The 127,436-nt window shown below is 44.4% G+C and overlaps 2 protein-coding genes across 2 annotated transcripts; one reads left to right on the top strand and one right to left on the bottom strand.

Annotated features, from left to right (window-relative positions):
* Positions 1-37,705: 37,705 nt before the first annotated feature.
* Positions 37,706-45,545, bottom strand: LOC118778403 (small integral membrane protein 15). Its single transcript, XM_036529920.1, has 2 exons — positions 45,494-45,545; positions 37,706-38,204 (listed from the first exon to the last, which is right to left on the bottom strand). Exon 2 carries the CDS (start codon positions 38,174-38,176, stop codon positions 37,952-37,954), a length of 225 nt encoding a protein of 74 aa, XP_036385813.1. The 5' UTR covers positions 38,177-38,204; positions 45,494-45,545; the 3' UTR covers positions 37,706-37,951.
* Positions 45,546-53,220: 7,675 nt separating this feature from the next.
* Positions 53,221-126,565, top strand: zswim6 (zinc finger, SWIM-type containing 6). The gene is made up of 14 exons (XM_036528219.1): positions 53,221-53,665; positions 92,418-92,774; positions 96,489-96,637; positions 97,933-98,083; positions 104,995-105,174; positions 106,319-106,495; positions 106,824-106,970; positions 108,963-109,109; positions 114,134-114,394; positions 116,253-116,388; positions 122,139-122,296; positions 123,230-123,393; positions 123,779-123,860; positions 123,994-126,565. Exons 1-14 carry the CDS (start codon positions 53,239-53,241, stop codon positions 124,854-124,856), a joined length of 3,399 nt encoding a protein of 1,132 aa, XP_036384112.1. The 5' UTR covers positions 53,221-53,238; the 3' UTR covers positions 124,857-126,565.
* Positions 126,566-127,436: the final 871 nt, after the last annotated feature.

Raw genomic sequence — 127,436 nt, 5'->3', positions numbered from 1 at the left:
AAAACCAACTGAACGGGAGCAGAGTCAGATTTCATCTATTTATCTTTCATTCCAATATCTGATTATCTGTGATATTATTCGGCCTTGAAATGCTTGCTCCCTTTCTGCGTCTCAGGATACTCGCTGTGAGAATAACACGTGACCGCCAGTAATCAAAAATGCAGCCTGCCTTTAACCTGACCGCCTGGGTTCGCTGAATGGAAGTCTAGTGTATGAATTTGAATTGCACGGCATCACTGCTGCTTTGTCAGCAGCCTGTGGAGGGGTTTGTTCATGTTTGGTTCACTTGTGTAGGAAGTTCACCACCAGACCTGTCCAATTTATATTGCATTTGTTTTTACATGATGAAACTGTCTTGGTCCCAGTCTTGGCCCATATTGGAAGAATGGTGATCGTGCTATTAGACATGCAGGGTTCGGTTGTTGTAAACGCTATCAGAAGTGACTGCTCTAGAACCATTAGTGAACATGAGGGATTTACAGAGGGATTCAATAAAAAGCGCACAATGTATAGCCAGCTGTTTGGAGTTTTACCTCATTCTGAAGTAAATATTTCTATTAAGTGCATTTCTCATTACCTCCGAAAGCTCCTAGCTGTTGAGGATCGACAAGTGATTTTTCATTAAGTGTCCTTGTATCCATGGCATTGAACTGTGAGATATTTGAGTGCCATGTTTTCAGAAAATCGTGAATTTGCTTGGGCTCAAAACCCTCAAAACCCCTCAGTGGAAGAGCTACCTTTACACCTTTTACTGTAGTTTCCAGTCTGTATTCATCAAAATGCAGTATCTGTTCATGTACTATATATATTTTTTTGCTTTATCTGTACTTTTATTTTTGATTTGTTTTGTGTTTTTTTAATTAATCCTGTGTCATGTAGCTTGTAAACACCCTCACCCACCATTATTATTTTGTACAAGTCCCACAATGCAGTTTAATCTTTGAGCACTTATTAACAAAAAATGTAAACTGAAACACAGCATATATCTTGTGGCTTTTCCTTTGCTTCATATAGTGTATTGATAATGATCCCTGTGTGTTTCTTTTCCGTTCCATCGTTACATTTTATCTTTGTATTATTAAAGAGTTTTTAAAGGTATGACAAATGTTTGATAAATTATTCTGCCTTTTAAAGTCTTCTTACCAGTTGAAGAGGTGATAAATGTGGAACCCTATGGAATGGTACAAAAAGGGGGCCTCATAAGGGTAGAAAAAGTCAAAATCGTTTTAAAATAAAGATGGACCTCCCCAAACACACACACACACACACAGACACTCCCTTTATAAAAACCATTGCATGTTTGACTTGGCCAGCTCCATGTACAGTGTCAGGGTCATGGTGTTATCCTTTATAGAAATTAGCTTAGCTGAGGTATGCAGACTGGTAATTGTCTGGAGCAGTTGTTGTTGCCAGCAGCAGCTGCCAACAATCAAAAGGATATGGACAATTATACCAGCCAGAGCTGCAATCGGCTAGAAAAACTGTTAAGGGTAATTCTGTTGCCTTTAATTTGTAGAAGTTAAAGTTTTGTTAAAATTCCACAGTATATCACGAGTCCTCCCATTTCTTTTGTTGTTAGTTCTCCCTGCATTGTGTCTTTTGAAGTTGTTAGAAAAGGCCTGCTTCAAAGTGATTTTTTTAATTGTAAGTGTATGTTGTTGAATGTTCAAGAGCTTTTTTTGAAAAGGCTTTGCTTTGGTGAAAGAATGTTTTGAGGTTATGGTATGCCTCACTTTGTATCACAGTCATAATGTTTTTTTTCCTTCTTAATCTGAGATTAGCAAACATCAGAATTACATTCAGTTTCCCAAAATCCATTAAAAGATGTTATACTTCTTACCATATTCAATTTCAGGCTTTAATAAAGTATCCTTTTGTTACTGTGGACAGAAACATTTTGTGGAGACAATTTTCACTCACCAGAAAGAATCCTAGATTGACAACACATATGTTTACAGCTTCTAACAAACTGTTTTAAATTGTATGTATGCACAACAGCACTCTTCCCCTTTTGTTTGGTTTAACAGTATATTTTTTGCCAATTATGCATGTGCAATACAAAAATATTCACCTTCTTATGATATATATATATATATAGCTTATTGTCCTCTCATAGCTCACTAAAATGTACCATTTCACAGTAATGTTTAATAACTTCACCGCTTAATCAGCCACAATCATTGAGGGCACCAGTTTAAAGGAATTTTACTCAGGGTGAGCCTGTTTCACATCAGGGCAACTAGACCACTTTCAATACAGAGCAATGAAGCGACATTTGCCGGCAGGTTTCCGTAAAATATAATCACAGCAAGCGTTTAGTATTAAAGGGCTTAGGATTTCTAAGGCCATTACTTCACCACTTGAATTCAGCCATTGGAAACCAGTGTGCTGCGCTTAGTTTTCCTACTCTAGGGAGTTTACACTGAACTGAGCCGTCACCTTGGGTTATTCAAAACCGTGAGGTGGAGAATGTAAATACAATATTTTTTAATTCTCACCGAAACATAGTGAGGGCTCGGTGTAATCCAAGATGTCCCTCAAGAAATCCTCCAGGCTTTGCTTGAATAAGGGATTAGCTCACAGAAAAACAGAGAAACTCGATCATACAATCGGCAGTACGGAATATGACATTCTCACGCAAAGGAATCTGATGTTCACTCAAACTCCAAAATGTTTTTTTTTTCTTCTTCTTAAACGGTCACTTGCTCTCATGCTGGAAAAAGAAAGAGAGAAAAGGCTGAGGTTTTGAAAAGTTTTAATTTTTTAGATGTATCCAGTTTCTCTGGACCACGTTTGGTCTGGAAAAGGGAAGGAATATAGTGGCACATCCAAACTTAAGGTCTTTAAGGCAACCTGTTCTCCTTTTTCAGCTCATAATAATGTCTGTTGGAGAATAACATGAATAATGAAAGGAAACTGTAAAAGAGGATATGCCACATTTATCGCTTGCAACATTGCAATCCCTGTGAAAAATATTTATGGATACATTAATGCCTAGTTACTCTGAGTTTTAAACACAGTGGTAGATTCAGTCTAAGCGCAGTGTGGTGTGTGCTTATCTCTGCATGAAGGATTTAAGTGGCCGTTGTGGAGTTTTCCCTTTAATTTCTGCAACTGCCAAACTCATAAATTTCTAAGAAGAAACTTAAACGGTACTTCAGTAAATTCCTTCATCACAGTTATGGACAAAGCAGGGCCAACTCTACAGGGGCCCCATGAAGCATGTCAACCCATGGCCACAATATGTGATTGACTATGTCCCTTAATGGCAACAGGACCATCCCAGTAAGCCAGCTGGCCCCACTTAATTAGCTGGTGCTGAAGCCGACACTGGGACAAAGCTCTGCGGGGTTAGACTGACTCTGGGCCATAGTTTTCCATGACACACAAGCCTGCAATCTGGTGGGAATGACATGGTGTGATTACTCAAATCATGTGGATGATCATTTTCAGGGTCATCTCATCTGCGCTGCCCTGGGGGGTAGGGGCAGTGAAACTCGACTCTTTGGACAGCTGCATGTGTGCTGGATTTTGTCCCCTGGACTAATTGGTCCAATTAGTTAATTATTCATTTACATAAAAATGTCAAACTGAGTTATGAATGTGCATAGTAAGGCAGTAATTAAGAGCAGAGCCTGGAGCAATTCCCAGCATACACATAGGCCTACAGGAAGTGAGTTTTGCCCACTGTGGTGGCCGCTGTGTGGTGTTCTGCGGTTAAACAGACAATGCTTGTTACAGTCTATACTTAGACATACTTAGCTAAGGGTCTTTCCAATGCCAACTAACCTGTCTTTCAGCTGTAAAATGTTCCCCGTATCTGCATGTCATTTCCTGGCTCTTCCTTCTGCCGGGCTGGCTCCCCACTGGGTCTCTGTGTGTCATGCTGGGAGGATGTTGTGCGAGTCTGTGCTAAATGCTAAATATGTCTGACTGCAGCAAAAAATTGTGCTCCACAAACTCAGCAGGAAATGGCATGCAGAGGTCGCTGCATAGACGAGTACATAGGATCTCTGGAAATGTGCTTTTGCTATCTACCTCCATGTAGAACTTTCAGTAGATATGAGTTCCATGCAACCAAGGCATGAAGGTTGTGATTGATGTGGGTATAGCAGCACCTTTATTTGGTTTAGAAAATGAGGAAAGGATTGCACTTGGCCACAGGCTGAGGTTATTGACCCCCCAACCGGCCTCGGACAAACAGGGAAAAGACAGGGGGGGAGATGGGGCAGAGGAGGTATGCTGTGTACAGCTGACATGAAAAGGAAGTGGTAAATGGGATTTTTATAGTTGTAGACAAGACCGGTTTCTCTAGGTTTAGTTAATTGTTTAGGGATTGTCTGAAAATTCTCCTCCTAAATCCTCATCTAGAACTTCAGTTAACAAAAATGCAATATTACAGTTTGGTTTACTGGGTTACTTTATCAAAACAATTTTGAATGAGAATGTCCACTTTCTGTGCCCTGGCCATACTCCCAAGCTGGATCTCACAATCTTACCAGCTTCTCATTCCCCAGTTGAATTAGCTAAATAATTCTTTGCCTTTGCACTTTGTTTGCAGTGAGTTTTCTGGCACAAAATGGCCACCATGCATCATCCAGCTCATAGTTACACATTGGTGGGGAATTTCCATTGACATTTACTTTAGTTGCTCAGCAGACACTATTATCCAGTATGACTAACATAGGTTAAGTATTGTTGGTTCACATGTTACAATTCTCACAAGTTACCCATTTATACAGCTAGATACTTACCAAGGCATTTCTGAATTGGGTACAACAACAGGAGTACCCCAGCTGGGATGTGAACTGGAAACCTTTGGGTTACTAGCCCTTCCCCTCACCCCTACACCACACTGCTGCCTAAGACTAAGGTTTGTTCTAACTCTCTGTCGTGGTAAGGCGTTTTAAGATCCTTGAACGGTGCTGTGTAAATGTAATTAATTGATCCCTTCATTTATTTCTAAATCATGGTTTCGCATTAGAGTTTATCAATGGTAAATTGTGAAATATGTGTGATACTTAATGTAATGAGCAATCTTTGAGGGAGTAAAGTTTGTCCTTTAAGGTCAGAGCTGCATACTTGTGCAGAGACACTACACTGGCGTTAGGGGAAAACAGCAAATTGACTGCATCCCACAGCGTGTCACATTCCACTTTATTACGTGGCCAAATGCTGCCCCCTTATGGAATATCTGTACACTGCACAGTTACCACGCTACAAGTTACCACAATGCTTACCTTCATCTTGGAGATTTCAGATACTCCATCATCTTAAACTTCAATTAAGGCATTAACCCTTTACACCTTCTCTAATATATATATAATATTATATAATATAGTTAATATTTAATTCGGCTGTTAATTTTAAGACCCCGTTTCTTATATCAAAATATAAAATAGTACGCAGTAAGGGAAAAAAAAACATTAGCCTAGGTTAGACTAAACTGTGAGGAACTCGGCTAAGCATCGTATTGATCTGCAGCCGTATGGTCACACATGTCCAGTGACGAAAAAGTTGTGTGCGAGCAATTCTGGTTTAAGTAATAAATACCGAAAGAAGACAGACAGACACATTGCCCAAATTAACTAGCATCACAATCAGATGTGAGCAATTACGTTTGCTAATAAGATAAGATACCTATCTAGAACTCCATTAATGGTGATAAATACCACATCGAGTTTATCCAGATATCCAAGCCTTCTATCCCTCCTCTCCATACCGCAGCTGGAACTGTTGCTGGGATTTGCGCAGACCTGCTCTTGTTTTAGTTCTGCCAACATTTAAGGTAGATGGTTCAAATCATACCATTCGTATCATTTTTTGTCGCGAAGGTTTGTGTGGTCAGGACTAATCACTATCCCTTCCCTTTGGCAGTCACACACGTACCCCATTGGTAGACTACTGCAAAACACTTTGGAGGAATTTTCACATCTGTGAACAGGTTGTTTACGACGCAGGCCTCTAGACCAGCGTTTCTCAACCGGTGTGTCAGGGCCCACTAGCGTACCGCTAGATCCGCTGTACGGCGGGAAATTTTCCAATGGATAAATACTTTTTAGCAAAACCGACTCCAGGGAGAACGACCGGGAGGATTCAGCCAGGAGCGAACGAAACTTGGCAAGGATAGAGGGCCTGTGTTCGTCCAGATAACCTCACGTTTCTCAGTGAAAGTAAGTTCTCCCTTTGGTCGCAATAATGAGCAATGTTGGGGTTCGCGAAGTTTTGGTAGTGGAGCAGATGGTGGTGTGGCACAGGCTTTTGTGATTTACAGAAAGTTCGCTGTGAGAAGAAAAAAGGTTGGGGAAAAAACGCTAGGCCGGCTCTGCTCCACACTGCGTGCTTTGGTCCAGGGGAAAGTTCACCAGGTGCGGGGTATGGTGAATGTGGTGAGTTTTGAATTTGAGTAACCGTTTTAATGCAGTTATTCTCTCTGCTCGACGAAATGTGCTAAATTTAACACAGCTACGTTTTTCAGCGAAAAAGATATCGACGAATTTATGAAATTAACGAAAAATCAATTGATCTCGTTGCCCTTTTCAATGACATTACCTGAACAGAAAATAGAAAATACTATAAGTAGAAAGTCCAGCACAACTGTTATTTGAATGTTTCAAAACAGCATGCACATTAAAGAAATACATTGATACGTTATATATGTAGAATGTACATGAGATATATGAATTATTTCTATTTATGCATTAAGTTTTATACATTGTTGATTGTATTACAGTATGTCATTTGCAAGGTATTACGCAGTATACAGTATACATATATTATTGTATGCATGATATATTTTCTAGAATGAGCAGGCAGCATATTTTGACATAAATTTGATTAATTTTCCCTGCCAGCACACATACACATATGTATATGGTTGTATACCAAATGACCGCAGGTCAGAGCAGGGAGGAAAAGAGTTATTGTGATTGACGGTAGAGGACTCATTGCCTGGGCTCTGATACAGTCAGAGGATATCCAGCACACTGAATGTGTAAGATAAACATCTTGAATGTGGCAGCACAAGGCTGTCAGTGTGTGTTCTGAGGTGAGAATAAAAGAGATAAAAGAATGCCACAGTGTACGACAGCACCAGTCGCCTTTTGACAGTTAAATAGACACGGAATGCATTAGGAGCCTTTTCACACGGCAAATCTGGCCTTGTCATATCATTCACTGGAGATCTGAGCATTCCTGCTGGACCCACAGACGCGCCTCTGAGACAGTACCACAGGCCCGACACTAGAGGGCGCATGTCATACATAGTGAAAATGTAACACTGTACATGAGAAACTGTTTTCCCTTATCCACCACTATCCTCCCCGCCCTCATTCGGGAGATGTCTGGAGACATTTATCCCCCCAGAGCTGTGAAGACTGGGCTCAGACATGAGACTGTGCTCCGCCCATCTCAGATTGACCAATGAGATCTCCCAGTCATATCTGTTACAAACCAGTCACCTTTGGAATATTACCAGTGGGATTAGGCTTCCTTCAGAGCTCAGTAAATACAGTCTAACCAGAAGCATTAACAGGGTCACATCTAGCAAGGTTTGATTGTGTTCACATGTAAATTTCATTTACTGGAAAGTATGTTATCTTAAGAGAGCCATTTCTGATAATGATCAGCAGCAGGTGTCAAGAACAAGAGACTATCTATCTACCTTTGTCGGCTGTGCTGTTATTACCAGTATGTGTCCAATCACATCTGCATTTGCATATAGCGCCAGGAGTTGTGTAGAATCCAGTGTAGAATCAAGCTGAAATTCTGCGCTGGAAGAGTATCTTTTCACAACCGTTGTGAGTCACAGGCCTCGCTGTTTAACCCAGTGCGCCTGTCACTAGCGACAGAGGAGGGATGCTGAGCAAGATGGGAGTGCAAAAATATCTCCCCGGTAACCCGCGGATTGAGGCGCGGATCCCCTCTCTCCCAAACTTTCAAATTGCGGGAGACAATGACAGAGTGGCACAAAAGCAGGGCGCGTCACTGCGCATTACCTTCGCCGTGGGACTGCATTCAGACCGGAGCGAGATCTACCAAATAATGGGGAAAAATGGGTCCGTATATCGTTACTCATAGAAATGGAGCCTCCGTGCTGTAAAAGTAGAAGCATTATGCAGCTGCCAGGGGGAATTTCAGCTGAAATATGTCAAAATTGTCCTTTTTTAACCCTGTAACAGCCTATGTTTTTCTCGCACGGCTGTCTCCCCCCCCCCCCCCCCCCCCCCCCCCCCCTTTCCGGCGCTGTCTAAGAAATATAATTTATTGAAATGTTAATGTGATAACGCGTCTGTCTTGCCGAGCGATCGGATTCTGTTAGCTTTCAATTGAATTGTCACTTGCTGTTTCTCAGGCTTGAAAATGGATCGGAGTAAAAGCTTGTGGCAGAAAATAGCAGCGGATCGGCGATAACTCCTTTGAGTGGTTCGGGAGTCAGGAATATGACCCTTCGAGGAATTGCTCTCAGGGCACGAGTGCACACTCTGTGGGGGAGTTGTACTCTCATCCCTAAATCTCATCCTAAATTCTTACCCACAAGGCCTGAGACCATGAAGTCACATTCCAGAGAACAATGCTAGCACATCACTTGCCTCCACGCGGGGCAAATGATCACACGGCCTTGTCTTGATGAATCAGTGAGGACTGTTGTGGACAAGGACAGGAGAGGAGGACGAGAAAACAAGGACATAGCGAAAAAAAAAACTGGCAGGCAGGCAGGCAAGGGCACGGAAATGGAGGCTGGGAAATGACTACTAGGTCCAAACGTCAATGCAGCAGCGGCAGCACTGAAGCCTGAAAGCAAGTCATTAACATACTCTTTCTTTATTGTGTACCCCTGGGGAAAGATGTGCCTACAAGGTAAATAAGCTGGCACGGAAAGCGGCGCTCTGAAATGATGCCCTGTCACGGCAAACCCGCTCTCTATTCCAAGTTCTCTAGCCATCCCAGCCTCATACAGCACTGAGTGTTCGCAAAAAAAAAAAAAAAAAGTGCCCCGAGTTTAAGTGCACGCGCTGCAGAACTCTGACAAGGGCCTATCAACAGCAAACGAGGGTACGAAGGGGTGGGGCCTACCTTTCTGTCCAACAGGATTCTGTTGTGTGCGCACTTTTAAAAAAAAAAAAAAAAGAAAGGAAAAGTTACAGAGTTCCAATTATACTTTTGGATATGTGCCACGCAGAGATCTCTGCTCTGTATTTAAAACTCCGTAGAGCATAACTGAATACATGCCCATCATTTTCCCATTCGTAAAGCAGAATTATTCTCACTGCATCCGAGAACATTGGCAATCTAATTTTAGATTTTTTTTTTTGGAGACGGGGTTGCATTTGTTTTTGGAGGGTGCATTCTTCATTATATTGCAGCTACATTCAGCTCTAAGAGCATTTTATTTTAAGATCCTGTTCTGAGTCACTTCCTCATGCCATCCTAAAGCTACGATAAGTTTAACACTTTGGATTGAAACTTAAAACCCCCTAGGGTAATTCTTGGTGAAAATATAACCCAGGGTAAGTGTTTAGTTAGACAAACCAAGCGTTCATTAATCCGACTTTGAACGGCTTGAATGATTGATGAGTGGAAGGTACATCCAACCAAACACTTTCCCTGGGGTTCATTTTGCAATACCTACTGCCTTCTTCCAGAAACTTTCAAGATTGTAAGTAGTCACAGGTTAAATGAGTCATACGCTGTGTGAAACTGTTAATTTTTTAGAAAGCATAGTGTTAGGTGCCCTTAGAGAAAGATAATTCAGGAACAATTATAAATCTTATTATTGTGATGTAATTTTTCATGAAAAGTTTGTTGTAAAGCAAACTGTGTGTGTGTGTGTGTGTGTGTGTGTGTGCGTGCACACTTTGCAATATGTTCTGCAATATATGCATCCATAACTTTTATGGTAATTGAAATGGTAATTTTTGCATTAATTATATCAATTACATTTTGTCACATACTGAATTATAAACATGCTCGTTATAGCTTGGCGTTGTTTTCAGGGTATATGGATCAGTCATGAAATGTTAGTCGCATTCCTGCTAATATTTTATTACTGCAATTTAATTCTTGCGATTAATCTATTTATTGCATTAGTGTGCGTGCAGTAGTTATTGTTTAATGTTTAACTGTTAATATGTATTGGATCCTTTGTGTCTTGCCCAATGTAGTTTTTCTTTTCTCTGCCTTTTGGCAAGTGCCAAGGATTGCCAGTGGAAACTGATCTTAGAGCAAAATCTAGGTACAATGCATCAAATCATTTGTTTAGAAAAAAAAAAACTGGTTCACTCTCCCTGTTGAATAAACATTCGAATTCAGATTGAAAGTAGTCTTTGACCAAGCTTGACATTGCACTTCATTTTACAGCACACTCCGGGTACCCCTGGCCTCCTTCCATACATTATTCAGCAGGCCTGCGTGCCAGCCGTCCACGCTGCCCGGGGTTAGAGACGGCCCGTTTATAGACCTGTTTGTTAATCAGAGATCAGTGGCACCACCTCACAGCGTTTCCATTTACAATTATGGCTCTCCTTTATTGAGCTCCGCACATGCAACCCGGCAAAAAAGCCATTGATTGCAATATAAATCTGATCCAAAGATGCATTTAAACTGCAATTGATCAGGACCCGCGTGTCATAATCGCATTTTAAATCAATGCGCGATTCCAGAAAATTGCTAATTTGACAGATCCTGTTCTGATCGTCCTGTGTTATGGTCACGATAAAATCGGAGGAGTGAAACGGTTTGCTTTGAAGCCAGTACTTTCTCCCCACACAATGCTTGTGAAAGATAGTATAGAGGAACATCTTAGTGTAATAGACATTGACGGTTTCAAAATAATGGTTTTGAGAATTATACCCTTGACAGACAACAGCCGTGCATAACTTTACAGCTCAAGATGAAGGGGTAATAGCATAGCAAAAATGTAGCATGCACATCATAACGTAGAAGCAAGAAACAAAGTAACAGTTACACTGAAATCAAAGGAGACGAGAGCTGGAAAGCAGAGGGAAACTAATACAACTCATTATAGACTAAACACAATCTAAACACAGTGTGCTTTCCTGTAACTTTCAACTGAAGGATTTAAGCAAATGTTGTATGATAGAACTGAATGATCTAAAAGATGTTTTTTTTTTTTAAATTTCTCATCAATTTCAGTTCCCCCATCCCCAAAACTCAGTGTTCTGTAAGAAATGAAAAAAAGGAACACTTCGTAGGGCAAGGGAGTAAGCGCATTAAGATTTAGATGGAATCTGGGCCTCTGTATTTTAGGTTTGCTTTGATTTATTTCAATATCCTAACATACTAATTATTAGTATTGAAAACCTGATGAATCTCAAACAGAGCTCCGTATCAGCATTTCCATTTCTTACCCACGAGGGCAGTAATCCAACGGGCGTCTTTGAAATTTTCGTGGTGCCACGTTTACTGCGCTGCCTGCAGCTAGATGCATGGAAGTGCGGCGGTTTAATTTAACTCGCCTTTGACAGAAACAGAACGAAAAAATGTGGCTCTCAGATGATTTCTCTTTCCAACATTCTGAAAATAAACCCTGATGTATTATTTAAACCATATGTCCTGCTAAAGCGAGCTCTTTTTGATCTCAAACGGATAGGCCAGCGTGGGCTAAGGGCCCGAGGCAACAACCAAAGGCTTTTAACAACCCAGGGCAGGGAGAGAAAAGTGCAGACCAGGGTTGCCAGAGAAATTCACAGATATAAAGCCAAAGAGTGGGCATAAATAAGGCACAGATGTCAAATGATGATGTCACGCAACACAACAGTAAAAAAAAAAAAGGGGGCGGGGGCACCCGTATTTACTGTGGCGTTTTCACGACACATCTGAATTTAGTTGGGGGACAACGACCTCAAAAATATTCAAACTACCATTTTGTTAAAACCCCTATTACAATATTTCAGTAAGAGAGGTCTGTGAATTGGACGGGAGCCTCCATTTTTGCTGCTGAGGGCCACATCTGGCAACCATGGTGGCTCTGCTCTGACAGGAAGTCCTCTTGGGAGAACCCCAGTTCTCTTGGCACCTGTCTGCCACCAAGACCCATAAGTGCTGCACTGTTGTTTTTTTTTCCTCTCTCAACAGGAAGTGCAGCAAGCCAGCACATTCACTTCAAGAATCTCTTTCCTGCTGGGAGCTCGTGGTTACCACATGCTTTCTCAAGGAGTCTGCTCTGCACCATAGACGGTCATGTTACCATTATGAAAGCAAAGCATTATAGGCTGTAGGCCATCCATCTTAATGGCATCGTTGCCCTTTTTTTATTTGGAAACAGGCAAGCAGGCATTATCGACAGCACGAGATGTGAACAGAATTTCCTCTTAATGTTGTGTTGGAATTTTTTCCACATGCTTTTGTGCTTTTGAAGGGTGCTTGTTTGTCTTGGAATGGAGCTGTTGCTCAGTAACAAAGTTTCCATTCATGTACTACCAGTTTCTGTGAAACTTCGAGTGAAAGGGCATCGAAGGCTATTCTCTGAAAAAACTACATTTAACTAAATTAATAAATACACTATCACCGTGGCACTGCTGTCATTTAAGGTATCTGTCCAGTAGAGCAGATGATTAATATCACTACGCATGTGAAAATTAAAGCCTGAGAAAGAATGGTTGGACATACTTAGCACAAGTACATGACCCTCACGAAAGTGTTAGATAAATACTCAGAAAGTCCAACCAGACCCTGGGGTTATGTTTTCAAAGACCCATTCAAAATTGTCCTTTAAACACTGTAGACCTCTGGCTCTGTTATTGGAAACATCATTGTTGTTGAGACCTAGCCAGTCACTGTTGGATAATGGCTCTGGGCTCTGTGTGTTAAGTTGCACACTGTCCTTGTCCTCCCTTGAAAAGTGTTTTCAGAGTTCTTCCCTTTCAAGGTGAATTGCATACATAAGCATTTCATCTCCTCAAAAGGCAGCCACTGGTGGCATGTGTTTCTTAATTGCAGAATACTTTTCCATCTGTTTTCCAACACAGATTTTTTCCAAAAGTGTTGTGCTTGCTTCTGTGGTTTAATGGACTGTTGGAGGGCTGAAGGGAATATGATTATTTGCATCTGGTCTGAGCCCACCTTCAATTTTTTTTTCTTGGAGAGTTTAGTAACAGTGATTTATTGCTCTGTGTTAACAAAGGGTTATGCGGTACGTCTGTACTGGCTGTTTGTTTTTCAGTGACAAAACAATTGGAAATAGACATTTCCCATGATGTTGCTGCCACATACTCACAAAGTTGTCTTTACCCTGACTGTATCTGTTTGAAAGAAGTCTAATATTCTGGCCTTTATCTTTTGAGTGTGACTCCTCTGTACAGGGTAGCTGTTCCTAGGGAACTCTGAGTTTCATCTGCTAAATTCTTATTACAATACCTGTCATGTTGTCACAGAAGTCGTGGATCTTTTTATCTACCAGTCCTTGATGAGGATGTATTTCTACTTCGGTCTGTCCACAACATGCTTTAATGCATTGCTTCACTGCAGAAGTGATCAGATATATGCGCAAACATGAATATGATCAATTATTTACATTTTATATAGTTTATAAAATATAAAAATGGACATTCATGCTGGACTAGTCTTTTTAGGGGAACCAGCAATTTCAAATTGTGGGCTGACAGCACAAAATAAATACCTCCCCTCAGATTCAGTGAGCTTTGATTTACAGGAAGATGTAAATCTTTCTTTTTTCAATACTAATATCATTTTATTTTATACAGTTTGGTGATCATTGAAGTCACTGAATTATGTGTATGACTTGAAAAGTAACATGCTTAATTTTGAGTTAAGGGCAAATGTTGATTGAATCCAAGACATAAATGTTTTACTAGCATAAATTGGTAAAGGGTTCACATTTTTGATTGTTGGCCACCATACACAGGGACTATTTACACAGCTTCATAAATAATGTCTGGTTTGATGTTTTGTTACAGCCTGAGATTTTTGGCAACTAAATATTTATCATATGACAGGGATATGCCCTAGGGATAGCTCGATTAAAGTAAAATAATCACTTTTGAAAGCAAGAACACCTAAACAACAGGTGTTTAAGTCTGAATGACCTGATTTTTTTTTACACGAAGGAAGCTCTGCTGTTCTGCCACTAGAGGCGCTGTTTATCACGTTATTAAAGATCAGATCCAGGGCACGGCTGCACTGGCTCTGTGTAACCCTCAGGTTCAAGTAGGCCTATAAGCTGCTGACCTGAGAACCTTGCACAGGAGAATCGTGTTTCTCTGTTTGCTTCAAATCGTTTTCGGAGGTGAATTTTGGTCATTTCCAAAAACTAAATCGGAGCAAAAATAATGATGAATTGATAAAACTTTCGGAAATCACATGCATCATGAATAAAAAGCTTTAAGATCATAAAATTGCTTGCAACATTTTATATACATTCCAGTACAGAGAATGTAATCTGTATTGATTCCTGTTTTTACAGAGATTAATCCAAATACAGAAAATTACCCTGATATTTATTGATAGTTATTTGTTAGCATTGTCAGTTAGTTTTGTTTTTTTATGAAAGGCATGCACAGTTTGCCCACTAAATTATTTTTAATACGTAGAGAGAGTATATGATTAGGAGCTAGACCAGGCATTGATGAGGAAAAAAACGTTGGAGTCTTTAGACTATGCTGTGGTGGGTGCTAGAACAATGATTTATTATCAATCTATTAATTAATTCCATTAATTTTACTGGGGAAATATGCAGCAGGATTTCTGTCAGGTTCATCCTTTGTAAACTGAGCTATTGTGTCTAGGCATGGGGCTTTGTCCTTTTTTTCTTTTGGCAAATAGAAAACAGAAGATAAACCATGAATTCTCAACAGTTTGTTTCTAACACAACAACAGATGGCTTTGTGTCATTGCGTTCTATTCAAACCCCAAATCTGAAAGGAAATATTGCAGAGAAATTAAGTAAACTCCAGATTGCTGATCTGTCAGCCACAAGTCATCCCATGGGTAAAATTAAGTAAGCGCAACATTTGTTTGAATGCCAATGGTTTTGTAATTACAGGAGACTAAGCTATATAACGGACATTAAATCAAAATTGTTCATTAACTTGTTTATTTTGTGCTTAAATTTAGGCTGCTCATGGGTACTGGATTTGCAGTGGATTTTGTATCCACAACAAAAAGATTTTTTAAATACAATTGCAGATAGACATCCTGTTTCTTCCATTGTTTTTGTTAGTGAAGTTTTTTGTCATTGTATCACAGAAATATGCAAGATAACAAGTGCTTTTTTCATACATATTCTTAGTAGCATTTCAAATTTGGATAAGCAAACAATACAATTCAATTCCACTTTTAAAAAGTACACTGTGTAATGTAAGAGGCTGAATATACGTAAGGATTAAATTGCAATGCTAAAAAAAGCACTGTAAAATGATATAGTGGTATATCCAAATTGACAAAGTAGGCCTAATTGGAACACAGGTGGGTTTAATTGATGCATGATGGGCCCATTAAATTAAGTTAAACCTATGTTTTTTTTCCTGTACTTTGATTAGATCACAGTAATTGAGAATCCCTTTGCACTAGTCTGATAATTTCAGAAATTATCTATAGTATGTATACAAATGGAAGGCAAACAGTTTAAGAATCCCATACAGAGGAGTCCCCCTGCTCATAATGATCAGGAGAAAGAAAATCAACAACACCCTGTGAAATAGCTACACAAATAAGCAGTATTCTTCCCTCACAGATAACACCAGCTGGTAAATGATTATGACTACTGTTCAGACTGCATTTTAGCAACCAAAAAGAAAAAATTAGCAAGGTAGACAGCTTGCTACCCACCTGCCTAGATAGACAGACAGACAGACGTGCCCTGTAAGTTGAGCTGTTGAGTCTCTCAGCCTATGTCCTAGAATGAGTAATTCTGTTGGGCTAAAAAAAAGCCCAAACTTTTCAGATGCTGTACAATTTTTTGCTTGCCTCTGGGCCTAAGAGAATAGGTGAGACTTTTGTAAAAGATTCACTTCCCCTAAAGCGGAGGCTGACAGATAGCTAATTACACAACCCTGGAGTGTGCTTTTGGGCTTCCCCTCCATCTCCTTGCCCATGCCTTGCATTATACATATCCATTTATGGCGTATTCCGAGTGTAATCATTCATTCCATTATCCGGCAAAACCTTTTGCAGCGTCATTCCAAGCCAGAAACCAAAACACTTGGGAGTTAATTCATTCACATTTGCCGGTCTTCTTCCACCTCTGTGCATTGAATTTTGTCTTTTTTGCCTTATTTCCACTGTTTTCTTCATTGATTTTTCCATCCCAGCATAATTTTTATATCTTTCAAATTGAAAGCAGGCTAATGGGGCTTTCGCCTGCTAGGAAAACACAACAGTGTCCGTGAATGATTTGTCAAAAACACCCTTTGCTTTCACAAGGAAAACATTAGTATTTGTAACTCAGTAGAAGATCTGTAGGTTTTCTTTAAAAATTAAATGTACTGTGGGGATTTTCTTGTATAAATGCCCAGATAAAACAAATAGACATTTTCCAAAGAGCGTAGGAAACCTACAATATGAGAAAGTCAGTGAGGTATAGAACATTCTGGAAAATGGGCCAAAAACTACAAATAAGTGAATTCACACTTACGTGCATTACAAAAGCTGCAGTCAGTTAAGCAGAGAGGACATACAGACGCTTAAACTCATAATTCAAGAAACCAGTTTGAAAACTTGAATAAATAGTCCATAATATAGAAAAATAGAAAATGTGTAATATATGCTAAAATATTGTCTTGCCTGTTGAAAAGGTTGATGTCATTAACAATGCCTTGCTACAACGCCTGCTCTTTTGGCAGTGTGGTGATGTCACTGTGTTGCGGTGTGGAGGATGGCAAGGGTTCAAAACCAAACTCAAGCGGTTAAACACTTTGCCTTCCCCGGAAACCCCCACACTCTATATTGGTATTAAAAGTGGGATGTGCCCACGTGAGTTAGCTGCATGGCGACATGGTCAGTTAATGGGGAGGATGGAGGAGGAGCACAGCAGTGACCAAGCCCCTCAGGCTGGGTGATGTCACTGGTGTGAACTTGCAGCAGGACAATTTCACTTCTCCCAGAGGCCTGACCTCTTAATGATGTGGTGATGTTGCTGTGTCAGTTCCAGTGGTTAAGCTCATTTCCTCCCCTGGAAACCCACAGTTCACTACAATACATGCCAAGACGAGAAAAAAAAAAAAAACAATTATTGCTATTGTAAATGTGCCTCTTCACGATCACATTATGGAATATGTGTTATTATGTACATCATTTCCTATATGAAATGTATGCTCCTTGCCATATTGATTCTGCAAACGTTGCTTTTTCAAAAGCAAAATGAGGAGACCGTGGCATTGCACGCAGTTTTTTAGAATTATCCTTGCCTTGAGCAGTTGAACCACGACAGCTACAAGAAATTGGCACAGTGGTTGCATGTGCTTAGGGGAGGTCAGGAGGTCAGCTGCATACTGTTAGGGGCAGTCGGTGTGATGAGGGACACCAGCTTTTACTCTCCGCACACACAGAGAAGCAGTACTGGGACGGGTCCCGCCAGGAGGCCTCTCGATGATGGGTCACAGCTGGGACTAGGGCCCCAGGGAGAGCTGTCCCCACTGAGTATTTCTGTGTCACAAATCACAAATCACAAATCTTTCCTCTAAGTCCTTGCGCTATGTTTGTGATCAGAAATGCCAAGCATACAGAAGCAAAAAAAAGATGCATGTACAGAGACACAGAAAGATACAGAAATATTCTCAAGCATATTTTGTCTTCCAAAAGCGTAAGAACAGTCTGGATTAAAGTCATCTACGTTTTGGCTTCCTACCCTTCCGAAGCATCTTCTGGGTTTTAGAATGTACAATATATACGTGAGGAGAGATATTAATGATTTTTACTTCTTTGTGTTTTTGTATGGACAATACTGCACCGTCTGTGAAAGAACAAAGGTACAAATAGGTGTATACGCTGCACAGCGCTATCATGTCCTGAAAGGTACTGAAGGAATGTCATTCAATTACAATGGACTAATGGTGACACATTACATTCAGCCTTTTTTAGTTAAATATGTAAATACCCAAATGGATACTCAGCGTAGTCACCCTGAAAAAAAAAACTTTACAACTGCTTACATGCATAATACAGTCAGTTGGCCTTGAGCTCAGTGACGGTGACAACCGATCCGGCTTATGCTGTTGGTAATGCAATCTGCCACTGCTCTCTCCAGTGGTGGACACTGAGGTGCAGTTCTGCAGATGCCCAAAAACACTAACCGAAGCAGGGAAAAACCTGTGTGCCACGTGTAGTGGGTGCATTACAGGAGCTCCGTGGGTTCAGGTGCCCACTGCAGTTGATGCCCGTCCAAGACTCTGTATCTGTGCCTGGTCACCGGAGTGGCCATGGCGTTCTGGCAGACGAAGAGAAGTCCAGTCGCAGCACTGGCAGGATCTCCAGGTTCCCTTTCCTACTGCCCGTTGAGTTGCTTTTGGTTGTTTCATTTGTTTTTACCCACACTTTTGATACCCGCTGCATTTTTGTTTTCCAGTTCTCCTCCAGAGAAATGGCTCAGACACCCATGAAGCGCTGATTTATTTTAAGCGAAAAGCTCCCCAGACAGGGAAGTGAGCACAATGGAAAAAGAGTGAACAACATGCCGCGGAACCGTAAAGGAATTGACCCTCAGGGTAGCCAGCTGGGGTTTTTTTTTTTGGGAGGGGAGGAAATGGCCTTGCCAAACATTAATGGTAAATAAGGGAGATCTGGTGAGGACCAAACAGGAAACCAGTCATTTCGTCATGTCACTGAACAGCCACAATGAGGCCAGTGTGTAATAGGCTTCTCTCTGCGTTCGGCAGCCTCATCCTCTTTCATTACCCCAGTCACTTCTGCTTTTCCTCACACGTCAACAGTCAGTTCAGCTGCACTCGCAATCATCCAGAGAACCCAACATCTGATGCATCACGAGGTTTTGAGGCCTGGTTGGACAATTAGACAGGAGAATGTAGTCGGTCCACTCTTCTGTAGCCCAGCCCCCCCCCTCCTTGTTGACAGAGCGCCCTCTTCTGCGCCATCTCCACCGTGCCACAGATGTGTCTGGAGCGCAGATACAGTAAATCTCGGCGACCCGACGGACCGGAACGCGAGCGAACCTGATCAGCAGCCTGTAGCGGCATGAGGTGGGAGTCGGGAGAGGAAACGCACCCACCGTGTCCGGCGGCTCCGAAGGGAATCGCGCCCGTCCGCCCCGGTCAGCGAAGGACACGGGACGTGAACTCCTGACCCCGGTTATGGGGAGGACATGACCTTTTCCCGCCCCTCCGCTCCGGCTCCTCTCCCAGGGGCCCTCTCCGTCAGGGTCAGACAGAGGTGCATCTGCTCAGCCTGAGACTGCAGCCCTCCACACTACTCTGGATTCATAGCTGCGACATGTGCTGTATGCACTGCTGCTGTACAAGCTGAAGGACAGAGACGTGTGTTGCATGGGGGTATAACTCCATTTCACCAGGACCACAAGTCATTGTTAGACAACACAGTCTTGTAAATGCTGTCATCTTTTGCACTACCAGTGGTGAATATGCCTGTGTATGGGATGATTCCACTCTTTCTTGACTTCAAGATCCATAATAAATAATAATAATAATAATAATAATAATAATAATAATAATAATAATAATAATTATTATTAATTCATTAAATGATTCCTTGTTTTTTGTAAGTAAGTCAAACCTGTATTATATATTGATTAAGAGAGTGCTTCCCATGCCCAGCTACTGTGGCTGAATCGGAAAGATTAAAAGATCGGAGTCGTGCGGATGCGTATCTGGTGCGTATGCGTTGCATGAATGCTTGGGCGCAGTGTAGTACCATCTTGTTCTGCATAACCAGGTTACCATCATCCAATCTGGTGAGACCCAAACAGCATGACTAAAAAAAAACCCCTCTGGCATAATGATTTTGCTTCCCTTCAAATGAAGATTTTATGAAGACTCTCCCCCTCTTTGCAATGGCTCGTTAGCTTATTGTGATGTAGGCTGTGGTTAATGCTGCCTTTAAAAGGGTTTTCTCAGCAAAGGCTTCCAGGTATCTCATGTAATGGTGTCATCGGCTGTAATTATATACAGATAGTGTGTGCTGTAAACATTTTTTGCTTGCTGCTGAAATATCTTGGAGAGAGTCTATAAAATTAAAAAGGAATATGCTTTGTTTTAGCACGGTTTTGCCTTATCAACAGAGGGTTGTGTTCATGTGTAATTGCACCTTGTGTGCAATTTTCCTGTTTTTGTTATTTTCAAGTTCAACTTATTCTGCACTTTAATTCATTTTTAATATTAACTGATAATTATTGTCTGTGCCTTTACACAAAACTGGCTTGGTTTGTGTCAGTTTTGGTGGTTTTGGAATTCAGCTTTGCACTACAATATTTTGCCAGCCTTATATATTTTTTTTCTATTACAGATTTGTCAGTGTTTAACCATAATTGAATTTTGATTTGAAACGATTATTCTTCATTTATGGTTATTTGCATTAATTTAGAATATTAATGAGTTCATTTGGGTGAGCAGTCAGAAGTATTCGGTCACAGAGGAGTCTCTTCTCTCTTCCCTCAAGGCATATCCTCATATTATCCATGGCCTCTGCTCTGGAGAAATGAAGCAAAAGTAATGTGAATCTTTCCCCCGTCCCTCAAAAGGACCGTTTTATATTTTGTAACTATGAAGTATAATGCACCAATGCATTAAGGGCTCATAGGGTCGTTCTCTGAACAATTATCAATAATTAACCTTATTATCATTGTTAAACATATCTTGTTGGAGCTTAAATATGAACATATCACATTTATGCACTCTGTAAAAAAAAAGGACAAAAAGGATTTGAAACGTAAAACCCAGGGATAGTTTTTGTTTGGCCGTACCAGGCCCATACCATGTGAATGTCCATAACAAGCTTGACTGCGTCCGACTACGCACTTTCTGTGGGTTTGTGTTTTTCAGGGAACCCCCTCTTGGCTGACTTAAGCAGTGCAATTATCTTAAGTGTCACCTCTTTCCACTGACTGATAGGACCACATTATTGGGACATGGTTGCACAACATGGGGCAGCCTTCAAGCAGTGCAACCAGCATTATTTCCAGCCAATTATTCAGGTGGCCGTGTTAGATAATTACTGTGATAAAAACCAGTCCTGACTCCAGATCCACAGACCAGGAAGCATATGAGGTTTTTTTTTTAACTTGCAGAAGAGCATTTTGTGAAATGGAGCCCCATCTATCATGGATATGAGCTCTTTGCTTTTACTCAGCTTAATCCCTCTTCATTTTTCACCTCCATTCTCAGGTATATGAAATTCAGATTTTTTTTCTTTTTTTTGGAGGAGAGAAAGATTTCCAAGACATTTGCAATTCAGCGCACGAGCCGTCAGATGGAGAGGGGCGGATTGTTTTGACACGCCGTTAGAAATTCAGGAGGAAGATGGACGTCTCATGAAATTTGCAGCCGCTGATTGAATTTATGATATTTTCATAAAGGCCATCAAGTGCGGACGCCTGCGGGGCGGGAGGAGAGTGACGGGCAGGAGAGAGAACTCTGCTGTTTTCCCCCCGGCCCGGCCCTGCCGATTAAACGTAATAAGGTACACATTGACCACAGGAGGGAAGAGGCTATTATGCCGATATGGAGAGGCGGAATGGGGATTGTTTCTCTATTAAATTTATGGGGGGGGGGGTCATTTATTTAAACCTGGTCAGAATGGCTTAAGACCTCTGATTTTTTTTTTTTTGTTGTTTTGTTTTGCCTGGTCACCACAAATGAATAGGAGAAGCAATGAAAAGGTGAAGTGCGCTAATGGAAAAAAGGAGCATGCTGAAATGGGCAACTGTAAATGAAGGCAGCGGAACCTTATGACCATATAATTTTTTTGGTCTCTTGTCATTGATTGTGAAAAATGTGCATTGCGAATAGTTGCTGGCCAGAAGTCAGGAGACAGTGAGTTGAAGTCAGTGTATGTTTATAAAAGGAGAGAGGACTGGCTGTGAAGCCAGGAAAGAAATGGATCTCTGTGGACTTGCCGGCTTTGCAGCCCTCTTTCCCAAATTCTGTGGCAAACTTGCAGGTGCACCTGACCATGGCAAGCTCGAGCATTTTGCATCCCGAAGTCCTCTCTGCCTGTCTGCTTCAGTGAAGGCGATGAGGCAGAAACTGTCTAAATTGATCTCTAAACAGAAACGCGTGCAGACTGCTTCTGAGATGACTCTAGTAGCTTAATGAGGATGTGCTCCGCCTTCCTAAAAGGCAGTTCTTTTGGTCTTACAAGGCCCTCACTGCAAATAAAGAAAGTATATTGTTGCACACCTTAAGTGCATCACATCTTATGCAGGATATAATTTCATTCCACAAAAATTGACTGACAGCATATACAGTACAAATTGTGGTTAGATTTGTCAACCTTAATTCTCGTAATCGAGCTATGCTTATTAGTTAATCATAGGCTTGTCCATTGGAAATAATGCCTCTTCCTGTCAACTTGCATTTGAAAAGCCCGTGCCAAATTTGTCCTGACATTCACTGTATCGCTCTCACATGCACACAGATAATATAAATGGTAGCACACCTCCTGACTTTGCCTCACAGATGCACAGTACAGAGCCTGATTCATTACTCTTGTTGGTCTAGAATCACCCCCCCCCCCCCCCCCCCCCCCCCACCCCAAGGTCATTTGTGATATGCACCTATAGTAAGACAGGGGGAAATAATAAACAATCAAACCCCTCTTGCACCACTAACAGTAATATACAGTCCTTTAAAAAGTAAATGATTTGGACAGTAATTTATAAATTGAGGTGAAAGAGGCTCTGTATTAGTAGGTGGAGGGTGAGTCTGAAAGGGAAGTGTAAAGCTAAGTCAAATTGTCATGCAATCTGAAGTTTACATGCAGGACATTCATTACAAGAGTAAAATTAATGCAATATGAGGCATCTTTATATATCATGTCAATAAATATATTTCTGCTGTGACAGTCTAATATCATTTCTACTGTCTTTGGTGTTACGTGTGAGACACAATGGTCGGTGGAATGTCTTTTGATTAATGGGAGCATTAAATGCTAGAAACATGCCTATAAAATATTTTCCCAGTTTTTTACAATTGACTGAGAATAAAATATATTTTTGACCAAGCCTGGCTGTTATTGCACCCTCCCCGGAGCCCCTTTGTCTATGAATTCTAATGGGTGCTTTCTGTGTTAATAATGAATAAGAAAGAAATAAATATCTAATGTCCTCACAGACCTGTGCCTCTGCTTCATTTTAAATTAGTTTGTCAGAGTTTTACAGCCCCAAACACTCTTATCTTAATTATTTAACCAGCTGAAAATTTAATATCACTTTTTGGGTGCAAATGCTTTAATTCACACTGCGAATCGGGGAAACATGAAATGAAATATTTAGAATTGCGCCATCCTTTCAATTATTGTTTTTGACGTGTAAATAAAAAAGATCTTTTGTGCAATAAGAGCATTTCAAAAGCCGCGATACTCAAAACATCCTCTGTACAGTATAATAACGATTATTAATCAGGTTCTCTTTACGCAATCCCAGCAACTTTCAAAGAAATTGTTAGGTTGTGATTGATTTTCCTCAGACATGCAATTTTATGAAGGGATTGACGGAAGCTGGTGGTGGTTGGGAGGGTTAATGCCATACACAAAAACCCTGTGATTGTCCATTCAGGTACAATGAACGACACACAAGAGTGAGAGAGATACTTCCTGGCTCTCAATTGCCAAGTCCACGGGCGGTGAGAAATTGGATGCGTCTTTGTAGCTCCCCTAAGAGATACATGTCGTCAACATCCCCCCTAGATTGGTTCACATCAATGTTTTACGCTAACTTTAAAGGCACTTCTGAACTCATCTGTAATTCAGGCATCGAGTAGCAGGGCCTGTTTTTATTTCCTTGTATTATCCCCTCTTCTCAAATGCTTTTTGTTTACACCCTGGTGTTGCCTTTTATTATTTATTGAAGGCACGTTACTCCCTTTCCCTTCCCTTATCCATGCGCTGTTGTGCCAGACTGTGCTAGCTTTATGCAGTATATGCACGTGTGTGTGTGTGTGTGTGTGTGTGTGTGCGCACACGCACACACCTTCACAAACTAGTTATAATTCTTTGCTATGATATTCAGCAATGTGTAATGATTCTATACAGAGTAGATACCATTACATGATAATATTACAATAGGAATAATTTATTTAAGAATTCATATAAATATATTCTACAAGTAATCACCCTGGCAGGATGAAATAATACAGTAAAATGTTTGGGGGAGGTTCACTGCACTAGTGGTTTTATAATGAAATTTGTGAAATTGCTCTTTGGCTGATGTCAGTCCTGCTGATTAGCAGCTGCAGTGCCCAGAAAGAGGGTGTGGCAAAGGGGGATATTGTGAAAATACCCAGATGTCCTCACAGAATCCAGCCATAGACCCACGTTCTTGTTCCTGCTCCCATAGGCCAGTACTATGTTAATACTTTGAAGCACTTCATTTATGTAAGGATAAAACCGCGCTCCGCTTCACCTTTCTGAGAAGTTCACTGAGGGATTTTTGTTTTCACTAAACATGCTTTTGGAAGCCAAGATTTAAGCATCCGAACTTGCTTCCGTTCTCTGGCTCTCGAGCTCAGCCAAGGTAGTAATTCTAACTGTTATCTAAAGATAGGCCAGTGGTAACCATAGAGACTGTCTCCTGTATCACTTATCACTAAGGAAATTGGGGAGAAAGTGCAGGTGCCAGCATCTGTATCCCTGATCTGATTAGAAACCGCACACATAGACTTACTCAGTCTTCATAAAACTGTCAATTAACATGCAGAGTTTGAGCCCGGGTTTCTGCACTTTTTTCCAGATGGGTGTAGCACAAAAAAAACAGGTGCTACACACAATGGAGGGAGCGAAAAGGAAAATACTTTGAACATGCACAAGGAAACGTGCTCTTGCAGTCTTGCTGGTACATTTTTCAGAGACAAAAGGACAGATGAAGATTTCAGCACACACCACTCCTTACATTTACTCAGGGGGTTTAATTATGTATATCATTCATTTAGATTTATAGATAATTGTGTTTATCTCAGTATACGGTTTTAGTGGCAAATTTGTTTCACTTTTTTTTTTTTTTTTTGCAGTTGCAACAAATAGGTTTATGCAACGCGTTAAAAACGGAGGTTTATGAAAGTGGCAGCAGCAGATACGCTAAATAATAGAAGTAAGATGCAGTAATGGTGAACAGAATGCAGAGTGCAGCGGACACAGGGGTCCAGAGCCCATTCCGCACAGGTGATTGGTGGCAGGTCATGGAGTCCGTCAGAGGGGGCTCAGTGGGAACGCTGCTGGTAATCAAGCGCTAGATTGGTTTCTGCCTCCGCCACGGCCCTTCCTGTCACCATGCTTTTTGGATGAAACTTGTGCAGACAGGTGCGATTTCATAAATATGCATGAGGAGATCATAAGAATAACTCTCTCCCACCCCCACCCTCCCACCCCCGCTGTCCCCCCTCCCCCTTCAGTCCCCCATCACAGCGAGCCTCGGATTCGGGCCGTATCCTGATCATTAATTCTGCTTCAAATTTACTAAAGTGCTGGTGCGTAGAAAAGGGGTCACCCCTGTATTGGGGGCGGTGGTGTCAAAGGAGTGGTCTCCGCCCCCCAACCACCAACGGCCCTGTTTCCCCTGGTTGTGGCTCTCTGATATTTCAGTATGAACAGGGAGCTGGTGGTGAGTGGGTGGGGGTCTGAAGAGTGTAAATATGCTCAGTTTGGTTGAGGCAGGTGTCATCTATTAAATTTCCCTTATAAGGAGAAACCTACGCATGGTTGTTATTCATATATTGTTTCCATTTGTGGCGCAGTGCAAGAGACAATATAACAAGTGAGGCTCGACAATATGTCAAGGCAACGCCTCTGCGCATGCCATTGTCTTCAGAGAAACACCATTTGAAAAATATTGGATAAAAGAACTGCTCTCGGTGTGCCTCCTCTCAATAGGCTACAAACACATCGACAAACAGATTCTAATTATACATTTCAGCATGAAATCCCAATATAATAGGACCTTGTCACTTCAGTCTTATTATTGGAGCGAATGTAACAATAACTCCAAAATGTTTCATTCAAGATTTTTTTTCTGCCACTAGCACCGGCAATTGTAAATAGATAAACAAAAATACAGGGACAAAACATCAAAAGGATATTTTTCTTGTAATATGGATTGCAATTTCACAATCCATATCTGTTCCTATCTGTCACCCTCACAAGTTATAATGGTGATAATCTATTGTATAATTATATGTTTAATATCTTTTGTATCACTACCCAGTGGCTTGTTTTTCTGTTTAAATCTTTTGTGATTTTAAGCGCAGGCTTTATTCTGTGTCTTTTGGGAGTCTTCCATATGGCTGCATGAACTGAATACTTAAAAAAACAAACAAACAGAGAAACGATTAGAATGAATACACACAGAGGCTTGTTACAGCTGGATATGAGATTTATTTTTGGATTTAGTACAATATTGTGATGCTGCTGTCTTTCCATATTTCATTACATTTATCAGCCAACAAACATCTGGATTCTAAGTCTTTTTCATTTATCACTGAAGAGTATCATGTTATTTGTGTGACCACGTTCTTTATGAAAATACAGAATCAGAGGACTTGAACAAGGAATGAAAAAATATATATTTGTAATTGAAATTAATACAATATTTTGGGGGCGCCCACCCACCCTGCTGGAGTATTATTATTACTAGTGGTATTAGTATTATTTCTACTATTCAGTTTCATGATTCTTGCTTGCAAAAATATACCAAAAACTCTGATAGGAAATGGAAGCATTGGCTTGAAGGGTCATTTAACCAAAACCACCATCCTTAGTTTTAGGTCATAAACTCAACAATGCATGAAATTTTCTCCTGTAAAGCGAGAATAGACAGATTGTCGTCTAATACATGCTCCGATTTTTTTTCATCTCTTCCAGGCATTTTTTAGATGGCACTTCAGTATGTGCTTTCTCTGAAACCAAGAACATGCATAATTTTTTCATGTAGTCATGTAGTGTCGGGCAGCTTTCATGTCTGAGATGGTGAATCTGTTGATCAAAGACCCGAAATAATGGATACTTTCAGCCAAGAGCTACACACCAAGAATGATGGGTAAATAAGGAATTAGGTTATGTGTGGTCTGAGTGGTGCTCTGCTTGTTTTTCATAATATTCATTCTTTTTTGTAGTATTCAGTATTCATAATCAAACCCTCCCCATTAGGGCTTTCGTACTGATATGAAGAAGCAACTGAAGCATTTTTACCAGGTCTTTGTTCTGTGCTAGGTGAATGTGTGCTATTGCTGCTCAGGTTGATCAAAAAATTGTCAAGGTCAGGGTGTTTCAACTTAAAAAAATACAATTTCTTTTTTAGGATTTCTAAAAGATTCTTCTCAATACATTAATCTCTTTGAACGTAGAGTCCAGTTGACATTCAGAAATCTAGGTCATTAAAGCATAAGTCAGGTTTAACACAGATATGATCACTGCAGTAACAGCCCTAGTTAGGTCAGTTTCTAAGACCTTCATAAAAGACAGAATATCTTCCACCTGATTCTGAGAAAACCTGGGACAGGATTTTAATTTCATTGCCTTAAGTACACTGATACTACTTGCCTCAGTACTATCTCCAAACGAACAGTATTACAGCCATTTCTCAGGCAAAATGTATTCAGGAAAATTTATGTGAAATATACCCGTTGGAACACCAAATATAGCCAAACCTCAGAGCACTAAAAGTTTTTTTTTTTTTCTCAAAGTCATTTCCTGTATTTTTTTAATTGTGGGATGTTACTTTCTGGGTGACCCCTGCACATAACGCAGTTAAAGGCAGAAACCGTACCGCTGCTGTTCAGAAAATGAGACATGCAAAATCGGCGCGATATCAGCATTTTATACACTGCTCGGACACAATGCTTCAACATGTTGGGGTCAGCTATCATTAGAAGGCTCAACGTCCCCCATCCTGTCACGCCCCCCACACCACTGCGGCCATCCCTGCTTCCGCTCCATTCAAGTAGCTGAATCCCGTGCTGTCGGGGTGGGGGGGATGTTGCCTAATTTCGCCATATTCCAGTCGAAACAAGGCGCTCGCGGCTCCCTTTGTTGTCGACCATGTGCACTTAATATCTCCCATTACCCTTCGCAGCAAATTGAACACACTTCTCCCAATATCTGACCCTCCTTTGTCTTCTTCATCTCTAGCGACGATTTGCATAAGTTATTGTCGTGTGTGAGTGTGAGTGTGTGTGTTTTGGGAAGGGGGGGAGGGCGGTATTTACATAAAACTCGGACCAGATTTTGTACATTACAGCTGAGGATCTTGGGAGCACGGCCTGAGGGCCAGGGCTAATAAGCCACGCGCTGTCAAATAGGCAGCGCATCATCATAAATTGTGCATGGAGGTTATGTTTTAAACATTTCCCCCCACTTCTGTGTGTTAGAGAGGGCCGTTTCGGACAAAGGCCAATGGGTGGCGGCTCGCCACCTACGTAGGAGCACTATCAGAGAGGATGTGTTCAGTCAGAGTAGGATGGTGGTTCCGGAGGGGGGGGCAGCGTGGTTTTGGTGCGAGGGGCGAGAGGGGTGTTGGCGGGACTCTGCAGGCCATCACCGAGGCTGCACTGCCGGGCGCAAGCGGGAATTACCCGCTGGTTTGAGTCCTGACTCTGAGGGAGGGAGGGCAGTTGCTGGGATCTCCTCTCTGTTTCCACTCATTTGGTTTTCCTTCAAATTGATTTTCTAACATGCACAAGGTATGATCTGAGGCTGTATGGGAGATGAACGCAGCGTGCTCTGCGAGTGTGTATTTGTGTGTGCATATGTCTGTGTATATCGTGGCAATACGGCAATACATATTTTAAAGGCACAAGGCACAATATGTAAAAATATGGCAAGTGGAATAAGAATGTATTTTTCATCCACAAATTGGAGTGGTGAGCTACATATGCTCTGTTAAAAAAAAAAAGAAGAGGGAAAAAAAGAAGCCTGCCTGCACAGCTAGAAGACTGTAAAATGCTAATACATAAAAAGATGTCTTTGTCTCTGGTCATTAACAATTCAAATCCGTAATGAATCCACTGCACCGAGGAAGACGTCCTTAGGTGGCGGACTGAATTTGTTGCAGCGCTCGTCGCGGTGCACATTTCACTTGACAGCCGAGCAGAATCTGTCTGCGCGAAATCTGTTTTCTTCTGGTCAGCGCGGGGTGCCCTTTGGAGGAGAGACAGAGCGGGAGAAGGAGAAAGACGGGGGGGGGGGGGGGGGGGGGTAGCAAAGGAGCGGAAGGGAAGCGTCCTATGAGAACGTGGCTCGCCTCCTCCTCCCCTCCCTCCCAAATTGAGGAGAGGGATAAATATTTATGGGTGCTCTATCTGTCCGCTGCACTCCTCTGACAAGTCCTCTGTGATGTTAATTCCTGCTGGTCACCTACTGTACGCGCTGATGGAATATCTCATTCGGCTCCGCGGCTGGTGTCAGTGCCGGAGCTAAGAGCGCATCAGTCATTCACCCGCACCCATGGAGATGAGATTGCCAGCTCCACGTCGCGCTCGAGCGTTTGGACGAAAAGCTCTCGCCTCTTCTCTCCTTTCTTTTTTCCTCCTCCTCGAACCCCCCCCCCCCCCCCCCCCCCCCCCCCTCTCTCGCGCTCTTCCCTTCCTTGAGTGTAGCGTTTAGTGATTAATGTGAGGTTTAATTGTCATGCTCACTTTTATGCTCATTAAAGTGTATTATGCAGCAGTCGGGGTATTAAAGTTCAGTGAAAATTTCATGCATACTAATCAGAATGCAAATGAGCCGGGATAAAAGAATGCAGAATCCCTAGGTGCTGGAAGAAGTGTCGTTAGTTATCTCCTGCGGTAGCCGACTGCACAGTGCACATAAATGACTCGGGCTAAATAGATTTTTCAATAAGAATGGAAGTGCAATGAGAAAAACCAGCTTCAGCGATGTAAAGAGCACAGAAAGCAGCTATTTAGTCCCGATTAAATGTAAATCCGAGCAATGAACCTCAGAAAAATCCAAGATCCTTCCAAAACATGGGAAAAATGGTTTTTCTGGGATTTTTTATATTTTAAAATTATGACCACTTTCCAAAAATATGAATAAGGTACATCATGTACTATCTAAATGACTAGTCTGTTTTCTTGGCCAATGGACCAAATTTGGTCTGTTCCATGATTCCCAATTAAAAATATCCCTTCATTTCCTATGTTTCCTGTGTTTCTATGTACTGTTATGTTTTTTTTCTGCAGAGTGGTTTTGCTCTTTTTTATATAGCAATACTAAGATTACAGGCACTGAAGCACAGCACGTTGTGAAAATGGCATGATATCAAAAAGATTGAAGCTTTCATGTTTATCCCTTACCACAACATCAGTGGGGTTTTTTTCTAAGTTCTAAAACTCTCATTAGATTAGATTACCAATGTCATAATGAATCAAGGGGAGAACAATCCTCTTGAAAAGAGGGGGTCATTTGGATTGAAATGGAAAGTTTTGAAAGGGCAGTTTTTTGAGACTGGTTTGTGGCTGACCAAGACGCCAAAAACCGGTTCATTGTCAATCAGTGATGCATTTCAGGTGATTTAAATCCAGACACCGCACTGTGACATAAAATAATTGAGAGAAAGGCCTCTGACTCGTGTACATGCCTGAAAGTGTCAGACGTGACAAGTGCATCATGCATGATTTCATGAGCTCCCACTGAGTGGGGTTTTGTTCAACTCAATCCCGCGAAAGACAAGGATAACACCGGTCTTCCCTCCAACACACATACCTCTGAAATAAGATACCCTCATGTTTCAAAGTTTTCTTTTTGGATTTGATACCGTGGACACAAACCCAAAAAGGTGATTTTATTTATTTGCCGTGACCCTGGGTTTAATTTATTTACTTTATTTTATTTTATTTTTTTTTCTTTTGACAGTATGTCAGAGAGAGGGAGATGGCTCGGGGAGAGACGTTGTCAGGCTCATTCAGCATCATACAAATCTGTTCTGTCATTAAGGAAGGAGCCAATGATAATCCATCTGTGTCACATTCGGAGGCCAAACCGAATACGGGAGAGGAGCTTTGTGGTGCTCTCCGCATCCATGCCACAGAAGCGCAGTAATGAAGTCCGGTGGGGTATGACAGGAACCCGCCAAAGGACTTCAGTGGCTTGTTTGTCTTTGGGATGCAGCTTAGCATTGCTGGTCGGCTTGTGTCCGAACAGCTTGCGCAGGCCCCTGAGGAAAAGCAGTACATGTCAACATAAAGCATGGTATGATACCAGATCGAAACCACAGCTAATATATTTTCAACATAATATCCTAGATATATTCAACTTTACAGCAAAATAACTAAATATGTCTGTTGCTGTCACTTTCATACATGCATGCAATTTAATACATTTTAGAGAACTTATTTTGCAACACAAAATGACATACATGATTGTAGCAACAACTTATACAGTGGACATCATTTATAACAATGGCGTGAAAATGGACCACATACAGTGACAAGAAACAGAAAAATTTATTCTGCTGTTTAAATATTCTACTTGTAAGAATGGCACAATTCACTCATAAGAATCATTATTGTATTTAACATGATAATCAATCGGGTGCATAACAAAACAAAAGAGCAGCTTGAATTTGAATCTCAAATCCTGTGTTAATTGCCGTAATTGCAAACATGTAAATATTTTCAGACATATGCAACTGAGAAACTGGGCAGTCTGCTGTTGAAGATTCTAAAATGCAAGTAGACCATCATGAGGAATCAAGAGGGAGATAAAATGAATGTAAATCGGCAAGGCACCACAAGGACTGTGCCATGGCGTTGTAGCCTAACACGCATAGTGCCTGTTTTCAGGGAGGCAATCAGACATACTTAACATCATTTTATATTTGTAAGTACATAATTAAGGGTATAAAAATACTATACAATAAAATGCTTTTTCTTCCGTCAAAAATTTATGAACATATTTCTCAAATAAGAAAAAACTGAAATGAGTTTCATTTCTAATTCTTTCTTTTAGAATCAAATTGTCCTGAATGGATCTAACTGAAACAAGCAGGGTACGATAGTAGTATATTGTGACATATCATAAAATATTTTTTACGTTTGTGTTCAAAAATATTCTACTTCTTTGTAAGGTGGGGCTTTTCTAATTTCAGGTAGCTTCCTTGTGTCGTTAGTTGGTTTGACATTGCAGCAACATTGCGAGAGCATTATACGTTCGCTGGAAAGCGCTGTACAGCGTTGGGTTTTATGCGGGCAGCAGTGCTGAGTAAGTAGGATTGTGTGCTCCCTCTCAGCGCCCTTGCCTCCTCAGTGGCGGCCATGCAGAGAGAATGGGCTCGGTTATTACGGGCCTTCCGTCACTCTGCCTGCGGGGAAAATGAGATTTCATCCAGATATTCAAATGGAGGAGGAATATTACGGCCCAGCACGGGCGCAAGTCATTGATATGAAAATGTCCGCCACGCCGGCCTATCACAGACGGCGCCCGTGGCATTGTGATTGCACGGGCGTGGGGAGGTTGTTATTTAATGTTCCGTCTTCCCCCCACTGCACTGTGGGTAATGGTGCAATCATGGCCCCGTGCGGGGAGGTAGAGGGGCACGCCACAGACTGAGCATGCTCAGTGTCACCAACCCGCGGCCGCACTGTGTGGCTGGTACAGTCATGTGCTGATTGAGGCTGGTGTTGTCGTGGTAGCAATGCAGGTCATGGGACCACTCTAACAGCCTGCTCCTTATGCTTACATTTTGAAAAAAAAATTATATTTATATTTATGTATTATAAAAAATGTATATATATGTTACTATTTTATATACCTGTCTCTTTTCAGGTTTTTATCTCTGGAGAAGGAGCCAAAAAGATGAATATTCTCAAACGGGGTTCAACGGGTTTTTCAAACTGTAAGTACACAGCAATAAAATGGACAATTGTGCCCTGAAGTAGGAAATAACGATCAAAACAAGTGGTTGGGCCAATTACTGTTTAGCAGTCTGACGGGGTAAATAAAACAACCTGCGCACATCTGAAGCAAACCCCTGGTATGCCAATATCGCCCCCCTTTTGCTTTTTGCCAGCTGTCATTAGGCCGCTGCCAAATTGTCGTCAGATCCGATTTATTCTGCTTGGCCCTGCCTTTAAGGATTCTTTGATCAATTACACTAATTAGAAAGCCGGACTGAGCCGAAGCACCCTGGCTCTCGTTTCTGAAGCGCAGCTCGACCCTCTCACCGTTTCTAAAGTGCCGTCCACCCTGTCAACAAATTTATCAGAATAAAGCCAGCAATTAATGATCCTAAAGGGCTGTTCAATATGCTTCTCCTCCCAGTCGGAAAACTTCCGCCAAGATTTTTTTCCCCCTCCAATCCAGAGAACACGCCAGCTCTGTGCTGTTGTGGCGATCCTCTTCTCTGCCAAAAAAACCCCTGAAATTTCTGGAGATTCAGCCCAAGGAACCAGCTGCCTGCCTGCCTGCAGACTTAACGAGGCCAGTCACAGAACACGTGACTGGGGGTTCAGACCAGCAGCATTAAAAAAAAAAAAATACATTTCATTTTCCCATACAGTACTCAAGGCAGATTGCTTTGGTCTGAGATTCATGTTGTAATAGGATCCCCATTAAAGCAGATCCCAGATTAAAGCAGAACCTTGACCCTCGTAATTTGTAGTATTTTAAAATCTTAGCCAACTGTGTTTACCCATGGCAAAGAATGCATGTAAGTACGGAAAAAACATGCCTGATTATGCCTGACTGTTTTAATGAGTTTAAAAAAGTTAAGCTTTAATATCAGTCCTCTAACTCTATTTTCCATCTACGTACTACCAGTGATGTAGCTAATATTATACAGAGAATGTATTGTTCAGTAAATGTATAGCATTAGGCTTCCATAACTGTTGAGTGCACAGACCAAGGACACGCCTATTGCCCACTGCTTTTTCCTTTTGGCATCTCATCAGACACTTTAGGAGAGCCATTGATCGAGATTATGCAGAGGTTATAAAACTTGATGACAAGAGGGATTTTTTCAGGACACATTTTGCAGCTGCAATTATTTCTGGTACATTCTGCAAAACTATGGGATGGGAAAGACCAATACTGGAGACACTGCGAGAAGCTTTTGTTTTCCCCTCCCTGGTATTTAGGATCCTTGTGCAGCAAGTCAGACTCTTATGAACAGAAAAACAACAAAACAAAAATGAAAATGAGTGTGTGATTTTTCTATAACCTCTTGTGCTCCCAGTCTGAAAGTGCTGCATAGTGCTGGCCCATCAGTTTTTGCAGTGAAAATCCACCAACAATTTAGAAACCCTGATATACATGCTTTATCGCTGGAGGTGATGCTTTGAGGTACATGACATTTTTGGAATTCCTCATTTTGAGACGAGAAGACAAAATTTCTCAGGGTAAACAGTCCTAATGGACTCATTGGCAATGGTCTTCAGTTTCCGGATTTTAGACCATCAGTCTGTAAGCAAGCATGGGTAACCATTTCAGAGGATTTACAGCATCTCTCTGGATACTTTCTGCTGCTAGCAACTGACCCAGGATGAGCTTATCCAGTGCAAATCCCAACAACAAAAATCACCTAAACGCTGTTCTCCGGGGTCTGCGCTAGATGATAGGATCTTGCGGTACTCTCGATTTTAAGGTCCGAAAACCTTATCGTCACGCTCTGTCTGTCGCCCGGGTCCCCCCAGCTTAATGCAGCAAGACGCACCTCCTTTAACCATCAGCAGACGGCTGCGGTCCGGCCGCCGTATGATGTCACTGCCGAGGCGATTTAAAGCCACCCCTGCCACCTGCCGTCGTCATTTGTCACAGAGGTGCGAGTCCCCACTTTGGCAGGGCAGTGACCCTCAGTGTGGAAACCCGTGTATCTGTGCCAGCGGGGAGGCCCTTAAAGCAAGGGACCCTTCAACCCACCCCATAAATCAACACACTGCTGCTGACCATCCTAACCTGAGGGGCTGTTCATGGTGAATTATGTAGGTCTGTCAAATATCAAGCACATTGCACCCCCCCTCCTTTTTTTCCTTCTCAGTGGCAGTCAGTTCTTATTTAATCACCAAGCCCTGACATCTGGTTGGCCCAAAAAGGATTTACAGTCCACCTTCGGGTCGGCACTGCCTTTGCACACCGGCCGCGAAACAAACGATCCGAGTAAAGAGGGCAGATGCAAGGGTGGTGCAACCTCTGTTGCCTAACATGTAAGGTTACCATAACCAGCTCGACATTCCCCCCCAGGCAATCCCCCCATTCTTGCAATCAACCTACAAAAGTACACGGGGCGGGGGGGGGGGGATGGGTGCCAGGAACAATTTCACAGGTTAACCAGGAGGAATAAACTCAAGCTGCACAGGCAAATAGGCGCTGGCTTGAGGGCAGCCTGGCGCTCTCGCCAAATTCAAATGCCGTGAATCTTTTCCCCGTTAAGAGCGTGTTGTGTCTGAACAGGAGCTGAAAGGGGAGTGGAGCAACACAATGCCTGAGAGGAGCTGAGAGGAGACAGGCAGGCCAGGAGCAGCACAGCCTCCTTTCAAGTCTGATTCCTCTGAGTCCAGAAAGGACCCCATCAGCGTTCCCACCAGGGTGCCCCTTTGGAGCCAGAAGAACCACCCGAAAAATAGCCCAATTGGGAACAAATCTATTTCCAGTACTCCCAGCTTGGGCTTCATACACAGACTATAAAATATAAAATACTGATCAGATTCTTGCATCAAAGGCACCGTAATAAAGTAGCTTTTCTGAATTATGAGGTCAACCGTACACTGGAATGAGCTTTTACAACTGAACATGAAAATGAAAACATGAATTATGTTGCAGTACTACAAGTAAGAGGTCTTAAAGTGTGGAACAGACGTCAGTTTGGGGGTTCCATTACAGCCCATGCTGGGAATCTTGTGCAGACAATCAAAGCATTGCTGGTTCAAGAACATAGTCAAGTAGTAAGTCTGCTGTGGATATTAAGCCTTACAAGTGAATGTAAGACTATTAGCAAAGATGAAGCAAAGATGGGCAATGGGCATATATAGATATACACCTGGCATATATACAGGGCATATACATGTCAAATTTCATCAGCAATGTGCCAGCTAATGCTATAACATCTACATTTGCTGAACTAGTTATTTTAGACCTCCACATATATTACAATGCTTAAAAAAGTGTTCATATTTTGCTTTTAGTTTGGCTAGACACCAAACATTCAGTGTAGTGTTAGCTGTGCAGACAATCTGCAGCGGAACCAAAAATGTCACCTTAATTGAACCTCTCCTTTAGCGTTTGATAAATATTGGAAGCAAAATCAGTGCATAAACTTTACATGTCATTTTAATTTATTTTGATTTCTAATACTTTATGTAAATGTTTTGTAGATGTGGAAACAACACATCATTCCCAAGATACACTGCATTAAAAAACATAGGGTAAAAATATGAACAGCAATTTTAAATAAGGGCCTGAGAGTCAGCTTGCAAATCAGAAGAAGTAAAAAAGAAAACCACTTCAAAATACTCATTTAGAAACAGAATTGTGTACATACAGTGGATTTACAATAACATCAGACCTTAGACCTACATTTTAAAACACCTTCAAAAAATAACTGATAACCTACTCATATTATTTAACTTTACATTTTGCTGATCCAGACATTACTGACCAAAAACATGACCGATCTAGTACTAATCTAATACAATGTAAACAATTTCAGATATTCGATTTATTGTAGATCTGATGTCACAAGACAGGTCCACATAGCACACAGCATGCCAAAATAATTCAAATTTTAAAAAATTTACTTACATACATAGCATTATTGCCAGTTAGTGGTAAGAAATTATTACATTATTGGTTGTTCCACATTGCACGGATGGTAATGTTTATTGCAAAAAGCTATTATTGATTCCTTATTTGTTGCTGCAAGGGCCTTAGAGAAGGGCAGTGGCTTATAAGGCATAGTGTGGCTACTTATAAACTTCATCTTTCATATTCTGAACGCACAACGTGTGCTGGGGGGGCCACAACGTTCCAAGGACATCTGTGGTACATATACCTCCAGCACGGATAAGTGTTGAGTTCAAACAAATATGAATCCAACCTTAACCATGCCCTGCCCTGCCTCTCAAATCACTGGCACGTTGCACATTAGAGATCCCTAGGTGAAAGTTCTCCCTTAACTGAGCAAGTTCTAGCAACGGACAAAATATCTGACAGTCGAGGAACAAAAAAACATCTTCAAGCTCTTTTCAGCAAATTTACTTCATACTCTAAGCGTCCCCCTGATAATGCTTTAATTAAATCCTCAGACTTAATTCTCATTTTGCACAGTGAAAACCGGCAGAAGAAATAGATCAGAAGATAGGGACAGACGTGTAGACCACAGCAATTCCTTGGTCGCTCTCATATCTTTTTGCATCTCCTGGCTCTTGAATTTGTATTCGCAATAGGAATGCATTTTTTATGAAACCTTCCCTAATAAGTCACAATATTCAGACGCATTTCCTTGCATGGACAGGAAAAAAGTAAGACAAAGTACTTACATTGAGGCAATGTCATTCAAAAATGTTACTTCTTAAAATATTTTAAAAATACTACGTTGAAGATGACCAATGTTTAGTGGGGCGCTTATAAAAGAACCTTTTAAGTATGCAGTATTACCAATGGAATGCAAAGCAATGGCAACATAGTAGACTTGAGATCAGCAGTGGATTTCACCTGGCGAGGGAGGCTAGCCGACATTGCCCTGTCTCTCCTGTCCCTCCTTTCCCTCGCATGTAACCTCTGTGTAAACTTCTCCATGGCTCCTTTTGGAAGGGGGGGTGGTGTCCTTGTAGATCACCCCAGTTGCTCCACACCCCCATAGAACCGCTCAGTCTTTCTTGGGCCTCTTTGCTTTGGCGATGTTCTCTTGCCGTTTCTGCTTCTTCCTTTGTTCGCGGTCCCTGGCCTCGATCATCTTGGCGAGCTTCCATGACAACAGGGCGCTGGCGATGAACAGCGGAGTGAGTGCCAGGATCACAGTGGTTAGGAAGCCGTAGGGGTCTTTGGCCGCCCACTCCACCACGTACTCCGCCCAGGCCTTCACGTCAATCATCTCTCCCCTGGAATCCCCCTGGAAACACCTTAGAGCAACAAAAAACGCAGATCCCATGGGTTAGAATACTTCACATTACTGAGAAATGGGGTTTGAGACCATTACACAGTGCCACATCAGATGCAGAATCTCAATAAGCTCCCAATGCCAGGGCAAAAACAGCTTCTTTAGAACTAGATTTATGACTTTTCATTTCTAATGCGCAGAACATTGCATCATCTCTGACATTTTCCAATGTATGAGTATCACAGGTATGTTCACCAAATATCTAACTTTCAGATCTTTGAAAATAGTGACAGATCTGCATTCAAAAATAATATCCCCCAGCAACAATTCCTCATTTAAACTGAAAACCAAAACCTGAATGTCAAACACTAAACTTTAAAAAGAAATTGAAAATGCAAAACCTCAGTGAAATTCATAATGTTAGAAATTCCTTTGATGTTCTGTGGTAGTGGTTTTAACTTTAAAGGAGCACAATTAATAACATTAGTTAGTTAGTTATTGTGTATATGTGCCCAAAATTACAATATAAAATTGATGAATTTTAAAATATGACAAGCTGGTAATATAATAAAATGTTTCAGTGACATTTGAAACAGCTGAAAAATATATATATATATATATATATTTTTTGCAATACTTTAGCAGCCTTACATAAGAGTGCCTTATATACTTTGCACACAATTTATCTATCTATCTATCTATATATATATATATATAGTTATATGGCTATAGAATATAACATACAAGACATCACAACACAAGACATTTGGGTTATGCATTTTGCTCAAGAGTACCAAGCCATCTACAAGTGACATGACCTCCTCCTTACCACTGCTCCACATATTAAAATATCTTTGTAATTTTAAAATTTAATATATTATCTCATATACATGGTAAATATGCATATGAGATATATATAATTCAATGTTTGTTTTACCTTGACCAGCACCATTTGGTACACGTAAACTGTTCTATGAAAGACTTCTTGCTGCCAAAATTGCATGTGCTATTTAAAAATATCTCCTGAACGCAGTATTTCTCTAAATGTTATAGTGTTACAAACTGGTAGTGGTAGTGGTAGTCGGTGATGTCAGACAACTGTCCGCTAAATGCCATTTCAGTGAGCAAGCAACACTGTAACATTAGCTTCAACCACAAGGCTATATGGTGTTGTTTTTTTCCACAAAATATAGCTATCAGTGCACATATACGCACGTCTCAAAGTGTTCAAAATGTTTTTAAATTCAATCTGAAAAAAAGAACATTGGTCACTTAAAAAGTGTGTTCACCTGATCATGCTCAGTCATTTCAGGCTCGTCACAACACAGAGGATATTTAAATTTCAGGATTTTCTTTGCTGATATGTTTGTCCATTGTTAAAAAGTGGTTTGGGGGGAGGCACAGGTAACTGCTGTAAGTTTTTTAAAACCAATTCAGATTAAGATTTGCAAGAGCCCAACTTTTCTAGGACCAAGTGCTTAAAAACAGATAAGGTGATTCACATATTTATTATCTCATACAATTTAACTGACTAATTTAAAAGTATGCAATTGCGATTGCTATCTAACATAATATTTCTCTAACATTTAAATCTGTTCACTACTGCTGAAAAAGAAACCCACCAGAATCGTAAATAAAAACTAAATTTATTTTGTATTGCTGCAAAGAGGTACATGGGTGGAAGGCAAATCCTGTATGCTAAAGAAACGATATGCATCCCTTAATCAGTAATCCTAATGGAAATGTTGGTAGTACCAAGGTGATGTCTCAGTGCAGACCTGTTTTGTTTCTTTAGCTCTGCTGCATATGGTCTGCTCCTATTCTCACCACACTCAATTTTACAGTCTGCTGAACATCCCAATCCCCTTAAAGAGTCAAAAATTGTTACCTACGCAGCAATTTGACAAACAAAAACAAGAGAGACTTTGCAGAATTCTGACATGTTTACAAGGGTGGGAATTCAAGCCGAGATATGTCAGCTAAGGTTAAGTTCCACCCCTCCCACCACTGCCAGTATCAGGAAAGTGCGGTGCGCTTTCTTCATTATTTCATACCATCTTTCATAAAATATAACATCCCATTACTAACGCACTGGACAGCTGATGTGAACCTTTGCTATGTTTAAAGACAAGTTCCCCATCTACTGCCAGGTGGGAACTTTTTAATCTGGGTCAATCTGTCTCAAAAGACTTGGGCCCAACACACACACCGTCTCAGAACTTGCTGCCTCTCTATCGGTGGGTGCAAACTGATGAAAGAGGTGTCTCCCAGCTGTTTTTGTTACTGATGTTTCCTGTAAAAATCAATAATGTCAAAAAATTAAGCCTCTAAACCCCATCATTTTAATATTTAAGTAATTGAACAGCATAGATAAAAGTTTTAAAAAAAAGCTGCAAGTTCTGAGATGGGTGATGTTGAAACCTCTTCTCCTTAGATCATTTCACATTGAATATTTTTACTGAGCTTGGCAGATGGTTAGCATTACTTTCATACATCCTCAGAGAAACCCAAAATGGAATTTATCAACTCCCTCCAGGTTTTAATTATAATGATATAAACAAGTTTACAGGCCATGCAAGGACAGTATCACCCACCTCTGCCACAAGAAGATAATGGCCATTGAAAAATATCAGCCATGCTGAGATATGGTTTAAAAAGGTCAAGGCACTGAGATGCATTAAGCTGCTCAAACCTATCAATATGGGACCCTGGGAAAGAGTAGGAAAACACACAGAATGGCCCAGAATGACTCCATCTCACACATGGGAGCAAGTTCCGTTCACTGAGCAGAACATAAATAGATAAGGTGGGAGGTCAGTGCAAAAAGTAATATAATCTGAACACAATGTGAAACTCACCGAAGAGGCACAGTGCTTCACCTTTAAAGTTTTGTCTCTGCCATGTGACTATGCTGTGTCATTGTGAACATTCCTGAACAGGTATTATCTCACACAGAATGTCCACGCTAGAAGATTCTGTTACCAATGAAGCCTCCCGGATGAGGAATGGGAGGACCACAGAAGCTAAATATCTGGTCATAATATAGACTACCTGTGGCAGAGGGCTGATTGAGCACTGTTGAGGGGCCTAGCTAACATAGCACATCTGTGGTGAAGGTTCAATCCATCATGGAATTCACATGTAGGAGATCTTCTGCACTGAGCTGTCTCCACCCCCACACTCAGTCATGTCAATCCCAGGCCCCACAGTTGTTAAAACCCAGACACTGTTCAACGTTACACACGTGTAATTGCCCTTTCTGATGCTCGCCTCCCCAGCAAGGAAAAATCCCGATGACAGACCTGCGGTACTAGTAAACATGGAATGTATGTCCTGACAGCTCAGCGGCTGACAAAGCTGTCATGACCATGATATGCATTCCTGCGTGACACGCAGTCTGGGCAATAACACCTCATCATGTCTGCAAGGTTCTACAAACCTCAGGCAAAAGGAACCAAAACAAAACAATAACACGCACACACATACACAAAGGTGTGAGGTGAACGTAAAACCATGAATTACGCTGATTGACCATGATTACGATGACAACTACACACCCCTACTGAGTTTCAATTAGTTACATCACGTTCCCAATCAATTACGACTGCCTCGGGCCTACAAGGCCCTACAAGCTGCACCAGCGATATTCCCATATGAAATTAAGGCTTTTCTCTTCAAGGTGATTTTCTCCCCCATTTTCTCCTCTCTTTCCATTTTCTTTTTTTTTCCCCTTTCCAGCCAGCAATTACAGTCAGCAAGTCTGCCAGATGAGATAACGTGCAGGGAATCTGCGTTTTTCCCCGGTCCTGCCACAGAGCGGAGGGGAGAGAGGAAGAGAGCCGGGTTGAACACGGCGGAACTGTCAAACACCTGGCAGCTCGGTGCAGCTGCGGTCTCCCGAACATCGGCCCACTGCCGAGGAGGCACGCGACGGCAGGAAAGAACGGGCGGGGGGTGGGGGGGGGAATGCTCAAACGCCGCAGCTTGACAAGGAGCGAATCCGCCCTAGCAGCTTCACAGAATCTCTCAGATCCTCCCGATTCTGGCGCCCGAATTGTCTTTAAAGTTAACCACAACAGGCGAAGGCGTGACGTGAAACGCGCGATACGGGGGTAGCGTCTAAAATGCCAAACGGGATTTAAAAATCCATTCAGCCTCTGTCATAATCCCGCTGTCTGCGACCTTAAGGCTAGGTTTTAAGAACGTTATTGCAGGGATGGTGTGAGCTTTGAATCCATCTGCTCCTTGAAGGAAACAATGCTGATCATTTACAAATTCCTTCAGAAAAGCCCAGTCAACTGAACGCAGGGCAGGTAAGATCTTGCCAAGATTTCATCCTCAAAATGGTGGCCCTCTCTATAGAATAGATTTGACTTCATATGATCAATTTAATCAAATTTAGCCTACACATTTTTTGAATCCAAAATATCAAAAAAAATATAATTGAAAATGGTCACTGTTATTATCCTTGGACCAGCCATATGCTGTGGGCCAAAATAGGTCTGCATAACTTACCATCAATACCCAGTTTACATCATCTGGTGAAGTGCCAGTAGGCACCAGGTTGTCACAGTCACCAAGTTAGAACATCTCATAAAATCTTGTACAGTGCAGTAAAAATAAAACGACCACATCATGTTTCTGCTGGCCACCCAAGGTAATAACCATGGTGTTGTTCAGTAGGAAGCTGTGGGATTTTGGTGACAATAGTAATGTGCCTGTGTAATAATTAATCAAGCACTTGATAATATCAGGTTCATTTTTGATGTTCTGATTCTACTATATTCAACAGAGTTTAACAAATGCATGTCTGCCTTGTTTTGGGAAAAAAGTAATTTTTGTGATTGTATAAACAGGGTTGCTACCACAATGCACCTGTGATCCTGGTTTAATTTTTTATTCTATGCCATTATGTGCAACATATGGACACTGCAAAAGTATTGAATGAAATTAATAATCATTTTGTTGGACTTAATTAAAGGTCAGTAATACTCATTACAGAGATTTGAGTTCACTGCAATCAGGGTAGTTTTTTTTTTACTTAGCTAAAGAACAGCTGGTCTTTTTTTGGCTTGAATTTGAGGTGGGCGCTAATTTAGTCCCCTGCTGTGTACTAACTATGGGATCAACCTGTGCTAACGTGCAACATTCAGTTCATAGTAATTAGCCTACTGAGATCACGGAGTAAAATTCAGAACTATTTTTGGCCTGTTTTTCTTGGATGGCAATCTGCATACTACAGTACTTTACTATCTTAATTATGACCCATCATGTTCATATACCTATAATCTTAATTAAAGGTAATTATTGCAACCTGTTTCATGCACAGCACCGATTGTGCTGGCTAGCAGTTACACTGCAAAAAAACACGTAGTTACACAAGATTATACCTATGGCTTTTAATGCCCTTTTCCCACTGTCAGGATAGAACCAGGCTCACTGGCTCAGGTACTGCTCTGAAGCATAGCATGTAGCATTGCAGGTAAGGAGCAAGGCTTGTAACCAAAAGTTTGCTGATTCAATTCCCTGCTGGGCCACTGCTGTTGTACCCTTAGGCAAGGTACTTAACCCACAATTGTCTCAGTAAATATCCAGCTGTATAAATGGATGGCATGTCAATAAAAAAAGCCTGTAACCTATGTAGGTTGTTCTGGATAAGAGCATCTGTTAAATGACAATAATATGATGCCATAATGATACGATGCTCTGCCTTGTTTTACAATGTACTGTAATTCCCAGTGGGGTGAGCAAGCACCAGTCCCAAAACTCTGGGTCCACAAACCTACAGTATCTAGTGCTGATCTGGTATTAGTCAGGCCAGCAGCAGACATGTCAAACTTCAGCACATCAGTCAATGCTATGTCAGGAACGAGGGAATGTTACAGCAGGCATCGGTCAGTATTCCATGAAGTGCAGCAAGCAATTTACCTATCAAAGGACTGCGTGTCTAGTCACCATTTAACATTCGTTTCCTTTATCAAACAGCCGATCCTGTCCTCTCTAGCAATTCTAGTATGACCATAGCTATCTATTGCTTTGCTCACTTTACATTTATCACAGAAAGCCCAAGTCGATGTGCACTCGTAAATGACAGCTCTCTTTCAAGGATTAGCCAGCGCGATAAACACATAATAGCCAGGAGAATGGTAACCATTTTATTTTTTTGGTTCCTAAATACAAAAACACTGTGTGCAACACAGCAGTGTCCGTACTCAATTAACTCACATAGGTTGTCTTGCCACTCTAGGCTTCGATCTTACATAAGCGTCATCAGTGTGTTCAGAGTTCAGATCAGATCAAGAACCTTAACCCCACAGGACGTTTTTTTCTCCATCTTCGCCAAACAGTCTTAATATGATTTTAACACGTTTACATAAAGTGAAGACTGTATATAAAGCGCCTACAAATGGAGCCCAAGATCCACGCTGCAGCTAGACACGTGCATTTCAGTGTTGGGGAAGATCCGCTTACTTTTCCTGTATTGAATTGTACTGTGTATACATTAGAGATGACGATACAACTTTAAACAGTAATATGTGTTTTTTTCTTATTTCCTACAATTTAAGAAAAAAAGTTCTAAGCCTAAAAAAAGTTCTTAGATAGGAAGCCAGGTATCCCTTAACGCTTCAACATATACAATTAATCTTACCATCGCTAATCAGCTATGATGGGACTACAGCTACGTGCTTCTTGGCCCGTAGAGCAGAACTAAAAAAAAAGCGCTGCAATGTAGATAGCAACTGTCTATACAGCATCAGCCAGGCTCATGTGTGTGGTCAGGAAGACACTGTCGACAAAATGTAGGCACCTACATTTATTTTATTCGATAGATTCAGCCATTCTGCCACCCAGAAATAAGGACTTAAAAAACTAGCTGCTAACTGACTAACTACATTCTCAAGACAGCTACCTTTATTCTATGTCTGCCAGTAAGAAATAGTTAAAATATAAAATTCTTGTCAGAGCTTGCTAGCAAACAAGCTAGCTACCAAGGGCCATGTGTACCGGTCCGGACCAACTCAAAAATTTCATAAACATGCCAAACTCATTGACTGGCGAATTAAGGGTCTTTCTGCCAGCCGGCTAGCCAACTAGACAATTCTAAATTCCAGACAGCCATTCAATGAGCATTTAGAGTTAGATGCCTAGCTGAACACTGCTCTGCCGGCATCATCCAAACTTCTACTTAGCTAGATACAAACTTTCCATTCACAATTAAAAGACAAACAATACAAGACAGATGATGCAGATACAGTACCGAGTTTTTAACTCATGCGACCTGATTTTAAATAATTAAATAACATCAATCACCCAGTAATGAGTTAGCTCCAAAGAGTACCAAGCGGTACCTGCTCACGTCGCCTCTTCTCAAATAGAAGAGTCGGGTAAGAAGTGCGTCATACGGTACCTGTACACTGGGAATTGTAGTCTTCGACGGTGTTCTGTAGCACTATTAAAATAAGTAAATAAGACTGGCTGCAGCGCTGTTGTATGCGTTTTCCACTAGTGTGGCTCGGCAGTCTCATGGTAAGTGAGCGGCAGAGAAGCCTTCTTGACACTATGTGTTTCTACCACAGGACCTAGAACCAAGTACCTGGTAGGCACTACCTGCGAAAAGGACAACACAGTAGCACCTGTCCCCTACGCATCACCAGAAATCCAGAGACCGGAGACACACTACTGAGAACGAGCGATGAGGTTTCCCTGCACTCACAGTGTCGTCGAATACCGTTGCTGCTTCCACACATCCGTGTGTTCACTGTCATACAGTTGCCAGGGAAAACAGGAAAAACGATTCCACTGGCCGTTCGGCTTCATTTTACGACAAGTAGACAGCAGCTGTTGTGTTGCGGAAAGCGGAGCATAAAATGGAACAGTGCTCCATTTTTTCACTGGTATTATAACTTAGGTGTGTGGCTAGCCAAGCAGAAAATGAGAGAGGACATTGAAATCTTGCAATTTTTTTGGTAGATGTTTTTTGGTAGATTTTTTTTTTTTTTTTTTTTTTTTGAGGTGGGAATATGGGCCTTCCCATGTTAGACATTTGTGTATTAAACTACAGAAGTGGCTACACTTGTGCTTTTCCACAAAAGTCTGAATGCAGGGCATTATTAGTTTTATGTAGTTATACACATCTTTTCATTACTGGCAAAAATTTACAACAGCTAAAAAATGTATGTCCTGTGATTGTATATTATTATGTTGTAGCTATTTACTATTGAGTACACCTGTAGCCAACCATGTAGTACACCATTAGCTGTCTCAGTCCCAGTGACTCGCTGTAGTTGTAGAATCTTCTTATAAATGCTAAAGTAGCTGGATGTTGCAATGCTCCAACAACATATATGTTTTATAATGTTGTCCTGTAATTAAATTATCTGCTGTCAGAGTAACCATTGAACCATCAAAGATATGAGATCATAAAGATTTCTTGACTGGTAACCAATTAAAAAAAGATGTGGAAAAGAAGAAAAATTTGGTCAGACCTCAAAAACACCACCCTACTCAAATCATGACAGGGGCATGCCACAACCTTCACAATACCCTGGTCACATGAGATTAAACTAGCAAACACACAAAAAGGCATTCTGGGACAAGAGTTTTTACAGTCAACCCACATCAATCGGCAGTTGTTGTTGGTACAGGCCACTACTGTATTTTTCAGTGGTATTGTGATTGACTCTCCCACAGAACCACAGGGGATATGTGGTTCACTGATTGACTCAGTCGCTCATTGATTGGCTCAGCTAGCAATCACTAGTTCACATTCAGACACAACAGAGACTATCCATATGGCAATGGGTTCAGCCTGTTACTGCAGTGGTCATATATATTTTTTTTCTGGGTTGCTAAATAATGCACCTGCTGACTAGAAAAATGCAAAGCCAGATTGTGTGACTGCAAGTGTTTGCAAAGACTGTTGGTTGCAGCACAAAATCACAGCCAAGTTCATGTGACTGATGAGTAAATATGGTTCTTGAAACATTATAGAGGCATTGTAGGAGAGGAAGAGACACGTCCATATACAGACATCCCCAAAAGCAATATTTACTCGGCCACATCAGGCATACATTGTTGTTTGATAGCCGAGCCCTGTTTGGTTGGAACTCTTACCTGGTTTATGTTAGTCTGAGATGTAGGTAACCTTGTTGACCTAGGGCTTCTCAGTCATTTGGGATCAAGCTATTTCATTTCACAAAAAATCAAGCCTTTTCAGTTTCAAGATCTTCCCTAAGATGGTGTGACTGGAAAATGACAAATGGGAAAAAAATGTAATTGCGCCATTGAAGTAAATGGGACATGTACTGCATGTGATAGCACACCTTAGCCTAGAGGTATTCAGCCAGCCATGAAAAATCCAGTCGGTTATTCAATAAAATGAATAAAAAATGCATTACTTGCTTTCTTCATTTTAATACTGCTCTTTATGTAAGCTTTTCATACGCTAAAGGCAATCGTTGATCAGTTATTTCGTATGGTTTAACTGCTATCATGTTATTCATGCAGTACAGTAAAATAACTTCTTGAAAAAGGGTGGAGTTTTACTGATTTATATATCCCGTTGTAAGTGAACCCACATGAAGAATGTTGCTGTGCGGGTTCTGCTCTCCAACTGCTTGTATAAACAGTGTGAAATCACTAGACCATAGGATGTCATGACGACAATGCGGTTGACGCACCCTCAGAAGGCATCAGACCGGGACCGTAGGCAGGACCGTAACGAAAATGTGCAATCTGCATGCTACCATAACTGTGAGAAGTTGGCATTCCCATTCTGGAAGACTCATTTGTGAGTCCACATAAATGAAGGTGTTCAATGTGGGAGATAACAGCATCAACAGTATGACAGTATCACAGAACATGTTCAAAACCACTGATTACAGAGTAAAGCTAACTTCCTGTTTTCCTTATTGCTGTTACCTTGGAAGGCTCTTAAAATATTTTTTATGACTGTTGCTGGATTTATGTTGTAATCCTAGAAGGTCTTCTTCTGACTGAGTCAAAATTATTTTCTGGTTGAATGTTATATGTAAATTGGCAGTGTCACATTTTGCAAAGCTCTTTAATCAAGACTCTTAGGTACCATGTAGAGATCTGTGTATGATCTCAAAATGATGAGGCAAATTCAATTCATGACTAAAGTAGATGAGAACTCTATATATTCTCAAATGGAGTAAGTTTCAGCACTGAGATCTGATGCATGTATTAGTGATTACATAAATTGGACATTGGTCTATACAAAGTTCTGTAATATGGTTATAATTTTCCCCTAAATTCTAATGTATAAAGAAAGCACAGGAGAGTACAGGATCCAGCAGTGAGCAAACTTGTGTACTCGTGTTAGTGGAGCAGACAGTAAAGCCTATTACATGAGTCATATTTTCACTGCCTGTCTGTTCTACATGGCACCAGTACATCTCTCTGATCTTTTTTATATAAGGTCCTCCCTCCTTGCTCGGTGAACCTTGTGTGTCTAAGCAGTGTGATAAACCATTGTGTGGCTGACTTTTCTCCAACACATTATCTCTTAATGTGTGAAATTCAGAAACCAAATGTCATGGAATATAATACAGCACATTACTGCGTTTTCCCCCTCTGTGTTTTAAAAAGGCAATTGCACACCAAACAAGTTATCACTGTAGATTGCATGTCGTCATTGAGACTCGGTGGTTATTATTTCTGTGTATTTTCTCAAAATCAGGAATTGTTCTGCACCTTTTATCCTGTGGTAGGCAGTGAAATTTACTTTCCATTTTGTGCATTTACTGTATCCGTGGGTGGCTTCTAAAATTATTTTCCGAATGACTGTTATTCGATTTATATTGTCAGTGTAATGGATCTTCTGTTGGCCTTGTAAAAACTATTTTTCCGGTTGAATATTGTATATTTGTATTGTATTTCACAATGTTCTTTCATCAAAACACTTAAAATCATAAAGGGAATATTTTTATCTTTATCTTTACTTTGTTATCATAACACATTTGCAGCTCTTCTGCTTTATCCTATTAAATATATAGGCAGGAAGTGTGCGTAACATTTTTGATCACAGCAGAAAACTGTTGTTGAAACACTGTGATGCTAGGTAATTCTCTTCACACTGATGACATTGCTATGTTTTTTACAGGATGCAGACAGACTGGATTTTTCAAGTACAATTTTGAATAATATGTCACAGAATTAAAAAAGATGCTCCTCAGCCAAAGCCCTGGATCTTAATCAACATATGAAGAAGAAAAAAAAAGAAATCATGCTTCATGAGTGAAACCCAATTGAAGTTTTATATTTGGGGAGAAGTGAACATTTAAGACATAATGTTTGAACTGTGTAACATTGTTCCACAAATATCCTATCCTAAAGTGTACTTTATGGGTATTTTTTTACCTTAAACTATAGTTTGTATTTATTAATTTCTCTATAGAACTACTCTGGATGTTAAAGTCCTGACACACTTATTCAAGACCTCGTTAGAGTTTTCTACTTAGAGTATTTGACAAATGCCATTCCAAATCTGAGGCCAAAACAGGAACTATGTTACTTCAGAAATAATGACACTATGCAGATGGAATGCACAGTCCTCCTTGTAGTGGATAAAGCAATAAACCTTTTTCCCTAAAATGAGAGGAAAATGACAAAGACTATAATCCTTTCAAATTCTTTGGGAGAAAATTGCATTCAGATCAGATTTTTGGCACCTGCTTCGCCCATTACTACACACGGCACTTTCAGTTGTGTTCAAGGGACACATCAGACGGTGGAGAAAAAGAGAACATGAGCATCAACACAGCAGGCCATCCGGCACATTCCGAACACAGGCTTTAAGGCTTAGCGTTGACACAAACAACAAATAAAAAAAGAGAAATCTTTGGATCAAGGCATTGACGCTGTAACACTGGCATGGGCTTTTGAGAAACAACCTGATCCAAAAAAAAAGCTACATCAAAGGCTTTTTGATGTAAAATGTTATCATAAACAGTTAATGGTGCATGCTGGTTTTTACTCATCCCGCAGCAAAATTCATATTTCTGAGCAACTGTCTTCTGCTTCTCTAGCACTGAACATAGGTATTGGGTCATGTCTTCAAATCCTAGAATCCAATTACCCAATACACATTTAAATTGGTCTCAACGGACAGTATATGAAGACTCAATGCAACAGCTTTGGATTTTTATTTTGTTTAATCTTAATTGCTTCTGAATTATGACAGAAGTATACCATCTTAACAAGTCAATTCACAAATATTTTCACCAAATAAGCATGTACTAATATTGATCAATGTATATTTGTCATCGGCAAAGTAAATATCAGCTATAATGTGCCAACAGTTTTGCTTTGCAACCTAACAGTCTCAAAAATTTAGCTTGCATTATCTGATAAATATTTATAATATAAGTGAACTTTCCTCCACAGCTTGAAGGTGCTAGGGGTTTACCCATTGGTATGGTATATATGGTATGTTACCCAAATAAACAATTAAAATTTTCCAGTCTCCTCAATTGGTCCTTTACCTGGTTAGACATTTTAACAAAACATAGCCTAAAGGTTACATCAATTATTTTTTCAAATGTGCTAACATTCAGCTTTCATTTAATATGGTGACTGTCATAACTCAACAAATATTAATCTATTAATAAAACACAAGATTTAAGTACTGAGAAATGGACACAGCTTCTCTGTTCCATAACTAGAATCCCTTTCCCTCATTTGAGGAGTCCTATTTAGCACATCCATGAAGAAACTGTAGCCAAACACGCAACAGAAAGTCACATCTGTGAGAAAATAGTACTGAATGAAGGCATAAATAAATGTAACATGTAGCAACATACAGAACGCCTAATAATATAACTTGTCTGCCAAGTGCTAACTGCATAATATCAAATATACACTGTTTAATAATCTAACTGCCCTTACCAAAGCAAATTGCCAAAGGATTCCTGGTTTGCATAATAAATGCTAGCTGTGTGCAGGGTCACAACACAGGTGTGCAGACTCAATGCATAAAAAGGCCTCATCACTGACCATGTGGGACACATGATCATTTGGTCTAATTCAAGGCCTGTCCCCATCACCAAACCAATCGCATCAGGCTCATTCACAAAGGATGTCTCAACACTGAAAACAATGATCTCATCTTCAGTCACTAAAATGCCTCTTGTGCAGGGGTTCAGTAATGATGTGAACCACATTGATATGGACACTTGAATATTCCTATTTCAAACTACTTGGGGCAATGAGCAAAACTAATATATGGTGCAAATATGAACTGACTTACTTCAATAATACAAAACCAAGGGCTGACATTTACTGACAAATGTTATGCAGTCTTTCACGGAAGCTCTGATTGTGGGTACCTAACCACCTTGCCCTCACCTCCCATCAACAGGACTTAAACAAAATACATTCCTATTGAACTTGCGGGACTCCATTTTCTTCCATTTGCCTGTTTATGAGCACTGTTGCTTTAATCCTGAAGAGAACTGACCTAAGTATATCTGTTTTTCTTATGCCAGTGAAAGCATGTTTGAAGTCTGGCTTCTCCTGCTGTTTGAATGGTGATTGCACTATGAGATATGGCAATACGTTGTTAGTTACTTGCAGAAACTCTAATATGTCAGACATAATTGAAATAATACTCTACATGTTGAAACACATCTGACAAAGACTGTGTTGCTAAGTCAGGTTGCCAATTAGGTGCAGTACATATTATATCTATTGTATGCGGTGCTTAAAATCGGTGTGTCTTCTTCGATGAAAGGGGTTCAAATCAAGTATTGCAAGAATTACACCATCTATTCCATTCTGTTAATCTAAAAAGTTTCACTTCCCCACCTTGGCCTTCCTTTGTTTTGGAAAAAAAACTGACGTCACTTACGAGTTCCTAAAATGGAACTACAACTCAGGCAAGGCAAGGGTGCGTCTGAGTACGAATGGGGCCAGCCCACATTCCTTTCCAAATACAGCTCTACACAGGGCGTCACTGTCTTTCCTCCAGTCCTCCTCCCACTCCACAAGAAATAAGAGACGCACTGAAAGCTTTCTCAGACGACGACAAACTCCGCAACGTCCTCCTCCTCCTCCCTCTTCTTCAGGCTCATATTTGTACGGCAAGAGGCCCGCGGTTGCTGATCAGCGGACCACGACGCTGTACTTGTCAAACGCCTCCTCCTTAAACCTCAATGAGAACGTGAAGGACCGCCCATAAAATAAAACTCCGCCTATGAGAGGCTGGTGTAAACTCGAATGCGAAGACAGGCGAAAGGAAAGAAAATATACTGGGCTGTGGTCTCAGATCCCCCGCTTTATTCAGCAAAAATGTATATCTCTTCCTATATGTTATAATTGAAATAGTAAACTACGAAGCACTGCTGTTTCAAGAATAATGCGACGTTGGCTAAGAGGCCATAATTTCAAGATGACTAGGGATTTATGTCACAGGAATTAGAAATAGTTAAAACAGAAAACAAAATATTCATCAGGCTAAAAGACAACCCCACATGACATTACACTATACTGGCAAAAAAAAAAACTCACTCAATGTAACTTCATGTGTGAAGTGCTGCAAGCGTGTTCGAATTAAACTTCCTATTGACAAACGAGCCACATCCAATCAGACCTACACTTCCGTCTGTCTTGGGATGCCGGTTTCCCCATTGGCTGGGTCTCGACGTATGTGTAGTCGGGCGTCCTGCTCTTGCATAGAATCTAACACCAACCGCCTATGAACTCGTAAAGGCAAACATCAAAGTTTTCCGACCTTCCTGAACTCCGCCTATTCTGTCGTGTATGGCTTCACAGAGGATTTGCCGACGATCGGGAATTCCGCCTCTCGTTCCTTTTTTAGCACAGCACAGGGATTGTCAGACAGCCAGTATCCGCCTCTCATGCTTAATTAGGCTACACAAAGGACTTAACAACACTCAGAACGACCGCCTATTTTACCAAATAAGGTCGGTCTACCCATACACGGTGAACAATCGACCTAAGTGTATCCTTTTCCCTTCCTTATCCCGTTTATATGGTACTGTGACTTCCGCTGTTGCTGTAAAAGCAGTGCGATCATGGCGGAGCGCGTTCAGCAGCCCCCAGCTAAACGGCTCTGCTGCCGACCCGGCTATAACCCGACGTGCAGACAGGGACAGCGGGCTGGAGGAACAGCATGTGGTGGTCCGGGTACTGCCCAGGGGGGATCGGGCAAAACCCAGAGTCCGGAGTCGCTGCTGGACATCGCAGCAAGGAAAGTAGCGGAGAAGTGGCCGTTTCAGAGGGTGGAGGAACGTTTCGAAAGGATCCCGGAGCCCGTCCAAAGGAGGATCGTCTACTGGTCTTTCCCCAGGAGCGAACGGGAGATCTGCATGTATTCTTCCTTCAACACAGGCGGAGAAGAGAGTGGGGCTGCCGGGGAGAACAGTGACGAGACTCGCCTGCCTTTCCGACGGGGCATCGCTTTACTGGAGAGCGGCTGCGTAGACAACGTACTGCAAGTCGGTGAGTGCTCGGATCAACGGGAGGAAAATATTTTATTTATTCAATTTGGGAAGCATTTTTGTTTTCAACAAATCTCTCATGTTAACCCCCCAAAACAGTAAATTGTGTTCTGGACAAACCCTTCCATAGACGCTAAAACACTAAAGGAAAACGAAAATTAATTTGCTTTGAACAAAGGAAGGAATGTTAAAGGGCATTCATCGGGGCTTTAAATCTAGCTCGCGAGCGAGCAGGCTAAATGGTTCGCTTTGAATTTACATTCTTACGTCGCGTCATCCCTTAAATAAAAGTAAAGAGTATAAAATATCCCGGCCGCTGACTGTATACTCGCTAGCTCGGCGTATGGTCAACCATCGCTAGCAGTTACCTAACTAGGTAGCTGGCTATCTATAATTATTTTGGTCGACGGGACATTTTTTGTTTAGATAGAAGGGGAAAATCATTACGGAAGTGAAGGGCTGTTAAATTGTATAGCTGGCTTGGTCTCACGACAACATACTTAACTGAGATTGCTTTTTTCCTCTACCCTTTTTTTCTTTTTTCTTGTTTTTCACTGAAACGCTCCTTCTGATTTTCCATTATAGCTAGCTACGGCGTTTCGGGGAGCGATGTGGAAAAAGACAAGGCTGTCCCTCTAGTCTATTCTGTTTATTTTTTTCAGAGTGAAAGGCATGGGGGAGGTTATTGGCGTAGCAAGACTAGCTAGCTAACTGGGTTTATCATCTTTTTTCTCCACGTCAACGCGTAGCTACTCCGAAACTCGAAGTTTCTCAACGTTAGCAGGTGGAGATAACATACATGTACGCTTCTACGTGATTGAATGTTTTATTTGTTTAAAAGAACCAGTACGGCTATTTCTTTTCCTGGGAGCAACCCCCCCTAGTCTTTTAGCTTGTATTTGCCGAGTGCGCATATCAAATAGCCGTCAGGCATTCCCATTGAAAGCTTGGCACTTTGTTCCCATTTTCATGTTCATTTGTGTCTTTTCAGCTTTCTGTCACCCTCCAAAAGGAAGGCGAACAAAAGAGCCCTTTTATTTCTTTTCACTGCTTGTTAAATAGAAGAGATTTGGAAAGGGGTGGGAGGGATGGCGATTTAAAGCTGCAGTGCCTCTATTTTTTTAAATGGACCTTGGTAATTTGCACAAATTTGCTGCTAATTGGTTCGGGTTCATGTTTTGTTCTGCTCCGGTAGAAATATTGGAGGATCGGATATGGTTATCCCAAGTTTGGGGGAACCCGAGAAAAATAGCGCAGTAAACATTCACTCCTGTGAAAAATGTCAACAACAAACGCTCTACCTTTCTATCATCGAATATTACCTGGCATCTGAACGTCCACGTTCTAACTTCGACTACCTTTGTTTAGGCGTTATTGCGATTTGTCTCAGCTCGGTGGCTCCACACCCTTGGAAGGGGTTCAGGATTTTAATCGCATTACTGTCTGCGGTTGATTTTAATTGTAATGCAATCTGCAAACGTAATTTTCTGCATGCTCATTTTCCCCTCCTCCAAATGCAGTTCGTTCAGTGGTGCCTCATCTGGGCATTGTGTCCTTCCATTAGTGCCAAAGGGGGTCCGGCTCACAATGTGTGTGCCTCTTTATTTGGCCTGCCTTGTATCTGTTTAGATCTTTTTGTATTGGGTCTGATATTGGTGGATGCCTGTAAGATCAAGGCACTCTGTCCTGTTTTCCAATGGTCAGGGACCAGAATTAGCTTCAGTTTTGTTGGCACAGATAAGCTCTTTTTTCTTTGTGGTGTGTGTGTGTGCCTCATTCTGCATGCTAGCAATGGGGAATGACAGGAGTGCACACAGGGAGGGTTTTGGGCTGATTGCATCTTAGCCTGGAATTCACTGAGAAAATAAAGCCAAGAAGTGATAAATAAAAGATGCAATCTTCTCCGGGAGACAGGCCGACACAGGGGCTGAGCTTGGGGTTGCTTTTAGCAGACCTCGAGGCGGCTGATGGGGATGGCAGTGTGGTGTATGCAAACTTCTCGTGCAGCAATAAGCAGGAAAAGGGATTTGTTGGGGTGTGTGTGTGTGTGTATGTTGGGGGCGGGCAGGGGAGGATGAAAGACAGAAAGCCGAGGCAAAGGTTGTATATGTGAGAGAACCAAATACACAGGCAAATTTGCCTCCACTCATTCTCTGTGGCAGGAGGCCATAAAAGTCCATTTAAATCCAAGGGCATCAAAAGGGACTACCTCTGGTCTTCATTATTTGAAAGGCTTTTATGCTGTTGGTATGCTGACAGAGGGTCTTGGGCTGGCAACGCGCAGAGTGCCGGGACGGCTCTACATAAATCCGCCGCGTCAGAGGGGCCACGTTCCGGGCTGAAAGCGACGTGCAGCGGGATGTGGCCCTCTCTGCACCAGCTTTGGAGGTACTTGGCTCCAGATGTGCATCTGAAAGGTGTGCAGGAAAAGGCCTTGGATTTTTTTTTAAAGATCTCTGTGGGCTGCTGTGCTGGAGTGCACGTCGAACCACCCAGCATGTACGGAGTAGACAGGTGGTTGCATGTCGCTTCTTCTCTGTGCGGGCTGCACTGCTTACAGGACAGAGGGACTGGTGGATAACGGAGTCCAGGGCTTATAAGAACTATCCCAGCAGCCCGTAGATCCAGACTTTGCCTTCCACCAGCCCCTCTATGACATAGTTTGAGGAGCCCCGTCCATCTTATTTTTAGGCGCCCGCCAAGGGAGGGCTGTTCAGCCCTCTGATCCTGATGCTCGTCCAGCAGTGAGGCCGACCCTCTGCCTGCCCCCCAGGGGTCAAGTTCAGCTCCTCTATCTTTGTCTTGACCTGCATTTGGGCTTTTCCCATCTGTCACTGGATTATTAGGGCAAAGGTCATGCAGCGTTGATCCTATTAGTATAAGTAGTGTCTTATTGATGGGCATCATGTGGTTTGTGTTTTACTCCCGTTGTTCAGCTACTGAAATTGACCAGATTCATTTGAACTGGTGGTTTTCAGCTGAAAACGCTCCGCTAAAATGTAAATGAAGCCTTTGGTACAGTAGATTATTTTTAACCGTGGTGTGATCTGAACAGAGAGAAGATCCAACCTGAAGTCGTTGTCTCAAGAGTCTTGGGCCCAGTATTGCTTGCATGCTAATTGTGGAAGAGCAGTGGGTTTGAAAAAGCCTTGATCTGGATTTCAGGGGCTGGTTCAGTACAGACCTGAATAATCAGGAGGTCTAGATATTTAAGGGAGGGGGTGGTAACGTACATTACTTTCTCAGAAGACAGAAATCAAAGGACTGTGTTTTCTCTCTGGAGTTACACTTCAGTATTTTTAATGTAGTGTACCTGTATACATTTTTCTATTAAAAGTATTCTATAACTTAACTAAAGTATCATAACCAAAAGGTGAGAATAACCTGGTTTTATAATTGTGATTTTTTTTGTTTTTGACTTCATTTTGAGGTAGGATGTGCATAACTATTTTAATAGCTTCTCCACTCTAAATGTTGATGTTTAAGTCCTACACACCCATACATAACTTACACAGCAGCAGGTACACAGTAATGTTTTGTTTAAAGGGTCTATTGTATGACAGGGTGCATATTATGAGGTACGGAATGTGATATAGAATCAGCCGTGTCATTACATTATGCCCACTGTGGCATGAAGTGGTAATTACAGGCTCTGTATATATTCTTAAAGCGTATATCTTAGCAATTTATCTTCCCCCTATGAGTGCATGCGGAGAAATGTCATCACTGCGTATTTCATCACTGTTCATGCTTTCATATTGACCATAAATCATCTTTATTGAACTGCCACATGGAGCTTTGCACAGCAGCTTTGGTCAGGTGTATCGGGTCACTTCCCTATGACAATGTGGCACGATGCATACACGCGAGAGGTTTTCTGGATTAATTAGCAAGAGATTGAACAGTTCGCAGCCACCCCAGATGGAGGCAGGGCTACATGTATGTGTGTGTAAGAGCCGTCTCTCTCACTCTCACGAGCTCCCTCTGACAAAACCAGCCTAAAAAATTTACCAAGCCCTTCATAGGCCTGCATTGACATTTCAGACATTTTGTACACAGAAGTGCAGAATTTAAGATCTGGAACTTAAATCTTGCATGAGCATGTTGCTTTTGAGGCAACGGGTGTCGTTCACTGGGATGTGCTGCCAGTATTCAAGTTTTTACTGCGAGCCTGGACAGGGCAGATCAAACATGAATTACTTAACCAGTCATTGCTTGGAGAACACAGTGATGACCACACTCTAACCAACTGGAATTTGGTGCGGCAGTGGTTGTGTGAGTGACCCTAACAAGCTGAGCAAATCTTTAACAGTGCAGGTGCCAGTACACTCATCGACTGGATGTTTAAAGCAAACGGCTGCATCCTGATAGTTAGACCTTTGAAGCCACTTCCTCCCCCCAATGAGGTCCCATATGCTTCTCATGGAAATTCCCTCATAGAGCCAGGTTGTCCATAGTGCTAAAGCTGGGAAAGTTCTGGAATTGTGGAAGGCATTATTCTGGCATTCAGTCAAAGGCATTGTAACAAAAGATAAAAATGGAGGAGTGTTGCGTTTCTCTCTAATTCTTGTTGCTGTATCACTGTAATGCCGTATTTTAGACTGTATCCTGAACGGTCACATGTTTTATGACTTCACTTTGAGTCTCAGTGATGTATCTGGCATAGGCAGCTGTTTACATTTGTTCCTCTTAGTTCCTCAAGTTTCTCATTGGCTTCACTGAAAATCTGTACTCGATTCTGAGCCTTCCCCACCCTGTACGCCCCCTCTAGGATTGGACAGAGCCCTCCCAGTCCAGCTGTACTGTGTTTCAGGCTCTAATGGTGATATCTAATATCTAATGGTGATGAGTTTTGTACAAACACGGCCCTGCTTGATATAAGGCAGCTCTTAGGGTCTGGTCGACGGCGAACTGACAGAATAGCGCCGTGCGCTGAAATCTAGCCCCTCCACAGATGTTGTCTTTGATGTCCCTCTGCCACAGTACACAGCCCGATCCCAGCTGTGGCGCGGCCTATGGAGGCCCTGCTGGGCCTCATACCATAGATATCCAGAATTGGCCACTTTCGCCCTTAGGTATTTATTTTTCTCCTTCAGAGGAGTTCCAAAAAAGACCTGCCTGGTGTAACATATTAGGGATCAACATTTCCTACCAAGAAAATATTCCATTTTTTATTGTGTTTATTTTTCTTTTAAAATGATATTTGGTAATGGAATGCAACACAATTCGCCCGGTGCACAATGTCATCTTTAGCCGCCGTGGGTTTGGAATGGCGTTTAAAGCTGAAATAGGCAGAAAGGCTTCCAAGCCTCTGCTGACTGGGGGAAAGGAAATCCAATCTAATTGTAATTTGCCAAAATGTGAATACCGTGTTAGAGCCATGACTAGCTCTGTAAACTGCGCAGAGTAACCCGAGAGCAGTGCTGATATGGTCAAAAGGTGCAATTGATTACAGGGGACTTTAAAATGAATTGCTGGGTACTTGTGCAGCCGTTTTGTATTGCTAGTGTAGGTGCATACCAATTCTCCATCGATGGGCTTAAGAGATATTTTGTTAAAAATAAATTGAGTTTTTTTGCCCACATTGTTAAAACCCTATTCATGCACGCTACTTGTGTCTTGTATGCAGCACATTGCCTGCAAGTGAGGAATGGGGTCTAGATTGAATTTGTGTTGAATGCTGCGTGAGTCACTGTTCTCTGTGATACCTTCAATAGAATCAAGTGGACAATGCAATGTCGTTTTCCTTTATGCAGCTAATTGAAAAGATGTGTGCTCCTTCACGCTGCAATGTAAAATTCAACATTGTAATACTGGAGTAGCGTAGGCTGCATTTGCATTAAATTGTAACCCTGCAGATAAGCAGCTGAATTCATTTCATTGCGGGCCCATTCCAGTGTGTCTTATTTGTTTGAAGCCATTAGGTTCTTGGAATACAGTGTGCACGTGTATATATTTTTTCCCCCTTTTGAAGTGCTTTTTAGGGATTGGCTCATTAAAGCAAGAAGACTAGTGTGCTTTCTGTAATGACAACAACATGTCAACACGTTTGTTGAAGGAGGCCTGTTCAATGTATTCTGGATGTTGAGAAAGGTGGCAGCGTTTCTGGTCTGTAGACTGTATTAACTCTCATGGCCAGCAGCTGCCCTGCAATCATACAGAAGCTTCATGCCATAAATTAGCTGTGGATACCAGTGGAAAAAAGACTGTTTTAGGATTTTTGTGGAAGAAGCCGTTGATATTGCCAGCACCTGATGAACGGCCTATTCGCACAGAGGCCTGTTTCTCTTTTTTGAACCTGCCATTTCTTTTTCGTCCCTCTCTTGTGCTCCCCCTGCTCTCCTTTTCTCAATAAATCATCCTTGTTATGTAGACTGTTTAATGGCAACCTGCTGTAGTCTTTATTGAAGGCAAACGTTTTTTTTTTTTGTCTGACAAAACTAAATGCATCTACCTGGGGATATGAAACATTTTTTCGTCTGTGGGTTTACTGAATTAATACACCACACCGTGGCAACATTTCATCAGCGTGTCTGCCGTGTTGTGAGCAATGGCGAAACCAAAGCAGGCATTTTTTACATATTGCAGCAAGAATGAAACAAAAAGCAAATGAGATGACCAAAACTGGTTATTGTTCACTGCATAGAGAGGATCGAGAGAACTCAGGTAGCAAATCTAATGTCATATTCATATGGCAGCTACATGCACCAGGTCTGCAAGTCTTTGTGTCTTTATCAATGTACTCATACCTGTGAGGCCTCATCCATCTCCTAAGATTTAATTGGAGGTATATGTAAATAAATGTGGCAGAGCCCTTTCAGATTAATCCAAAAGCTTGGACGGTGTCCAAGCGGCTGTGTGGCTGTCTCAAATCCTACCCTTTCTTTTTACTATGAATATCTTAGTTTTCCATTGTAAAGTAGTGAACTACAATTACCTCTCTGAAACGCTTTCAGTCATATAGGCAAGTGACTTCAAACATGACGTGTGTAGTACGCTGTACAGAAACGGACACCAGCCTGATGCATATGGGCGTCTCTTGCTTTTTAAAGTGTCGGCGTGTATTCGTTTCCTGGCTAAAGTTGAGTCGTGACCCTGCAAACACTAGCTGTATGCAAGGAACTAGGTTTGGGTTTCAGCGGGGCCGTGTGTGGAGCTGAAAGGAGAGATTAGATGAGCACACTGATTGACTGGAATGCAATCAGCGTCTCCACGCTCGAATACTTGAGCTGCATCCAATAGGCCGGGCCCGTTCGCAAGAGCCATGCCCCCCTCCCAACAGTGGCACGTCGCTTCCCCAGGGCGCCACATAACAAATGGCACCAGAGGAGAGTGTATCTAACTGATTTGCATTCCGACAAGGCATTTCCATGACGGTTTACACCCCCCCCCCCCCTCCCCTTCCGTTGACCTCATTTCCTGTTGCTTTCTCCCAGACAGGTTTTACGTGATCAGAAAAAAAATCTCTGCAGGATAGCTATATAGCTATAGCTCTGTGACTGTTTTTGACAGGCACCGTTGACACGTAGTTGAATGCCACTGCTACACCACGAGATGTTAGCAGGATAACAGAGAGGCAGACTACCCAGGTGTCTGATGTCAGCTTGAGAGTCAGTATAAGTTATGGTCACTGAGTGGAATGTTGAGGTTCTCCTAGATGTGCGGAAAGACGCGTGAGTCATTGCGGGACCACAGACCCTTAAGCCATGTGCATTCTCTACACTCAAAACCCTTCTTTGTACACCTGAGCACGCTTGCACGTTATCCAGTGTGACCACAAAACGAGTTGAATGGAAAAAAAACAAAGCAAATTTACTTGCACAACACACTTTTTGGTTGCTGTGACGGAAAAGAAAACATGACTAATGTAGGAAATAGCATGTTTTAGTGAACATTAAGTACACGGTTGTTTACCTTAACTTAACTTCCACAACATGAGTCAAAAACTCTTAAGACCTGAATGGAAGGCCTGTTTTTTTATTGCATTCCTTGTGTATATGGCATTGTCGTGTGGTATTTTAGGCTCATATTTTCTATACGGTGTCATTGAATGGTTATTGAAGTGCGAGTATTTGTCAAGTCTTTGTCCAAGAAAGGGGGCGTGAAGTCCTAGGTGGCCTTCAGAAGAAAGCTCCAGAAGGTTCTCCCCCTTTTCTATCATGCCTGGTGTTTAGCCGGAACACGAGAGTCTGATGCTAATTGGAGGGACGCGGCGAAGCCTGTCGCCGAGTTCCCGCGGAACCCGCGACGACGGATCAGATAAAGCGCAAGCTCATTTGCCGAATTAATGTGCTGAAAAAACTCAGGTAATTCGCCTTGTTGTCCTGCTATACTTACTGGCCAGCCTGTCCTTCGGAAGCCGTCTTTCACGGTTAATCCACGTGATGGAGGCCCTGGGGGGTGTGACATGACAAGACGTGCCCCGTCCAGGGTCGGGAGGGGTCTGCCGGGGAGGCGGGGATGAGCTGGGGGGGGCCATGGCCTCGTGCTCGCTCGCTCGCTCGCTGTCCCTCACCCCCCCTTTCAAAGTGAGGTAATATATTCAAGGTCCACACAGGAACACGTCTGCGCGCATGGGCCACGGTGATTTATGCACTGATAAATTCAGGATTTCTCGTCAGTAATTTTTCCATGCCGACTCTCACCGAGCCCAATCAATGAGTTGGAGCAAGCGCTCTTAATGAAAGGAGAGTTTAGCGGGATTGGTGGAGCGTGAGGCGACTGTGTGAATCCTTATCGGAACCTGTAGTTGGCTCTATCAGTTCCCCAGTGGTGTTGTAGGTTAGCAACATAATTTTTGACTGTAAATGGGAATTCAATATGTTTCTGCCCTATGGAATTGATTCTTGCCACAGCTGCAGCGTGCAAGGAATCCTGTCACTTTTTTTTACATAGGACTGTGGATGGCAGAGTATAAGAGGGATAGAAATGGTTAACAACAAACCCCCTTTTGAACTTGGACCATTTCCAGTTGAAGGAAATATCTAAACATTGCAAAAAGATATAACAGATATAAACACAAATGTGTAACTTCATAGAGTATGTCACCTGATAAATACCCCGCTGGTGGTATGTTCTGACAACTTGGTTCCTCAAAATTCCGTTCCTTCCAGTGCCATATTGCCATTCCATAGAATAAACCTTTCAGCAAAATGGGGAGAGGTTGCTGGCACAGATGTCGCTAAATGGAAAAAGGCCTTCTTTTTCTCCCTCATTGTGGCTCAAGATCCACTTGAAGCACTGTGTGTTTCCCCCGCTTCCTGCTTGTTTAGATCTCGGAGAACCGCCAAGGTATTTTCCAGGTCAGTGTCAGGCACTCCACGCCATTCAACTGAATTCCACGCCCTTGCAGAAAAGGGACTTGTGGGCTCTATATTAGCCGCGAATCCCAGGGAAACAAACATGGCAGCATAATAGACTGTCTATGACGAGACTGGTTCGGTGAGAAAGGATGTCCTGCTTTGAAAAACAAAAGGGTGAGAGCTGGCCAATCGATAAGGCAGAGAAGCCTGCTCTCCCAATAAAGATTCTCCCCCTCCCTTGCGCTCACTTTAGCCAGAGGGAGGCAAAGTAAGTGTGATTACAGCATTGCTTCAACCTCGGTGCGCGGTGCGGGCCGCCCCCATTGTTTCTCGGGAGCTGCCCACCGAGGAAAAATAAGGCCCTTTCACTGTTTTTTAAGGCCGCAGCTGTGTTTTTTTGTTAGTTAATATTTAGTTAATCTCCAGACTCAGACCTGCGGGATTGTTTTTCGTCCAGCCCACAATCCATCTTCCTCTGATCTGTATTCCGCTCCATCTTTCTGTGCCATTAACCTTCAGCGTGGGTAGGGGGAAGGAGGAGGGAGCCCGGGAGGGGAGGGGAGGGGAAGGGGGGCAGGATGGGGGCAGGGATAAGCAGCTCCACTTCCCGGTGCTGCTGATTGCTCTCATTTTTCCATCAGCTGGACCCCCCCCCCCACCCCACCCCACCCCACCAACAATTCCCCTGTTCTGTGGGCAGGTAGTGGCAGACCCCAGGCCTCACCACAGGCCCTGTGGGATTCACACCCAATAAGAGGCCTGCAGCGGGCAGCACAATGGTCGCAGGCCAAGGTTTTCCATCCAACAAAACTGGGTGTTAGCTCTGTAGGCAGATTGTCAGCCCCCCGCTCCATGTTCCAGAATACAGCAGACAGCTGGCACAGGCTCCTTTTTTCCTGCAGCTCTTTTTGCCAGCACCCCAACGCGCTGTGACACGGTACAGGAAAGTCTCGCAGGGGAACAGGAGGAGTGGGAGGGGCCTGGTTCGGCCTGACGTCCATTTTCAGATGTTAATTTGGCGTCTGTACCGGTAGGCAACGAAAAAAGAAAATGACCTCCCATGCTTTGTGACAGCTACCCCCTCAACTACCATTGTCTCATCCATTGATTCTTATGAGCTGGCAGTGGCCATTATTGAAAATGATATGAAATGCTATGTTTCAAGGTTGGCGGGGGGGGGGGGGGGAATCCATGCCATTTGCCTAGTTTCCTATGTTATGACAAAAGGGAATGAGGGGGTGGGGTGTCTGATATTTATTTCCCTCTCATTGAGTCCGGCGATTCGATGAACTTGGTGTTCCACTCACAGGGAGGTTGAAAATCCAATCAGTCTTGATTATCTGGGCCACCACAAGACCTGGAAACTGTGCAATGATAGATTGGACCTTTAAGATCACATTAAAGGTAAGAACAGCCCATGAGGCGCTGTGGAGAAGGATCTGGAATTTCATTTAGGGAGGGAGGAGCTGCACACCCTATGGTGGTATGGATGGTAGGTTTGAACAGAGGGAAAAAGACCCTCATATAGTGCTTGCAGAATATGTTAAGGGGTTTTGTCCCTTAACATAGAAGCATTACTTAGCCTGTCTCCCTACAGAAAAGGGGCTCATCTCTTGGAAAATGAGGAGTGATATTAATTACATTACTGTGAAGAATAGACCTTGGCTAAATCCTAGTGCTTGTCCGCAGTGACAGCAGAAGGTTATTCCCCCGCTCTCCTCTTTGATGCCGAGCTGGTGGTTAACCCCATCCTTGCCACAGCAGCTGAATTGCTGTCTGACGCTCTGTTCTGAGTTCAAAGGCAGCTGGGGTCACGAATGGCCAGGCACTTCCTGCACCCCCTCCGCCAGAAAACCCCCTTCCGGATCGAATTTCAGCGCTCCCTCTGAAGCCCTCCCCCTCCTCCCTCCTTCCCTGGCCTACCCAGCTGCATGCGCCCTGGTAATGAGTGACAAATAGGCTTGTTTTCTCAAACAGACCCTCAGAAAGGCCCCCGCGAATCTGTGGGAGAATATACCCTCCCACCAACGATACAGACATGTCCTGTTTTGGGTAAACACTGTCCGCCTCCGGGGCCCCTGCATGCTCCCACAGGCCTGTTGTTGTGTTATGCTCCGCGGTTTTCGCGATATAGGTTTGTTTTCCCTCCTTCATATCGGCTCTGCCCTTTAACCCATGGCGTAAACGACTCGTAAACACGCCGTACACCAGAGCAGTCTGATGTGGGGCAGGGACAGGCGGAATACAGAAACAGAGGCAGTAGCACTTGCGCAGATAATTGTTTCTCGATGGCGACTGAACACTTTGCCTGGACGTGGTTAAGGAAACGCTAAGCCCCGCAGGTGTTCAGGAATAAAACACTAAATGCACAGGGAGGGGAACCAACATTCTGATGCATTGTGTATGTGTGTGTGTGTGTGTGTGTGTGTGTGTGTGTGCGTGTGTGTCTGTGTGTGTGTATTGCTCCAAAACAACTAATTTCTAAACTTCACAAATCATTGTCAACCCGGCGTCAGCACAAGGAGCAGCCGTAAAAATCACTACGTAAGGTAATATTAGGGTCTCTACATTATGTTATGGTGGAGGCGTATTAAATTTTTAACGATGAAATGGTGGCGTGCCTGTCTGGTGTCTGTGCAGGTCTTGGATTTCTGACAGGACTAAGGTGATTGGTGGATGGATATTCTCCATCCACTGGTAAAGGATAGCCGGTGGGGGTGGGAGGAGGGTTAGGGGGGAGAAGCTGCTTGGTCCTGTTTCCCTGTGTTTCTAATAGGCAGCCCTGCACCGAGGAGCCCACTCTCCTGGCCGGGTTTATCATTTTTATTTACTTGGAATGGGAGAGAGAGGGAGTGTTAATTCACAGGCAAACCCCAAAACCAATCAAGATTTATGGAGGCATAAGCAAGACGAATGGATTGGTTCGCCTTCCACAACTGTGCACAAGCTAAAGGAAGAATGCACTATAAATGACATATTTAGCAGTGGGAGAATGGGCCTATGTGATTAATTTAGTGTGAAGAGTGCAGAGATATTGACAACGCTACGGAATGGGTAGGGGGCTGGCTGTTTGAGGTAGCCTGAAAGGCATAATAATGATCGTAATTCTATCCCCATGCTGTGAGAAAGTGCTTCTTTTCTAGCACAGATACTAACAGTCATAGCAGAAATAAATAGAAATTGGATATGCAAGGTAGCATGACAAATCGCTCATGCCCGAATGAAGGCCTCTCAGTGTGTAAATTAGATGCAGAGAGAGAGAGAGGAGAGAGAGTGAAAAGCAGAATTTCTCCACCCAACGACCACATGTCTGAAATATTTCTGATGTATCATTATATATTCCTGAATGTTATTAAAATGTTCTTTGTCTCGGAACAAAAAACATCTTGCCTGTTTCTGGTGGCAGTGCCATACACTCTGAAGGGTGTGCATCGAGACAGGACTCTACCAGCACCCAGGAGTGCCCCTCCCCTCTCTGGAGTGGGTGATTATTCAGTAGCAGGCCCGTTTCTCAGATACTTTTCAAGGTGCTATAAGCTAAAACGCGCACAGAGTGCTTTTTCTGATAAGAAAAACATCCAAAAATTTTTCTAATGGGAAAATTAGTCATCTAAACAGAATATGATCCCCCCCCCCCCCAATCCCCAACCACCGCTACCACCAACAACAACAACAGCCCCTACGGCAACCGCAACTACCGCTGATTAATCGCCGGTGCTGCTTGCACAATGGAACCTTTGAACCGAGATATTTTTTATAGCAAAAGTTGTTTTTAGCTCCAGTTCTTAATACTGCACATTCCTCATTCAAAAAAAAAAAAAAGCGTAGGCCCATTTTTGCAGTTAATAGCCGTGGAACAGTCCAGCATTTATATCTGTTGTGATGGCGGTGGTAAAACTGGTATTCAGTGGTGATAAACTGAAAAAAAGTACAACCTTTACTTCTGGTAATTATGGCTTTAATAATATTCAGATGTTTTGTTTTTTTATTTTTTTTATTTTTTTGCATGTTCTACCAGGGCTTGTGCATAGTTTAAATGCTGTCTATGGTGGCAATATAAATTTTACAATGACTAGTCACTGGGAACTGCAGTAAACAGATAGGATGTTTATTGGCAGTTTTGAATAAATTCAGCGTCATGTTCAGATGACTGACGGTACTGCAATTTTTTTTTTTTAGCTGTGACTGGAAGCAGCAGTCAAGACACACTGACTTGACTGATGGAGTGAACAGCTACCAAGGTAGCAACATTTTACTGCACTGGAGGGCAAAAAGGCCCCCTGGAGGAGAGGAGTCACAGCTAATAAGAACAGTGCCTTTTCAGTTTTTGTTTTCCTGCAATCATCCCATGGCTGAAATGCAAGTCGAGCCTGTTTTTTATGAAGCAAAATCAAATTTCACATAGAGCAGCTGAATATGCATGGCTACCAGCACAGAGCCATGTGGCGTGTAAAATGGGGCTGTGAATTAGTGTTTCTTTTCCAGACATGCTATTTTGCCAGTTGGAAGTAATGTGTTTTATATTAAGGAAAATTGGTCTGTGGTTGTCTTCTGGGCAACCGCACAAGCATCGCAACCCATGCTGTAAGTGCTCTTGTGACTCGACAAGCTTTTTCTTCACAGGCTGGTACAGCACAGTAATGCTGTAGTCCTCACAAACGGCTGCCTATGCGGCATTTTTTACCGATCTTTGCACAGCACAAGGTTCCAGTGTCCCACTACTATATGTTAATTCAGAGTCTGAAATGTTGATTTACCTCCTCCTAACGTTGTAAAAAAAAAAAAAAAAAAAAGAACACCATCTCTAAAATCTGGGTTACAAAAAGCATTCCAGTAGGCCTCAAGCCCGGGCAATTTGACTCAGAGTTTCTGCATCTCTGTTGGTTTAATTAATTCTGGTTTGTTTGATATCCTCCTCATCGGAAAGTCTCGGGCCATTCTGCCACAACTGAGGCAGTGTGGTCGTCAGGGCCTACCTCTTCCATGACTGCAGCCGCTGTACTAGCGAGAGAAAGAGAGAGAGAGAGAGAGAGAGAGAGACGGAAAAGTGAAGCAGTCTGCTGCACAGGTGGGTCCTGTGTTGTGTGGGTGTTCCTTCTGGTTTCTGTTATGTGGTTTCCTGAACCGTGCTCTTATTTTCTAAATTAATGTTGTTTTGGCTCATTGTGCTCTTTGAGTCTGCAGTGGCAAAAAGAGAGAGCCCAGACAAGAGGGCCCCCACATAGCACCACAGAGGAAAACTGTGGTTAATGCCACCGTGCACTCGGTCACCTCATGTCATTGTCAGTGGGAGTGGGAGGGTCTTCCCGTTGTTGCCCGGCTTATCAAATGGCTCGGGGAATTTAAAAGTAAACTGAAGCGCCTTTTGTGGGATCCCCAAAAATGGAATTACTCTGAATCGACAGTGGCCCTATGTGGCTTGCGTTCCAGTTACTAAGACAGTGCTGTGCTATACTTGCACTGGTGGTTTCCACTTGCAGTCAAGCACTGGGTGTCTGTATGAGAAAATAAACCCCAGGGAAATATTTTTGGAGAGCTTTACGAGGGGTGATGACTTGACTCGATAAGAAAAACTCCCCACGAAAACATACATTTGCGAGGCACCTAGAATTGACCTCTCCCAATGCCCAGAGCTTGTCCGAGCAGTTATTTGTGTTAATTGTGACATGTGTCAGTGTGGGTGGCGGTTTCTAACCGCAGCACTGCAGTTGGCAGCGAAGCGTGCGTACCTGCACAAATGCTTGCACAGCTGCCTCCACTCTCCGTCCACACAGGGGCTGCCAGTCTACTCCCCCCCCAGTGAAGAACTCCCCCCCTCTGCTGACCAAGTCAGGAGTGTGAGATCACCGACAGGGAGAATAGGCGCTCCCCCCATGCCAAGTGGTACGTCACCACCTGGCACGAGGAGAAAGAGCCCACGGCTCTTCGGCCTGTGGTTTATGTGAGTGAAATGACACTCAAGGTTATCCGAGCAGAAATGCGTTCTGTGTGGTGATTGTGTCAAGACGCACCTTCGCCGAGGGACGGTAGTTTCACATCTTTGACGAGCCTTAAAGGGCCTGGGAAACTGAGTCGTACCAGCCAGCTGAACGCAATACGTTTATCCTTCCAAAAATCCCTTTTGGAAGCACAGCCCCGCACTCAGTGGGCTTATTTGCTTTTGAGAGACATCATGTTATCAAATGCCTCGCCACGTCTGCTGGTGTGACTGATACGCGCTCAGCAGTATGTGAACAACGGCACAGGTGGACCGACGGCGTCTGCTGTATGCCCGGAGGCCCTGTGAAACCTCCACCTCCGTTGCTCTGTCAAAGCCAGCGATCACTCCCAGGGGCGCCCGGGTATCAAGGCTCTGGCAGAGAGTGTCGCTCGCAAGAGAGTCAACAGATGTTTCTCTGTAACAAACTCTGCGCCCCCAGCCCACTTCCTGGGGTGCGTTGGGAGGGGAATCAAACGGAATGGGTATGCTGCCGGGATGTTGAATTCGTTTGGGGAAAGTTGTGTTTTTTCTGTCGTTGTCATTTCCCTGTAATTTTCAGGATGGCTTCAACATTCTCCTTTTCTCTCTTCACTTTCTGTCTCTATCTCACTCTTTTTTTGTCGTCCTCCCCCCACCCCCCCCGTTGTCCCCCCGTCGTTCCCCCGTCATCCCCTAGTTGTGTTTCGTTCGTCTGGTTGGAGGCCACATGTGCAGGGCCAGCTCGGGTAACAAACCGGGGATAAGCCCTTCTGCACACATGGCCGAGGGGAGGGGGGGGTTGCAGGGCTTGGCCGCAAGCTATTCCCATTGTGTTTGAAGATGAAGTGGAAAGCTCAGTCTAGATTCTCTCGCTCTGCGCACATAAATTCTCTTAGCTGCCCAGGGTAATTGCTCCATTGCGGTGGGTGTTCTCTTTCATGATGTTTTTTATCGGTCCTCAGATGAAAGAATATGTTTTGTTGCTCTTTATCTCTGATCTGTTCTGCAGTTCCCTAAACCTAAGCCCCCCCCCCCAAACCTGTCGGAGCACCCTGTTTCGTTCCTAGCCACACCCACTCCAGGTTGTTCTCATGTCCTACACTTAAGAGAGCATAGAGTAGAAGAGTCAGAGGGGACTCTGAGGAGTTTTTCACTCAGAAGCAGATATATCCTGAAGCCCTTTCTGCCTTGAAAGGAACGAGGCATCCATTTTGAGCCAGTGGCTGGGAAAATGGCAGAGAAGATGGAGAAGTGAAGAATGAACAACATAGATGTGTTAATACGGGACAGATTGTGACTATCTGAGCTGGAGTCAAGCCTGGAAAGGTTCCAGGACCATCACCCCTCCACCCCCCCGTCCAAAAGTTGCCACTTTTTAATCACCACATTGACGCGGCGTTTCTGCCTCGTGTCCCAAGCCACTTGATGGCTCCAGCTGCATTGCGGCGATCCCCTGTCACTGAGCTGGGGGGGTGCCTGTTTGGAGTCTCTGGTCCAGATGGAACGGGGCCACCAGTTCTTCTTCCAGTAGAAATTCACTTCCTGTGGAGGCCTCTCAGCCAAAACCAGACACTGACTTTGCACGATGGATGACTGACAAAACCAAAGCAGGGCTGAGCTCTGCAGCCCTTCTGTCCTGATGTTATTTTCTTCGCGATTTTCACTCAGCCGTGCAGATGGATTCCTCACAACTTCTGCTATACTACTAAGACAATATTCTGAACTGAGGCGGTCTGTCTTCTCTGTCTTTGGGGACCACTTGCGTTACCTCCTGGCCTCTAAGCAGGCTGGATCAGTTCATCTGGGATTGATTCGCTGGGCTGTTTATGTAGCCTGGGGAGCACCTGTTGGAAATTGGGGAGTCATAGCTCAGGGGTCAGGGGTGAAACTGACATCTTACATGAGAAGACTGCACTACTGCACTAGTGGTGGGTCGCCACCCCCCAACAAGTAATCATTTGTGCAAGGTGGAGTAGAACCGGAAGTCCACCACATGGCTTCACCATATGGGTCAAGCGTAATGTCTTTGCAGTGACAGTTCCCGGTATTGCCATAATACTGCAGCTGGTCGTTCTTCCTGGTTTGTTTAGAATTGTGACATATTCTTGCTTATTGTTAGCTTCATTACAGTGAGGGTCTTGATTTTTTGGCGGCATTAAGCAGTTGTGGAAAAGTGAGCAAAATCAGCAAAGCAGATTTTCGTCAACACCCAAGTCACTCTGCATATTTCATCCGAAAGTTTTTTTTTTTTTCTTTGAGTTGTTCTTCCTTCTTTTCCCCTCATTGCACATTAGATCATAAACAAGGAAGTGGTAGGGGGTAGTAAAGGTGAAATGGCAGACTTGTTTGGGGGGGGGGTCTCTTTCTCTTTACCACCATGGTCAACACGTGTGGCCTCTCTCCGTTCCTTGAGCGTTCTGATCTTTTTGTAACAAAATCCTTTAACAAGGGAATAAAAAGTGTCAGATCTGTCAGGATTAGGGAGCCTCGGACCCTTTGGAGCCCCCACGACTTCGCCCGGTCCCTGTTCCGAGACGGGGGAGAGAGGGAGAGGGGAGTCGAATTAATATTCATGTGGATTTAGTTCCGCCTTTTGATCCCTTGGAGCCGGAGCTGGGAGACCCTGTTCTCTGATTTACAGCAGGGGCCAAGGGCAGAGAGGGCGTGTGGAGGCTTAAGCACACCGCTCTGGGAAGCTGCAATCCTAGATCTCAGATCAGTATTTCACCTGGAAGGGCTGAGTGCCATATAGAGAAGCTCAGACTCCTGTAACCCCTTCCCTTCCACCTTCACCGCCATGTTGCGGAGGAGGGAGAGGCTCGAAGTCGGGATTAGCAGTGCAGGCGGTGGCTGTCTCCTTCTTCGCCGATGCACAGGGCGTAAAAACACAAACCTAATAAGGCGGCCAACTAAGGCACTCCAAGAGGCCCTCTCAGAAATGGAAAATGCGGCCTTTTCAGTTTAGCAATAGCCTCAGTACTCGGAGTCAAAACAATAAACCCTGAGCTCACTGATTAACCCATTACCATTTGTCTGTGGCTACACTTCCACTGACCCACTGAAGCTGTGGATTGGATGTGCCTGAGGTGAGGCAGAGCTCATCCCTTAGCAAATTGACCAAGGTCAACAGTATGCTGGCCAACCCCAGATGTGATGTGTTGGCCTGAACTCAAGTAAGCCCAGAGAAATTGCATGTGTATCCTGTACGTAAAACCATAGCCAGAAAGTGTCTTTATGTGGCCTAATCTTAGCTAGGTAGCAGCATCTGTTTCTCACATGTCATCAGTAGTTCATGCTAGAAAACATTTTACCGCATCACCATCATCATCATTCACTAAAGTCTTTTTCTTTGTGGTCCTCCCAAAACAGGAATAACAAAGGAGCTAGCATTAGGACTTCCTCTGCCCTAAGCTAGCTAGCAAGCACACAGTGAGTGATCTCCCTTATTTAGTTACAACCAGAGTGTTAAAAACGCAGGTATCTTTAGCAGTAAGCGTGATTGATCTGGTGGAAATGCAAATCGCTATACCGGATCGGGGTGCATTTGACCGGCACGCACACGCAGAGCTGAGCCGAGTCATTGGAAACCGGGCTTTTGTTAGCCTTAGCCATGTGCGCATGCCCCCCTCTCAATCTGCACCCTGCCTGCTCGCATCAGCTCATGCATAATATTTCAGCATGGCTGAGCCAATCAGAGGGCTTATTTCCCCCCCTGTGTGTATGTGCGTGTGTGTGTGTGGAGAGAGAGTGGGGGTGGGATGGGGAGATTGTCACAAGGAGACACTTCAGAAACCTTAAGAGCGAAGAGGAGGAGGGGAAGAAAATCCTGCTTGTACACATATACGCCGTGCGCTCGCGCAAAGGGAAGGGGAAGGGGGGGGGGGGCGGGAAAGGAGCAAATAGCTGTCGGCTGTTGGGAGGCCTCATCCGTTTTCATTCTCAGACAGTCGTAATGCGTTTTCCGCTGTCCCCAGCTGCCAGCCATGAGAACAGCTGACAAAACCTCAGCTCGGGAGGCCTCTGGGAAGCAGGCCCCGTCGGTCAGCAGGGAGAAACAAAGGCCCACGGTGCCACATTAGCCCCGGCATTCACGGGGACGCGAGTGCGGGAACAGCTGGAACTGCACGACTTTCACATGCACCGAGAAGCACTCCTCTGCAGCTCGACAAAGTGCTTGGGGAGCCCTTAAAACGTCCCAGCAGCTTGCGTTTTTAGCGAGTCGCTTACCGTAAACCCCGGCCGAGAGCTGGTTTCTCATAGCGCAGTAACCACCCTTTTATATGAAACTTGCTCTGACTCATTTTGGGTAATACTCTTAAGCAGAAAATGTAGACATTTTGAAAACGTTCCAAAATGATTAAGCAAAAAAAAGAAAAAAAGAAAAAGAAAAAAAAAATCCCAGCTGCTTACATTGTTTTTGTGCTAACTGGCAGCAGTTATTGGGTGTTATTGTTTCAGACTGCAGTTTAACTTGTGTGTTGTGGCCCACGCCAGAGTAGACAGAATGGGTCTTTTGTGAGGTTTCTGTAACATGCATCAGGGTGCTGGGAATGGGAGGTATTCGCATTTGTGTTTATGAATTTTTATTTGTTTACATTTGGCCATGATTTTCAAAGCCCTCAGAAGCAGTGCACTGGCGAAAGTAATGACTCGGCTCTCAGTGGTTTGGAAACTAGGGGAGGAAATGCTTTTGTGTCCTGCCATGGAGGTCTTTATTTTTGACACACAAAAATCCCACAAGTCCTTTGGAAAGTTGTACCCGTAGAGGGGCCTAGAAAAGCTGCTCTTTGGCTTTAAGAACAAGAACAACCTTCTCAGGCCTTTGAAGATGACAGCCGGGTGTGTATATTTTTTTCCAGTTTATTGTGCTCCCCCTGTTCTGTGAAATACGTTTTCTGCTTGATGAATGCCAGATGAACGCTCAGTGTTGGGTTCTGAACAAGAAGCGCAAAGCCATATGTTTGGTGTTGATGATCAATGGGTGTCCACTCTATTTTTGAAGTGCCGTTTGATGCCATGTCCTGGCCGCGACTGTTCTGTTTTTTGTTTCCCTCCACGCCAGATTGCCTTCATTTGCGATGAATTAGCCAATTGTGTAGTCACAGGTGACAAAACTTTCATTTTAGTTTGGTTGGTTTTGAATTATTGGAAATGAAATGACTGATGGCTCATTTTTTTTTTTTTGAGTGAATGTGATCGATCGTCGTGTCGTTTTGCTTTTTGCTCAGCCGCGTGTCTTCAACACTGAAAGTCTGAAATTGCTTCCCAAATATAGCAGACGTTCTTTTGCGGTTTCCTTACATTAAACTGTACAGTTCTCGGTACTGTTAAATCTTAAGCGAGAAATGATTGTATGAAGATAGATGGGAAAACAGTTTAATTTCTGCTGGCTGTGTAAAGCTGCCCCTGTGCTTTGACAGTCAGCGGATGTGTCTCTGCACTACCACAACAGACTAATTAATGCAATGGCACATGCGCCTGATTCCACTTGACCTTCTTGCCTTCTAGCAGTTTGAAATGTTGTGTGTTATTTCTGTTTTCCCCCTCCCCCCTCCCACTCAAGGTCCATTTTCTGGTTGCTATTTTTCCACCTCGACGTGAACTACTGATTGCTTTTGGCAAATTGAGATGCTGTCGTAAAATCAGCCACTGACGTGTGTTTAGTTTTACTCTTCATTTGTGTACTTGTTTGTGGAATCCAAATTGATGTATTTGGGTTAGCCCGTAATCATTGTATTCTCAAATTGCAATCAAACCTTCTGGGCCTGTCGGAAGGGTTTGTTTCCCCCCCTTACAGTTGTTCACTGAGACGGGAGGAGTGCACGTTGCCTTTCCCTGCTCAGACCTAATGTGGACTCCTCAGGTTTTCTCTCTCTGTCTCTCTTTCTCTCAATCCATCCATCCATCCATGCAGTGGCTTGAGTACCGCCTTTCAAATCTCTCTCTCAACCTGTGTCCTTCAGAAATGAATAGACGGGAACAAAGCTCTTTAAAATTCAAAGTCGAGAGGCTGTTTCTTCCCAGTTCTAAGGGAGCATTGTTCGACCTGATGGAAAAAACTAGAGCTAAGGACTCACTGTGTGTGTGTGTGTGTGTGTGTGTGTGTGTTTGCATTTGCGCGATTTTGTGCAAATGTGTAAAATCAGACTCCTGAATACCGATGCTCAGTCAGGAGGAACACGGCAACACGTCTGCACACATTTTCGCACTTGTGTGTGGAAACGCCAGTGTCTGTATTTCTTCCCCATTGTCAGGGAGGAATACAATCAATCTGCCCCTCCTCCTCCTTCTGACTGGGAGGACTTTTTGTCTGAAGGGAAGTAAGAAGGTCTGGGAGTACAATAAAGGGCCATGTCAGCTCCCATTGCGGGTAGAGGGGGCCGTAAGTGTCAACGCACCCAGAGAAAGAGGCCCGCCAGGGCCAGGCGTTGCCATGGATCGACCCCCGGGTCCCACACATCTGTTCCGCTGAACGTCACCCTCAAATGTCACTTCGCTCGTTGGCATCTTGACACCAACTGCACTGCGCATAGACATCTGCTGAAAACCACAACCAAGACAGCTGAAGTGCAGAACTTTCCGGAGCCCCCGCGTCATAAAAAAAAAAGAAACCTGCCGCCGTTTTTCTCTCTGGCTGAAAGAGAGTCTCTGGCTCCACTCCGACGCCTGGCCGCAAAATGCGCACCTCCCCAATTCTTGCAAGCGACGGTCTTTGCGTTCAGATCTTGCCTTCGCCTCCTCATTTCTGTAATTATGCAGAGTTAGAATAGTGGTGGGGCTGAAAGGGCTGTAAGAATGTGCTGTGTGAGTATTGTGGCTGATCTGTGTATCAATGCGTCATGACCATGGACAAACCAGATGCCCAAGTGATGAATGGCTAGTGCTCACAGGCACCCTTGCTGTTACTGTTGGACGCTGCGCACGAAAGGGGATTTTCATAGCGCCAAAACCAATATATTGTTTTATACGGGATATTCACACTTCAGCTAAGCATTTGAATGTGTAACTAATTAGTGGAACTTGTTTTGAATGGAGTCTTTTTGTTGCTGTTTAGTTTTGGGGAAACTTTGTGAAAGCAATGCTTTAGAGACCGGTTGTTTGTAGCTCCTCGCCCTGCGCCGTCAGCAATGTTAAAAGAAAATCAAATGTGCCGTCAGCATAAAACGGGGAGAAATTTATTCTATTCTCGGTCTTTTATTAAAGTAGATGCATAACATCCACAAACTGATATGGATTTTTCGAAAATTCTATTAAGAGAACGGCTGGGGGAAAAAACCTCTGCGTGACACGTAAAAAATAGTTTAACTGAAGATGACTGCTTTTCAAAATATATTTCAGTCAGACAAAAATGGATACACGGATGTTTTGATCACGACAATTCAGACATGAAAAATCCTTGGTGGATACTGAAAAAAAAAAGTCTAAAAACACCTTGACTGCTCACTTTAGCTCAGAGAGTAAACCCACAGAAGTCTGGGACAAAGAGGGGGTGGGGTGTGGGGGCGTTATTTATTTTCATATGAAAGAACATGGGGGACCCCCACCACTATTTGCCCTACGGACTAGGTCTGTAGTTGAAGCACGCTGAAAAGTTTAAGTCTACAGGGATCCTTAACAAAGATCAGATGCCTCCCGACACATAAATTTCTCTGCACTTGAACTCCATAGACACTTAATAGCACAGTAATACCCGGCGTGGATGGAATTACCAGCAATTAAAGAGCAGTCGTTTGTCACTGATGCATTGCAGCTGGAGAAAGATGGGCCGCGCTCCTCACAGGAGCTTCGATGTCTGGATTAATCACACATGCGCATGCTTCCTTTGCATATTTCAGGTTATGATGTCATGTTTTAGCCTACCACGGAATTTGCGCAGAGGGGTGAGACATAGGCGAATTTGTCCGCTTGCAACATTAAGTGGTTGCATGCACTGACGTGTCATAGGCATTGCGTTCTCTTTAAGCCGGTCCTCTCTTAATGTCCTTAAAACTGTGAGTGGCAGCTGGTCTCTGCCAGACCCACAGAGTCACAAACTGTGCAGTGCGGGCTCTTTGGGGGGGAACTGGGGGGGTCTCACGATGTCTCTGGGACTCACGGCCTCCCCTTGTGGGCTCGCGTTCTGCCCCTGTGGTCCCTCTGTAGACAGCTCCTCCGCGAATCCTCAGAAACTCGCCAAGGGCACGCTTTCCTGAATGCCAAGAAGCCAAATATGGAAACAGGGGCAGATGGAGCTCTTCTTTTAATACCGTGTTTTATGTAAAGTCCTCCCCACATCAGCTCGGCGAGCAGACTTGGCAGCGCGTGGAAGAGCCATAATGGCGCGATTAGACAGAAAATGTCACTGGAGGTCTCTCTGTGCACTTGGAAACGGGAAACGGTAAATGGCTCGATTATGTCTGAGGATTCGTGTGACATCACTGCTGCCGGGCAGTTTCACGTGCTGCTGCACTTGCAAATTCAGGGTCTTTTTTTTCCCCTTTTGTTTTTAAAAGTAGTCCCAACATTTTAGCATGTTTGTTTTAATGTTTTAGCACAGTATGAAAAAAGCCCAGGATATTTTCTTTGCCTAATACGTCCAGGCGTCTTCTCTGGAGCGGTTGGAGATTACTTTAGAGGGACTACAATTGACCTAATTTGGGAAAATCTCATTGACCTCATTTGTGCATGCCGCCTTACTCGGTGGGGTATCCCCCCCCCCCCCCATTGTTGTTGCACAATGGGCATTTTCCCTCCTCATTGGCTGCTCGCCTGCGGAACCACAGCTGGGTGTGTGGACAAGGGGGACAGTTGCACCAGCACAAACAAGCCAGGGCCCATTGTGGCAGGGACACGCATCCGCAGCGTTGTAAACTCCCGGCCAATGGCCGTTGTGCATCTGCGGCGTCGTAAACTCAGGCTGGCGGCCATTGTTGGCAGTGTTCTTCAGCTTTGAGAGTCCCTCGCTCAAGGGGACAATGGCATGAAGCCGCCCCACCCCACCCCCGTACCCCTGAGGGACCAGCTTGTGCGCGTTTGTGAGGTGTAAGGTGTTAGGTTCTCCGCTGTGTTGCCTGTTTTACAGTACACTTAACCTAAGGCATAGCACCCTGCCTCACCGCTCTGCCGTGAATGGCGCTGGTGTGTTTGCAGATCGGGGTGGGGGGAGGTTTAAGGGTATTGTCTCCAGAGCTCATTTTAAAAGGGGCAGGTTTGGTCACAATAGTTTGAGAATGAGCCCTCCATCCTCTTGTTTCTGTGGGCGACAGTTAGCAGGGCAGCTGCAGTGAATGGGTCTTTAGAGAGAGGGCACGGGAGGCCACGTTTGCCGTCTCGCAGGTGAGCGTTTGCCTCTGTCTGTACATAGCTGTGCTCCTCCCTCAGTCTACCGTGCTGAAAACTCGACAGGCGCATCTTGCCTCAAAGAGGACATTTTTCTGATTCAGCGTGTGCGAGAGAGAGAGAGAGAGACTCTGGGTCCTTTTTTCTCTCCACACCAGAGGAAATTAATGTATTAAAAGACTATTATTGTGGTAGGTCACAGTCGGGGATCCCTGACTGCAAAGCGCAGTCTGCGGGCCGGGCCTTTCTCCTTGAGGGTGACATTTAAATCGCGTTTGCAGGAAACGGAACGTGGGTTTAACCTTCTCAGACGTTTTAATTGCTGCTCGTCGAAGCCTTTCGCCAGCGAGAGCGCAGCGCCAGCCAGCCTCCGCGCGCAGCTTCTGCCGAGAGGACGTGGGCAGAAGCGCCCGAACGCGCAGAACACACAGCGCCCCTCGAAAAAAGACCGGCAGAGAAAACGACAACAAGCGCGGGGCGGCTCGCCCTCGCCAAATTTTTGTAGACAAATGCGATTAAAAAAGCAAAAGTATACCGCCTACCTTTCCAACCCCCTCGGTTGAAGTGACTTGTCCGATCATATCTTCTGTAGCCTGTCAATATAAACAGGTTTGACTGCAGTGTCTCTGTTTTTGCTTCAGAGCTTCATCTGGGCAAGAGAGAGAGCTTGACACTGATTCAGAAATGGTGTGGAATGCTGGACGTGTGTCAAGTAATATTATATGTGAGGCCCCCTTGTCAAAAGCTTTGTCTGCTGGAGTTAGCATGAGGGTTGACAAATTTATTTTTGTCTTGAGTCATGGAACAATTGACTTATTTCAGGATCTGTACTTCTGTAAAAGAAAACAACGAACTGATTCAATAAAAAAGCAGGGACTGCAGATTTAAACCTGTTTTAAACTGATATTTATGTGCATATGTATCCCCCTCAGCTCTGTCCATACATGCTTTAGGAAGTCCTTTGTTGTATGTCTTAGTCAAATATGACTGTTTACTCAGTAATCAGCAAAATAATGTAGCAGTTGCTTAAATTCATGACAGATGGCAAAGAATAGCATTACTATTTTAAACTTTATGCTTATTTTCATAGTGATTGAATCCACCATTTTCACAAAAGATTGGAAACTGGGCAGAACAGATGCTTTGTAATTGGGAATACTCCCTCTGGTTTTGGTGTTTATTTCACTGGCCCAAAGATGGTCGTATGCTTTTGTCTGAAACTACAGAGGTTGTGAGAAACCGCCTAAAGCAAAACAAGGAGAATGGGAAGAATTCACCGCAGCGTTTATGTGAATCACAAAGCCTCCATTTTTATGGTCTTTGAGGATGCAGGAAGCAGCGTTTAAAAAAAAAAAAAGAGTTGGCGTGTAGTCTTTCGAAATGGTCAACAGCGCATACATTTAACGGTGGGCTCATTACGCACTGTAATCTCAGTAAACATCTTGATTACTTTCAAAAACTCCTCTGTACACAATGGATTTGGAAAGCTGTGGACTTGGAAGTCAGTGGTACAAAATGAGATTTAAATGGAAACTGGCACGCAAAGGGTTAACGGCAGCGTCGCGGGGGGACTTTGGGCCTTTCCTGTCCCCGTGACCTTGCCCCCTGTCTCCGCTCCCGGATCCCCCCCTCCTTTGTGCGGGGAACAGCGTTTTTGGGACGCGAAGGGTTAAAGGTGGCTGTGGCGGACGCATTATGCAAGCTGTTAAGCAAAAAGGAAGTGCATTACAAAATGCTGAGCTCAAGGCTGGCGCGCGGCCAAGCCCTCGCTTTCTTCACTACAGCTGAGGGCTTTCGAAGCTTCCCACCAGCGGCTTCGTCTACTGTTTAGGAATGCTGCCTCCGTCTCTGTCTGACGTCACCGCTGAGCGGTTCAGCTGAGGGCCAGGCAGGGCTGGGCCCGCGGAGCTGGGGGCGGGGCCTAGCGCGCCGGTGCAGCGAGTGTGCGGCGAGCGAGGGGCCGGGTGGGGGTGGGGACAGAGCGGAGGGAGTAGTTGGGCCGCTGTGAGCGTGTGTGTGTGCGCGTGCGTGCGTGTGTGTGTGACTGCGAGTGTGGATATCTGCTGGAGTGTGAGCAGGAGCTGAATCCTGTGTGGCAGCGGTGTCGGCTGACTGCAGACGGAGGGGAAGGGGGGGAGTTGAGGGACGGGGGGGGGTGGGGGGGGGGGGGTGGAGAGCAGAGGGGGAAGGGAAGTCTGTGTCTGCCTGCTGAAGCCTCCTCCTGCCTCTGGCCCCAGTGACACAGGGAGTGTCGTTTCCTCCTCTCCCTCTCTCTCTTTCTCTCTCTCGCTCTCTGTTACTCAGGTTTTCCAGTTAGTGGGCTGAGTATAAATAACATGCGTGTGGATTGAGAAAGCTCCAGCAAGGAGAAGCGATACTCGTCAGCCCTCCACTTCTGTCTTTTTTGTGTCGATTTCCAGTCACACTTGTGACTCTGAGAATTGGTAAACTTGCGATTTTCTAATTTCCTCTTTGCATATCAAAGCACTCTGTCACCAAGTGAGACAATTCTTTCCATCCTCTTTTGGCTTCATAGGTATTTATTTTTTCAGAACTTTGTTGTTACTTGTTTGACATTTTATTGATCACGCCAGTTCTGGATGATTTCATACACAAAGACCTCCTGCTTTTCTTTTGCGTCTGCATTTGCATCCAGTCTTAACCTCTCAGGAAAGACATGTTCAGATGTGTCTTTACCACCTTCACCCCAACCCTATGCCTTTTCAGATCTGTACAAATTGCAGGGCTGGTAATTCTATTCTCGCTTCAGCCAGCCACCAAACAAACCACCGACAGCATCATTCAGAATTGTATTTGGGGGGAAAAAACACAGAACTGAAAGCTGAACGTCATATTCTCGAGAATTAGATTCCAGTTCTGTCAGCAGTGTTTAAAATTGCAAGTCATTCCTGTTCGGTCGGGGCTGACTGGCCGTTTCAGGCTCTCCGAGCTGGGCAGTGGCTTCAGGAGCCCACTGTGTAATTGATTACCGTCCCCCCCATATTCATTACACTGTGCTCCTGCCATATGTCTCATGTTGATAATAGCACATTATTAGGGATTAAAACCACCTGCCTCTTTTGTAATGCTTCGAACAAAACAGAAAGAGAGTGGCCTGGACAAGCCAGTTCTGTGGCCAAGTTCTGTGGTCTGTGCCTGTGTTGTGTTGTTCTTCATAGGTTTCTCATGTATGTATTTATATCTGTGTGTATATGTATTTATGTGTATGTAATATACAGTAATGTTTTATGTGTATGTATACGTATATGTATACGTATATGTACACGTATATATCTATATATGAATGTATATCATCATTCACATCATTTCGACATGAGTTTTTTTTTGTACACATATACTTGAATAGCTCAGAGATCTAGATCTTGTTCATATCCTGAGAGCATGTGTCCCTGGTGTTGTTTCAGCCCTCCTGCCAGTTACCGGCCCACCCAGTGCCCACACGGCGTCTGCTTTAAGCATTGCAGCAGCAGCAGCCCTGACATACGAGGGCGTGTGGTTCCTCCCCATGAGCGGCTCCTTCCTCCCTATTTTTAAATGTTATTTATCCCTCCCTGCTGGGAGCTCCTGGGGGGGCTCATCCCTGCCTGAGAATGATAGTTCTAGTAATCCCTCTTCCCCTGGATCTCGGAGCCCCTCACGTATTTCAGAGGTCTTTGAGCCAGAGCTTTATTCCTCCCATTTCTCATAAGCAGAAGCGAACATAAGATAGAGGAATAATTCCGCTGCGTGCCCCGCCCCCGCCTGCCGCTCCCTGAAACGGAAGACCAGGTTGAGCCGGGCGTGGACGTGCCGCGTCATTGGATTTTTAAAATAGCCATCATCCAGCCGTCATCATGATTACACCCCGCGTATTGTTCCCGATGTCCAGTTTAAAAACACACCCGCGTTCTCCGGCATGCGGTCCACCAGTGCCCGGGCTTATCTTGTCTGTGCAGCTTGCTACATTCTGCGCCTGACGCATCGTCAAGGCACAGCCCCCACCATAACACTTCCCTGAGAATAAAGCATGATGCCCAATGGGTGGAAGTGTCTAAAAAAAAAAAGGGGGGGGGGAGGCATTTAAAGTATGGAAATGTCCCAGATATAGTTTTCCTCAACTTCCACATAGGCCTGCTAAATGTCAATGTTTCTTTTTTTCTTTGGAGTGGAGTGTAGAGGTCGCAACCTTGTTAACGCATACCCACCGCGGAATGGTGTCCTTTTGATAATACCATATGAAATGCAGGGTCTTCGGGGCGACCGGGGCCCTGTAAGGAAACCAGTAACCCCCCCCACCTTCAAATTGCACAGACCTCTTATTATCACTGTGCACTTGTAATGTTATCAATGTTCATATAATCTGCTCCTGAGAGGCAGCTGCTAGAAGTGGAGTGCTTTGGGGGGGTGAGTTTGGGAGGGGTGTTTGGACCTATTGGGGTGTGGGGGGGCGAAGGGGACACATTTCAAACATTGCCTCCCTCCCATCCGCGTGTGTGAAAGGCCTGGTGTATCGTTTCATCCAGTAACGTGAGGCAGGGCCACATTGCAGTGTCGCTTGCCGCGCAGTCCAGCATATTGTATGACCTCAGAGACAGCCCCAGGAAACAGGTGTCTGCCTGTTCCTCCCCCCCCCCCCCCCCCCCCCCCTCCTCCTCTGCTTTCCACTTTCCCCCCTTTTTTTCCCTTTGGAGGAGGAGAAGGAGGGGGAGGAGGTGGGGGCAAGGGGGTGGAGAGAGAACTTCCAAAGGAAACTTGTGTGTGGTAACTCTGGGGTCCCGGGTCCTTTTGATACGGGAAAACGATCCGAAAACAAAACAGGAGAGGGAGCGGGTCCTTGAAGGGGGCCCCGGCGGAGCGCTGGCGTGGCTGATTGCTGTACAAACATTGCTGGGCCACAGCTGTTCTCCTCTGGCCCTCCGGAGCAGGACATCACCGCAGAGCTGATTTATCTGCACCACGGCCCTGCGCGCCCTTCGTTAGGAGGAGGACCACACAAATTCGGCCTCGCTCTCCCCCTCCGTCCTGGCCTTAACCCGTGCGCCACGGCGGCTTTGCTTTTTTTTTCCCCCTGGCACATCAGGCTGCCCCCTCAGTGTGGAACGTGGTCACGTCGTGCTTTAAAATGGCGTCCTGGTGACTTAAGCTTCCACCCTCCGCAACACCACACCAAAAGAAGTGCCTGCTGGCGATTGAGGTACCGTGTGGTATCTCCTTTCAGCGGCTCCAAACGCAGCCAGATGTAATTCCAGACTATGGACCAACGTTTATTCTCTTGCATTATTGCCCCCCCCTCTTCTGTTGCCCTTCTTTCTTTTCAGCCAGGAAAGCAAGTCGTTCTAATCCACAGCGCAGGGCTTTCATTGGGTCATGAGGGAGTTCATTAGCCTTTGTTTTTGTATTGTTGTGTTTTGTAATACATATCCTGTTATCCTCCTCATTTCTGCGGCCAAATTGGAGCCCTGGCTTGTCTGGCTGAACCTGAAACCTTCCGTGAAAGAGCGGTGGTGTCACGGAGACCGCTCATTGTGACCCCCCTCTGAAAAGGGACAAAGCTGAAGTCGTCTTCTACCGTCGCTGCGGGTCACAGGGAGTACAGCTGGCTGGATCTGTTGAGTCATCAAAGACATGCACAAAGATAGAAGCCACCCCCCTCTCCTGAAGTCGCTGAATATCTATGGACTATTTAATGTTAAAATATCCCGACACTGGTGCCAGGAAGGTGACTTGTTGGTATTACTTGAGTTTGGTGTGAGGCCAAACTTTGCAGAGCTGAACTCGAACAAAAAAAAAGACTCAGAAATTGTAAGTTTATGGGGTTTCAGCAAAGCCAGAAGTTTTGTACAGAAATCATGAAAAGGCTTTAGTTGTGTTTCAGGAGAATTCAACTGCATGTGCACTCCCTGGAACATTTCTTAATTCAATCCAGGCTGGCTTTCAGTCAAAGAACAAAAGTTTTTAGAACCCAGAAGTGAAGCTGCTGATTTTTTCCCCCCCTCAGACAGCTAATAATCCCTCCATGGTTCTCGGAGGATGACAGCTGGATTTAACCTTCACAGCAACAAGAATTTGCCCAAGTTCACTCATAGGTAACTAACTCAAAACAAGCAAACAAGATTGATGACCTCGGTTCAATTACGTCTTAATTCCTTGAGATTATTCTCTGGGAATTTCCGAATTTGATTAGATAAATATGTTGCCATGCAGAATCTAATTTGCAAGAGCATTGCAGCCATTACAGAGTGCTCCTGTTTGTGTGGCTAGTGCGTTGTGCAGATTTTACTTGGTTAACCTTGTAAACATCCTTCACCAAACTATTCCTTATACATGTTCATTAGGATTTCAGCAATGATTCCAGCATAGTCTGATGTTCAGAAAAGTCACGCCAAAGCCCATTGTGCAAAGGTGAGATATTGAGGCCTACTAAGTTTATTTGTCTAGTTCACCCCTAGCTGTTAGTAATTTTCCAAATATTGTGAATGTTTCGATAAATATAATATGCGGCACCATGCTTGTTCTTGGTGCTCAACATGGGCCTCATTGAGACAGAACCCTCCCCCTCCTTCCAAGTCTCCATTCTACCCTCCCAGCCCCAGCTTCCTCGGCAGTTTGGTTGGAAGAGAGGATGTTTACCATCAGTCAAGAAAACAGCCCGAAAAATCCATACAAATCCACTCTGACATAATCGGCCATGGCAGCATTAGCCGTTTCTGGGAACGGACACATTTTTGCTCTCTCTTGAGGTTGTTTACCTCCTTTCACAACTCTCAGTGTCTTTCTACTGTTTTAGTGTATTTTTTTGCCCCAACTTCCACATACTTTCTATTCTTTATGGCGGCGCACCTCTTTAATGTTGCTGTCAGATATGAATGTATTTGCATTTTGAAAATATGGCCCTTTTTTGTCTGGTGTGGGGTAAGCTTACCAGAGTGCTCACGGGAATTCTGGATTTATGGTATGCTATTTCAAAGACAAAGCTGATATCTGGGTAAACTTTTGTATGTTTGGATAGTTTTAGGTAAGGCCAAGGGTTTTTTTAGAGGCTTTACTTAAACAGAGTGCGATTTTAGTACTGTTGGGGTTGGTTTCTGGGACAGCAACACGGTGTTCAGCTCATGCTAAAATTGGCTACTTCTGGGCCTTTGAAACGGCATGGCCTCTTGAACATTCAAGCACACAACCTTCACCCTCGGACAAAGGGGAAATGTCAGGATTTAATAACTTGCACATGAGATCCTGAAGGTTAAATACCAAACAGTGTCTTGTAATCATGGGAGGAGGTGGGGGCATAGCAGGGAAAGGGAGGGGGGGAGGAAGAAAATGTTTCTGTTCTCTCCGGAAAGTGGATGTGCAACCAAATGGCTGTAATAGTTTATTTTACCACAGCTATTCCACATTCGAGAGTCCTCTGGTAAACAGAGGGCCTCGTACGCCAGATGGCGTTCATATTTGTAAAGTGGAGCGATATTGCTGTAGAGTCAGTGGGCTGGAATGCGAATGGCTTTTTTAGGTACAGTACATTAAATTTGGCCTGTTCTGACGGGAGGAGGGGACGGAATTATATAGCTCCCGCGATCTAAAAGAGTAAACACCACGACAGCTCCTGCGTCATTAACCCCTCTGCTTGGCGAGCGGTCTGCTATTTGAGCTTTGTGCTCCAGTTCTAAAACCAGTATTATCCAAAGTAAACACATTTTCAGGCAGATATTTGTCTTCTAGTTTACAGCCGCCACAGAGGCCGCCTGCTTATTTATACTGACAGCATAGCATCGGGAGCTGTGCATTCTGGGAATGCATGTGAAAACTAGCAACGCGATATGGATACGTTCTCGGACCCCAAGCCCCACCCGATCTCTCACACCTCTATTTAAAATATCAGAGGAGCTGTACAGTATAACTTGATATACATGCTCTTTACTGAGAACTGCGGTCCCTTTTCCCAGGGTTCATGCGGTACAGTATGTGAACACTTGGTTCATAGAATGAAGCATTTCTGTGAAGAACAAACTACAACAAGCAAAAACAAACACAGCTTTTTTTTATTGTTGCCATGAGGAGCCTCCATTCTAAATGCAAAACATGAACAAGGCAGTGTGGTTCTTTGTTGATAGGCCACCATGCATTTTAACAAGGATCTCTTCCTAAAAAAAGACCTATCATTCATTTTGTCTTTGGGTGTAATTAGGTGTTGTGCTTAAAACTGGTTAGTTTATCATTGTGTGAAAATGCCACAATAGGATTCGCAATTGCTCTCCTGGAGCGAAACATATTCTCCTTTCTTTTTTGCTGCGGAAAAGTAATGTGTTTCCACACAGGGAAGAAAAAAAGAGAGGCAACTCTGTTGCTGGGCATGGATCTGTCTCACAAAATGAAAAGCCTGATTGAAATATGGTAACCATAAGAGACTGAAGAAGATGGTGCACTGGACAGTGACTAGGTATGACAACAGGGGGTTTCTGACTTCAAGAAAACAATTTTCAGGGTTTTTTTTTTTTATTGGACTAAGCCGTTGCATATTTTACATCTTCATGTGTAGCAGAGCAATTTAAAAAAAGCTAGCTTAATGTTTTCAGTATGATGTTTCGACATACATGGATTAGACTCGCCCCACGTTTTTCATTATGTGTCTAAGCCATGTAGCTTTATTGTCATCCTAAATTCCACGGAATTGAACATGGCTTTCCTGATGGCCACTGAGGAATGTGCAGGTCATGGCTAATTGGGCATTCTGAAATGCTAATTCTTAAAGGGCACAGAGGAACAGGAAAAGGTTATGGGCCTGTCTTTTGATTGGGGAGGGGGGGAGATTCATGTCTAACAGGACAGGATTTATGGGCGGTATTTTGGAACCCTCTCTGAAATGTCCGTCTCCCATAATGCCAGGATGTCTGAAAGGCTTTTTCAGCCTGCTTTACCGGCAGGAAAAAAACACCCGGTGCCATTTTTCTTCATTTTCTTTGTCAGCGAATGCAAGAGTGGAGCTTTCCACTGACAGGGGGAAATGAGGTGTTATCAATCTGCGCAACTCAACAGGTGTAACCTACCGCCATATATCCTTCTAGCCGGCTGGAGCCTGTGTGCTTAAGCCATTCGTTAGTTCATCTCAAACACCCAATTCATTCTAGCGTGTTCCATGGAACCCCTGTGTCTTTTATCATCATGTAATTGATTGATTTTTTTTCCCCCAGCAGTATAAAAAATGACCTGTCTTTCAATTTTTTTTGCATGTCGATCCAACAGGAAACAGTTAGGCCTCAGGAAGTAGGAATGGCATAACCCGTGTGCTGTAATGGAACCGACCAATGTTAGAACACACCAGTTAATGGTACACATTGCCTCGTATCCCCAAGACATCTATTCAAGGGCAGGGGTGGCGAGATATTACTACTGGTTAAATACACTGCTGCGGCATGAGAGAATTGTCACTTCATTCATGGATTGATTATCAGGTGTGTTACGATCAGCCAGATCATGCTGGAAGGCATGCTAGGCAACTTGTGTGTCTGGAACATTAAGCGTGCTGATTTTGTGGAGGGTGCGCAATGATATCATGTAATAAAACTAGAGCAGAGTGGTATTCAGCTTGGCTGCCAGTCCCGTCTCCTTTGTGGAAACAGCCGCTTTGGCCTGCAGGAGAGAATAACTGCCCAGCTTCAACCTGCCACAGTCCTCAGCTTACTCTTTGTCAGGATATGTGGGACCGGGGCCTCAGTTTGTTCTTACCAGGACAGCAGGGGAGTGCTCGGCCTACATGAAAACTCTTCTGATTTAGAGGAAGTGGCTGAATGTGCGAGGAGCAGATGAGTGCTGGCGTGGTTTTGAAGGGTGGGGAGGAGTGTTGCTGCCAGTGACCACAGGGCGACAGTGACAGCGGCATACAGAGCAGGCCTGTCTGCAGGCCCCCGGACCGATCCGCCAGATGCAGGCACCCATCCTGTGTCAATGTGGACAGAGACTTGTGTTACTTATAATTGCTCAGTCATATCAATCAAACTAAGGGCCTGCAGGCATAACAACCTGTAGCCTTCTCACACCAAATGGCTGCTGAAGATGTGGGATTGGGCCCTTACTGCAAAGAATAGGGGCTTTCACAGCATCCTGGCCAAAATATTGTATCTAAATCTCTTCAATCCCCAGTGGCTGAATACATTTTCCCCTCTCTGCTTCAGTTGATGTGTGGTGAGTGTTGTGGTAAAAATATATATGACTGCTGTGCATCCCCACGGGTGTATGTTTCATGTTGGTGGTAGTTGGTCACCCTGATTGTGAAACACTTTGAAATCAAAGCGCTTTGAAATATACCTACATGAATGCAATTCATTCATTCATAAAAGTCAATGTGCTGTAAAAATATATAAACATAATACATGTCAATGTACGATAAAATATGTAATCCATGAGTTACGTTAATATCTCAAAAATACAATGAGCACATATTACAAAGTACTGCAGTACTGTTGATTGTAGGCTGCATTGAATTACTCGTGTATATTTTTAAATTAAATCTACTGAAGCATTTCACGACATTTTTTCATGTTTATTCATATAACTTCACACCGGAAAGTCACCACAGCTAATGTTCTGCAATATAGTTAGCATGTCTTGACATATAAAATAAGCATATATATCTCATTAGAATTAAATATTCTAACTCATAACGTGCGTAGGCGTTCGCATATGAGTGTGCGTGTATTTACAAGAAAGGAGTAAAAGAAGAAAGAAATAGTTTAGTCTATTTGGTATAGCTGTATTGAGTAGCCACGGATCAGAGTTTTGTTGGTAAATCTAGATTTCACGAATCACGAATAAAGTCTAAACCACTTGTCACCCTATATCATTTCCTCTTTGTATCCAAGGTGTAGGACGGTTAACTGGATGAGACGGTTCGTCTTTAGTGCTCTTTTCTCCCCGCGCAGAAGTTAAATTAAAAGGCAGAATAATAAACTCTGGAGCCAGCGGAGTGTGGAGATGCAGCTAATTATTTACCAGTCTGTCAGAGAGTACCAGGAAGCGCCGCGGCCGCCTTTAACCCAGGCAAACAGATGGCGCGGATCTGATGAACTGTCCGCGAGATGCCGCTCCTTGCGAGATGCGAACACTCCGGAGAATTCTCCCGCTCCCCCCGCGACGCCCTCGCCTCTCGCCGCCAGCTCATTAAAGTGTTCCCGCGTCTCCCCGACTCCTCGCGCTAAATCCGTGCCAACAACTGGGAGCCATTCTCCCACTTATATATATTTGTGTGTGTGTGTGTGTGTGTGTGTGTGTGTGTTTTATGTACGTTTGAAAAAATTTGAGCATGTGTTCTATCGGGAAAAGTGACGCTAACTTTACAAAATTAATCGCTAAGAGTCCAGGGCAAATGCACTGTGAGTGGCATTCAGTGAGAAGCATAGGTATGAAAATTAATATAATTTTTTTTCTCCTTGCTCACTATCTAGTTGGGTAAATGTACCACGCACTGGAATATAGAAATAATTTGAACAAGTGTGGGAATAATTTCCATGTTGCAGTTGACTAATTTAAAAGTTGAATGATATGTACATTTCCTCTTCGTTTGTTTAAACAGGCTTTTAAATGTTTACTCTTTATTACCTGCATTTGTAGTCATGGAGACAGTTGAGGGGGAATAATTTTGATTTTGAAGCTCCTAATTAGGTACATTTGCTCAGAGTGGAACTGTTTATCTAGCTGGAGATTAAACACGGACCGGCATCCAGAGATGATTTGCATATTTTACACGCATTATATGAGGAGCAACACAAAGATCCATTCCTTTGTTTGGCTTGTAAGAATACATCTGTGGATATTGATCAGTTGGTCAGCAATGAACTTTCTCAAATTTATTATCGTCACAATTTTACATGTGTGTATTTAGGATTGATTCTTCAACGTGCTTGGTTGTTCTTTTGTTTTTCTGAGGTAGTGAAATCTTTGAAGTGTGCATTTGCCCCAAAAATAAGCACCATTTTTGTCTAAATAGCCAGCTGCAAGACTGACCAAAACAATGCAGCACCATGTATTCCAGCACTAGGGCAAATCAAAGGCACTCATCCAAATCGCATTCACACAGCGCGAAACAATAATTAAGGTATTGCTGTGTCATAGGACACACCAACAATTTAAACCCATTTTACACCATCAAAGAGCAGATCAAATGTTAGTACTACTTAAGTTCATGGCAAATGATGTGCATTACTTACCCACTAACACCTCTCTGTTAAGACATGAGATAAAGACTCATAGATAGCTTAGCGTAACAAAGTGCCGAATAAAGCCGTGATCCCTGGATGTGCCACCGTTTTTCTTCCCCCCATAATAATTTAAGTCCTTGAAGGGAGCAGCTCCTGTGTTGTGCTGTTCTGTCTGTGTGAGGTTGAGTTATGTACACAAGCTCATTTGCAGGTTTGTGCACATACAGTATTTGCATCTTTAAAGTAGCCAATATATTTTTCTCTGTCTTTAAGCCAAGGATTTGTTAAATGGAATAATACTTTTGTCAGTACAGTGGAGGCTGCAAGAAAAAAACAGGACAATGTAATCCAGCATGTCTTTTTTTACCTTGTCTTTTGCACGGATACTGAGACATAGATCTGACGAAGTTCAATTTAGATTAACGGCATAGAAGTTTAAGAAAACAGGAAGTGACGGCCTTTTTGTTGCTGTTGACTGCATTTTCAGGCATGGGTGATGAGCTTCGGAATGCAAACTTAGGACAGGCACATGCGGGGTGGTGATGGGGGGGGGGGGGGGGGGGGGTATGAGGAGGTGGGGTGACGTCCCCTGTGTCCTGCTGCCAAGGGTCACCTCAATGCAGGGCTCTTGGGACCAGCTTCATCACTCTGTCATTCCCAAGCAGATTGGTCGTGCCGCGCTGTGAAGAGCTACGAATGGAAGATTCTCAGATCACTGTATACTCACTGGAAGTCTCACAGCTCAACCCTTGTTTCCTCTTTAAACTTCATCCTGTGAGCCTGTACCTTGAGAATCAGAACTCTGGTTTGTCGAATGCTGGCTTGTGCCTAGAACTGTGTACTTCAGATCAGTCAGTGATGGCCACATGCTGTGAATTTGTGCCATGTGGTTTTTGTATTGATTACATACTGCTGCAGTCATGATGCTAGGACATCTTTTTTTTCTTCTTCTTTTTTTTTTCTAAAACCTGTGATTTTGATTATGTTGACAAAAACACATTCCAGAAGGCTTCCCTTCTGCATGAAATCACTGATTAAAATGCTTAATGTATGTATTTTTAATGTTTCTGTAACTGCACTTTTCCCAGAGTTGCCAAGGAGATTTCAGAGAAAGGCCACGCAGGGTTAAGCTATTTATATCCTCTGTTTATCCTATTGAAAGTGTGGAATACCAGCTAATGTCTGTTTCAAATTAAGCATATGCGCAGATCTTACAGTCATTCTGCACAGCAAGGAAGTATTTCAACGTACGGGCGCATCGAAAAAGTTCCATTTAATCCATTCTTTATTTTGAAAGATTCTCATTTGAATTATATTTCCACACGCGATTAATGAAGTGCCGCAAAAAGGCGTAGCAGTGGCAGTAGTTTAAAGGGAAAAGATAGCACGTCTTACACCAGTAGTTAAATGGCTGTTTAGTATGCCATTATCGTTATTCTTGTTTACCGCAGTACATCTTGGCTTGAATCATCAGTCACAGAAGCTGAAGGGCCTCTGAATATCTAGTTGCCACAAGACTCATATATCACAGGGGCAACAAAAAACATTGCTCTTCAGCCATCAGCGTTTGCTGTGCTTTTTTTTTTTCCCAGCGATGCCTGTTGTGCTTTTCCATTCTGATGCAGCCATGTTTGTAGGGTCATGACTCCATTGACATGTCTGTATTGGTGCAGCAGGAAAGCAGGTTACAGTCAGGCCATAGCCTCTCCTCTGCCATTACTGGCCCTCGGAGTGTCATAAAAGCAGCAAAAAAAAATGCATATCTCACCGGTATCACCTCTTTCATATGGCCCTTAATAAATGCACAATTTTCTGCCTCTCCTGGCTCTACTGCACAGGAAGATCAAACGCTATTTAAATGAGCGGCTGCATTATTAACGACTCTTTGTAGCGACACGAGTGAATTGGCGGGCAGCCCCGCCCACCCTGTCCCTCTCAGGCGCTAATCCCTGTATTCCCTCCCCCTCCTTTCTCTTTTTTTCGCAGGATTTCACCTCAGCGGCACCGTGACGGAGCCCGCCACGCCGTCGGAGCCCGAGATCGTCTGCAACGTCGCCATCAGCTTCGACCGCTGCAAGATCACCTCCGTCACCTGCGGCTGCGGCAACAAGGACATCTTTTACTGCGCCCACGTGGTGGCGCTCTCCCTGTACCGCATCCGCAAGCCGGACCAGGTCAAGCTGCACCTCCCCATTTCAGAGACCCTCTTTCAGATGAACAGAGACCAATTGCAGAAATTTGTACAGTATTTAATCACAGTGCACCACACAGAGGTCTTGCCCACTGCCCAGAAACTGGCCGACGAGATCCTCTCCCAGAATTCGGAGATCAATCAAGTGCACGGTAAGAAGTCCGGGCGGACGCGGTATTGCAGGGTAAGGGAGGGGAGCGGGGGGGGCGTTCTAGCAGAGGGTGGCTCTGGAGAAGCAGGCCCTCCTTTTAAGAGGGGAATTAGCTGTGTTTAAATCCGTAAGCGTAGATTACTCGTAAACCATTGATCGAGGATAGGCGGCAGAGAAGTGGGCCTGCTGCCGACTCCATTAGGGTCAGCCTGGATCGTTCTTACCCACGTTGCAAAGGAACACGTGCCGACTGCTTAATCGGGGCAGGGCATTTGCCTGATGATCGTTACAGCCTACACCCAGGCGACGGTGCATCTGAGGTCTCTCCTATACGTGCAGGACTTAATTCACTTGGTCCTGTAACTACATGCACTGTGCATTAGTGTGGGTGTGTGCACGCACACTGGAGTACGTGTGATTACAACACCATCATAGTTCTAAAATTGAGTTTTACCACTTTGTGCTTTTTTTTTTTGTTGTTGTTGTTTTTAGTCTGTTGAGAGGCTTGATTTTTGGCTATGGGCATTTCCTGGCTATACACAGGGAAGTGACAGCAAGGTTCCAGCGGGGTCATGTGTCCTCAGCTGTACCCTGGCCCTCAGAGGCACTCTGAGGACACTTGGAGAAAGAGCAGGACACCAGCGCCGGCCCTGGAGCCGTCTCACAGAGAGCACGATGCCTCTGCGCGTAGGATGCCAGGGCTCCACTTGGGGCGCTGCTCATCGCCCCAGAGACTGCTGCAGCTGCCATCCAAAACTCGTTTGTGTTCCTGCACTTTGTCAAGCACTGTCACCTGAAAAATCTTTAAAAACTTTCAGAGGAGCCGTTTCATTTTTGGTATTTTGAAAGGTTCCTTCCATTGGCTGGGTTAGTATCTTGGAAGACACTCTTTGTAATCGGCCCTGCTGGCAGTTAATAATCCTCTCTACGGTTCCACAAATTTATGGTTTTGTGGAGTAGACGGGTACGTGCCCGTCCATGGTGCACATGGTGCTTTCAGTCAGCAAATGCTCATTGTCATCAAAAACGGTTCTACTGCAGAAAAGGACAGTTGACTTGTGGCTCCTGCTTTGTAAGTCATTCTGGCTGAAAGCATCTGCTAAATATTGACATGTAACTCTGGCACAGGTATTTTTCAAAGGTTACGATGTTCTGTATGCAGTGATAGTAAAACTGACTGGCATGTGCTTAGAAATGACAGACTAAATGCAATGCTTTACTGTATTCCCAAAAATAAGCATTGCTCCATGTTGTCTTGTATGTCATTGTGGTGTGCTCAGCCACCTTGATTCTTCCGTGGTGTGGGAGATGCCAAAGGCTGGATTCATGTTTTTGCTAGCAGCCCGACCCCTCAGTGGGATGTTTGTGAGAGAGCGAGAGAGAGAGAGAGAGAGAGAGGAAGTGTATTGGGGTTCTGTTAGAAAAGTTTGTTGAAAGTCTAAAGAAAAAGCTTTGTGGATCGCTACTAGCAATGTCATCCGTTAGGTTGCCTTTTTTCTTTTTTTTTTCAAATACTTTTTCAATTCTGTTTTTTTGGGGGGAGGAGGAGGGCGAGAGGGAATATACAGAGCCAGAGAGATGAAAATGGTCAGAGCTGGAATGTTGGCTTCAAGGCTTTTCTCCCTCGCAGGTGTTCTTTAATAAAAACAAAAACTTGAAACGTTCGGTATTTCGGGAACAAAAGCAAATTGTTCTTGAAAAACCTTGTGACACCTTTAAACAAGATGTTATCCAGAAATGGCCCAGAAAACAAGGAACTGTTTCAACTGTAGCGTGCCATCTGAAGAGGAGGCTGAAATGTTGGCAGGTCCTTCACATCCTGGCATTTTTGACTTGGTTTCATGAGTGTTTTTTGTCGACTCTTCACGATCTCTTTAAAGTGTGGGAAAATTCAACAATGAATCTGAAAAGGGAAAAAAAGCTAAAAAAAATCTTTGGGCCACAAACTTCAGGTAATTTAGCTACACACAATGGTTTTGTGAACCATGAAATGGCTGAAAAATGGGATCTAATACAGCAGAGAGCAGATCACTTAAATTTAACTGCTAAATTCAAATTAAGTAGCTGTAATACCATTATCAACCTCTATAATTTAGTGCCAACTAAGAACTCCTCCCTTAACCAAAATTATTTTAAGGGCTTTGCAGCTGTGGGAAGGATGGCTTTAAGAACAGGGTCCTCCTTCAACAACCCATAAGGCCTATTATAAATGTATCACCTGCTTCTATAGGGAGAAACCACCTCAGAACTGAAATAGAACATAAATATTCTTCATTTACTTAATTATCTTTAAATTACTGGTCTAACAAGCTGGCAGGATTAAAATACCAAGAATATTATGTGAATCCCTCTCTCTTTGCTTTCTCGCTTCAAAGTTGTGAATGATATTCTGAGATACTTCATGCATTGTCATTAATTGGTTATTTTTTTCTGTGCTTTTCTGACCTTGGCTGCAAAGGTCTGCAGCCACCTGCAAACATAAAAAGATTCAACGTTGAGCATGTGCCCACAGCCGGATACCACAGAATTGCCATTGCCTACAGGCTCTGTGTTTCCCACTCAGGGAAAAGTGACGTCAGTCTCAAAACAAACAATTGTTTTCTCTGATTTCGTCTATCTTACAACAACACAACAAGGATATTATGTTCCCCTTTGTCAGGGTAAGGGAAATCAGAGATGTTACTGAGGGCGTATCATTCAATGTATTTTTTCACATTTCACTGTGTTGTTGTATTCAACATGTTTACATTTGTTAATTTCTGGATTTCTCCACCTGTCTTTAAAGGACAGTGGTCCTCCTGGAGTTACTGATACATAAATCAATACCATTACAATGTTTTACAGTCATCTTCAAGCATGTAAAATGATTGGCATGCTTAAATAACAGAAAAAAGAAAATGCAGTTGTGACAGGGGTTTGTTTCTGTAGTGTGCCAATGGTGTATGAATTTTTATTATACACTGTGGAAACTAAAAGCAGACATAAAGCATGAGGTTTTCTGATGCAAGCCCTCATCATTCATTACAGCTAATTGGCGTGGCAATGATTTATAAGTTTTGGAAAATGTGTAAGAAAATGTGTAATCTGCATTTCAATCTGTGTGCGATTTCAAACCATAAACACATACTAATACAGAAAATATGGCTAATGGTTATACTGCATTTAATTTCCGTGATCAAGTATCTTTTAAGGGATCAAATATCTTTTAAGTGAGCCGTTCAGCGTTTACTCATGAGTAAATACCTGGGAATTATAAACCCATGAAGGTTTGCTGTAAACCATAAACCATAAAAATATCACATCAACAAGTGCCAGTATGTGTTTGGTGTTGTTTATCAGTGCATTAATTCCATCAAAAACATGATTTAAAATTGTCTGCTCTCTTAGCTGAATTTAAGGTCTAGCTGTTGTAGCAAGGCCCACTTACCTGAGTTTGTCCCCCAGAGGAACAGAGGTTATCTGGACTTTGATCCAGATCAGATTTTAAATGTTTAATTAGAGACGTTGATTTGAACAGTCGCTGTTGAAAGGCATCTCTCAGACCCTTAGGGCCACGGACATCCAGGACCAGGAGCAGAGTCCTGCAGCTTTGGGCTGCTTGCACACCTCACTTTCCCATTCTTTTTATGAATCGCCTTAGCCTTTGCTCTCATGTGCTTGCTCTCTGAGGGAGTCGGGTTGTTAGTAAGGGGGTACATGTCCGCTGTGTTCCCAGGGGCCCCGGACCCCACAGCCGGAGCCAGCATAGATGATGAGAACTGTTGGCACCTGGACGAGGAGCAGGTCCAGGAGCAGGTGAAGCTCTTCCTGTCGCAAGGCGGCTACCACGGATCCGGAAAGCAGCTCAACCTCCTCTTCGCCAAGGTAGGCCCCGGCCTGAGGCCCCACCTTCTCTGGCAGAGCACACAGGTCCTCCAGCTCACTGCTCTCTCCATTTAAACTTACCTTCATTCCTCTTTCCTACTTTTTTACAGGGCTACCAGGCCCATTTTCTGAAAACCGACTAGTTCTTTGAGTTACAAGAATCATTTATCTTTATATCTAATTAGAGTTTGAAATTAATTTGAGGTTTTCTGGGGGAAAAGTCAATACGTATTTAAAAAGGAACCCTGAGGAAAGGTTTTCGTTTACAGGGCTGATTTATCAGTTCTTGGCACGTCTAATAAAACTGTCTCCCTGGGTTTTAGATTCTCAAATTTCCACCCTTTTAATAGTCATTTTATTTTGTTTGGTAATGAGAATATCTTGGAGTATATTTTAACAGGCTTCACTGCTAAAAAATCACCTCAAGTGGTTTTGTTACATATAATGCATATCATGTGTTGGTTTAAAAAAAAGGAAAGAAGGTGTTGAGGTAACCGTCCGGAGGTTACCTCTTTAGTTACAGTATTAGAATATTGGGTCTTGTCACAATATGACCTATTTTTTTAATGATGGGAGCATTTGTTTTACTCATTATCTCTGTATTTCTGGATGTTCATTTTTATGCCTGGTGCAGTCATTTTTTTCTGATGCTTTTAGCTGCAGTAGCTTGGAAAGTCATGCTTGTTTATTCCGGGGTGTATTCAGGATTGAGCGCTGGAGGAAGTTTGGGATTAGGAGCCACATTCATTATTGTGTAGAGTGTTTTTTTTACATGGAAGACATCCTCAACCAGGCCCTCTGTGAATTAAATGTATTTATTTCGCAGACAGCCTTATACAGGAGACCTGCATATCTTATGTAGTACACATCTCAGAGGCTGGGCATTTATTGAAGAAATTCAGGTTGTGCACCTTTGCTCAATGACCCAACATGCAGGAACCTGCAACATCCTGGTGACAAGTCTCAACCATTACACAATACTGCTGGTTGCGAATACCGCAGTCCTCAGTTAACATAGCTCACATTTTATCTTTCTTAAGCAATTCAATGCAGGAGCTGTATTCGAGAGTGTAGCAGCAGTACTCTGCAACCCCCCCCCTACTCCCCCAAAAAATGATTTGACTCAAACTTATGACTGTACTGGTTTACGTCCAGTTCCATAACCCATTGCATCATTTCTCACATATTTATGGCTGGAAAGAACTGTTGGGAGCATTGACATGGCTCTCTGGGTTCAGATCCCCCGCTGGGACCCGGGCCCCCCCTTAACCCCTCCGTTCTCCCCCCCCTCCCAGGTCCGGGAAATGCTGAAGATGCGGGACTCGAACGGGGCGCGCATGCTGACGCTGATCACAGAGCAGTTCATGGCCGACCCCCGACTCTCCCTGTGGAGGCAGCAGGGCACCACCATGACCGACAAGTACAGGCAGCTTTGGGACGAGCTAGGTGAGTGCCCCAGTCCTGCTTGATCCCCCCAGAGATCCAAAGCCATGTCACACCCCCCACCCCCACCCCACTGGTCCTGCACAACTCCCCAAGGTACCCCTCCCACCACCCCCTAAAACCCAGTGCACTGGGGCCACAGTATCCACATCATTAGATCTGCAGCGGTTTGCTATGTGTTACATTCTGCCAGCTCTTCCGAATCTTACGCATACGTTTGAACTGTGGCGCATGGGGCACACCAGCATTCCTGCACAAAAGCAATTATTTCACAGCAAAGTTGCTTATTTGCGTCAGGCGGTCTCACTAGCCTAAGCCAGACAGGGGAGAGGCCAGCAGCGCAGTGGTCACTACCTTATGGTGAGGGCTTCTTATTAATCTTGCTTGTGCTTCTACGTATTACTATTTAGGGTGTGTTTTTAAAAATCGACCAGCCGCCCAGTTTTGGCCTTGATCAATGTTGCATATTTCCAGTCTGCTTAAATGTATATTCATCATGAGTAGCGCGCAAACTGTCGAGAGGACGACTGCCGCTCCCCTGTTTGAATGCAGCCTCCGTACGCAAAACAACCTTCAACAATCCTACAAAGGATATTACCAGAATACAAATCCCATTATGAATCGCATGCTAAGTAAGAGCGAGGTAATAGGTGCGGATTTCAGATACGTTTTTTTTTCCCTCTTTTTTTTTTTTTAAAACCCCCCACCCCCCGCCTTCCCTTCATTCTCAGCTCCTCTTCCACCCCGAAGCAAAACAAGAATGATGCATAATCAGTTTAATAGCAACTGGCTTGCCACAGCGCGCTGCCTGCCAATGTTCAAAGCCCGGGATGTTTTGTCAATTTTGCCTTGGCATTCCTCAGCCGGCACAATAACATAAGCCCGGGTCCCTCGGCGAGCTGGTTGAGTAATGATCCTTTCATTAAAACTTAAGCAATGCCTTCTGCAATGCAGGCTCTCAGCGTAATTGAAGGAACGAATTTGGGAAGTGGACGCGACGATCACGCCGGGCCCCTGATTTTTTGGGGGGGGGGGGTGTATTGGGGTGGGGGGAGGAAGACTCTGCAGCGGATCACTGTTGCCTTCCGATGAACCCTCCCAGTATGTCTGGAATTTGCTGGGGGGACGAGCTAATCTGTTTATGTTGGGAGTTGCCAATTAATGTGTAACAGGTACCGTGCCTTCTCCTATTGAGACGCAGCAGGAAACCTGATACCTCGGAGGGGGGAACGGAGGCCGAGCCGGTCACGCAGCTGCAGGGGTGGCAAGGTGGCTGGTTAAAATGACTGTAGGAGGGAAAAAAAGTGTCTATTTGAGTCACAGAGAGAGTCATCTGTTTAACAACTGGCCTCTGCAGGGGGGCTAAGTCCACCCCCTCCGTGAACAAAGGGAGAAACCCTTTGAGTGCTCATAGAAATGCTAATGCAATGCTATTTTTAAGCATTTTTTTTATTAGGCTGGAAATGCGTTGGATTAAAGTAAAACCCTTACAGACTGCGTTTAATGTCTGATTGTAGCATATTGGTGACTGAGTAATCTCACCAGCTCCCCCTGAAGCGAGACAAACGCAGGCCCTCCGGTTTCGAGTTAAAGAAGAGGGAACTTGGGGCCTGGTGTCTGATCTGCCACGTTCTCATTCGCCGGTTGTTGAAAGGTTCCTCTTTAACACGTGCGGTGCCAAGCTGTCGCAAACCCCTTTACTGTTATCTAAACCTTGTTGGTAACACGCGGCACAGCCTCGGGTTTTATCGCGCCGTGGCGACTTTAAAGAAGGGGTCCCGTGTTAGAGGGAAACCCGGGGTGCGCCCAAACGGCGGCGACAGCCGGCGGAGAGCTGTGAAAACGGTTAAGCAAGCGTGAGAGATGTAAACCACCTACTGAGAGCGCAGCAGCAGCCGGCTGTGTCCAAATCCTGTTTTGCGGGCAGGAGTACCATGTAAAAGGAATGCCGGGCCCTGCTTTGAGCGCAAAGCCCTCGCCCGGCCACACGGGGGGGGGGGGGGGGGGGACCTTAGAGAAGAGCCGCACTCCAGGGTGGGAATACATAAGCCGGGTGGCGTGCAAGATTGGACCGGGTCGGCGGCCCTCCCCAGGGCTGAAGGGGACCTCCGCGGCCCTAGATAAGGTGACTTAAGGAGGAGTATGGCAGGAGGCACAGGCGGTTCGCACCGAAGCAATCCATTTGCTCACCATAAATGGCCCGCATGCACCAGAGGACTCCGTCCAGTGTTTACGGTAGCGCATAAGCAAGGGGGTAGACTTCTGTTGGGCCTGCGTTGTTCACAATAGCCATTTCCTACTTATTTATTTAGGCCACAAAGCATTTGGAAGCTCTAAGATTGGAGGCCAAATATAACCCCCCCCCCCCCCCCCCCCCCCGGTTAATTGGTCCTTGACTCGGAGGTGAATGGAGTGCAGGGAGCAGTGAGAAGCCTAGCCGTTGCTGTTTTTTTTCCTCTTTACCACATCAGGATAGCTCGGGGGCACTTGTATCGGTTTCGTTGTCATCATAGATGCTGATGTTCAGGAACGGTGAGGAAGGATTGACTTGTGTGTTCCAGCAGAGCAGCGTTTAGACCCATAATTGCCGCCCTCAGATTAACCTGCAGGTTGTGCATCTGTCCTTCACCACAGATCGATGCCTGGAACCTTGAAACCTCCTTGGGTGCACGTGGGTTTTTGGTTTTCTGCAAACCGTGGCACAGCCAAACAACATCTTACGAGCCGTGGCTCACGGTATTGCAGCGTGAACACACGCACACGAAGCATCCCGGGTAGCCGTTTTACCTCCGGGAGAGGTTTGGCTGTCACGGGAGGGAGGAGCAGGCGGCCCCGTCCAGACAGGGGAACGGGGAAATGGCGGTGCAGCTCCGGCCCTCTGCTCCCCCCCCCAAGCTGTGCACCTCCCCGAATGAATCATTAGGCCTGTCAGCCACGAAAGCCTGCCATAATTGGAGCGGCCAATCTCATGAAAGCCTCGCCCCTTCCCTGCGACAGCTCGATAATGCTGAAAACCGTCCTATTAAATCCCGCCTGCTTAATCTGATGCGAGCGGTCAGGTAGAAGGATCCGGGGCTGGGGGGTGGGGGGGTGTGGGGGACGAGCAAGCGAGCGAACACACGCCCGCGCGGAAGAGCGACAGGGGCCCCATCGGCTTGTCAGTGCGCCGAGATTACAGTAACAGATTTATGCAGCACAGTCCAAGATAGAGGCCCCTCCCACCGCGGCAAAATTGCCCCTTTGTGCGGGAACAAAGGAGTGTTTGTGTCAGACGTGCTGGTTCGCCACGCAGATCCGGCCTTTTGAGGCGTACCTGCGGCGAGCGGCACGCTCTTCAGAGACTGATTGTGTCTGTGGACACCTTTTGTTGCGGGGGAAATATTGGGGTGTGTGTGTGTGTGTGTGTGTGTGTGTGTGTGTGTAGAGGGGGTTGGGTGGGGGCTTAGTGAGAAGGTTTGGTGTCTTGCTGTGACAGCGTGGCTCCTTGCTTTTAGGTCAGGGTGTGAGAGTGCTGACAGACTGAATGAGATGGGACAGAAGGTATAAATTAGGCTTGTGAAGGATAGTGGAGATGGTGGGGGAGGGGTGTGCGCGTGTGTATGTGTGTGTGTGTGTTGCGTGTGTGAGATTAAGATGTTATATGATACCCAATATTGTTTTAATTGATTTGTAGTGGCGTAAGTCAAGGTTGTGTTATGGTGGTGGGGGGGGGGGTGGTAGAAGGCGGGGAAAAATAGGCTGTCTTGTGCACTGACATAATTACGCTGGTCTGCGCTAATCCCACCGTTGTCTGGAAAGAAGGCTTTAGCAATGAGGCAAAGAAACGCACAAACCCATGCGGAGTGACTCACCCTCCTGGCCGACCAATGGAAAACCAGGAAGGAATCAGTTTGCTTGTTTGTCGCTTGTTTTTATTAATATGATTGGGGGTTTTTGGTACACCCCCCTTCCCCCCTTATGGACCTCTCTTTATCTCATTATGATGAATTACAGCCTCTGTCGCCCGTCGTGTTCTGCATGCCCAATGCATGGGATAAGCAGAGAAGTTAGGCAGCAGGCTTTGTATGGATTATTGAGTGTTTGCTTGTAATCAGGAGACAGTTGGATTCAGTCTAGACTGTTATCGTGGCAACAGCCGTTTCTTCCTCCTCCTCTGTCTTCCGTTGTTTGCTTCTTTGGGTCCCCCCCCCCCCCCCCCCATGTTTTGTTGATGTCTTTTGTTATGTTGTTGTTTCGTCCTCTGTTTCTGGTGATTGCTCGCCAGTGCATTTCCATGGTCGTTTTATTTATTTATTCTTTTGATTTCTTTTTTTTTGCTTATTTTTTATAATGTCACGTCCAAAGCATCAAGGCTGGGCTTCAAGCGCAATATCACGCTGCCTAATCTCTTTAAGGATGCAGCTCTTCCACCTCCCTCTCGCTTCTGTCTGTCCTTGATGTTCCCTAAACAAAGACACAGGGGCTGAAGCCTCCCTCTCCCCCTCTCTCCTTTTCTGTCTATTTACCTCTCCCTCCCTCCCTCTCTCTACCTCTCCCTACTCCCTTTTTACCCCCCCCACCCCACCCCACTCACTCGCTGGCTCTCTCTTTCTCCCCCTCTCTTCTCTACACCTCTCTCTCTTCCTCTCTCTCTCTATCTCCCTCTCTCCCCCTTCACTCTCCTCCTGCACCAGGCCCTCGGACGCTGCAGGTAATCTCAGTCAGTAATCAGGCAGCCCATGTGAACCGCTCTGGGAGTGATTAAACCATCATACACAATACATACAGCGCCGCGCTCGCGTCAGGACCCATACATCACACTTTAATGCAGTAAATAGAATGAATTAAAGCCGAATTGAACCTCTGAGCTGTCCGTGGTGCAGTCTGGGAGGCGACCGGATTAGGGGGAGAGACTTGTCCCAGTCAGGTGGTTCTTCGGGTTCCAGAAGGCCCCGTGTTCCAAGAAAGTGACTAGCCCTCCATATGGAGTCAGTTTTATGTGTGTTCTGTGGTACTGGGCAGATGTTGCCTTTTTACTGGGATCCCTTTTCATGAGAAAACACGAATACTAAATACTTCAACACTCGATGGACTGTAAGTGGAGTGCGATACATCTGCCATTAAGCTGTGAACATGCTCACTCACTGCCCCTTCCACAAAAATATGAAACTAGTTTAAAGTAGGTTATAGCTGCCGCCCTACCCGCAACCCCAAAACCCTCCTGTGGAGAGCCTTGCGATTTCTCTCTCTCCTTTAAATGAATTTACCTTCATCTGTGGACGGTGTTAATCTCCACCTGCCGTGAATACGCTGTCTTATTTCCCATTTATCTGCCAAGGTGAGATTTACATATCGGCCTGAAATTCTGTCCCCGGTGTCACGGGAGGTCGTTCTCTCTTTCCATCTCATTGGCATGCCAGGATGTGCAGTATCCTAACGCTTTCTCCCACTCGTCCTCAGTATGGAGTCAGACGCGACACGGAGGAGCGTCCCCAACCAGGAGGGCCCTTTTTCTGTGCTTTTTCTTAGAGTGCAGCTAGAGCAGAGCTAGGGCTTGCTATAAATGGGCATTTTGTCATGTTGCTGTTGGATTGTGACAGGGACAAAGTCACTTTGCTTGCCTGCTCAAAGACAGACGTGTCAGAGTTTGATCCAGACACGGTCTTACTTTGACAGACGGATGGACCCTCTCCGTGGACGCAGTTATTTATTTTCCTTACAGATGTTTTGGGCGGGGGCAGAACGACTTTGAAAGCCTCTCAATTCTTGAGAAAAAGGATAAAACAAACCTTTGTTTTGTCTGTCCCTAAATAAGAAGGGGGGAAAAATGCACTGATGCGAAACAAAAAGATTTCATTCGCTGCTCTGTTCCTCTTTCCGTTAGCGGATTTGCATGTTTACCATTACTTCCAACAAAAAGGGGAATAACATTGGATGTTAAGGCCGGCTGGCCTCGCATTTGACGGGTAATAAACCAATTGAAAGGTACTGTATGAGGTCGTTTGTCTGTATTAAAGGTGGCCAGGCTTATTCGAACAGTCAGCTGACCTATTTCTTTGTTTGTCTGTCTGAAGTAATGAAGCTGTACGGACTGAATGCAGCTTTTGTGGGGCTTAATGGGGTTGCCTGTCTCTCTGCCTGTCCAAATACTGCCAACCCAAGGTTTTAACCCTTTAATTAGATGTCCAGGCATATTTCCTCAGGTCCTCTGCATTCCCCTTTCTCTGTAAGCATCAGCAAAAAGCCCTTGCAATGGGAGAGATAAAAGGCCACATCTCCATTTTGCTTCTGCTTAGGCAAGGCAGAGCCTGCTTTGTTCCAAGCCAAAGTTTTGCTTGTTTTTTGTTGCTTTTTTTCCCCCTTCCACCACTGAGTTGTGGTGACTTTAAATTGAAAGTAGGCAGTTTATTATCCTGGACTCAGCACTGCTCTCGATTCAGAGGGAAGTCAGTGCAGCATTTATTCATGTGTTTACTGCTCTGAACTGATTAACCCAGGAGCAACTTGGCGAATATTGCCCCGTCCTTGTCCGGCTTCAAGCAGGTGTTCCGCAGGGTACTTGCGCTTAGGCGAAAGCTTGCAGAGACATGAGGGAAAATGTGGGGAGGCAGCCAGCATCACAGACACAGTCCTGTGACATCAGAGGGCACGGTGTTTCAGACACAGGCCCACACATACTTTTGCTCCGGGGACTTCTCGAAAGACTCCAGAGATTTAGCGGAAAAGGGGAAAGTTGCCTTTCAGTTTGTGCCATCCACTGTGGTAAACATTGCATGAATAGAATCGGTGAACCTTCCAGTACCTCATTGGTTTTGCTGAACGTGCTTTGTTCTTCCATGTATTTATTGTGTGTGTGTGTGTGTGTGTGTGTGTGTGTGTGTGTGTGTGTGTGTGTGTGTGTGTGCGCGCATGCGTGCACTTCCCTTCCTCCCCAGGTGCCTTGTGGATGTGCATAGTCTTAAACCCTCACTGCAAGGCAGAGCAGAAGGCCGCATGGCTGAGGCAGCTCAAGAAGTGGAACAGTGTGGACGTGTGTCCCTGGGAGGACGGTAACCACGGAAACGAGCTGCCCAATTTAACCAACGCCTTGCCTCAGGGCGCGCACGCTAACCAAGGTGAGCCGAGTGTGGGAAAAGCCAGTCTTTTAATCAACTCTCTTTCCAGCCCACTCCCTTTATTAGCCTTTGTGTGACTAATGGAATGGCTCTAATAACCAGGCCTGGGTCCTCCAGCTACCATCCCCTCACTTTGTCCTTGGTTGGAAAAGTTGTAACTCTGGGCTAAATTGCAAACCTGTTAAGCGCTCATTTCTGAGGCTCCGCTTTCATATTTCGCATAATGGGGCAAAGTCGACTCTGCAAATTTCCTTTTCCCCTTCTGCATTTAAAGGAATAGCGGTGCACACATACCTTTACAACTGTGGGGGGCTGCGGGGGGTGGGGAGAGAGAGAGTGATGTGACAACACTATCCAATCAAGGCACCTGTCTCGTTTCATCAAGGCTCCCTGTTCGGAGAAGGCATACCTTCGCCCGAGCCCGGCTGTAAAAAATTAATAAATAACTAGCAGAGAAAAAGCAGCTGTTCTAACTCTGTGCACGAGATTTATAAGGTGTCTCCATGGCGGGGCTGGAGCGTGGAGTCTGGGGACTGAAGGCTTTAAATAATAAAATCTTCCCTCAGCAAAAGATTTCCACAGCCGGAATGAGGTGTCAGAGCAGGCTCGTTGGGTAATGCGGCCGCTTTGTCATTGTAGATGTGTTCAGCAAGCCTTTCGTCCGGCGCTCGGGTTTGGCTCTGGCGCTTTCAGCGGTTCAACCTTTGAGGGCCCCGGCGCAGATTACCGCTTAAAACAACATTTCGAGTTTTTTCAGAATTTAAGAAATTAAGCTACTAAAAGACAAAAATTAATTACGTGCCTGAGGAAGACTTATATCCTTGATCTAAAGATGATACGGGTCAGAGAAATGTAATCTGTTGAAATTAAGAGTGAGTAGCTTTTTGACAGTTATGTCTACCAGTCGTTCTCACCCTACCAAATTTGCCATGTACTACAGTCCAGTGTCATTTTCATTAGAAAGGTAGATATTTGCTGCCCTAAACAGTACACCAGGGGTAAAAAGGCCTCAGTTGACAGCTGTATGGTGACAGACCTCAGGGACTGTTGTTCAGAGTCCAAGATAGAAGCAGAGGGGCCTGACAAGATGCTGGGCGCTGCTAACTCCCTCTCCCCTCCAACCCCCCCGCCTTCTCTCCGGCAGATTTGGCCAACAGGCCCCACCGGACTGTCTTCACACGAGCCATCGAAGCATGCGATCTCCACTGGCAGGACAGCCACTTGCAGCACATTATCAGCAACGACCTCTACACCAACTACTGTTACCATGACAACACTGAAAATTCGCTCTTTGACTCCCGCGGATGGCCCCTGTGGCACGGTAAGCGGCTGGACCGGAAAAGACGTCTGCTTGACTTGCCTCTTTGTCCCGCGTTTTCTATAGCATTAGCCAAAAAAAGACAGAAAGAAAGTTAAGAAAGAGACAAGAGGAATAAGACTTGCGAGCTTGGTGGGGGTTGAGGGGGTGCAATCATTGGCCAGGGTAGGGACTTTGAAAGAAAATTAAAGGCTTTCTGCCAGTGGGAACAGTACCCCCGTTGAACTGCTGGAAACAAGCGGCTGGGGTTTTTTTTTTTTTGGGCGGCCTGCAGAGAATGGGCCTATTGTGGAAGCTAATGCCCCATTGTTTTCGGCCCGCTGCGTGACAGAGCACGTCCCCACGGCCTGCGCGAGGGTGGACGCGCTGAGATCGCACGGCTACCCCAGGGAGGCGCTGCGGCTGGCCATCTCCATCGTCAACACCCTGCGGAGGCAGCAGCAGAAGCAGCTGGAGCACTTCCGGGCCCACAAGAAAGGTCCGTACCGCTGGGGAGGGACACAGGGCACCAGCACCCTCACTGCCAAACCACAGCATGGTTTAACCACACCAATGATATTCCACCTGTGCTGTAGGGATACCAGCAATCAACCGCTTACCTCATGAGGGCTCTCTTAGCAATTTACTCTTAACAATTGCAAGGACAGACTGTAAAACAGGGGAAGATGATATGTATTACGTTGCATGTTATGCAGCCTAAACAGAATATCTGGAAATCCGCATACAGATCAATATGTGTGATACTTTCCTCCCTTTACATCTGTATTGGATTCACCTCACACATGTCATTTTGTCAGTTCTCTCTAAGTGCTGCTGTGTAGGTCATTCTTGGATGTGGGTAGTAGTAATATCCCGCAGTTGAGATCCCTGCACTCACATGCTAATTCTGATTGCTAGCAAAACTTGGCTAGTTTACTTTTGTTTGTATGAACCTCTGTAGCATTTCGACAGAAAGTGCACTTTTTTATTAATTGCTTTTTGTTATAGTGACAAAATTGTGCTTCTGTCCCGTAAATGCAGTAACAATTGTGCTGTTACTGCTCCAGGGAATTTGCGCATTAATCATTTAATGCATTTACGAGGCAATTCTTCAAAGGATTAATCATTAGCATTTCCTGCTGGGCAAATGAGGTGAAAACTGTGAACAAAGTTTTTTTTTTTTTTTCTTCCTCCCCCCATTTTGTAGATTAATGTTGGAATTACAGATGAACATATATCAGCATCAAGCATAGGATTGATACTATTACAAAGAGATTAGTCTGCATCCTGATAGCTTTTCAAGATTTTGTTTCTACCTCATAATGAGTAATAGGGCCATTGTTCATTTGCTCTTTTTTACCTTGACTGAAAATTAAATTTTACATCAGACTAAACACAGAAAAACATTAAAAAGTATTTAGGATGTACCAAGCACTTTTATTGTTGCTGATTAAGTGAACTGTGTTCACCAAGGCCGTACAGCTGCATGTGATGACAGCAATCTTTAGGCCCATTTTAACATTAGTATTATGGATTATCCAGTTAATCTTTAACATTTGAAACAGATTAATTTATGCCATTTTTATCATTATTTACGTCCCTAATTTATAGCTCTCCTACTTAAGTTAGCGTTTCTTGAACTTGCTGAAGGAGGAGTTGTGTCATAGTTTAAGGTCGTAATTCTAATTCATGCTGGTGATGAGGCGTCAAGAATGTTTTCCTGAACAGAGGCCAAAGCACAAAATGTCAACAGAGTGCTTTTGAAGTGAGTGGTGGTGTTATGTGTTTTGCAATGTGAAACTGCTGCAGTCTTTTCTGTTCCAATTTTATGTCTTATTCTTTAATTCTGTTCTGTTCTCCTCTCGTCTTACCTCGCGGTCCTTTTCGTGGCCGCAGGTACAGAAGCCGCCGTTCTCCAGACTGCTGTACTGTAAATCTCTGCAACTAGTTTTTTCAAGTAATATGCTGTTCAGAAGCTTAATGTCCACTCGTGCCCAGCAGGCGCAGGTCAAAGGCATTTAAATGCAAATGACTACCTGTTGTGGGTATTGTGCCCCTGCATAATTCAAATTTAAATGAGAAGCTTCCACTGCCAACACTGAACATGAATGTTAAGTACCAGTGTAGTGCTTCCTACTGTGGTTTTAAATTTGAGTTATTCGCAACCCTCCCGGTGTGTTGCACGATGTTACGCGCTGAACAATGGTTCCGATTGGATGCCGCTAACGGCATTGCCAATTAATCAGTCCGTCAGATTTTTAGTCGCTGTTGAGCCCCTTAGCAACGGCTGCTGCGGAGATCTTCATGGAAAAGGTGACCCCCTAGACATAAACCTGAGGAATCCGGTTTGAGCAGAATGTGGAAGATGTTGTCAGAACGGACAGGGGGGGAGTATGGAAAAGGTGCACTCTGGGAAAGAGGAGGCTTTTTGTCCCATCCTGTTCTGTATAGTGAAATAACCATGTTTCTCCCCCTACTGTGTTTCCCCCAGAGCTGCTTCAAAAAGGCGTCACGTCAATCACCAACCTGGAGGGGTGGGTGGGGCACCCCCTGGACCCCATCGGCACACTGTTCAGCACCCTGACAGAGACCGGCCGGGGTGATGACGATGGCTCACCCGGCTTCCTGGACTTCTCAGGTACGGCGCCTTTAACATCTGCAGTTGATTAACCATTCCCACTCATTGATCGTTGTTCAAATCCCTCGTTTGCAGGTGTCTTAGTTTAGCGGATAAGCATTTGCTGTGCTTCGTCACTGAAAGAAGAATTCGGTCATATGTTTAGACTGATGAATCTAGTCCATTGTCACCGCCACCCCCATGCTCTCCGCGAGCTGAGGAGAGGTGTGGACTGGCTGATGCACCCTAACTCCATCTCTTCTTGGGCTCTTACTACCCCATCTCATTTACGGGCGGAGACTGGGAGAATGATCCATCTCGGATGGCCAATTATTTCATCATTATGTCCGCACCCCTCCCTTGTTCTTGTGCTGAAAAGGCATGTGGATGCACCTGTTGTTCTGTTGCTGGGAACGTTAACGCAGAACGTTAGTGTGATCGGCCAACCAGCCAGCAAGTGTGTGAGTCCACTCTTTAGCCCAAACCCACACACACACACACACACACACACACGGCTCCAGTTACGCAACTGGACTGTATGCTGTGAGTGTAACCTGAGTGTGCTATAGCTATTAATTCATTCTAAAATGGAGGTTTTCGAGTGGGAAGACTTAGTAATATCTAGTTCTCCCTTTTCAGAAGTGTTTCATTAAAGAGAGGCCAGCGGACTGCCTGTCGAGGCTGACAAAATGTCCCTTACCAATTAGAGGCATGCATAGTGTATGAGCTTTAATAGGGGCAGCATAGATTCAAAAGTGTGAATTGAAGGGAGTCTGTTTCGGCTGAAACGAACTCGACTAAATCTTCTCCCCTATACATTTTTAATGCCTTTTAATTTTAATGTTTTTTTGTTCCCATCTCTTATTCATGAGGTTTGATTGGAGAGATGACTGTATCACAATCAGCGCGCTGTGGTGTAATTACTTATTATTACAGGCTTCAGGGCCCGTCCTCCACTGATTGGCACTGCCAGACAGATACAGATGTTACCCTGGCTACGCTGCTGCCTTCTCCAGACGGGTGCTTTGGAGCGGCTGCTTATTTGTACTGCATTCTTATAAGGGTCTGCACTGCTCCTCCAAGACCCCTAAATCTGACACCCCTGCCGCCTTCTCTGGCAGTTGGACAGCACTTTGGGTGCGGGAACGCTGTTGCTGCGTGGCGGTTGCTGACGTGTCGCATCAGGTGGCTGTGGTGTCATTTTAAAAAAAACACATGTCTGCCAGGTGTCACCATACCCTCTCTCCAACGTCGGGGTGGGTGCTGGTTGTTTTGGGGAGATTCCTCGTGGTCTGACACGTCACGGTCAGACGCTTTGCGGTCTCTTCACCCAAACTACAGCGCACCTCACAGTTAGTCACCAGGACTTTTTCCTCTGGAAAAGACATCAGTCCACAGACGTCCCTTTGTGCTCTGCCAGGGCCGACCTCACCCTGCTGACAGTCTATGTGTTGATGGTGCACTCATTCAACCTTATTTCATTGCTGATTGGAAGAGGTTTATTTATGTAAGTGCTGTAAATTATTGAAAGAAAAAAAAAAAAGCTGCACCAAGCAGACACTAAACGCACGACTCTTTAATGAAATTTACGACTGTTATTCTTTTGTTTTGCCGCCCCGGCCATAAACGCAGAGTTTATTCAGCTTCCCCCCAATGGAGCGAGGTACAAAGTCAAAGTTCTGCAGTTTAATAATTTATCTCAGGAAATCAAACTCCTTATCACTGGCTCACAGCAAAAAAAAAAAAAAAAAAACTGAAAAAACACTGGACCCAGAGTTTCATGCTGTCAGATATGAACAGGTCTTAAATCTTCCAGTCGTTCAGAGAAGGCATTTGTCGGTGTTGCTGTGGTGTGGATGGTGAATGGTCTGTGAATGTAAAAAGGTGTGAAAGGTGGGCAGGCCTGTGGAGAACGGGCCTATTGTGACAGTTAATGCCCCATTGGATGCACCGCCTCACGGTCCTCTCATGGTTGCACCCGGTGGTCCACAATACTGTTAAGATGTCATTATAGAATTTTTACTTTCCGAAACACCTCATATGCATTAACCTTGATTTACAAGGCACCTAGAAACCTGGAACTACGTTTTCTGCAGAAAAAGAAAAGCCAGGGAAATGATTTGGCTCGATGTGTAAATAAATGTGTAAATGAGCACTTTAAGGCCCATCTGTGTGCTTTTGTGTTTATGTGTTCCCTTGGCTCCATTGTCTATTACTTATTGACTTTTGCCAAAAAAACTTACATTTCAGGCTCCAATTAGGATGTTGAGCAATGACTGTAAGGTAGACTGTAAGGTAGTTATTATCTTATTTAAAAAAAGGGCTTAGGGTTCCATATTAGGCTATTTAATTCCAGATAGATCAGAGCTCACTTAAGGGCAAATGTGTTTTGGCAAGTTTTAGACCCTCATCTTGTGGAGATGTTCAGACATACCCGTTCCTAGATCCTTCTCATCCTTCAGCAGCCTCAAACTGTGCAGTGTTAATAGACTTTGCGGAGGACAGTTGGTCCCATTTGCCACATTCAGGGGAAATGTTGCAGCATGAATACGGTTTCAGATCTTCTGAAGATGGAAGTGACACACAAGCAGTTGAATATCAGGTTTTCGTGTCACGTTTGACCTGTCCTCCACCACAAGACCCGTGTCCGACTGCAGCCTTTGTCCTCAATTCTCGGCACTCTGCAGTTTTCTCTGGCCGCTGCGGGTTCTTTTGTCTCTGAAGCTCCCTGGTCAGATCGTCAAAGTACTTCTGCCTCATCTATATTCGTGGCTTTAGGACTAAATGCAAAGTTAAGGGCAGGATGGAGAATTTGCCTTTATTTTCTCTTGTCTAGGTTTTTTCTATCCTACTCTCAGAGTCGCTACTTGTAGCTTTTCCAGTGTCCTGGCAGTACTTGAAGAAGGCAACCTGTACTGATTTTTAGCTTCTACCAGCAGTTTGTGGAAAATGAGGGTTTCATCCAATGCATTGTTTAAAAGGTTCCTCCTTTTTCCACTCAGTACACCTGAGAAAAAGATGGCAATGCTCCCATTGTTATAACTTCCACCAATTGTGCTGATCATTTTTACTACGAATGTGCCCAGCATTCTAATTCATATTTCATTGTATTACATTTTATTATATTTTAGACATTAGGCTTTTATTTATAAGTAGTGCTGCAAAGCTGAAAACGTATCTGGGGATATTTGAGACATTTGTGCTGGCACAGATATAAGCCTTAAGTTATTATCCACATAAATTTCACAAGCTATCCATTTAACCTCGTAATTTTTGTCACATTGTTTGTTTCTTTTCTTTTTTTTTCTTTTTAAACGTGTCATTAAAGCATGCTTGTGTGATACTATACACATGACACTAATATGTCATGTGTATAGTATCAGTATGCTATACAATAAAATGGTACATGGTAATACATGTACCAATACTGTCATATCTTCATTAATAAGCTCTCCTGGCAACAGAACTGCCATGTAGAACTTTGAAGCTGACCTGGGGGCGATTTAAGTGTACAGGTGATGACCCCCCGAGTATACCTGCATGTGCCGTCTTCCTGAATATTGCCAGCATGAGAAATAATAGCCGTGAAAGTGCTCCAAGATAATAATAGAACTCTTACCCGGAGCCCACTTTAATTGCGACGATGACAACACATTTGCATGGCGAAATTTCCATGGCGCCCGAGAGACACGGTTTTTCACAGCCAATTAAAAGCTGAATTCCTTCATAAGCCGGAGAGGCGCTCGAGGGACGCGGGACTCCGCAGGCGCGGGGGCATGTAGCCGTAGCGCAGCGGAGGGTGAAGAGCGGCACAGTCCGATCCAGGTTCCCCCCCCTCCCGCCAACCCACCTCTCCCCCCCCCACGGCGGCTCCCACCTGAGTCTCAGGGGTGCTGCCAGGCTGCGGGGGCCTGGTTCAGGCCTGAAAATCCGTTCTGAGCCCCCCATATCGGCTCCAGAGCGCCATCCGCGAGGGCCGCGCTATTATAAAACGACTCGATCCTCTGAAGTGCCTCGTTATTAAAAAAGCTGCCGAGTCGTGGACCTTGTGAAGGGCTTTTCATAACACAGTAGACTGGCGGCGTTCTGACTGCGGTTCGACATGCTCCCCCTGCCTGCTTTTGCTCTGTCTCCCCTCTCTCACTGTCTCTCTCTCTCTCTCTCTCTCTCTCTCTGTCTCTCATTCTGTCTTTCTCTCCTCTCACATTGTAAAACCTAATAATTTCACGTTGTGAAAAACAATACACTTATTCTTGCATATAGGCACATGAGATTGACTGCTTGAAATTTCAAACTGTACTTTATGGCAATGAGTGAAGTGATATTCAATTCTCCTTGTTTTTCTGTCTCCCTCTCTACCTCTCTCCCTTTCTTCCTCTCTTCCTCTGTTCCCCACCTTCTCTTCTTTCCTTTTTCCTTCCCTCAATCTCTTTCCCTCCCCCTGTCCATTTCTCTCCCTCCATCTCTCTCTCTGTCTCTTACTCCATTTCTCCCCTCTCTGTCTCTCACTCCATTTCTCCCCTCTCTGTCTCTCCCTCCATCTCTCTCTCTGTCTCTTCTATTCTCACCTTCTCCCTCTCACTCTCCTTGTTTTGTTTCTCCCTCTCTGTCTCCTTCCCTCTCCCTCTCCCTCTCTCTCTTCCTCTCTTCCTCTGTCTCCCTCCCTCTCCCTCTCCCTCTCCCTCTCCTTCTCCCTCTCTCTTCCTTTCTGTCTCCTTCCCTCTCCCTCTCTCTCTCTCTCTCTCTCTTCCTCTCTGTCTCCTTCCCTCTCCCTCTCTCTCTCTCTTCCTCTCTCTTCCTCTCTGTCTCCCTCCCTCTCCTTGTCTCTCCCTCCCTCCCTCTCTCCCTCCCCCTCTGTCTCTCTCTCTCTCCCTGTCTCTCTCTCTGTCTCTCTCTCTCTGTCCCCCTCCCTCCCTCTCCCTGTCTCTCCCTCCCTCCCTCTCTCCCTCCCACTCTGTCTCTCTCTCTCTCTCCCTGTCTCTCTCTCTCTCTCTCTCTCTCTCTCTCTCCCCCTCCCTCCTTCTCCCTGTCTCTCCCTCTCACAGATGCCATGGGCCCAGCCAAGTGCTCGGATTTCCAGCTGTTCCCGGTGCAGCGGTTCCTGGAGGAGGGCGAGTCGTACCTGGCGCTGGCGGTGGAGATGGCTCTGGTGGGCCTGGGGCAGCAGAGAATCATGCCAGACGGGCTGTACGCCCAGGAGAAGGTCTGCCGCAACGAGGAGCAGCTCATCGCCAAGCTCCTGGAGGTGGACCTCAATGACACTCTGGTCAAGATATTCCGCAAGCAAGCAGTCTTCCTGTTAGAAGGCAAGCCACAGCTCTCCTCCCAGTACCTCTCTACCCTTTGCCTTGTCCAGTGGTTTCACCAGCCATAATTGGCGCAGTGGTATAGAATCAGCCAGTGCTAATTCAGCTTAACTTGACTAGCGTAGGACAGAGCCAAAGTGGTGACTGTCCATTTGCCTCTTCCTGTCTGTTTCCACCTTGATCAAAGACTTTGAGCAACTAGCAGTCCAAACAATTATCCATACGTCCAGCATAATATATCACCACCAGCAGTGAGAAATAATCAGGCATCTTTTTTGTGTATTCAAATGAAATTGGGAGTTAAAATGAAAAAAAGAATGGATTTTGCAGAGACTAATTTTCTGATTTAATGGGATAGGAATGTAGTTTGTTGTATCCATTTCATTTTGTTGACGGCTGTAGTGCGTAGCTTGTTATGTTGTGAACATAAGTCATATTGTCAGGGGTGTCATTAGGATTGAACTAGCGCCTGTAACTGTATAAAATGTTTATTCCAGTATAATTTCACAATAATAGTCTTGCACCCCTCGGTGCGGGAATGCTATTTCGGGGGCCCTAGTTTATATTTTTGAGGAAAGACAGAAGCTGATGAAGGCAGCCCACTCTCCTGCTCTCCTTGCATCCGATGCCAAGAAACATCACATGGACCTGCAAAACAGGAAAAAACACATTCTGCAGTCGAACAAAAAGAAAAAATGGAAGAGCCTGCATGCCTGCCTGCCAGAGCGCCAGCACCAAGTCACCGCTGCCTGTCTCGCATTTCACAGCGCTGGAGTAGGATGTGGTGCGCAGTGTGGGGGAGGATCCGTCTGGGAGTCCCCTGGTCCCCCCCAACCTCCCCCCTCTCCTTCCAGCCACCCCCCCCTCCCTTCCGAGTCCCCAGCCCCAGGGAGGACCACCCACCTCTGGGTCAGGGAATAATAGAGTTCCCATGCTCGGGCCAGAGAGCAGGCCCGACGGCAGCCAGGGACTGGGCGCTGTGCGTGTGATGTGGGCTGCGGCCGGGACCCGCTCAAGTCAAAAATAATCTAATGACAGGCGGGAGCAAAGCCCTCGCATATGGCTTTTAGCATCGCAGTTTATTTTGCAGGCAAGTGACAAAAAAACCCGTTCCCCGCCGCTTGAAAGCGAGCCGCGGTTTCATCTGGCCCCTGGAACGAGGGGTGCCTCGCAGGGCCTCACCGTGAGCAGCTCGCTGCCAGAGTCCCGCTTCCTCCCACAACATCCAGCCCACCCCCACCCCCCACCCGGGTTTGTGCTTTTTGTTTTTGTTTTCATTTTTCCCCCCCCTCTCTCTTTCTTTTCCTTTTCCTGTTATGACACATACAAACGTCACACCGAGCGAAGGGAAAAAAAAAAGAGAGAAAAGCCTCGTCTCAGCCTACCAGGAGTGTGACACGCGGTCTGGGGCTGGGCATGACTGCAGCGGGGTGAACAGAGAGCGGGGAGGTTTTGCGGGGGTTTCGGTCTGAGTCAGTGTCTGTTTTTTTTTTTTTTTTTTTTTGTTCTTATATAGCAGCGGGAGAGGAATTTAACCCGAAGGAGGGGGCCTCCTCTACACCCCTCCCCTGCCCAGAGGGGGCGGACAGGAAATCCCACCCCAGATCAAATGCTTCAAAACCCCATTGAACGCGTAACAAGCCGCGCATGACAAAGGCGAAGACAGCCCTGCTCGAGACGTGTTTTCGCTCGAGAGTGTAAAACGCATTAACCAGAGCGTTGCTGTGAAAGGCTACTGTTGCGCTGTGCTCTGTGTTTACTAGCCTAGCAGTCGGAGACGGCAGGGCCGCGCACACACGCGATGGCTGTCAGGCTGCTAAAAGGCCCTCTTGTTTTTCCTCTGTCTTTGACTCTACAGGTGGGCCATACAGTGGTCTGGGGGAACTCATTTACAGAGAGAGCGTTCCAATGCACACCTTCGCCAAGTATCTCTTCACCTCCCTCCTACCTCACGATGCTGAACTGGCATACAAAATTGCACTGAGAGCAATGCGGTGAGTACCCATCTTGCCCTTCATCCCAGATAGCCGTAGACGGGGCGAGGCCCAAGAGGGGCAAACTCTCGGAGGAGACTCTCTCTCCCTCTGTTCTCTCTCCTCTTTCTCTCTGTGTTCTGTCTCCTCTTTGCCTTTCCCTCTCTCTCCCTCTTCACTCTTTCTCTCCCTCCCCTCTCTCTTTCTCTCTCTCTCTCTCTTTTAACTTTATTTCTTTCTCTCCCTCTGAGGGCGTGTGTATTCAGCAGGGTGCCGGGAGCAGGGTATTTACACTTCACTGGGAACTGAGCAGCCCTGTGAAGACAGAGGCGTTTAATTTAGTAACGGGAATACTTCTCCTCTGAGTTCCTTGTTCAAGGGGAGTATTTGGGGCGCTGTTTAATCACAAAGCAGCCTCCGCTGGAACCTCGCTAAATAATTCATTGCCTTTGAAAATTAGTTTTAGAAAATGTGTGAATAATAAATATGTGGCGTTGGGTCTCATTTTGGCCTCGGAGGGTGTTGTGTATTTCATATTCGCACCGCCCCTCGCTTCACCATGGACGCCAGTGGCCCGCAGAGCCGGCTGAGTAATACAGTCTTGCCGCATTTCCAGGGAGACTGCCGGTAGCATTCGCGTTACTTCAACAGTTTTTTTTATGGCTGTTTTCTCTGCGACCATTTTCATTTTTATGATTTTTTTTTCCGGAGCCCCTTTGAAATGGCGGAACATGGAACGTTTTCGCCGATTCTCGTTTTTGAACACCGGCGGCACTCAGGCGGGAAAGTTCTTAGCTCCGCCACGTACTTTGAGCGCATGAACCGAAAAAGAAAAAAATGTTGAAAGCCGCTTACATGTTAGGTGTATGAACTTGGAAAAATATTGAATCAAAAGACTTACTGAGAGGGTTCAGTTCTACTTCTGAGCAGTCCCTCTTTAAGCATGAGAAGATTCTAGCCTTGTTTTATTTTTTTGTGCTGAAATTCTCTTTTATCACCTCTGTTGAATTAGAAATGAAAGGTTCAAGCAATTTAGGGAATAATTCAACAAACGGGTTCGCTTTGGTGCTGTAAAACTAGTCTCTCCCATCTGTTTTCCTCTAAGTGCAACTTTTGACCCTGTCCTGTCACTCGCGGTATGAGATGGTGATGTCTGAAGCAGCCCAAAGTAGGGAGGTGAAGGCCCTCTGTCTGAATGTGTCAGCAGGGACTGATGGCAGTCACTTTGGATCCAGCTGCTGAAATAAGTTTCCAGTGTGAATCGCCAAACAAAAGCCCGCCCTATATTTAGTTACGAGGCAGCCCAAGGAAGGGGCATTGGCGCTTGCTATAAAAAGCGCATTCGTTGCTAATAAAGGCAGTAAGAGGTAGCGAGTGAACCATGTTTGTGAGCGGTCAGCCAGGCACGAGGCCACAGAAGTCAGAGTCACCGTCGGTGTCTTTTGTGGGACTTTGGGTGTGGCTCTGACTCTGTGCTCATCTCGTTGTGTCACTGAGTCAGGCACATTAGCGGATAGATCATCTCCCTCATCGCCCAATGAAGGGAACAGAAAACGCCTGTGATTAAACAAAAAGAAAATGGGGACCAGTCAGAGTTGGAATTGAATGGAATATCCACCACCACGGTCGTTTCACTTGAATGAAAACCCAGCTGGAATGTCTTTTTTTTTTCATGTTGTCTTTGGATACGTCAGCTCAACACAGCCCCCACACTTGATGTAAATATGCGTCAAAAAACAGCAAAGCCCCACCTGCCACAGCTATGTGTTTGTTTAGATTTGGGCAAGGATCCAGGGCCAGGGTAAATAAATACATTATATTCCGTCTTTGAGTATCGAAGACAAAATCAGGTTTAGAAGTCATGCCCCATTATAAAGCCATCAGCCATGCAGAAAGCATCCCTTTATTTAGCCCCTTCTGGAGCATGCTTAAGAATGTGTTGATATTATTATGTGAAAACAGCAGGGTAAGTAGCGTCTTAAAATGAGAACAGCATACTAGTCTGAGACTGTAGTTGCTGGAACTCGGCCTGCCCGGAACATACCGTCCCAGAATGCCCTTTTTAACCATGACAGAACAAAAATACCAGTTTCTCATGATTTTAATCAGCTGGAATATCACATATGATTTGCATTTTGCAGGCTCGTCTTGCAAATCGCTAATCTCATCCAAAAGAGCCACCCCCCTCCCTCCCCACACCCCCTCCAAACTCCGTCTTAAAGACATGGGAAAAGGACACTGTTTACTTTCAGAGGGGAAAATGTTTGCTGCTATTCTGGAGCAGGTGAAAAGTTCAGTGGATCCTGTGATGTTGAGCAGAGCTGGAAGCAGTGGGGCCAAAGGCAGCTCTTCTTCCAAGGGCTGATCCCTCTCACAGCTGTTCCGGTGTCAGGACGTAAAAGTGTGACAGAGAAAAAAAAATATTTTACAACTTCATAAGAGCAATAAAATATCATTCTAAAAGGACATCTTTTGGCAGAATTATTAAAACACATTTGTACAAACGTGAGGGGAACAGCTTTGTTTTTGCAGACATTTGGCAGGAATAGCGTCCTAGTTTTAGTTATGCATTTGCTTGTATTTCTTTAACTTGAAATGAACACTAACGTTGCTTAGCAGCTCCGCTGCTTATTCAAGCAGGCCAGCTTGCGAGAGAGCTAGGTCATTTTCAGAAAAAAAGAAAAAAGAAAAGAAAAGAGAGCCCAATTCACTCACACGTCTTCTCAGCGTGGTTTGCAAGCATTTGGCGTTTGGCTGGAGCTCGCAGTTTGATAAGGTCCGCCAATGGAACATTCCCCAGACTAACTTTGCCGCACCGGTTTTGCTGGGCAGCCTGAAGGCCTGGCTGCTCTCTGCCTCCTGCAGGAATGCAGAGCCGGCCTCCGTCGCAGACACCGGCACTGCTCGGCTGCCTGTCTCCAGCAGCGCTCCCTCAAAAGGGACTTTGTCCGGCGTGCCATTCCTTCGTCTGCCAGACCCCGTAATTGTAATGTGGAGAGGAGATTAATGGCTGGCTGCATTAGCCGGCGCTGGCTCCCAAAACCTTTGTTTTCGGGTCACAGAAATAAACACGCGTACGCGCCGTTGGCTCCCGGGCCCAATTCCGGATCACGCGACAGGGTCCAGCTCGAGAGGGAGCTGCAAATACCGCGTACCCCGCCCGTCTCGGGGAGAGAAAAAGCCGTTCCCTGAACTTAAAAGGGCACGTTGTATGGTCTGCGGTGCGCTGTCCCGCTCCCCTTCCCCTGACGGCAGCTTTGGCTTTGGAGCACAGAATCGTCACATTGCAGAGTAGTGAAATAAGCCCTGGCTGTTCCGCCAGCCTCTTCCTGGCGTCCCTGCCCACTTACGCAGTGCCAGTGTGGCCGACCGTGAGCTATTTCAGCAAGGCTCCTGTTACCCGTCTCCTGCCATCCACCGCACCCTGTCAGGGCGCTCAGAAAATACACCCTCCCTCATCCACATGACCAAAGCCGTTGGTTTTAAGACTGTTGGCTTTAGGTGACATTATTTGCCCGGTGTACGCCCTTACCCAGAGAGACGTAAATAGCTCACGTCTGTGTATATAGCTGGATGTTTACTGAAGAGGTTCAGGTTAAGTGCCTTGCTCAAGGGTACAACAGCCTCCCACCTGGGAATCGACCAGCAACCTTGGGTTATGAACCCTGCTCCTCAACATTACACCACACTGCCTTAATTGCTCCTTGATATATTTACTTGTTACACTTGAGAAAAAAGCATTGAGGAGTACAGTTTCCCCGTTGAGCCTGTAGACTTTGTAGTACTGTGAAATCTTTCATGCAACATGAAATTTGTCAGCGTTTTGACTGAGGCGGGGGGATAAATTCCAGGATGTATGCTGGCGTAACGCTTCAGGAAGCAGAGTTCATTTCTCTCACTCAGCGCGCTTTGGAAAACTCTTTCAAGAACTGGCCCGCGATGTACTTTGCTGCTAGGCAGCCTCCTGGCCCCTTTCCCTGCACTGCCCCAGAGAATGCTGGGGCATAGTGGCAGCCAGCCAATCGGGATGGTGCCAAGCGGAGGAACACAGGTCCCATCTGGGCGGGTGGGGGGGTGGGGGGGGGGGGGGAGCGTGCCACTCCGGGGTCCACACGCACAGCTGCAAATGGGCTGTTAAACTGCTCAGCTTACCTGTGGGACCCTCCGCCGTCAGTTCATCCCACTTTTCTCAGGTGGCACTGTCTGAGAACCCGTCGGCAAAGTCTCTCTTAAGCAAACTAGGTGCTCACTTCAAAGATTTAAAGCCATGGTCTGTGTTGCGGGACACAGTTGCTATAATTCACAGTTTTTAGCAGGGATGTTTAATGAACAACCCAAACCCAAGTCTAGTTCTAGATTTGAACAGCAGCTTATCAGGACAAACACTAAAAGTGACCCAGCTCCTGTAGCTATACATCTATACTGTCTCTTTACGGTCCAAATTCTGCAATTATTAAAGCCATTGTTTTGATTCGTATGGGCAGAGGCTACTAGAGGTTAGTAATAAATAGTAGTGACAGGAGGAATCTGGAGAAGTAGTTATTCTTTGGTGGGAATGTACCAAATCCTGTCAGTCTTCCTTCAGAAGAACCACAGACAGGGTTTATCGAGTTTAATGGAGCTGCTTCGGCTGGGGAGGCTGTGGGGGTGTGAGGGTTAAAGGAAGGAGATGCGACACTTGTTAATATTAGTTAATGAAACGGCAGCTCTGGGGACAGATTCCTGCACTAATCTCGCCAGTCGAACACGAGAGGGAGGAGTGGGCGACGGACGCCGAGGCCCCAGCTGCTCTCACACACACACACACACACACACACACACATACACACAGCAGCCGCGCCTCTTCGCGCCCCGTATCTGCCCAGCGACAGTGGAGCGGCAGACATCTTTTTGCCTCTTTGAACTTTGACTGTGGTCTGTAGCAGAGGGAGAGAGTTAGCGCCGCCCTCACACCTGCTAAAAATGCAGTCTTCCCCTCTGAAGGCACTTTTGGGGTTTTTTTAAACGCTTCTGAGGCTCTGAGGCTCAATCAGACCTCACCCCCTCCCCCTGTAAAAAATAGAAGTTGTGCCTTCCAGGGATTGTTCGAACTCCCTCGGACCAAATAGCAGGAGAGACAGCAAGCTCCTGTGGGGTGCTGCTTTTAGCGGTTTTTTAATGCGTTTGGAATGAGATGCGTGAACCTGCTGTTACTCTGGGATCAGATTCTGCTCTGAGAGTCTCGCACCAAGATTTTACATTTCATATATTACCTCAAATGCCATGTTATGTTATCTGTGGACTTTTCTTTTGGAAAAGATCTGGACCTTAAATCGATCCAGACTGGAAGGCAACTACAAGATCAGCTTTTGTTTTACAAAATTTTGTGTGGCTGTTGCGATTGCATCAGATGCATGTACTGGTCGAGAACCTTACGTGCATAACATGCGTTTCAGGATCATTTGTGATGTAAAGGGATGAAAGGGATGAAAGGGATGAAATGCAGGGTCTTTGCTTGTTATTAATGGCCATGTGTGCAGGAATGCACAACTCCAGTCATGGTGAGCTGGAACGTGCCTGGTTTTCATTTCACCTTAATTTACAAATTAAATGAAACAGTTGCTTTATTGAATTAGTCCAACAATTTCTGTCTCTCATGAGAAGCTGTAGACGTGAAGAAGCCTGCTAAACCTGTGGAAGCAGACGTGATAACAGCATGTAGTGTAACCCCAATTCCAGTATGTCCCTGACTCATCTGCCTCCTTCCCCCTCTCCCCCTCCTCTGTCTCCAGGTTACCAGTGTTGGAATCCACGGCTCCCACGGGCGACATGTCCCGCCCTCACCACATAGTATCTGTCGTTCCCAACCGTTACCCGCGCTGGTTCACCCTCAGCCACATCGAGTCGCAGCAGTGCGAGCTGGCCTCCACCATGCTCACGGCCGCCAAAGGTAAGCCGCCATTCCACGCCAAGACCCCACAGCTGTCAAACAGATCCGCATTTTCTTGCTGTACTGACAGTTAGCCACCGTTCTGTGTCACAGGCAGGAAGTTTCCTTGCAGATCCATATGCACTCCTTCCTTGCTGGAAGCCTAGATTATTTGTTTTCTTACCTATCCTCAGTTATCTACAGTAAAGCATCAATGTTACAAAGCTGGAGAAATGGAGGTGGTGGAAAAAACTGAAATGTCAGAAACACTGAAATGCACAAAATGCCCATTACCCAATGCCCATTATTTTGCGTGCATGAGTATGTGTGTGTGTGTGTGACAGGGGTATTCAGTATACTTTTTATTTGCGGTATATTGAATCAGCCTTATCCATAGATTGTGCACCCCATGATCCAGCAGTTAGTAACAGTGTTGGCAGCTCTCAGGCTCTCCCTGCGGTGCAAGTGCCTGCAGCCCTAGCCCTGCCCCAGAGCAACCTGAGCCGCTCCATTCCCAGACCCGTGTGTCTGGCCCTTGCTCTGAAACCGTGCCAGGGAATTCGGCAGTTGCGTGAGCCGGGGTCTGGGGGTGCGGTCTCAGCCTCTGAGGGCCAAGGGGCTGGAGCTGGAGCTGAGCCTAGGGTGTGAGATGCGTCTCAATTCGCTGTGCAGCCCTAATGCTGAACCGAGGCCTGAAGTACTAACTCAATCTAACAGATTGATTTTACATTATCCTTTTTCAATGTGGAAGTATTTGTAATTGTATGCTCTGGGGTACTCATTTTTACTTATGTCTTTTTTTGCTCAGTTTTGCTGCATATATCTTTTAATTGAGCTGACAGGTTTATCTGACGTTGTCTAAGCAGGTGTGGAAAGTGTTTGTACCATTTTGAAAGTGTGTATATGTTTGAAGTGGAAACACCAAATCAAAGCATTCTCTTTCCTTCCTTTCAGGTGATGGTCGGAGGCTAGAAACAGTATTAGAGTCCATCCAAAAAAACATTCACTCCTCCTCCCACATCTTCAAGCTGGCCCAAGATGCCTTCAAGATCGCCACACTCATGGACAGCTTGCCTGACATCACTCTACTAAAAGTCTCTCTGGAGCTGGGACTCCAGGTAACCCTGTCAGACACTCATCTGGATCCTCAGGGCATCAACAAGCACGTCTTCTTGAAACTGTGGCAGACAGTGTGGCCCCCCAGCACCTGCAAGATTGATCACCCTTGCTATTGTGGAAAGAATCTCTTAGAAAGGCTGAATTATTTAACTTTTGGCATAAATGATTTAAGCAATATGGGTTTCCCAGGAGAACAAGGATTAGAACCAAAAATAGTGTTTTGTAATGACCGAAACAGATCAAGAATGCATGAGGATCCAAATCGGGACCAAAATAACTTGCCTGTGGTCTTTTTGTGGTCACAGTGAGAAAAGATGAGATGCTCTCTCCTGTACAGCTCCTCCTCCTTCTCTCCTCCTCACAAAAGTTTGTTTCTGTTTTCAGGTTATGAGAATGACTCTGTCAACGTTAAACTGGCGACGGCGTGAGATGGTACGATGGTTAGTCACTTGTGCCACAGAAGTAGGTAAGTGATGACCTTTATCTTTCTTCATTTTTTTGTCAGAAAAGGAGAGGTAAAGACAAGGGTTGTGAGGGAAATGGCTGCTGCTTCTCCTGAGCCTGGGTTTTAACCCCCGTTTTTCCTCTGTGCCGGACAGGTGTGTTCGCGTTGGACAGCATCATGCAGAGCTGGTTCACCCTCTTCACGCCCACGGAGGCCACCAGCATCGTGGCCACGACGGTGATGTCCAACAGCACCATCGTGCGCCTGCACCTGGACTGCCACCAGCAGGAGAACCTGGCCAGCAGCGCGCGCACGCTGGCCCTCCAGTGCGCCATGAAGGACCCGCAGAACTGCGCCCTGTCCGCCCTCACCCTCTGCGAGAAGGACCACATCGCCTTCGAGACGGCCTACCAGATCGTGCTGGACGCCGCCACCACCGGCATGAGCTACACGCAGCTCTTCACCATCGCCCGCTACATGGAGCACCGCGGCTACCCGATGCGGGCGTACAAGCTGGCCACCCTGGCCATGACTCACCTTAACCTGAGCTACAACCAGGACACGCACCCGGCCATCAATGACGTGCTGTGGGCGTGCGCCCTCAGCCACTCGCTGGGCAAGAACGAACTGGCGGCCATCATCCCCCTGGTGGTCAAGAGCGTGAAGTGCGCCACTGTGCTGTCTGACATTTTGCGGCGGTGCACGCTAACCACTCCGGGCATGGTGGCCTTGCACGGCCGGAGGAACTCTGGGAAACTGATGTCACTGGACAAAGCCCCACTAAGACAGCTCTTGGACGCTACGATTGGGGCGTACATCAACACCACGCACTCTAGGCTAACCCACATCAGCCCGCGGCACTATAGTGAATTCATTGAGTTCTTGGGCAAGGCAAGAGAGACCTTCCTCATGGCTCACGATGGACACATCCAGTTCAGACAGTTCATCGACAACCTGAAACAAATATACAAAGGCAAAAAGAAACTGATGATGCTGGTCCGAGAGAGGTTCGGTTAACAGAGTTCTTGGTCTCTCTTTTTACTTGAGCCTGCCTTTGTACCCTTTTTAAATTAAAATGGCAAAAAAGGATGAAAAAAAACATAAAATAAAACAAACAAAAAACAATAACAGAGCCACACCGGTATTATGTGTATAGAACTATTTAGTTCGCAAAAAAAGAGAAAATTGTCATGTTGTGAAAGTTTGTGTGTTTTCTTTTATTTGTATGAGAGAGAGAGAGGTAAAAGAGAAAAACAAAAATGTTTTGGTTTACACTGAGTATATGTTGTCCAGTGGCAAAAGCCCACATAGCTCTCCTGTTATTTCTGTAAACATTCACAGCCTCAAAGATAAGAAATATGGCTTTAAACCAAACAGAACACCTCCATTCTAAGTGACAAGTACCTCGTACGGATCCAGCTTTACTCCTTTGTAATCCATTCTCGCATTTCAGTGTAGTACAAGTGCAAGTGCAAAAGAACACAAATGATAATCCAGTTTTACTTTATTAAACAAGTAAAGAAAATAAAAAACAATAAAAAAAAAGCAAAAGAAGATCTCCAACTCCAGGCTGACCACGTGGCTTCGCAGTGCAGTTCGTCAAGAAGCATGTCACACAGTGCTTGCGCGTGTGGAAACTTAGCAACTGTCAACATACATTCTCAGGGATTTCTCAAAAAAAAAAAGAAAACGAAAAAAGAAAGAATGAGAGCATTTATTGTACTGTATATATGATAGTATATGTCTGAATATTGAAAAAAAGTATACGTTAACTAATTTATAAAGAATATTCTATGTAATGCAAAATACTTGAAGCTGCAGTAGCTTGGTTTTAAACAAAACATATCAGAAGGACTAAAGTGCGCCTTGCTTCAGGGGCTGGCTCAGGTGGTGAATTTATATGCTGGGCATCTATGCAGAGCCACCTATTCAATTGCATGATTGGACTGGTATATATTTAAACGAAATAAATGGGTATATTTTGTATCCGCGTACAAAATATATTTCTGTTGTACACACACTTGTAAAGGGCACCATAGATTAAGAGGGACGACATAGACGAACCAGAGCAGCGAGCCTTAGCATTAAGATTACAGAATGCAAGACTGTAGGCCCCGTGACTCCAAGCCTAGAAATGTAGATCCAACGGAACAGGCTGAACCGAGTCGAGTTTTACTAATCAACATTAAACCCGAAACTACAGAGTAAAATTGGCCTGACCACATCCATGTCTCTTTCCCACAGTGAACAAAAGTCTTTGAAAGCTCCATTTATGCACAATAACAAATGCACACCAATTCTGCAGACATCTTGACTTTGTGCAGGACAGAAAGTTGCTGTGTAGGTCTGACTGTTCTAATTTTTTTTTACGCTTTTTCCTTCTCTTTTTTTTATTTTGTTTTTCTCTAGAATTCCTCAAACAAGAACAGCCTTCTTTCTTGCCTTGTCTTAACGCTTTAAAATAACCAAACTGGAGTTCTAACAACCAAACTTGTTCATTAAATGAAAGCCAACCAACTTTGGTTACAACTTAGTGTCTTTAATTTTAGCTGAATGGTTCTGTATCTTGTGCTTTAAAAAGCAGTTTTCTTATGTTTTTTGGTGCAAAACGTTGTCTAGTGTCTCTTGTTCCCTTCCTTAGAGGTATGTTTGTAGCTCTTTTTGTTTAGAAACAGAAATATCATGTTCTCCATTTTATTTATTATAATAGGTAAACGATTGTACTTCTTCACCCGTGTCAACATGCTCATGAAGTTGAAATTAAGATTTGATACACCGATATCAATTTATTTATGTAACTAAATCACTGTTTTATAAACTTGTTAATGATTCAACATTTTTTTTGTTTTAATTAAAATTAGTTTTTTGAGAGGTAAAATTGTTTGCTTGTTTTTCATGAGACCTCGTTGTTACATTACTGTTGCCAGATGTATATTATATTTATGTATGTATGTCATAAACGTATGTTTTAAAATGGCAATATTAAATGGTGTGCATTACAGACTAAGGGTCAGGAGAAACCGGGGGAAAAGCACGAGGGTTAATGGGAAAACAAAATCAAAATTGAAGTCAAATAAAATTGAAGCCATTAAATGAGGCATGAATTTAAAAAAAAAAAAAAAAAATGAGGTGGGGAAATCAAAAGAATAGCAGAGAGGTGTATCTTTAGGAGACAATGAAAGCTGACAGGCAGTCACTCCACCACTGAAGAGCTGCAGTGGAGAAGCGATTAGAGGTGATGGGAGAAGGAAGAGATGGGAACAGGTCTGCCTGTAGAAGTCAATCTCGTAGGATGAGTGGTGGTGCGCAAAGAGTTGATAAACTGAAGAAAGAGCAGAATGGCTGACAGCGGAACGTGAGAACAAGGGGGTCTGAGGCAAATGCGAGCAGCGGCAGAGATACAGATATTATCCTTCAGAAATCTCATGTCATCTTTTAACTGTTAGAGAGAGCCAAGATCCGTTTGCTATTTCAGAAAGAAACTACAAATTGAGGCATTTGGTTGAAGAGTATTATCTTGTAAATATTGGATTAAAGCATGATTTTAATGTGTCTCATGTAACTTTCCATATTTACAGGTAAAGGAGGTCTTATTGA

Source organism: Megalops cyprinoides, chromosome 5 (assembly GCF_013368585.1).
Source record: "Megalops cyprinoides isolate fMegCyp1 chromosome 5, fMegCyp1.pri, whole genome shotgun sequence".
Classification (NCBI taxonomy): Eukaryota; Metazoa; Chordata; class Actinopteri; order Elopiformes; family Megalopidae; genus Megalops; species Megalops cyprinoides.
Note: the sequence above shows the minus strand (reverse complement) of the source record. Positions and strands in the feature narration are given on the sequence as shown.

Coding starts and splice junctions, on each gene's coding strand:
- LOC118778403 (XM_036529920.1), bottom strand. CDS start 38,176: ATGATTGACGTGAAGGCCTGGGCGGAGTACGTGGTGGAGTGGGCGGCC.
- zswim6 (XM_036528219.1), top strand. CDS start 53,239: ATGGCGGAGCGCGTTCAGCAGCCCCCAGCTAAACGGCTCTGCTGCCGA. Junction 53,666..92,417: donor AGACAACGTACTGCAAGTCG/GTGAGTGCTCGG, acceptor TTTTTTTCGCAG/GATTTCACCTCAGCGGCACC. Junction 96,638..97,932: donor TCAACCTCCTCTTCGCCAAG/GTAGGCCCCGGC, acceptor CCCCCCTCCCAG/GTCCGGGAAATGCTGAAGAT.